The sequence below is a fragment of the Festucalex cinctus genome, chromosome 5 (genome assembly GCF_051991245.1).
Source record: "Festucalex cinctus isolate MCC-2025b chromosome 5, RoL_Fcin_1.0, whole genome shotgun sequence".
Classification (NCBI taxonomy): Eukaryota; Metazoa; Chordata; class Actinopteri; order Syngnathiformes; family Syngnathidae; genus Festucalex; species Festucalex cinctus.
Genome location: NC_135415.1, coordinates 5,541,604 through 5,685,782, shown reverse-complemented (window position 1 = coordinate 5,685,782; position 144,179 = coordinate 5,541,604). Strand labels below are relative to the sequence as shown.

The 144,179-nt window shown below is 38.9% G+C and overlaps 6 protein-coding genes and 1 long non-coding RNA gene across 18 annotated transcripts in view; 1 reads left to right on the top strand and 6 right to left on the bottom strand.

The window, feature by feature from the left end:
* Positions 1-1,125, bottom strand: part of LOC144019449 (T-box transcription factor TBX5-like) — a 38,156-nt gene extending 37,031 nt beyond the window's left edge. For both annotated transcript variants that reach the window (XM_077522523.1, XM_077522524.1), the window contains exon 1: positions 1-1,125. This exon is cut by the window's left edge and continues 2,008 nt beyond it. The gene's annotated coding sequence lies outside the window, so the exon portion shown is untranslated.
* A 42,459-nt stretch (positions 1,126-43,584) lies between these two features.
* On the bottom strand, positions 43,585-68,350 carry plekha2 (pleckstrin homology domain containing A2). The gene is made up of 13 exons (XM_077522907.1): positions 68,003-68,350; positions 60,795-60,881; positions 60,280-60,440; positions 60,099-60,155; positions 56,387-56,435; positions 56,157-56,254; positions 52,985-53,116; positions 52,812-52,871; positions 52,676-52,744; positions 52,533-52,603; positions 52,071-52,134; positions 47,633-47,710; positions 43,585-44,853 (listed from the first exon to the last, which is right to left on the bottom strand). Exons 2-13 carry the CDS (start codon positions 60,847-60,849, stop codon positions 44,416-44,418), a joined length of 1,332 nt encoding a protein of 443 aa, XP_077379033.1. The 5' UTR covers positions 60,850-60,881; positions 68,003-68,350; the 3' UTR covers positions 43,585-44,415.
* A 4,250-nt stretch (positions 68,351-72,600) lies between these two features.
* On the bottom strand, positions 72,601-77,780 carry LOC144019471 (uncharacterized). 3 transcript variants are annotated; one of them, XM_077522560.1, is made up of 3 exons: positions 77,621-77,780; positions 74,257-74,370; positions 72,601-73,089 (listed from the first exon to the last, which is right to left on the bottom strand). In XM_077522560.1, the coding sequence occupies exons 1-3, from the start codon at positions 77,667-77,669 to the stop codon at positions 72,869-72,871; spliced, it is 384 nt and encodes a 127-aa protein (XP_077378686.1). In that variant the 5' UTR covers positions 77,670-77,780; the 3' UTR covers positions 72,601-72,868. The 3 variants fall into 3 exon arrangements, with proteins under 3 accessions (XP_077378686.1, XP_077378684.1, XP_077378685.1); XM_077522558.1 differs by having other exon boundaries at positions 74,257-74,397; positions 77,621-77,749; XM_077522559.1 differs by having other exon boundaries at positions 74,257-74,379; positions 77,621-77,745.
* A 1,499-nt stretch (positions 77,781-79,279) lies between these two features.
* On the bottom strand, positions 79,280-81,177 carry LOC144019497 (uncharacterized). Its single transcript, XR_013283690.1, has 3 exons — positions 80,922-81,177; positions 80,009-80,080; positions 79,280-79,433 (listed from the first exon to the last, which is right to left on the bottom strand). It is a non-coding gene; the product is annotated as an uncharacterized LOC144019497 (long non-coding RNA).
* Positions 81,178-82,855: 1,678 nt separating this feature from the next.
* LOC144019107 (transforming acidic coiled-coil-containing protein 1-like) lies at positions 82,856-116,494 on the bottom strand. 2 transcript variants are annotated; one of them, XM_077521927.1, is made up of 13 exons: positions 116,340-116,494; positions 94,049-94,140; positions 91,090-91,471; positions 89,256-89,310; positions 89,097-89,175; positions 88,579-88,631; positions 87,961-88,095; positions 87,789-87,865; positions 87,682-87,725; positions 86,484-86,644; positions 85,896-86,002; positions 85,692-85,812; positions 82,856-84,271 (listed from the first exon to the last, which is right to left on the bottom strand). In XM_077521927.1, exons 1-13 carry the CDS (start codon positions 116,393-116,395, stop codon positions 84,203-84,205), a joined length of 1,431 nt encoding a protein of 476 aa, XP_077378053.1. In that variant the 5' UTR covers positions 116,396-116,494; the 3' UTR covers positions 82,856-84,202. The 2 variants fall into 2 exon arrangements, with proteins under 2 accessions (XP_077378053.1, XP_077378052.1); XM_077521926.1 differs by lacking the exon at positions 116,340-116,494 and adding an exon at positions 99,139-99,796.
* A 1,744-nt stretch (positions 116,495-118,238) lies between these two features.
* Positions 118,239-141,800, bottom strand: ddhd2 (DDHD domain containing 2). 4 transcript variants are annotated; one of them, XM_077520948.1, is made up of 19 exons: positions 141,523-141,798; positions 141,028-141,174; positions 138,603-138,795; positions 133,998-134,188; positions 133,830-133,919; positions 133,622-133,742; positions 132,117-132,206; positions 131,895-132,036; positions 131,613-131,821; positions 131,471-131,538; positions 131,278-131,388; positions 131,102-131,197; positions 129,026-129,190; positions 128,903-128,929; positions 126,121-126,276; positions 125,889-125,991; positions 125,612-125,773; positions 119,380-119,557; positions 118,239-119,303 (listed from the first exon to the last, which is right to left on the bottom strand). In XM_077520948.1, exons 2-19 carry the CDS (start codon positions 141,145-141,147, stop codon positions 119,222-119,224), a joined length of 2,304 nt encoding a protein of 767 aa, XP_077377074.1. In that variant the 5' UTR covers positions 141,148-141,174; positions 141,523-141,798; the 3' UTR covers positions 118,239-119,221. The 4 variants fall into 4 exon arrangements, with proteins under 4 accessions (XP_077377074.1, XP_077377072.1, XP_077377073.1 ...); XM_077520946.1 differs by having other exon boundaries at positions 128,903-129,190; positions 141,523-141,800; XM_077520947.1 differs by having other exon boundaries at positions 128,903-129,190; positions 141,028-141,156; positions 141,523-141,799.
* LOC144018604 (clustered mitochondria protein homolog) overlaps positions 141,059-144,179 on the top strand; it is a 20,901-nt gene continuing 17,780 nt past the window's right edge. Inside the window, exons 1-2 of one of the 5 annotated variants that reach the window (XM_077520942.1) lie at positions 141,059-141,203; positions 142,685-142,805. In XM_077520942.1, the coding sequence (XP_077377068.1) occupies positions 142,751-142,805 (55 nt within the window). In that variant the 5' untranslated portion in view covers positions 141,059-141,203; positions 142,685-142,750. Of the gene's footprint in view, positions 141,204-141,624; positions 141,643-141,882; positions 141,912-142,162; positions 142,806-144,179 lie in introns of those variants that run through there. The other 4 variants (XM_077520943.1, XM_077520941.1, XM_077520944.1 and 1 more) reach the window with 4 other exon arrangements.

Here is a 144,179-nt window from a genome sequence, read left to right as displayed (position 1 = left end):
AAAAAAAACAAACAAAAAAAAACACTCCAAACCGCCGCAGTGGAATGGTTGTGACCAGCACGTTCATTATACGGTATGTTAAATGGAATGTGACGAGACAATATTGTTTCATATGGAACGGCCAAGAGCGGCATGTACTGGTGAAAGTGTAATTTGAAAATAATAATAATAATCATCTTAAGGCTAAGTAGATTTCCTCATTTCATATTCATAGTTTTAACATTATGTCCAGAATTTGTACATAGTGCCCTATCAGTCCTTCTCTAAAAAGGTAGATTATTAAAATTTTCATGTACCTGTTTTAAATATAGGCCTGCACAATACCATAATCCTAATCAATTTAGAAAATGTTTGTACCATGGCTGGTTCAAAACCATATTTCATTGTAGAATCCCTGAATATTGTCTTGTATTTCTGAATACAGGATCAATGCTTCAATATGTTCAAGGAGCATTTCATACCCTAACATAAATGCGGAAATTGCACAAAAGCTGTCATATGATGACCTGATAGCCGACTTTGCAGCCCAGAAATGTAGACATGTGCCTCTGTAGGGCCTCTACTAACTTGCTTGCACTTTGTTTATTTCCAGATGTTTATTTGTTAATAGAAGTGGCATTGAGTTTTATTTTAATTCATTTAGCTTTATTTATTTGAGTATTTGGTGTCATTGTTAGTTTTAGAAAGACTTATTATTTATTACTTATTTCCAGAATCGATTTAATTCGATTCACAAGGGCCCGATTCAATAAATGATTCACAACGATTTTCGATTCAGTTGAGGAATTCATGCACCACATATTTTAGACAGTCAAAAGTACCAATGCTGCAAAGAGTAGAAACTTCTTGCTCTAATTTAATGCATTATTAAGAATATGAATATTTACATTAGGAATTGAATCCATTGCAGTTACATTAATCTGTTTCATTTAACATGGCCTTATAAAAACAATAAATAATAATTTAAATAAATTACAACCACAGCACAGGCTGTGTAAATAAATTGACAAAAATGGGGGGGTCGATATATTGATACATGGTTTTATGTATATTGGGATATGAAAAGGTGTATCGATATGATAGCAATATATCAATATTTCAAACCCAGCCCTATTTACAAGTTATTTTGTTTAATAAAGCAAAACTGACAAATACTCAGATATTCTTCATTTCTACCAGGGGAGGGTTGATGGGGTGTGCGCACGGAGTGTTGGTGGGAGGGGGGTGGGCACCACAAAACATTTATGCTTAGGGCACCAAAATGGCGAGCGCCGGCCCTGAGTATAATGCTGCATTCGAGGATGGTCGGAAGTCGGAAATATCTGAGTTGAAACTTCCCAGTTCCGACTTCAAAGCGTTCGATGTGAAAGTAAACAACCAAAATGGCGGATAGTGATAAATTGTTTTTTTATTTTGGTCCTCAAAACTCATTTTGACCTCTAGAAAACTTACATTTTTGCAATTTTGCTTCATTTATAGTTAGAATCTTATGTCATAAGCATTCCATACAGTTAAGTAATTGACCGTATAATTTCATGCAGAGAGATAGCGGCAAACCTGTCACATACGTTGCGTTACGTGAAATTATGTCGAATATTTATGAATGAAGAAAGCTATCTAGTTTTATACTCGAGTAAATTGTGTTTTGCCATTCAGAATGAAGTCACATTGTAGTCCGCCGGTGAAGTCGGGGTCCCAAAAAAACAAGGGGGTCCATTTTTTCTTCCGACTAAGCAATTGGAATTTCCGAGTTTAAGGGGGCGTTCCCGTACCTACTTCCTGGTTTGAACTCGGAAAAGTCCGACTTCCGACCATCCTCGAATGTAGCTTATAATAATAATAATAATAATAATAATAATAATAATAATAATAATAATAATAATAATAATAATAACTAGAGCTGCGAGCAGCTATAAAGGGCCCTCGCAACCCGGGCCACGTTGGGGTATTTGCACGTCGGGGTACTGGCATGTTGGGGTACTGTCAAATAGGAAACCATCTAAATTGTAAACGTTTTTGCCATGCTTTGTGTTTTTAAAGTTTCATGGAAAGGCCAAAAACGATGCACAATTAACAAAATAAAATCAAAATGGATTGGCACATGGCTATATAGAATACTTTTTGAATATATTCGGCATGCCTGCCAATATTCACACATCTAGCTGAATCATATAATCGGAAAGACTTCATAAAAATGTCTAGAGGGCGCTATTGAGCCATTTATTACAAATTGCACAACAAATCTCTAAATAAAATATTCATGTTCCAGACAGGTCTGGTGTGTGTGCAAAGTTTTGTGAGTTTTCACCCATATTTAGACTCTCAAAAAAGCATTTTTCTTCACAAACAATGCATGGCTACAGCAAAGGAGTGTGACAAAATAAAAAAATTAAATAACTTTTCATCTTAAATATCTTAAGATGAAACACGCCAAAGAATGAAGACGATCTGATAAGTTCTGTTGAAAATATGACCCCTATAAAAGGCCCCAAAAAATGGCTACAAATACCAAAGTAAATCAAAATGGCAGACTTCCTTTTTGATTCAGCATATGGCTTTAGAAACCTTTTGTAAGTCTTAGGCTGATAGGTATCCCAATTTTTACAAATGTATCTGAATCATAAAACACAAAACATTTGCAAAAGCGGGCGCTATTGAACCATTTATTGCAAATTGAATAAGAAATCTCTAAAATATTCATGCTGATGACAAGCCTGATGTGTGTGTAAATTTTCATGAGTTTTTTCACATGTTTAGACCAAAACAAAAAAGCAGCATTTTACTTGGCAAACAATGCATCGCCATGACAACGGCGTGCGACAAAATAAATAACTTTCGATAACTGTGCATCTTAAACATCTTAAGATGAAGCACACCAAGTTTAAAGACAGTCGGATAAATTTTGTAGGAGGAGTTCGTTAAAATATGACCCCTAAAAAAGGCCACAAAAAATGGCTACAAATCCAAACGTAAATCAAAATGGTGGACTTCCTGATTGGTTTAGCATATGGCTCCAAGAGACTTTTTTTGTACATCCTGAGCTCTTATGTTTGCCTGCAAATTATCATAGCTTTAGGTGAAACGTACAACCGGGAATGCTTTGTCTGTTTAATCAAAACGCAAAATATGGTGTGCAATTCGATGCATTGCTATGTCAACAGCGTGTGACAAAATAAAAAACTTTCGATTACTTTGCATCTTAAACATCTTAAGATGAAACATACCAAGTTTGAAGACAGTCGGATAAGTTTTATAGGAGGGGTTCGTTAAAATATGACCCCTGAAAAAGGCCACAAAAAATGGCAACAAATCCCATCATAAATCAAAATGGCGGACTTCCTGTTTGGTTTAGCACATGGTTCCAAGAGACTTTTTTGTACATCGTGGGCTCTTATGTATGCCTGCAAATTATCATAGCGCTAGGTGAAACGTACAACCGAGAATGCTTCGTTAAAGAGGAGTTTTTTTTAGCTCAAAATGTGATGCCCGGCCCCTGGGGGACTTCCTGTTGCGTTTAGCACATGGCACCAAGAGACATTTTTGTACATCCTGGGCTGTTACATATGTCTACAATTTTTCGTCGCTCTAGCTGCTTCGTACAACTGGGAATGCTTCATTAAGAAGGATTTTTTTCCTTTGCAAAAAGTGCATGCCACGATAACAGCGTGTGACGAAATAAAAAACTTTCAATAACTTTTCATTTTCAACATCTTAAGATGAATCACACCAAGTTTGAAGATGATCGGATAAACTCTGTAGGAGGAGTTTGTTAAAATATGACCCCTATGAAATGGGCAAAAAAAATGGCAACACATTCCAAAGTAAATCAAAATGGCGGACGTCCTGTTAGGTTTAGCATATGGTTCAAAAAGAGTTTTTTGTACCTCGAGGGCTGTTATATACCTCTACAAATTTTGGTAACTCTAGGTGAAACGTACAGCCGGGTATGCTTTGTTAAAGAGGAGTTTTTTTTAGCTCAAAATGTGATGCCCGGCCCCTGGGGGACTTCCTGTTGGGTTTAGCACAGGGCACCAAGAGACTTTTTTGTACATCTTGGGCTGTTACATATGTCTACAAATTTTCGTAGCTCTAGCTGCTTCGTACAACTGGCAATGCTTCTTTAAGGATATTTTTTTTCCTTTGCAAACAGTGCATGCCATGACAACAGCGTCCGACGAAATACAAAGCTTTCAATAACTTTTCATCTTCAACATCTTAAGATGAATCACACCAAGTTTGAAGATGATCGGATAAACACTGTAGGAGGAGTTCGTTAAAATAAGGCCCCAATGAAATGGCCAAAAAAATGGCAACACGTTCCAAAATAAATCAAAATGGTGGACTTCCTGTTAGGTTTAGCATATGGTTCAAAAAGAGTTTTTTGTAGGTCATAGTCTGTTACATATGTGTACCAATTTTCGTAGCTCTAGATTAAACGTACAACCGGCAATGCCTCGTGAAGTAAGAATTTTTAAACTCTAAATTTGATGCGCCGCCGCCGTCATATATTATATCAAAAACTTTTCATTTTTCACAATGATGTTGTCCCAGGTGTTGAGATGGTCCATCCCAAGTTTGAAGTCAATCGGGTTAACCGTGTAGGAGAAGCGGGCAAAAGTATGACCCCTGTAAATGTGCAAAAATTGGCAAAAATTGGACATTTAAATACTCATACCTCACTTTCTGTCTATTTTAGGGTACACACTTCAAAGAGGTTTTTGTTCATTGGGATGTGCTACAGGCGCCACACAATTTTCATAGCCGTCGGACAATCATAGCGGGACAGGGATCCGTTTAACCTATGTAGGGGGCGCTAAGGAGCCATTTTTCTGTTATCATGTATGGCGACTTTAAAATATCAAATTTTTCGCCAGGCCTGATGTGCGTGTAAAGTTTGGTGAGTTTTCGGTCACGTTTAGTGTCTCAAAAATGTGATCGTTTGCGGAGAAGAATAATAATAAGAACTAGAGCTGCGAGCAGCTATAAAGGGCCCTCGCAACCTGGGCCACATTGGGGTACTTGCACGTCAGGGTACTGGCACGTTGGGGAACTGTCAAATCGGACAAGGACCATCTAAAATGTTTTTGACAAGCTTTGTTAGTGTAAAAGTCCAAAGATGGTGTGCAATTCCCAAAATAAATTCAAAATGGCGGACTTCCTTTTAGGTTTAGCATACGGCTACAGAATACTTTTTGTAGGTCTTAAGCTAATAGGTATGCCTCCCAGTTTTCACAAATCTAGGTCAAGTCATCTTTAGTTGTGTATCGCTTGAATCATACAATTGGAAATGCTCCATAAAAATGCATAGAGGGCGCTATTGAGCACAACGTTGGGTTACTTGCACGTCAGGGTACTGGCACGTTGGGGCACTGTTACATGGAACAAGGACCATTTAAAATGTTAGTTTTTTCCATGCCTTGTCTGTGCAAAGTTTAATGAAAGAGGCCAAAAATGATGTATAATTCCCAAAATAAAATCAAAATAGCGGACTTCCTCTTTGGTTTGGCAAATGGCTACATAATACTTTTTTGTAGGTATTAGGCTGATAGGGGTCTGTCCTAATTGTCACAAATCTAGCAGAATCATACAATCGGAAATACTTCATAAAAATGTCTAGAGGGCGCTATTTATTGCAAATTGCACAATAAATCTCTAAAAATTCATGTTCATGACAAGTCTGATGTGTTTGCAAAGTTTCATGAGTTTTCACACATTGCACAATAAATCTCTAAAAATTCATGTTCATGACAAGTCTGATGTGTTTGCAAAGTTTCATAAGTTTTCACACATGTATAGATAAAAAAACAAAGCAGCACTTCACTTGGCAAACTGCATCGCTATAGCAGCAGCGTGCGACAAAATAAAAAACTTTTGATAACTTTGCATCTTAAACATCTTAAGATGAAACACACCAAGTTTGAAGACGGTTGGATGAACTTTGTACGAGGAGTTCGTTAAAATATGACAACTGAAAAAGGCCACAAAAAATGGCAACAAATCCCATCGTAAATCAAAATGGCAGACTTCCTGTTTGGTTTATCACATGGTTCCAAGAGACTTTTTTGTACATCGTGGGCTCTTATGTATGCCTGCAAATTATCATCGCGCTAGGTGAAACGTACAACCGGGAATGCTTCGTTAAAGAGGAGTTTTCTAGCTCAAAATGTGATGCCCGGCCCCTGGGGGACTTCCTGTTGGGTTTAGCACATGGCACCAAGAGACTTTTTTGTACACTGTGGGCTGTTACATATGTCTACAATTTTTTGTAGCTCTAGCTACTTCGTACAACTGGGAATGCTTCATTAAGAGGGATTTTTTTCCTTTGCAAAAAGTGCATGCCACGACAACAGCGTGCGACGAAATAAAGAGCTTTCAATAACTTTTCATCCTCAACATCTTAAGATGAGTCACACCAAGTTTGAAGATGATCGGATAAACTCTGTAGGAGGAGTTCGTTAAAATATGACCCCTATGAAATGGCCCAAAAAATGGCAACACATTCCAAAGTAAATAAAAATGGCGGACATCCTGTTAGGTTTAGCATATGGTTCAAAAAGAGTTTTTTGTACCTCGAGGGCTGTTATATACCTCTACAAATTTTGGTAACTCTAGGTGAAACGTACAGCCGTATGCTTTGTTAAAGAGGAGTTTTTTAGCTTAAAATGTGATGCCCGGCCCCTGGGGGACTTCCTGTTGGGTTTAGCACAGGGCACCAAGAGACTTTTTTGTACATCTTGGGCTGTTACATATGTCTACAAATTTTCGTAGCTCTAGCTGCTTCGTACAACTGGCAATGCTTCTTTAAGGATATTTTTTTTCCTTTGCAAACAGTGCATGCCATGACAACAGCGTGCGACGAAATACAAAGCTTTCAATAACTTTTCATCTTCAACATCTTAAGATGAATCACACCAAGTTTGAAGATGATCGGATAAACACTGTAGGAGGAGTTCGTTAAAATAAGACCCCAATGAAATGGCCAAAAAAATGGCAACACGTTCCAAAATAAATCAAAATGGCGGACTTCCTGTGAGGTTTAGCATATGGTTCAAAAAGAGTTTTTTGTAGGTCATAGCCTGTTACATATGTGTACAAATTTTCGTAGCTCTAGATTAAACGTACAACCGGCAATGCTTCATGAAGTAAGAATTTTTAAACTCTAAATTTGATGCGTCGCCGACGTCATATAGTATATCAAAAACTTTAGATTTTTTACAATGATGTTGTCCCAGGTGTTGAGATGGTCCATCCCAAGTTTGAAGTTAATCGGGTTAACCGTGTAGGAGAAGCGGGCAAAAGTATGACCCCTGTAAATGTGCAAAACTGGGCCAAAATTGGACAGTCAGATGATCATACCTCACTTTCTGTCTATTTTAGGGTACACACATCAAAGAGGTTTTTGTTCATCTGGATGTGCTACGGGTGCCACACAATTTTCGTCGCCATAGGACAATCGTAGCGGGACAGGGATCCGTTTAACCTATGTAGGTGGCGCTATGGAGCCATTTTTCTGTTATCATGTATGGCGACTTTAAAATATCAAATTTTTCGCCAGGCCTGATGTGCGTGTAAAGTTTGGTGAGTTTTCGTTCACGTTTAGCGTCTCAAAAATGCGATTGTTTGCGGAGAAGAATAATAATAAGAATAATAATAATAAGAAGAATTCCTACAAAAACAATAGGGCCTCGCAGCGGCACCGCCGCCGCCGCTGCTCGGGCCCTAACTAGAGCTGCGAGCAGCTATAAAGGGCCCTCGCAACCCGGGCCACGTTGGGGTACTTGCACGTCGGGGTACTGGCACGTTGGGGTACTGTCAAATAGGACAAGCACCATCTAAAATGTTTTTGACAAGCCTTGTGTGTGCAAAGTTGAATCAAAACGCAAAATATGGTGCGCAATTCCCAAAATAAATTCAAAATGGCGGACTTCCTTTTAGGTTTAGCATACGGCTACAGAATACTTTTTGTAGGTCTTAAGCTAATAGGTATGCCTCCCAGTTTTCACAAATCTAGGTCAAGTCATCTTTAGTTGTGTATCGCTTGAATCATACAATTGGAAATGCTCCATAAAAATGCATAGAGGGCGCTATTGAGCACAACGTTGGGTTACTTGCACGTCAGGGTACTGGCACGTTGGGGTACTGTTACATGGAACAAGGACCATTTAAAATGTTAGTTTTTTCCATGCCTTGTCTGTGCAAAGTTTAATGAAAAAGGCCAAAAATGATGTATAATTCCCAAAAAAAAATCAAAATAGCGGACTTCCTCTTTGGTTTGGCAAATGGCTACATAATACTTTTTTGTAGGTCTAGCATAATCATACAATCGGAAATGCTTCATAAAAATGTCTAGAGGGCGCTATTTATTGCAAATTGCACAATAAATCTCTGAAAATTCATGTTCATGACAAGTCTGATGTGTTTGCAAAGTTTCATGAGTTTTCATGTGTATAAAAAAAAAAAAAAAAAACAGCACTTGACAAACAATGCATTGCTATGGCAACAGCGTGTTACAAAATAAAAAACTTTCGATTACTTTGCATCTTAAACATCTTAAGATGAAACACACCAAGTTTGAAGACAGTCGGATAAATTTTGTAGGAGGGGTTCGTTAAAATATGACCCCTGAAAAAGGCCACAAAAAATGGCAACAAATCCCATCATAAATCAAAATGGCAGACTTCCTGTTTGGTTTAGCACATGGTTCCAAGAGACTTTTTTGTACATCATGGGCTCTTATGTATGCCTGCAAATTATCATAGCGCTAGGTGAAACGTACAACCGGGAATGCTTCGTTAAAGAGGAGTTTTTTAGCTCAAAATGTGATGCCCGGCCCCTGGGGGACTTCCTGTTGGGTTTAGCACATGGCACCAAGAGACTTTTTTGTACATCCTGGGCTGTTACATATGTCTACAATTTTTCGTCGCTCTAGCTGCTTCGTACAACTGGGAATGCTTCATTAAGTAAAAATTTTGAAATGCAAAATTTGATGCCCTGCCTCTGGCGGACTTCCTGTTAGGTTTAGCATATGGCACCAACAGGCTTTTTTGTAGATCATAGTCTGTTACATATGTGTACCAATTTTCGTAGCTCTAGATTAAACGTATAACCGGCAATACTTCAGATGAAACATGCCAAAGAATGAAGACAATCTGATAAGTTTTGTAGAAAATATGAGGCCTATAAAAGGCCCCCAAAAAATGGCTACAAATAGCAAAGTAAATCAAAATGCCGGACTTCCTGTTTGGCTTAGCATATGGTTCTAAAAGACTTTTTTGTACATCGTGGGCTCTTATGTATGCCTCCAAATTATCATAGCGCTAGGTGAAAGGTACAACCGGGAATGCTTCGTTAAAGAGGAGTTTTTTAGCTCAAAAGGTGATGCCCGGCCCTTGCGGGACTTCCTGTTGGGTTTAGCACAAAGCAGCAAGAGACTTTTTTGTACATCGTGGGCTGTTACATATGTCTACAAATTTTCGGAGCTCTAGCTGCTTCGTACAACTGAGAATTCTTCATTAAGAAGAATTTTTTTCCTTTGCAAACAAGTGCATGCCACGACAACAGCGTGCAGCGAAATAAAAAGCTTTCAATAACTTTTCATCTTCAACATCTTAAGATGAATCACACCAAGTTTGAAGATGATCGGATAAACTCTGTAAGAGGAGTTCGTTAAAATAGGACCCCTATGAAATGGCCAAAAAAATGGGAACACGTTCCAAAGTAAATCAAAATGGTGGACTTTCTGTTAGGTTTAGCATATGGTTCAAAAAGAGTTTTTTGTACCTTGAGGGCTGTTACATATGTCTTTAAATTTTGGTAACTCTAGGTGAAACGTACAGCCGGGAATGCTTCATTAAGTAAGAATTTTGAAACTCAAAATTTGATGCCCCGCCTCTGGCGGACTTCCTGTTGGGTTTAGCATATGGCACCAACAGACTTTTTTGTAGGTCATAGTCTGTTACATATGTGTACCAATTTTCGTAGCTCTAGGTTAAACATACAACCGGCAATACTACGTTTAGTAAGAGTTTTGAAACTCTAAATTTGATGCCCCACCGCCGTCATATAGTATGTCGAAAACTTTAGATTTTTTACCATGGTGTTGTCCCAGGTGTTGAGATGGTACATCCCAAGTTTGAAGTCAATTGGATTACCCGTGTAGGAGAAGCAGGCAAAAGTATGACCCCTGTAAATGTGCAAAAATTGGCCAAAATTGGACATTTAAATACTCATATCTCACTTCCTGTCTATTTTAGGGTACACACATCAAAGAGGTTTTTGTTCATCTGGATGTGCTACAGGTGCCACACAATTTTCATAGCCGTCGGACAATCGTAGCGGGCCAGGGATCTGTTTAACCTATGTAGGTGGCGCTATGGAGCCATTTTTCTGTTATCACCTATGGCGACTTTAAAATATCAAATTTTTCGCCAGGCCTGACGTGTGTGTAAAGTTTGGTGAGTTTTCGTTCACGTTTAGTGTCTCAAAAATGTGATTGTTTGCGGAAAAGAATAATAACAAAAAATAAAAAGAAGAACTAGAGCTGCGAGCAGCTATAAAGGGCCCTCGCAACCCGGGCCACGTTGGGGTATTTGCACGTCGGGGTACTGGCATGTTGGGGTACTGTCAAATAGGAAACCATCTAAATTTTAAACGTTTTTGCCATGCTTTGTGTTTGTAAAGTTTCATGGAAAGGCCAAAAATGCTGCACAATTAACAAAATAAAATCAAAATGGATTGGCACATGGCTATATAGAATACTTTTTGAATATATTAGGCATGCCTGCCAATATTCACACATCTAGCTGAATCATATAATCGGAAAGACTTCATAAAAATGTCTAGAGGGCGCTATTGAAGCATTTATTGCAAATTTAATAAGAAATCTCTAAAATATTCATGCTTATGACAAGCCTGATGTGTGTGTAAAGTTTCATGAGTTTTTGCACATGTTTAGACCAAAAAAAAAAAGCAGCATTTTACTTGGCAAACAATGCATCGCCATGAAACGGCGTGGGACAAAATAAATAACTTTCGATAACTTTGTATCTTAAACATCTTAAGATGAAGCACACCAAGTTTGAAGACAGTCGGATAAATTTTGTAGGAGGAGTTCGTTAAAATATGACCCCTAAAAAAGGCCACATAAAATGGCTACAAATCCCAACGTAAATCAAAATGGCGGACTTCCTGTTTGTTTTGGAAGATGGTTCCAAGAGACTATTTTGTACATCGTGGGCTCTTATGTATGCCTCTAAATTATCATAGCGCTAGGTGAAACGTACAACCGGGAATGCTTCGTTAAAGAGGAGTTTTTTACCTCAAAATGTGATGACCGGCCCTTACGGGACTTCCTGTTGGGTTTAGCACATGGCACCAAGAGACTTTTTTGTACATTGTGGGCTGTTAAATTTGTCTCCAAATTTTCGTAGCTCTAGCTGCTTCGTACAACTGTGAATGCTTCATTAAGAGGGAATTTTTTCCTTTGCAAACTGTGCATGCCACGGCAACAGCGTGCGACGAAATAAAAAGCTTTCAATAACTTTTCATCTTCAACATTTTAAGATGAATCACACCAAGTTTGGAGATGATCGGATAAACTCTGTAGGAGGAGTTCGTTAAAATAAGACCCCTATGAAATGGCCCAAAAAATGGCAACACGTTCCAAAGTAAATCAAAATGGCGGACTTCCTGTTCGGTTTAGCATATGGTTCAAAAAGAGTTTTTTGTACCTTGAGGGCTGTTACATATGTCTTCAAATGTTGGTAACGCTAGGTGAAATGTACAGCCGGGAATGCTTCATTAAATAAGAATTTTGAAACACAAAATTTGATGCCTCGCCTCTGGCGGACTTCCTGTTAGGTTTAGCATATGGTTCAAAAAGAGTTTTTTGTAGATCATAGTCTGTTACATATGTGTACCAATTTTCGTGGCTCTCAATTAAACGTACCACGGCAATGCTTTGTTAAGTAAGAATTTTGAAACTGTAAATTTGATGCCCCGCCACCGTCATATAGTATGTCAAAAACTTTAGATTTTTTACCATGATGTTGTCCCAGGTGTTGAGATGGTACAGCCCAAGTTTGAAGTCAATCGGGTTAACCGTGTAGGAGAAGCGGGCAAAAGTATGACCCCTGTAAATGTGCAAAAATGGGCCAAAATTGGACATTCAAATACTCATACCTCACTTCCTGTCTATTTTAGGGTACACATATCAAAGAGGTTTTTGTTCATCTGGATGTGCTACAGGTGCCACACAATTTTCATAGCGATAGGACAATCGTAGCGGGACAGGGATCCGTTAAACCTATGTAGGTGGCGCTACAGAGCCATTTTTCTGTTAAAACTTTCGATTACTTTGCATCTTAAACATCTTAAGATGAAACACACCAAGTTTGAAGACAGTCGGATAAATTTTGTAGGAGGGGTTCGTTAAAATATGACCCCTGAAAAAGGCCACAAAAAATGGCAACAAATCCCATCATAAATCAAAATGGCAGACTTCCTGTTTGGTTTAGCACATGGTTCCAAGAGACTTTTTTGTACATCATGGGCTCTTATGTATGCCTGCAAATTATCACAGCGCTAGGTGAAACGTACAACCGGGAATGCATCGTTAAAGAGGAGTTTTTTAGTTCAAAATGTGATGCCCGGCCCCTGGGGGACTTCCTGTTAGGTTAAGCACATGGCACCAAGAGACTTTTTTTGTACATCCTGGACTGTTACATATGTCTACAATTTTCGTCGCTCTAGCTGCTTCGTACAACTGGGAATGCTTCATTAATAAGATTTTTCTTCCTTTGCAAAAAGTGCATGCCACGACAACAGCGTGTGACGAAATAAAAAACTTTCAATAACTTTTCATTTTCAACATCTTAAGATGAATCACACCAAGTTTGAAGATGATCAGAGAAACTCTGTAGGAGGAGTTCGTTAAAATAAGATCCCTATGAAATGGCCCAAAAAAATGGCAACACATTCCAAAGTAAATCAAAATGGTGGACTTCCTGTTAGGTTTAGCACATGGTTCAAAAAGAGTTTTTTGTACCTTGAGGGCTGTTACATATGTCTTCAAATTTTGGTAACTCTAGGTGAAACGTACAGCCGGGAATGCTTCATTAAGTAAGAATTTTGAAACTCATAATTTGATGCCCCGCCTCTGGCGGACTTCCTGTTGGGTTTAGCATATGGCACCAAAAGAGTTTTTTGTAGATCATAGTCTGTTACATATGTGTACCAATTTTCGTAGCTCAAGGTTAAACGTGCAACCGGCAATGCTACGTTTAGTAAGAGTTTTGAAACACTAAATTTGATGCCCCACCACCGTCATATAGAATGTCAAAAACTTTAGATTTTTTACCATGGTGTTGTCCCAGGTCTTGAGATGGTACATCCCAAGTTTGAAGTCAATCGGATTAACCGTGTAGGAGAAGCGGGCAAAAGTATGACCCCTGTAAATGTGCAAAAATGGGCCAAAATTGGACATTTAAATACTCATATCTCACTTCCTGTCTATTTTAGGGTACACATATCAAAGAGGTTTTTGTTCATCTGGATATACTTTTCATTTTCAACATCTTAAGATGAATCACACCAAGTTTGAAGATGATCGGATAAACTCTGTAGGAGGAGATTGTTAAAATATTACCCCTATGAAATGGCCAAAAAAAATGGCAACACATTCCAAAGTAAATCAAAATGGCGGACGTCCTGTTAGGTTTAGCATATGGTTCAAAAAGAGTTTTTTGTACCTCGAGGGCTGTTATATACCTCTACAAATTTTGGTAACTCTATGTGAAACGTACAGCCGGGTATGCTTTGTTAAAGAGGAGTTTTTTAGCTCAAAATGTGATGCCCGGCCCCTGGGGGACTTCCTGTTGGGTTTAGCACAGGGCACCAAGAGACTTTTTTTGTACATCTTGGGCTGTTACATATGTCTACAAATTTGCGTAGCTCTAGCTGCTTCGTACAAATGGGAATGCTTCTTTAAGGATATTCTTTTTCCTTTAAAAACAGTGCATGCCATGACAACAGTGTGCGACGAAATACAAAGCTTTCAATAACTTTTCATCTTCAACATCTTAAGATGAATCACACCAAGTTTGAAGATGATCGGATAAACACTGTCGGAGGAGTTCGTTAAAATAAGACCCCAATGAAATGGCCAAAAAAATGGCAACACGTTCCAAAATAAATCAAAATGGTGGACTTCCTGTTAGGTTTAGCAAATGGTTCAAAAAGAGTTTTTTGTAGGTCATAGCCTGTTACATATGTGTACCAATTTTCGTAGCTCTAGATTAAACGTACAACCGGCAATGCTTCGTGAAGTAAGAATTTTTAAACTCTAAATTTGATGCGCCGCCGCCGTCATATAGTATATCAAAAACTTTTCATTTTTCACAATGATGTTGTCCCAGGTGTTGAGATGGTACATCCCAAGTTTGAAGTCAATCGGGTTAACCGTGTAGGAGAAGCGGGCAAAAGTATGACCCCTGTAAATGTGCAAAAATTGGCAAAAATTGGACATTTAAATACTCATACCTCACTTTCTGTCTATTTTAGGGTACACACTTCAAAGAGGTTTTTGTTCATTGGGATGTGCTACAGGTGCCACACAATTTTCATAGCCGTCGGACAATCGTAGCGGGACAGGGATCCGTTTAACCTATGTAGGGGGCGCTAAGGAGCCATTTTTCTGTTATCATGTATGGCGACTTTAAAATATCAAATTTTTCGCCAGGCCTGATGTGCGTGTAAAGTTTGGTGAGTTTTCGTTCACGTTTAGTGTCTCAAAAATGCGATTGTTTGCGGAGAAGAAAAAGAAGAAGAATAATAAGAATTCCTACAAAAACAATAGGGCCTCGCAGCGGCACCGCCGCCGCCGCTGCTCGGGCCCTAATAATAATAATAATAACTAGAGCTGCGAGCAGCTATAAAGGGCCCTCGCAACCCGGGCCACGTTGGGGTACTTGCACGTCGGGGTACTGGCACGTTGGGGTACTGTCAAATAGGACAAGGACCATCTAAAATGTTTTTGACAAGCCTTGTGTGTGCAAAGTTTAATCAAAACGCAAAATATGGTGTGCAATTCCCAAAATAAATTCAAAATGGTGGACTTCCTTTTAGGTTTAGCATACGGCTACAGAATACCTTTTGTAGGTCTTAAGCTAATAGGTATGCCTCCCAGTTTTCATAAATCTTGGTCAAGTCATCTTTAGTTGTGTATCGCTTGAATCATACAATTGGAAATGCTCCATAAAAATGCATAGAGGGCGCTATTGAGCACAACGTTGGGTTACTTGCACGTCAGGGTACTGGCACGTTGGGGTACTGTTACATGGAACAAGGACCATTTAAAATGTTAGTTTTTTCCATGCCTTGTCTGTGCAAAGTTTAATGAAAAAGGCCAAAAATGATGTATAATTCCCAAAATAAAATCAAAATAGCGGACTTCCTCTTTGGTTTTGCAAATGGCTACATAATACTTTTTTGTAGGTCTAGCATAATCATACAATCGGAAATGCTTCATAAAAATGTCTAGAGGGCTCTATTTATTGCAAATTGCACAATAAATCTCTAAAAATTCATGTTCATGACAAGTCTGATGTGTTTGCAAAGTTTCATGAGTTTTCATGTGTATAAAAAAAAAAAAAGCAGCACTTGACAACTGTTACATGGAACAAGGACCATTTAAAATGTTAGTTTTTTCCATGCCTTGTCTGTGCAAAGTTTAATGAAAAAGGCCAAAAATGATGTATAATTCCCAAAATAAAATCAAAATAGCGGACTTCCTCTTTGGTTTGGCAAATGGCTACATAATACTTTTTTGTAGGTCTAGCATAATCATACAATCGGAAATGCTTCATAAAAATGTCTAGAGGGCGCTATTTATTGCAAATTGCACAATAAATCTCTGAAAATTCATGTTCATGACAAGTCTGATGTGTTTGCAAAGTTTCATGAGTTTTCATGTGTATAAAAAAAAAAAAAGCAGCACTTGACAAAAAATGCATTGCTATGGCAACAGCGTGTTACAAAATAAAAAACCTTTCGATTACTTTGCATCTTAAACATCTTAAGATGAAACACACCAAGTTTGAAGACAGTCGGATAAATTTTGTAGGAGGGGTTCGTTAAAATATGACCCCTGAAAAAGGCCACAAAAAATGGCAACAAATCCCATCATAAATCAAAATGGCAGACTTCCTGTTTGGTTTAGCACATGGTTCCAATAGACTTTTTTTGTACATCATGGGCTCTTATGTATGCCTGCAAATTATCATAGCGCTAGGTGAAACGTACAACCGGGAATGCTTCGTTAAAGAGGAGTTTTTTAGCTCAAAATGTGATGCCCGGCCCCTGGGGGACTTCCTGTTAGGTTAAGCACATGGCACCAAGAGACTTTTTTGTACATCCTGGACTGTTACATATGTCTACAATTTTTCGTCGCTCTAGCTGCTTCGTACAACTGGGAATGCTTCATTAATAAGATTTTTTTTCCTTTGCAAAAATTGCATGCCACGACAACAGCGTGTGACGAAATAAAAAACTTTCAATAACTTTTCATTTTCAACATCTTAAGATGAATCACACCAAGTTTGAAGATGATCGGATAAACTCTGTAGGAGGAGTTTGTTAAAATATGACCCCTATGAAATGGCCAAAAAAAATGGCAACACATTCCAAAGTAAATCAAAATGGCGGACGTCCTGTTAGGTTTAGCATATGGTTCAAAAAGAGTTTTTTGTACCTCGAGGGCTGTTATATACCTCTACAAATTTTGGTAACTCTATGTGAAACGTACAGCCGGGTATGCTTTGTTAAAGAGGAGTTTTTTAGCTCAAAATGTGATGCCCGGCCCCTAGGGGACTTCCTGTTGGGTTTAGCACAGGGCACCAAGAGACTTTTTTGTACATCTTGGGCTGTTACATATGTCTACAAATTTTCGTAGCTCTAGCTGCTTCGTACAAATGGGAATGCTTCTTTAAGGATATTTTTTTTCCTTTAAAAACAGTGCATGCCATGACAACAGTGTGCGACGAAATACAAAGCTTTCAATAACTTTTCATCTTCAACATTTAAGATGAATCACACCAAGTTTGAAGATGATCGGATAAACACTGTAGGAGGAGTTCGTTAAAATAAGACCCCAATGAAATGGCCAAAAAAATGGCAACACGTTCCAAAATAAATCAAAATGGTGGACTTCCTGTTAGGTTTAGCATATGGTTCAAAAAGAGTTTTTTGTAGGTCATAGCCTGTTACATATGTGTACCAATTTTCGTAGCTCTAGATTAAACGTACAACCGGCAATGCTTCGTGAAGTAAGAATTTTTAAACTCTAAATTTGATGCGCCGCCGCCGTCATATAGTATATCAAAAACTTTTCATTTTTCACAATGATGTTGTCCCAGGTGTTGAGATGGTACATCCCAAGTTTGAAGTCAATCGGGTTAACCATGTAGGAGAAGCGGGCAAAAGTATGACCCCTGTAAATGTGCAAAAATTGGCAAAAATTGGACATTTAAATACTCATACCTCACTTTCTGTCTATTTTAGGGTACACACTTCAAAGAGGTTTTTGTTCATTGGGATGTGCTACAGGTGCCACACAATTTTCATAGCCGTCGGACAATCGTAGTGGGACAGGGATCCGTTTAACCTATGTAGGGGGCGCTAAGGAGCCATTTTTCTGTTATCATGTATGGCGACTTTAAAATATCAAATTTTTCGCCAGGCCTGATGTGCGTGTAAAGTTTGGTGAGTTTTCGTTCACGTTTAGTGTCTCAAAAATGCGATTGTTTGCGGAGAAGAAAAAGAAGAATAACTAGAGCTGCGAGCAGCTATAAAGGGCCCTCGCAACCCGGGCCACGTTGGGGTACTTGCACGTCGGGGTACTGGCACGTTGGGGTACTGTCAAATAGGACAAGGACCATCTAAAATGTTTTTGACAAGCCTTGTGTGTGCAAAGTTTAATCAAAACGCAAAATATGGTGCGCAATTCCCAAAATAAATTCAAAATGGCGGACTTCCTTTTAGGTTTAGCATACGGCTACAGAATACTTTTTGTAGGTCTTAAGCTAATAGGTATGCCTCCCAGTTTTCACAAATCTAGGTCAAGTCATCTTTAGTTGTGTATCGCTTGAATCATACAATTGGAAATGCTCAATAAAAATGCATAGAGGGCGCTATTGAGCACAACGTTGGGTTACTTGCACATCAGGGTACTGGTACGTTGGGGTACTGTTACATGGAACAAGGACCATTTAAAATGTTAGTTTTTTCCATGCCTTGTCTGTGCAAAGTTTAATGAAAAAGGCCAAAAATGATGTATAATTCCCAAAATAAAATCAAAATAGCGGACTTCCTCTTTGGTTTGGCAAATGGCTACATAATACTTTTTTGTAGGTCTAGCATAATCATACAATCGGAAATGCTTCATAAAAATGTCTAGAGGGCGCTATTTATTGCAAATTGCACAATAAATCTCTGAAAATTCATGTTCATGACAAGTCTGATGTGTTTGCAAAGTTTCATGAGTTTTCATGTGTATAAAAAAAAAAGCAGCACTTGACAAACAATGCATTGCTATGGCAACAGCGTGTTACAAAATAAAAAACTTTCGATTAATTTGCATCTTAAACATCTTAAGATGAAACACACCAAGTTTGAAGACAGTCGGATAAATTTTGTAGGAGGGGTTCGTTAAAATATGACCCCTGAAAAAGGCCACAAAAAATGGCAACAAATCCCATCATAAATCAAAATGGCAGACTTCCTGTTTGGTTTAGCACATGGTTCCAAGAGACTTTTTTGTACATCATGGGCTCTTATGTATGCCTGCAAATTATCATAGCGCTAGGTGAAACGTACAACCGGGAATGCTTCGTTAAAGAGGAGTTTTTTTAGCTCAAAATGTGATGCCCGGCCCCTGGGGGACTTCCTGTTGGGTTTAGCACATGGCACCAAGAGACTTTTTTGTACATCCTGGGCTGTTACATATGTCTACAATTTTTCGTCGCTCTAGCTGCTTCGTACAACTGGGAATGCTTCATTAAGAAGTATTTTTTTCCTTTGCAAAAAGTGCATGCCACGACAACAGCGTGTGACGAAATAAAAAACTTTCAATAACTTTTCATTTTCAACATCTTAAGATGAATCACACCAAGTTTGAAGATGATCGGATAAACTCTGTAGGAGGAGTTTGTTAAAATATGACCCCTATGAAATGGCCAAAAAAAATGGCAACACATTCCAAAGTAAATCAAAATGGCGGACGTCCTGTTAGGTTTAGCATATGGTTCAAAAAGAGTTTTTTGTACCTCGAGGGCTGTTATATACCTCTACAAATGTTGGTAACTCTATGTGAAACGTACAGCCGGGTATGCTTTGTTAAAGAGGAGTTTTTTAGCTCAAAATGTGATGCCCGGCCCCTGGGGGACTTCCTGTTGGGTTTAGCACAGGGCACCAAGAGACTTTTTTGTACATCTTGGGCTGTTACATATGTCTACAAATTTTCGTAGCTCTAGCTGCTTCGTACAAATGGGAATGCTTCTTTAAGGATATTTTTTTTCCTTTAAAAACAGTGCATGCCATGACAACAGCGTGCGACGAAATACAAAGCTTTCAATAACTTTTCATCTTCAACATCTTAAGATGAATCACACCAAGTTTGAAGATGATCGGATAAACACTGTAGGAGGAGTTCGTTAAAATAAGACCCCAATGAAATGGCCAAAAAAATGGCAACACGTTCCAAAATAAATCAAAATGGTGGACTTCCTGTTAGGTTTAGCATATGGTTCAAAAAGAGTTTTTTGTACCTCGAGGGCTGTTATATACCTCTACAAATGTTGGTAACTCTATGTGAAACGTACAGCCGGGTATGCTTTGTTAAAGAGGAGTTTTTTAGCTCAAAATGTGATGCCCGGCCCCTGGGGGACTTCCTGTTGGGTTTAGCACAGGGCACCAAGAGACTTTTTTGTACATCTTGGGCTGTTACATATGTCTACAAATTTTCGTAGCTCTAGCTGCTTCGTACAAATGGGAATGCTTCTTTAAGGATATTTTTTTTCCTTTAAAAACAGTGCATGCCATGACAACAGCGTGCGACGAAATACAAAGCTTTCAATAACTTTTCATCTTCAACATCTTAAGATGAATCACACCAAGTTTGAAGATGATCGGATAAACACTGTAGGAGGAGTTCGTTAAAATAAGACCCCAATGAAATGGCCAAAAAAATGGCAACACGTTCCAAAATAAATCAAAATGGTGGACTTCCTGTTAGGTTTAGCATATGGTTCAAAAAGAGTTTTTTGTAGGTCATAGCCTGTTACATATGTGTACCAATTTTCGTAGCTCTAGATTAAACGTACAACCGGCAATGCTTCGTGAAGTAAGAATTTTTAAACTCTAAATTTGATGCGCCGCCGCCGTCATATAGTATATCAAAAACTTTTCATTTTTCACAATGATGTTGTCCCAGGTGTTGAGATGGTACATCCCAAGTTTGAAGTCAATTGGGTTAACCGTGTAGGAGAAGCGGGCAAAAGTATGACCCCTGTAAATGTGCAAAAATTGGCAAAAATTGGACATTTAAATACTCATACCTCACTCTGTCTATTTTAGGGTACACACTTCAAAGAGGTTTTTGTTCATTGGGATGTGCTACAGGTGCCACACAATTTTCATAGCCGTCGGACAATCGTAGCGGGACAGGGATCCGTTTAACCTATGTAGGGGGCGCTAAGGAGCCATTTTTCTGTTATCATGTATGGCGACTTTAAAATATCAAATTTTTCGCCAGGCCTGATGTGCGTGTAAAGTTTGGTGAGTTTTCGGTCACGTTTAGTGTCTCAAAAATGCGATTGTTTGCGGAGAAGAATAATAATAAGAATAATAATAAGAAGAATTCCTACAAAAACAATAGGGCCTCGCAGCGGCACCGCCGCCGCCGCTGCTCGGGCCCTAATAAGAAGAATTCCTACAAAAACAATAGGGCCTCGCAGCGGCACCGCCGCCGCCGCTGCTCGGGCCCTAATAATAATAATAATAACTAGAGCTGCGAGCAGCTATAAAGGGCCCTCGCAACCCGGGCCACGTTGGGGTATTTGCACGTCGGGGTACTGGCATGTTGGGGTACTGTCAAATAGGAAACCATCTAAATTGTAAACGTTTTTGCCATGCTTTGTGTTTTTAAAGTTTCATGGAAAGGCCAAAAACGATGCACAATTAACAAAATAAAATCAAAATGGATTGGCACATGGCTATATAGAATACTTTTTGAATATATTCGGCATGCCTGCCAATATTCACACATCTAGCTGAATCATATAATCGGAAAGACTTCATAAAAATGTCTAGAGGGCGCTATTGAGCCATTTATTACAAATAGCACAACAAATCTCTAAATAAAATATTCATGTTCTAGACAGGTCTGGTGCGTGTGCAAAGTTTTGTGAGTTTTCACCCATATTTAGACTCTCAAAAAAGCATTTTTCTTCACAAACAATGCATGGCTACAGCAAAGGCGTGTGACAAAATAAAAAAATTCAATAACTTTTCATCTTAAATATCTTAAGATGAAACACGCCAAAGAATGAAGACGATCTGATAAGTTCTGTTGAAAATATGACCCCTATAAAAGGCCCCAAAAAATGGCTACAAATACCAAAGTAAATCAAAATGGCAGACTTCCTTTTTGATTCAGCATATGGCTTTAGAAACCTTTTTGTAAGTCTTAGGCTGATAGGTATCCCAATTTTTACAAATCTAGCTGAATCATAAAACACAAAACATTTGCAAAAGCTTCATAAAAATGTCTAGAGGGCGCTATTGAACCATTTATTGCAAATTGAATAAGAAATCTCTAAAATATTCATGCTGATGACAAGCCTGATGTGTGTGTAAAGTTTCATGAGTTTTTGCACATGTTTAGACCAAAAAAAAAAAGTAACATTTTACTTGGCAAACAATGCATCGCCATGACAACGGCGTGCGACAAAATAAATAACTTTCGATAACTTTGCATCTTAAACATCTTAAGATGAAGCACACCAAGTTTAAAGACAGTCGGATAAATTTTGTAGGAGGAGTTCGTTAAAATATGACCCCTAAAAAAGGCCACAAAAAATGGCTACAAATCCCAACGTAAATCAAAATGGTGGACTTCCTGATTGGTTTAGCATATTGCTCCAAGAGACTTTTTTTGTACATCCTGAGCTCTTATGTTTGCCTGCAAATTATCATAGCTTTAGGTGTTTAATCAAAACGCAAAATATGGTGTGCAATTCCCATGCATTGCTATGGCAACAGCGTGTGACAAAATAAAAAACTTTCGATTACTTTGCATCTTAAACATCTTAAGATGAAACATACCAAGTTTGAAGACAGTCGGATAAATTTTGTAGGAGGGGTTCGTTAAAATATGACCCCTGAAAAAGGCCACAAAAAATGGCAACAAATCCCATCATAAATCAAAATGGCGGACTTCCTGTTTGGTTTAGCCCATGGTTCCAAGAGACTTTTTTGTACATCGTGGGCTCTTATGTATGCCTGCAAATTATCATAGCGCTAGGTGAAACGTACAACCGGGAATGCTTCGTTAAAGAGGAGTTTTTTAGCTCAAAATGTGATGCCCGGCCCCTGGGGGACTTCCTGTTGCGTTTAGCACATGGCACCAAGAGACATTTTTGTACATCCTGGGCTGTTACATATGTCTACAATTTTTCGTCGCTCTAGCTGCTTCGTACAACTGGGAATGCTTCATTAAGAAGGATTTTTTTCCTTTGCAAAAAGTGCATGCCACGATAACAGCGTGTGACGAAATAAAAAACTTTCAATAACTTTTCATTTTCAACATCTTAAGATGAATCACACCAAGTTTGAAGATGATCGGATAAACTCTGTAGGAGGAGTTTGTTAAAATATGACCCCTATGAAATGGCCAAAAAAAATGGCAACACATTCCAAAGTAAATCAAAATGGCGGACGTCCTGTTAGGTTTAGCATATGGTTCAAAAAGAGTTTTTTGTACCTCTAGGGCTGTTATATACCTCTACAAATTTTGGTAACTCTAGGTGAAACGTACAGCCGGGTATGCTTTGTTAAAGAGGAGTTTTTTTTAGCTCAAAATGTGATGCCCGGCCCCTGGGGGACTTCCTGTTGGGTTTAGCACAGGGCACCAAGAGACTTTTTTGTACATCTTGGGCTGTTACATATGTCTACAAATTTTCGTAGCTCTAGCTGCTTCGTACAACTGGCAATGCTTCTTTAAGGATATTTTTTTTCCTTTGCAAACAGTGCATGCCATGACAACAGCGTGCGACGAAATACAAAGCTTTCAATAACTTTTCATCTTCAACATCTTAAGATGAATCACACCAAGTTTGAAGATGATCGGATAAACACTGTAGGAGGAGTTCGTTAAAATAAGGCCCCAATGAAATGGCCAAAAAAATGGCAACACGTTCCAAAATAAATCAAAATGGTGGACTTCCTGTTAGGTTTAGCATATGGTTCAAAAAGAGTTTTTTGTAGGTCATAGTCTGTTACATATGTGTACCAATTTTCGTAGCTCTAGATTAAACGTACAACCGGCAATGCCTCGTGAAGTAAGAATTTTTAAACTCTAAATTTGATGCGCCGCCGCCGTCATATAGTATATCAAAAACTTTTCATTTTTCACAATGATGTTGTCCCAGGTGTTGAGATGGTACATCCCAAGTTTGAAGTCAATCGGGTTAACCGTGTAGGAGAAGCGGGCAAAAGTATGACCCCTGTAAATGTGCAAAAATTGGCAAAAATTGGACATTTAAATACTCATACCTCACTTTCTGTCTATTTTAGGGTACACACTTCAAAGAGGTTTTTGTTCATTGGGATGTGCTACAGGTGCCACACAATTTTCATAGCCGTGGGACAATCGTAGCGGGACAGGGATCCGTTTAACCTATGTAGGGGGCGCTAAGGAGCCATTTTTCTGTTATCATGTATGGCGACTTTAAAATATCAAATTTTTCGCCAGGCCTGATGTGCGTGTAAAGTTTGGTGAGTTTTCGGTCACGTTTAGTGTCTCAAAAATGCGATTGTTTGCGGAGAAGAATAATAATAAGAATAACTAGAGCTGCGAGCAGCTATAAAGGGCCCTCGCAACCCGGGCCACGTTGGGGTATTTGCACGTCGGGGTACTGGCATGTTGGGGTACTGTCAAATAGGAAACCATCTAAATTGTAAACGTTTTTGCCATGCTTTGTGTTTTTAAAGTTTCATGGAAAGGCCAAAAACGATGCACAATTAACAAAATAAAATCAAAATGGATTGGCACATGGCTATATAGAATACTTTTTGAATATATTCGGCATGCCTGCCAATATTCACACATCTAGCTGAATCATATAATCGGAAAGACTTCATAAAAATGTCTAGAGGGCGCTATTGAGCCATTTATTACAAATAGCACAACAAATCTCTAAATAAAATATTCATGTTCTAGACAGGTCTGGTGCGTGTGCAAAGTTTTGTGAGTTTTCACCCATATTTAGACTCTCAAAAAAGCATTTTTCTTCACAAACAATGCATGGCTACAGCAAAGGCGTGTGACAAAATAAAAAAATTCAATAACTTTTCATCTTAAATATCTTAAGATGAAACACGCCAAAGAATGAAGACGATCTGATAAGTTCTGTTGAAAATATGACCCCTATAAAAGGCCCCAAAAAATGGCTACAAATACCAAAGTAAATCAAAATGGCAGACTTCCTTTTTGATTCAGCATATGGCTTTAGAAACCTTTTTGTAAGTCTTAGGCTGATAGGTATCCCAATTTTTACAAATCTAGCTGAATCATAAAACACAAAACATTTGCAAAAGCTTCATAAAAATGTCTAGAGGGCGCTATTGAACCATTTATTGCAAATTGAATAAGAAATCTCTAAAATATTCATGCTGATGACAAGCCTGATGTGTGTGTAAAGTTTCATGAGTTTTTGCACATGTTTAGACCAAAAAAAAAAAGTAACATTTTACTTGGCAAACAATGCATCGCCATGACAACGGCGTGCGACAAAATAAATAACTTTCGATAACTTTGCATCTTAAACATCTTAAGATGAAGCACACCAAGTTTAAAGACAGTCGGATAAATTTTGTAGGAGGAGTTCGTTAAAATATGACCCCTAAAAAAGGCCACAAAAAATGGCTACAAATCCCAACGTAAATCAAAATGGTGGACTTCCTGATTGGTTTAGCATATTGCTCCAAGAGACTTTTTTTGTACATCCTGAGCTCTTATGTTTGCCTGCAAATTATCATAGCTTTAGGTGTTTAATCAAAACGCAAAATATGGTGTGCAATTCCCATGCATTGCTATGGCAACAGCGTGTGACAAAATAAAAAACTTTCGATTACTTTGCATCTTAAACATCTTAAGATGAAACATACCAAGTTTGAAGACAGTCGGATAAATTTTGTAGGAGGGGTTCGTTAAAATATGACCCCTGAAAAAGGCCACAAAAAATGGCAACAAATCCCATCATAAATCAAAATGGCGGACTTCCTGTTTGGTTTAGCCCATGGTTCCAAGAGACTTTTTTGTACATCGTGGGCTCTTATGTATGCCTGCAAATTATCATAGCGCTAGGTGAAACGTACAACCGGGAATGCTTAGTTAAAGAGGAGTTTTTTAGCTCAAAATGTGATGCCCGGCCCCTGGGGGACTTCCTGTTGCGTTTAGCACAGGGCACCAAGAGACATTTTTGTAGATCCTGGGCTGTTACATATGTCTACAATTTTTCGTCACTCTAGCTGCTTCGTACAACTGGGAATGCTTCATTAAGAAGGATTTTTTTCCTTTGCAAAAAGTGCATGCCACGATAACAGCATGTGACGAAATAAAAAACTTTCAATAACTTTTCATTTTCAACATCTTAAGATGAATCACACCAAGTTTGAAGATGATCGGATAAACTCTGTAGGAGGAGTTTGTTAAAATATGACCCCTATGAAATGGCCAAAAAAAATGGCAACACATTCCAAAGTAAATCAAAATGGCGGACGTCCTGTTAGGTTTAGCATATGGTTCAAAAAGAGTTTTTTGTAAATCGAGGGCTGTTATATACCTCTACAAATTTTAGTAACTCTAGGTGAAACGTACAGCCGGGTATGCTTTGTTAAAGAGGAGTTTTTTTTAGCTCAAAATGTGATGCCCGGCCCCTGGGGGACTTCCTGTTGGGTTTAGCACAGGGCACCAGGAGACTTTTTTTGTACATCTTGGGCTGTTACATATGTCTACAAATTTTCGTAGCTCTAGCTGCTTCGTACAACTGGCAATGCTTCTTTAAGGATATTTTTTTTCCTTTGCAAACAGTGCATGCCATGACAACAGCGTGCGACGAAATACAAAGCTTTCAATAACTTTTCATCTTCAACATCTTAAGATGAATCACACCAAGTTTGAAGATGATCGGATAAACACTGGAGGAGGAGTTCGTTAAAATAAGACTCCAATGAAATGGCCAAAAAAATGGCAACACGTTCCAAAATAAATCAAAATGGTGGACTTCCTGTTAGGTTTAGCATATGGTTCAAAAAGAGTTTTTTGTAGGTCATAGCCTGTTACATATGTGTACCAATTTTCGTAGCTCTAGATTAAACGTACAACCGGCAATGCTTCGTGAAGTAAGAATTTTTAAACTCTAAATTTGATGCGCCGCCGCCGTCATATAGTATATCAAAAACTTTTCATTTTTCACAATGATGTTGTCCCAGGTGTTGAGATGGTACATCCCAAGTTTGAAGTCAATCGGGTTAACCGTGTAGGAGAAGCGGGCAAAAGTATGACCCCTGTAAATGTGCAAAAATTGGCAAAAATTGGACATTTAAATACTCATACCTCACTTTCTGTCTATTTTAGGGTACACACTTCAAAGAGGTTTTTGTTCATTGGGATGTGCTACAGGTGCCACACAATTTTCATAGCCGTCGGACAATCGTAGCGGGACAGGGATCCGTTTAACCTATGTAGGGGGCGCTAAGGAGCCATTTTTCTGTTATCATGTATGGCGACTTTAAAATATCAAATTTTTCGCCAGGCCTGATGTGCGTGTAAAGTTTGGTGAGTTTTCGGTCACGTTTAGTGTCTCAAAAATGCGATTGTTTGCGGAGAAGAATAATAATAAGAATAATAATAAGAAGAATTCCTACAAAAACAATAGGGCCTCGCAGCGGCACCGCCGCCGCCGCTGCTCGGGCCCTAACTAGAGCTGCGAGCAGCTATAAAGGGCCCTCGCAACCCGGGCCACGTTGGGGTATTTGCACGTCGGGGTACTGGCATGTTGGGGTACTGTCAAATAGGAAACCATCTAAATTGTAAACGTTTTTGCCATGCTTTGTGTTTTTAAAGTTTCATGGAAAGGCCAAAAACGATGCACAATTAACAAAATAAAATCAAAATGGATTGGCACATGGCTATGTAGAATACTTTTTGAATATATTCGGCATGCCTGCCAATATTCACACATCTAGCTGAATCATATAATCGGAAAGACTTCATAAAAATGTCTAGAGGGCGCTATTGAGCCATTTATTACAAATAGCACAACAAATCTCTAAATAAAATATTCATGTTCTAGACAGGTCTGGTGCGTGTGCAAAGTTTTGTGAGTTTTCACCCATATTTAGACTCTCAAAAAAGCATTTTTCTTCACAAACAATGCATGGCTACAGCAAAGGCGTGTGACAAAATAAAAAAATTCAATAACTTTTCATCTTAAATATCTTAAGATGAAACACGCCAAAGAATGAAGACGATCTGATAAGTTCTGTTGAAAATATGACCCCTATAAAAGGCCCCAAAAAATGGCTACAAATACCAAAGTAAATCAAAATGGCAGACTTCCTTTTTGATTCAGCATATGGCTTTAGAAACCTTTTTGTAAGTCTTAGGCTGATAGGTATCCCAATTTTTACAAATCTAGCTGAATCATAAAACACAAAACATTTGCAAAAGCTTCATAAAAATGTCTAGAGGGCGCTATTGAACCATTTATTGCAAATTGAATACGAAATCTCTAAAATATTCATGCTGATGACAAGCCTGATGTGTGTGTAAAGTTTCATGAGTTTTTGCACATGTTTAGACCAAAAAAAAAAAGTAACATTTTACTTGGCAAACAATGCATCGCCATGACAACGGCGTGCGACAAAATAAATAACTTTCGATAACTTTGCATCTTAAACATCTTAAGATGAAGCACACCAAGTTTAAAGACAGTCGGATAAATTTTGTAGGAGGAGTTCGTTAAAATATGACCCCTAAAAAAGGCCACAAAAAATGGCTACAAATCCCAACGTAAATCAAAATGGTGGACTTCCTGATTGGTTTAGCATATTGCTCCAAGAGACTTTTTTTGTACATCCTGAGCTCTTATGTTTGCCTGCAAATTATCATAGCTTTAGGTGTTTAATCAAAACGCAAAATATGGTGTGCAATTCCCATGCATTGCTATGGCATCAGCGTGTGACAAAATAAAAAACTTTCGATTACTTTGCATCTTAAACATCTTAAGATGAAACATACCAAGTTTGAAGACAGTCGGATAAATTTTGTAGGAGGGGTTCGTTAAAATATGACCCCTGAAAAAGGCCACAAAAAATGGCAACAAATCCCATCATAAATCAAAATGGCGGACTTCCTGTTTGGTTTAGCCCATGGTTCCAAGAGACTTTTTTGTACATCGTGGGCTCTTATGTATGCCTGCAAATTATCATAGCGCTAGGTGAAACGTACAACCGGGAATGCTTAGTTAAAGAGGAGTTTTTTAGCTCAAAATGTGATGCCCGGCCCCTGGGGGACTTCCTGTTGCGTTTAGCACATGGCACCAAGAGACATTTTTGTAGATCCTGGGCTGTTACATATGTCTACAATTTTTCATAGCTCTAGCTGCTTCGTACAACTGGGAATGCTTCATTAAGAAGGATTTTTTTCCTTTGCAAAAAGTGCATGCCACGATAACAGCATGTGACGAAATAAAAAACTTTCAATAACTTTTCATTTTCAACATCTTAAGATGAATCACACCAAGTTTGAAGATGATCGGATAAACTCTGTAGGAGGAGTTTGTTAAAATATGACCCCTATGAAATGGCCAAAAAAAATGGCAACACATTCCAAAGTAAATCAAAATGGCGGACGTCCTGTTAGGTTTAGCATATGGTTCAAAAAGAGTTTTTTGTAAATCGAGGGCTGTTATATACCTCTACAAATTTTGGTAACTCTAGGTGAAACGTACAGCCGGGTATGCTTTGTTAAAGAGGAGTTTTTTTTAGCTCAAAATGTGATGCCCGGCCCCTGGGGGACTTCCTGTTGGGTTTAGCACAGGGCACCAGGAGACTTTTTTGTACATCTTGGGCTGTTACATATGTCTACAAATTTTCGTAGCTCTAGCTGCTTCGTACAACTGGCAATGCTTCTTTAAGGATATTTTTTTTCCTTTGCAAACAGTGCATGCCATGACAACAGCGTGCGACGAAATACAAAGCTTTCAATAACTTTTCATCTTCAACATCTTAAGATGAATCACACCAAGTTTGAAGATGATCGGATAAACACTGTAGGAGGAGTTCGTTAAAATAAGACTCCAATGAAATGGCCAAAAAAATGGCAACACGTTCCAAAATAAATCAAAATGGTGGACTTCCTGTTAGGTTTAGCATATGGTTCAAAAAGAGTTTTTTGTAGGTCATAGCCTGTTACATATGTGTACCAATTTTCGTAGCTCTAGATTAAACGTACAACCGGCAATGCCTCGTGAAGTAAGAATTTTTCAACTCTAAATTTGATGCGCCGCCGCCGTCATATAGTATATCAAAAACTTTTCATTTTTCACAATGATGTTGTCCCAGGTGTTGAGATGGTACATCCCAAGTTTGAAGTCAATCGGGTTAACCGTGTAGGAGAAGCGGGCAAAAGTATGACCCCTGTAAATGTGCAAAAATTGGCAAAAATTGGACATTTAAATACTCATACCTCACTTTCTGTCTATTTTAGGGTACACACTTCAAAGAGGTTTTTGTTCATTGGGATGTGCTACAGGTGCCACACAATTTTCATAGCCGTCGGACAATCGTAGCGGGACAGGGATCCGTTTAACCTATGTAGGGGGCGCTAAGGAGCCATTTTTCTGTTATCATGTATGGCGACTTTAAAATATCAAATTTTTCGCCAGGCCTGATGTGCGTGTAAAGTTTGGTGAGTTTTCGGTCACGTTTAGTGTCTCAAAAATGCGATTGTTTGCGGAGAAGAATAATAATAAGAACTAGAGCTGCGAGCAGCTATAAAGGGCCCTCGCAGCCCGGGCCACGTTGGGGTACTTGCACGTTGGGGTACTTGCACGTTGGGGTACTGGCACGTTGGGGTACTGGCAAGTTTAGGTACGGCACATTGGAAGCAGAATTTCTTTGAAAATGGCATGATAAACCTTGACATGTGGATTTTTTTTTTTTTGTAAAAATACCGTTAAGTTGGTGTATTTTTTTTTATGCCTCTAGGGCTAGGTGGCGCTGTATATATAATGGAATGTTGTCATAGGGATACCTTCAAGCCTTGACTCTAAACATACATGTCAAGTGTGGGATTTTTTTGGAGCATGTACCGTGGAGTTATTAAGCATATCCTTCATTCACGATATTGCTTTTAATGTCCATTAGAGGCTATCAAAAATAAATAAAAAAGTACATGTTTGGATAAGTCTAATGCCAGTGAACATTTTGAGTGGTGGAAAGTAAAAGAATATTCATAAATGACTTAGTTATCACACTTAGAATGAGTTTACATTTTTTGTACAAAATACCGTATGTGGGGTATTTTTTTGTTTTGCCTCAAGGGCGAGGTGGCGCTGCATATATAACTGAATGTTGTCATAGAGATACCTTCAGGCCTTGACGATAAACATACATGTCAAGTTTGGGATTTTTTGGAGCATGTATCGGGGAGTTATTAAGCATATCCTTTTTCAGTGCGAAACACAAATTTTGATGCCCCGCGCTCATCATATAGTATTTCCAAAAGTCAAGATTTTTCCGTCTGTTGTTGGCTCAGGTCTTGACATGGTCCAGGTCAAGTCATAAGTCAGTCGGATAAAACATGTAGGAGAAGTGGGCAAAAGTATGCCCCCTGAAAATGTGCAAAAATCGTCAAAAATGGGACATTCAAAAATTCGTACCTCACTTCCTGTTCATTTTAGCATATGGGTCCAAGAGACTTTTTTGTAGGTCTTTGGCTCCCTCATACACGTAAAAATTTTCGTAGATCTTGCTTAAACGTAGAATCGGGGCTGCTTCGTTAAAAATTTCTAGGGGGCGCTATTGAGTCATTTTTGTAAAAATAGTACAATCAACAATAAAATATTGTTCATTTTACCAGGCCAGATGTGTGTGCCAAGTTTCATGAGTTTCTGCGCATGTTTAGACCCTCAAAACTGGCGTTGTTTTCTTGGCGAACAGTGCTTAGCCACGCCCACAGCGATTCGCGAAAACTCACAAACTTCGTGTTGTGACATCATGAAGGCCGAAACCCTCATCTGAGCAAATATGAGGTTGGTCCAGTTAACGTGTTTGGAGAAAAATGTACAAGAAAATTCGTAAGAAAAAAAATTGCCACTAGGTGGCGCTATCAGTAAGATGAAATATAAGTTCGTAGATGTCTTAAGGGCTGGACTCTCATCAAATGTGTGAAATTTTGAGAAGATAGGATCATCTCGGTCAAGTTCATGCAGCTTTTATTGTCACGAAAAATTTTCGGACTTTGCGTCACCGTAGCGGCCACGCCCTTTGGCGAAAAGTTACAATATTCGGTGTGGGGCATGATCAACATCTTAAGGCTTTTCTGACCAATTTTCAACTGGATCCCTTCAACGAGCTCGGCACAGTAGCTAAAAACGTAAAGTATGACATTTATTGTTACCACTAGGTGGCGCTATATGTATAACTGAATTTTATCATATAGATGCTTTCAGGCCGTGACTATTACGTTGCCTGAGAAGTTTGAGATTTTTTGGAGCTTGAACATGGGAGTTATCACACTTAGAATGAGTTGACATTTTTTGTACAAAATACCGTATGTGGGGTATTTTTTTTTCACGCCTGAAGGGCTAGGTGGCGCTGCATATATAACTGAATTTTGTCATAGAGATACCTTCAGGCTTTGACTATAAACATACATGTCAAGTTTGGGATTTTTTGGAGCATGTACCGGGGAGTTATTAAGCATATCCTTTTTCAGTGCGAAACACAAAATTTGATGCCCCGCCCTCATCATATAGTATTTCCAAAAGTCAAGATTTTTCTGCCTGTAGTTGGCTCAGGTCTTGACATGGTCCAGGTCAAGTCTAAAGTCAGTCGGATGAAATGTGTAGGAGAAGTGGGCAAAAGTATGCCCCCTGAAAATGTGCAAAAATCGTCAAAAATGGGACATTCAAAAATTCATAGCTCACTTCCTGTTCATTTTAGCACATGGGTCCAAGAGACTTTTTTGTAGGTCTTGGACTCCCTCATACACCTAAAAATTTTCGTAGATCTTGCTTAAACGTACAATCGGGGCTGCTTCGTTAAAGATTTCTAGGGGGCGCTATTGAGTCATTTTTGTAAAAATAGGACAATACATGATAAAATATTGCTCATTTTGCCAGGCCAGATGTGTGTGCCAAGTTTCATGAGTTTCTGCGCATGTTTAGACCATCAAAACTAGCGTTGTTTTCTTGGCGAACAGTGCTTAGCCACGCCCACAGCGATTCGCGAAAACTCACAAACTTCGTGTTGTGACATCATGAAGGCCGAAACCCCCATCTGAGCAAATATGAGGTTGGTCCAGTTAACGTGTTTGGAGAAAAATGTACAAGAAAATTCGTAAGAAAAAAAATTGCCACTAGGTGGCGCTATCAGTTAGATGAAATATAAGTTCGTAGATGTATTTAGGGCTGGACTCTCATCAAATGTGTGAAATTTTGAGAAGATAGGATCATCTCGGTCAAGTTCATGCAGCTTTTATTGTCACGAAAAATCTTCAGACTTTGCGTCACCGTAGCGGCCACGCCCTTTGGCGAAAAGTTACAATATTCGGTGTGGGGCATCATCAACATCTTAAGGCTTTTCTGACCAATTTTCAACTGGATCCCTTCAACGAGCTCGGCACAGTAGCTAAAAACGTAAAGTATGACATTTATTGTTACCACTAGGTGGCGCTATATGTATAACTGAATTTTATCATATAGATGCTTTCAGGCCGTGACTATTACGTTGCCTGAGAAGTTTGAGATTTTTTGGAGCTTGAACATGGGAGTTATCACACTTAGAATGAGTTGACATTTTTTGTACAAAATACCGTATGTGGGGTATTTTTTTTTCACGCCTGAAGGGCTAGGTGGCGCTGCATATATAACTGAATTTTGTCATAGAGATACCTTCAGGCTTTGACTATAAACATACATGTCAAGTTTGGGATTTTTTGGAGCATGTACCGGGGAGTTATTAAGCATATCCTTTTTCAGTGCGAAACACAAAATTTGATGCCCCGCCCTCATCATATAGTATTTCCAAAAGTCAAGATTTTTCTGCCTGTAGTTGGCTCAGGTCTTGACATGGTCCAGGTCAAGTCTAAAGTCAGTCGGATGAAATGTGTAGGAGAAGTGGGCAAAAGTATGCCCCCTGAAAATGTGCAAAAATCGTCAAAAATGGGACATTCAAAAATTCATAGCTCACTTCCTGTTCATTTTAGCACATGGGTCCAAGAGACTTTTTTGTAGGTCTTGGACTCCCTCATACACCTAAAAATTTTCGTAGATCTTGCTTAAACGTACAATCGGGGCTGCTTCGTTAAAGATTTCTAGGGGGCGCTATTGAGTCATTTTTGTAAAAATAGGACAATACATGATAAAATATTGCTCATTTTGCCAGGCCAGATGTGTGTGCCAAGTTTCATGAGTTTCTGCGCATGTTTAGACTATCAAAACTAGCGTTGTTTTCTTGGCGAACAGTGCTTAGCCACGCCCACAGCGATTCGCGAAAACTCACAAACTTCGTGTTGTGACATCATGAAGGCCGAAACCCCCATCTGAGCAAATATGAGGTTGGTCCAGTTAACGTGTTTGGAGAAAAATGTACAAGAAAATTCGTAAGAAAAAAAATTGCCACTAGGTGGCGCTATCAGTTAGATGAAATATAAGTTCGTAGATGTATTTAGGGCTGGACTCTCATCAAATGTGTGAAATTTTGAGAAGATAGGATCATCTCGGTCAAGTTCATGCAGCTTTTATTGTCACGAAAAATCTTCAGACTTTGCGTCACCGTAGCGGCCACGCCCTTTGGCGAAAAGTTACAATATTCGGTGTGGGGCATCATCAACATCTTAAGGCTTTTCTGACCAATTTTCAACTGGATCCCTTCAACGAGCTCAGCACAGTAGCTAAAAACGTAAAGTATGACATTTATTGTAACCACTAGGTGGCGCTATATGTATAACTGAATTTTTTCATATAGGTGTTTTCAGGCCGTGACTATTACGTTGCCTGAGAAGTTTGAGATTTTTTGGAGCTTGTACATGGGAGTTATTCAGCATTTGCTCTTTCTGGACAAATGAAATTTTAAAGGCAATATTTGATGCCCCGCCCCCGTCATATAGTATTTCGAAAACGCAAGATTTTTTGCCTAGTTTTTCTCTTAAGTCTTGAGATGATAAATGCCAAGTTTAAAGTCAATGGGATGAAAAATGTTTGCATAGGGGGAAAAAGCATGACCACAGTGAATGTGCCAAAATAGGCCAAAATTGGACATTAAAAAATTCATAGCTCACTTCCTGTACATTTTAGGAAATGGCTTCCACTGACTTTTTTGTGCGTCTCGTAGTGCTACACGTGCCTGCCAATTTTCGTAGCTCTAGCTCAAACGGGCCGGGATTGGTTTTTATTTTTCTACGCTAGGTGGCGCTATAGAGTCGCGTTGTTATGACAACTACATAATATCAAATTTTTCGCCGGGCCCGAAGAGACTGCAAAGTTTGGTGAGTTTTCGTAAATGTTTAGGCCCTCAAAAATGCGATCGTTTACGGAGAAGAAGAAGAAGAAGAATAATAATAATTCTTACAAAAACAAGAGGGACCTCGCAGCGGTCGCTGCTCGGGCCCTAACTAGAGCTGCGAGCAGCTATAAAGGGCCCTCGCAACCCGGGCCACGTTGGGGTATTTGCACGTCGGGGTACTGGCATGTTGGGGTACTGTCAAATAGGAAACCATCTAAATTGTAAACGTTTTTGCCATGCTTTGTGTTTTTAAAGTTTCATGGAAAGGCCAAAAACGATGCACAATTAACAAAATAAAATCAAAATGGATTGGCACATGGCTATATAGAATACTTTTTGAATATATTCGGCATGCCTGCCAATATTCACACATCTAGCTGAATCATATAATCGGAAAGACTTCATAAAAATGTCTAGAGGGCGCTATTGAGCCATTTATTACAAATTGCACAACAAATCTCTAAATAAAATATTCATGTTCCAGACAGGTCTGGTGTGTGTGCAAAGTTTTGTGAGTTTTCACCCATATTTAGACTCTCAAAAAAGCATTTTTCTTCACAAACAATGCATGGCTACAGCAAAGGAGTGTGACAAAATAAAAAAATTAAATAACTTTTCATCTTAAATATCTTAAGATGAAACACGCCAAAGAATGAAGACGATCTGATAAGTTCTGTTGAAAATATGACCCCTATAAAAGGCCCCAAAAAATGGCTACAAATACCAAAGTAAATCAAAATGGCAGACTTCCTTTTTGATTCAGCATATGGCTTTAGAAACCTTTTGTAAGTCTTAGGCTGATAGGTATCCCAATTTTTACAAATGTATCTGAATCATAAAACACAAAACATTTGCAAAAGCGGGCGCTATTGAACCATTTATTGCAAATTGAATAAGAAATCTCTAAAATATTCATGCTGATGACAAGCCTGATGTGTGTGTAAATTTTCATGAGTTTTTTCACATGTTTAGACCAAAACAAAAAAGCAGCATTTTACTTGGCAAACAATGCATCGCCATGACAACGGCGTGCGACAAAATAAATAACTTTCGATAACTGTGCATCTTAAACATCTTAAGATGAAGCACACCAAGTTTAAAGACAGTCGGATAAATTTTGTAGGAGGAGTTCGTTAAAATATGACCCCTAAAAAAGGCCACAAAAAATGGCTACAAATCCAAACGTAAATCAAAATGGTGGACTTCCTGATTGGTTTAGCATATGGCTCCAAGAGACTTTTTTTGTACATCCTGAGCTCTTATGTTTGCCTGCAAATTATCATAGCTTTAGGTGAAACGTACAACCGGGAATGCTTTGTCTGTTTAATCAAAACGCAAAATATGGTGTGCAATTCGATGCATTGCTATGTCAACAGCGTGTGACAAAATAAAAAACTTTCGATTACTTTGCATCTTAAACATCTTAAGATGAAACATACCAAGTTTGAAGACAGTCGGATAAGTTTTATTGGAGGGGTTCGTTAAAATATGACCCCTGAAAAAGGCCACAAAAAATGGCAACAAATCCCATCATAAATCAAAATGGCGGACTTCCTGTTTGGTTTAGCACATGGTTCCAAGAGACTTTTTTGTACATCGTGGGCTCTTATGTATGCCTGCAAATTATCATAGCGCTAGGTGAAACGTACAACCGAGAATGCTTCGTTAAAGAGGAGTTTTTTTTTAGCTCAAAATGTGATGCCCGGCCCCTGGGGGACTTCCTGTTGCGTTTAGCACATGGCACCAAGAGACATTTTTGTACATCCTGGGCTGTTACATATGTCTACAATTTTTCGTCGCTCTAGCTGCTTCGTACAACTGGGAATGCTTCATTAAGAAGGATTTTTTTCCTTTGCAAAAAGTGCATGCCACGATAACAGCGTGTGACGAAATAAAAAACTTTCAATAACTTTTCATTTTCAACATCTTAAGATGAATCACACCAAGTTTGAAGATGATCGGATAAACTCTGTAGGAGGAGTTTGTTAAAATATGACCCCTATGAAATGGGCAAAAAAAATGGCAACACATTCCAAAGTAAATCAAAATGGCGGACGTCCTGTTAGGTTTAGCATATGGTTCAAAAAGAGTTTTTTGTACCTCGAGGGCTGTTATATACCTCTACAAATTTTGGTAACTCTAGGTGAAACGTACAGCCGGGTATGCTTTGTTAAAGAGGAGTTTTTTTTAGCTCAAAATGTGATGCCCGGCCCCTGGGGGACTTCCTGTTGGGTTTAGCACAGGGCACCAAGAGACTTTTTTGTACATCTTGGGCTGTTACATATGTCTACAAATTTTCGTAGCTCTAGCTGCTTCGTACAACTGGCAATGCTTCTTTAAGGATATTTTTTTTCCTTTGCAAACAGTGCATGCCATGACAACAGCGTCCGACGAAATACAAAGCTTTCAATAACTTTTCATCTTCAACATCTTAAGATGAATCACACCAAGTTTGAAGATGATCGGATAAACACTGTAGGAGGAGTTCGTTAAAATAAGGCCCCAATGAAATGGCCAAAAAAATGGCAACACGTTCCAAAATAAATCAAAATGGTGGACTTCCTGTTAGGTTTAGCATATGGTTCAAAAAGAGTTTTTTGTAGGTCATAGTCTGTTACATATGTGTACCAATTTTCGTAGCTCTAGATTAAACGTACAACCGGCAATGCCTCGTGAAGTAAGAATTTTTAAACTCTAAATTTGATGCGCCGCCGCCGTCATATATTATATCAAAAACTTTTCATTTTTCACAATGATGTTGTCCCAGGTGTTGAGATGGTCCATCCCAAGTTTGAAGTCAATCGGGTTAACCGTGTAGGAGAAGCGGGCAAAAGTATGACCCCTGTAAATGTGCAAAAATTGGCAAAAATTGGACATTTAAATACTCATACCTCACTTTCTGTCTATTTTAGGGTACACACTTCAAAGAGGTTTTTGTTCATTGGGATGTGCTACAGGCGCCACACAATTTTCATAGCCGTCGGACAATCATAGCGGGACAGGGATCCGTTTAACCTATGTAGGGGGCGCTAAGGAGCCATTTTTCTGTTATCATGTATGGCGACTTTAAAATATCAAATTTTTCGCCAGGCCTGATGTGCGTGTAAAGTTTGGTGAGTTTTCGGTCACGTTTAGTGTCTCAAAAATGTGATCGTTTGCGGAGAATAATAATAATAATAATAACTAGAGCTGCGAGCAGCTATAAAGGGCCCTCGCAACCCGGGCCACGTTGGGGTATATGCAAGTCGGGGGACTTGCACGTTGGGGTACTGTTAAATAGATAAGGACCATGGAAAATAGAAATGCATTTGCCTTGCCTTGTGTGTAAAAAGGTGCAGTAAAAGGCCAAAAATGATGCACAATTCCCAAAATAAATTCAAAAGTGTGGATTTTCTGATGTGTGTGCAAAGTTTCATGAAAAGTCGCTCGTTTGATATTCAAAACCAGCATCTGTTCATTTGAAAACATTGCATGGCACAGAGATGGTGTGTGATCAAATAAAAAGCTTTTTGATGACTCTTAATGTGGTGTCGCTGTGCAACACATATGTATTCATGACATAGTGAAGTATTGTGACAGTTTTGTAGGGTCCAGCAAACAGTAAATGTGTGACAGTTATTCAAGAAAAAATTTAGCTTTGAAGCAGGCTAACCAATGACATCATCTAAAGGGGAAAAAAGCACATGAGCAAGCATAGGTATAAGTAGAGGAGAAAAAGAGACGAAAGAAGTGCGAGAGATGGAACAGGAGAGGAATGCAGCTGTTTATGTATAGCTGTTGTAACAGGACAGATTAAATAACACTTTAACCTGGGGTTAACAGCGCCCTAGGACAGATAAACTCTTTAGTGTAAAAGTTTTCTGGGACAGATGAATCCCTTGGGGTCAAAGAGTTTGGGTTAGCACATAGTCTGTCTTAGGATAATGTAACCTCCATGGATGAATTAGTCCTAGGACGCTTTGACCTGCGGGCTAAAACTTCAGGGGGGTTAACCTGTCCTGTTATATTGTGATCATCGTCTTCGTGCATGTCCTCAGTGGCTTCTTCTGTCTGTGTGGCAGCATTTGATACATCTGTAGAACAAAAAAGAATGAAGAATCATGTTAGATCTGTGAAGTTTGGTTGTCTTAGGTGTAGTTTACAGAACAGTCGTGTGCATATTTTTAGCATGGTAGTGTCTTAATACAAATGCATATTATGTAATGCACTGTATATGGATATTACAGACGTAATATTCGACGGTGATCTTATATTCATAGTTTTTGCCCGTTAATAAATAATATAGCTAGTAAGTAATAAGACACGCAAAAATGGTATAGTTGAATCATCTGGGTCAAAAAGCAATGTTTTAGGATTGTGTGATGAAATGATGAATAAAAGTAAGGATACGACAGGTACATAAATGGTTATGTAAGTGTAACGTGTTGGTGCAAAACGTTGTGGTCGTGTTGCATGTTACTCAATGGCTGTGTGTGTCAAAACGAGTTTATTTGAAAGAATATACAAATATATACACACGGACATATATATTTATACAGTATAACAGTACCGCATGTATTGGTTTTAAGGAAAGAGTTGAAAAGCAGTGTTCAGAAAAAAGCATAAGACGCACAAAGTACCATTTCACTACATGTAATAAGTTGTCAAGTAGACATGTGAATTAAGTGGTTAAGATAGTGGCTACTGTGCAAGTAAGCTTCAATTGTCTCTAAAAGGTTAGCATATGTGTTCTACATGATATCAATGGCTAGACGTGCTCGTGGAGAAACATTACAAACAGAAAAACACACTAAAGGTGCCTTTAACAAACCTGTTAATAAATGAGAACTTAATACATATATGTATGGCATACTGTATATGATTGAGAAAGTTGTCCTGTTTAGTTTATGTATTGTATACTTACGGAAAAAAGTTGGCAATCTTTGCGTATGGAGATGATTAGAGGGTCTTTATCAAAAGAGAATTTGCTTGGTGATTTGTTCATGTTCTGTAGAAAAGCAAAGGAGTAGAAATAAATACAGTATCATACTTCATAAACATACAAGAAATTTGTAGCTGTATTAACCATTGTTGGTATTTGAAGTGATAATTTAGGAATAGAAGTGTAGTGATTGCAGAATTTATAGAGTGCTTACCTTGTATGACTTTGTAGATGGAAATGTCTTTTGTTGAAAGAGCTCTTTGTTGTCTACTATATATGCAAGGACAAGCATAAGTAGGTGTGGTTATGAAGTACTTGACCATTGAAATAAAGCAGTGGTATCAAATGTATGGACCGTGGTTTGGCTCAGGCCTGCAAAGGGGTTTAATGTGGCACAAGAGATAATCTTGTAAGGTACAAAAAATAATAATAATATAATAGGTATGCCTCTGAGTTTTCACAAATCTAGGTCAAGTCAAGTCATCTTTAGTTATTTCGCGCTTGAATCATCCAATCGGAAATGCTCCATAAAAAATGTATAGAGGGTGCGATTTATTGCAAATTGCACAAGAAATCTCTAAAAATTCATGTTAATGACAAGTCTGATGTGTGTGCAAAGTTTTACGAGTTTTCACACATGTATAGATAAAAAAAAACAAAGCAGCACTTTACTTGGCAACCAATGCATCGCTATAGCAGCAGCGTGCGACAAAATAAAAAACTTTCGATAAATTTGCATCTTAAACATCTTAAGATGAAACACATCAAGTTTGAACACGGTCGGATGAATTTTGTAGGAGGAGTTAAAATATGACCCCTAAAAAAGGCCACAAAAAAAGGCTACAAATCCCATCATAAATCAAAATGGCGGACTTCCTGTTTGGTTTAGCACATGGTTCCAAGAGACTTTTTTGTACATCGTGGGCTCTTATGTATGCCTCTAAATTATCATAGCGCTAGGTGAAACGTACAACCGGGAATGCTTCGTTAAAGAGGAGTTTTTTAGCTCAAAATGTGATGCCCGGCCCCTACGGGACTTCCTGTTGGGTTTAGCACATGGCACCAAGAGACTTTTTTGTACATCGTGGGCTGTTACATTTGTCTCCAAATTTTCGTAGCTCTAGCTGCTTCGTACAACTGGGAATGCTTCATTAAGAAGTAATTTTTTCCTTTGCAAACTGTGCATGCCACGGCAACAGCGTGCGACAAAATAAAAAGCTTTCAATAACTTTTCATCTTCAACATCTTAAGATGAATCACACCAAGTTTGGAGATGATCGGATAAACTCTGTAGGAGGAGTTCGTTAAAATAAGACCCCTATGAAATGGCCCAAAAAATGGCAACACGTTCCAAAGTAAATCAAAATGGCGGACTTCCTGTTCGGTTTAGCATATGGTTCAAAAAGAGTTTTTTGTACCTTGAGGGCTGTTACATATGTCTTCAAATATTGGTAACTCTAGGTGAAATGTACAGCCGGGAATGCTTCATTAAGTTAGAATTTTGAAACACAAAATTTGATGCCTCGCCTCTGGCGGACTTCCTGTTAGGTTTAGCATATGGCACCAACAGGCTTTTTTGTAGATCATAGTCTGTTACATATGTGTACCAATTTTCGTAGCTCTAGATTAAACGTACCACCGGCAATGCTTCGTTAAGTAAGAATTTTGAAACTGTAAATTTGATGCCCCGCCACCGTCATATAGTATGTCAAAAACTTTAGATTTTTTACCATGATGTTGTCCCAGGTGTTGAGATGGTACATCCCAAGTTTGAAGTCAATCGGGTTAACCGTGTAGGAGAAGCGGGCAAAAGTATGACCCCTGTAAATGTGCAAAAATGGGCCAAAATTGGACATTCAAATACTCATACCTCACTTCCTGTCTATTTTAGGGTACACATATCAAAGAGGTTTTTGTTCATCTGGATGTGCTACGGGTGCCACACAATTTTCGTAGCCATAGGACAATCGTAGCGGGACAGGGATCCGTTAAACCTATGTAGGTGGCGCTACAGAGCCATTTTTCTGTTATCATGTATGGCGACTTTAAAATATCAAATTTTTCGCCAGACCCGATCTGCGTGTAAAGTTTGGTGAGTTTTCGTTCATGTTTAGTGCCTCAAAAATGTGGTTGTTTGCGGAAAAGAATAATAACAAAGAAAAAGAAGAAGAAGAAGAAGAAGAATAATAATAAGAATTCCTTCAGGAACAATAGGGACCTCGCAGCGGTCGCTGCTCGGGCCCTAATAATAATAATAAGAAGAATTCCTACAAAAACAATAGGGCCTCGCAGCGGCACCGCCGCCGCCGCTGCTCGGGCCCTAATAATAATAAGAAGAATTCCTACAAAAACAATAGGGCCTCGCAGCGGCACCGCCGCCGCCGCTGCTCGGGCCCTAATAAGACCTCTTGAGCCAATGGAAGATTCCATTAGGCCAATTCAACGAGATTTGAGATGTCGAGAATGGTTGTTGAGAAAAAAAGAAAAAAAAAATCGCTACGTATTGTCAGATTTTTTTTTCTTGGTGGGATAAAAGTCGCTAAACGCGTCGGAGAAGACGAAACGTCTTTAAATCTAAGCTAAAATGGCAAAAGCAGTCACACTCAAAGAAAAACGGTGACACCTAGAGGACAAAGCGATGTACTGCATGCATATGTCTAAATCAGGGGTGTCCAAACTTTTTCATTTGAGGGCCACATACAAAAAATCAGAAGGATGCAAGGGCCACATAATGCTTTGAAGAGAAATTTTGTTTAGTCCTAAAATTGTACAAATAATTTATTTGTGCTTTTGCATATTTAGAAAAATGCTGCAGTATATAAACCAATTGATTTGTAATATGGCAGCAGGGTTATTATAATTTGGGAATTTTTCATTTTAGCTAGTTTTTATTAGTTTTCAGGGTGGTTCTGTTAGTTTTTACTAGTTTAGTTCTTTAAAAAAATGTTCGGTTATAGTTTAGTTTGTTTGTTTCAATATTAGTAGTAGTTTTTTTTATGTATATTACTTGTGCGTAATATTTAAAAAACAGCATGGGCGCAACGTCATCTGAAGGTGCTTTTTTATTGGCTGCTGCTAGATGACGACACTTCTTGTGACATACTTTCAAACGTCATTATTCCGGTTTATATCCAAATAAGTCTACTAAAAATCACATTTAAAATCATCCCCAAAGGCTCATGCATTAAATTAATTACCAAAGACTAAAACGGAGGACATGTTTGCTTTAATTATAGTTAGTTTTGTAAACATAAAATGTAGTTTGTTAGTTTTCGTTTTTTAAAAAGCATTTTCATTTTTATTCTATTTCGGTAACAATATTGTTTTTGAATTTTAGTTTTTTTCAATAGTTTTAGTTAACTAAAATAACCTTTAATAGCACATGTTTTTCGATACCCTCCCTTCTTTCTTTGACCATCTCCAAGCATTTCTGTTTTATTTTGTTTGAACTGAGTCATATGCCATTTTTAGCATATGTCGCGGGCCACTGAAAAATGGACGGCGGGGCCCAAATGGCCCCCGGGCTGTAGTTTGGACACCACTGCTCTAAATGATATTGTGGCATAAAGTATGTACAAAACTGTAAACAAGACAAATATAAAATAAGATTTATTACACATGTAATAGCAACAGCATGTGTAGGCTAATGAGTGAACAAAACATTCAAGCATGACTTGAAGCTTCAGAAGTTACAATACAAATTATTTGAGACATCTTGACAGGAAGTTGTGAGAGTGGTGAAGCATATACAACGGTAAAAATAATATAAGTGCAAAATTGCTAATAAATTAAAAGTGGCAGCATGTAACCCCCTATAATGATGCTAGGGGGAAAAATCACATTTAGAAACCTCTAAACTTGCTCATCAGGATTATATTCTTCATCAAGTACCATGTTGAACCGCTGTATTATTTATTATGGCATCGCTACTTCCTATGTAACAGGTGTTGTGTAACAAGCACTGATGGTTCAATCTACAGGGTTGTGTGAACTTTTTTTTTGAGAAAAAAAAAGTTTGAGGTTGCTGAAACACTTTCACTTGTCTCATTTGTGGTCAGGAAATGCTTGTTGAAGGCTGCTGTGTCACGTCTCACACGGAAAGAATGCTAAAAGAGAATGTCAAATTGTAGACAAGTGCGAAGCGTTAAATGCATGTGCCATCATTTGCAGCCCTGCAAGAACAATCATAATTCAAGTTTTTAAAATAACAAAAATCCTTTTTTAAACAGCCCTCTGACAATTCAACACTACTGTTTCTCTTGGTCCCCATATTATCTGTAACACCGTTACATGACTAGATGGGGGCACTCATCGCTGCTCATGACATGACGCAGATTCAGCTTGTTAGTAGGAAATACTACTTGTACAAGACCAGTCACATTTATGTTAAAGCAGGTAACAAGAACCACATAGAACCGCAAAAAAACTTAGACATCAGTGGTGCGGATGCTGTCATCATCCAAGTTGAAGGGGAACACGCAGCCTGTGTGAGACAGAGGCTGCGAACGGTGCCTCCGACGGCCGCACGCTACGTCTCCGGATGCCGTGAGGATGCCCAGTCCACCGCTGGGCACGCTGGGGCATGGGGCCAGGGTTGAGAGAGAGTTGGAGGAGGAGGATGTGGAGGACGAGTTGGGGGAGGAGGAGAGTGAGGCCAATGTGGGCACGCTGCTAAAAGCGCTGTCATTGTCCTCCGCGTCCAAGATGGAGGCCTCATTAGCAGCGATAGGTGTCCACGGCTGCCAGCCCGGTGCCACGGAGCACGACTTGACGAGAGCTGGCCGCTGCTCGGCGACTTTGTGACTTCGACTTGCGGAAGCGTTGTGACTTCGATAGAGAGATGAAGCTCTTTTAAATGAAAATCCCTATAATTAACAAATGAAACAGTGTTCATTTTGTTAACAAAAACTCAAAAATATTTTCATCAACACAGATTTTCCACTGGACAAAGACTAGACTACACTAAAACCCCCACTAATAAACAATAATTGCAACTAAATCAGTATACATTTTCGTCAACTAATAAAGACGAGATAAAAATTTAGCTCACTTAATAAAAACTGGAGTAAAATCTATGGATATTTTAGTTCACGAACAAAGGCGAGACAAAAATTATGATGAATCTTGTCTCTGCTAATCTGTCACTAACACACAGTGACACGCCCCCTTTCAAATCTGCAGCTAGCAAGTGCAGCTAAAGGCTAATGTTCAAACAATGTTAATCTGACGACTAACTAATTTTAGCTAACTTATTAGCTTGTAGCTTGGAGTCATAATAGCCAATTGTTGACATACTGTAATTGTGTGTTAAATTGTTTTAAAATAAAAAAAATATATGTGAAAAACTTTTAGATTAGATGGAAATATTCAATATTATCTGCTGGTTCAAACAATGTTAATCTAACAGCTAACTAATTTTAGCTAATTTATTAGCTTGTAGCATGTAGTCATAATAGCCAATTGTTGATATACTGTAATTGTGTGTGAAATTGTTTTAAATAAAAAAAATATATATGTGAAAAACTTTTAGATTAGATGGAAATATTCAATATTATCTGCTGGTTCAAACAATGTTAATCTGACGGCTAACTAATTTGAGCTAACTTATTATCTTGTAGCATGGAGTCGTAATAGCCAATCGTTGATATACTCTAATCGTGTGTAAAATTGTTTTAAATAAAAAAAAATTATGTGAAGTGCTTTTAGATTTAGATGGAAATATTCAATATTATCTGCTGGTAAAATAAATACATAAATAAATAAATAAATAAATAAATGGAAAAGGGTAAAATAATTGCGCTGACTAAAACCTGACTAAAATGTTGACAGTTTTTGTTGACTAAACTTAGACGAATAAAAATTATTTTTTATTTGACTAAAAGACTAAAATGCTGCGATTAGCTGGCAACCAGTTCAGACTGTACCTCGCCTACTGCCCATAGCCAGATGAGATAGGCTCCAGCACCCCCGCGACCCTTGTGAGGAATAAGCGGTCAAGAAAATGGATGGATTAAAATGCTCGACTTATAGTTGACTGAAAGGTGACTAAATAAAGATGGGATGATGTTTACTAATTATGATTAAAACTAACATGGCTTGTCGACGCTTTCGATTTTCACTTGAGAACACTAGACTCAGCACCGACCCACATAAATGAAAGGAAAGTCAACACCCCAATTTTTTTTTTTTTTACAATAATTATGTTTTATGTGCCCTACTAGTGTAAACATGGCATTCTGATTAATAGTATGTCTGTGTAATATGAGTTAAGCAGTAAAAGCCACCAATTTTTATCCATTGGACGGGGTGGCCATTTTGCCAACAACAACCAATTACAGCTCAGTTTCAGAAAACAGGTGACCTGTGATTTGTCATTACTTGAGCCCTGAGCAGCTGTGATGTCATTTTCAGGTGACAACAAGTAACAAAATGCCCCCCCCCCCCCCCCTCTGAGATTTAATAACAATCATAAAAATTGCTTCTTAACTCTGTGTTTAGACTAGTGGGTCTGCATAGAACATATTATTGTATAGAAAATATTTGCGTTGACTTTGCCTTTAACAAACAAACTTCAATCTGAATCGAGGGCGGGCAAATCAGTCCTCGTTTTGGATGTTTCCCTTCTCAAACACAGCTGATATATGATCAGCTTATCAGCAAGCTCTACACAAGCCTTATAACGATCCCATTGATTGGAATCAGCTTGCGTTGGAGAAGGGAAATGTCCAAAACCTGCAGGACTGAGGACCGAGTTTGCCCACATCTCATCTAAATAATACTTCACATGTTTGTGCTTGGCAGAGTTAAAAATCAACAACAAATATTACAGATATATTTACATTTAAATTGCAGTTAAATACTACATTTACACAGCAAATTTCAATCAAATCAAATAAGATGTGACAGATTTTGTGCTTATTACAAATGTTAGGGAACTGAAGAAATATCTTCCCAGTCAACAAGAAATTACACATAAACATATAATCAAAGTAGCACTGTGCAATTAAAAGAAATTCAATTATCGGTACAATTTCCATTATTACACTCCACAATTCCAAAATCAGCATAATCGTTAAAAAACGATTTTTAATACTAATTTTGGAGGTTTTGTTTATTTAAACATTTGCAACTTTTTTAAATTTTAAAATAACGCATTTAATAAATTTTGTTTCATTCAAAAGAAACTTGCATAATTAGTGTTTCAAATAATTTTATTTGTCTTAATATTTTTTTTATTTGTTTTTTACGTTCAAACATTTTCTCCTTTTGTATCAAAAAATAAATGATTGTCCTTCTGCACAGTGATAAATAAATAAATAAATAAATAAATAAATAAATAAATATTATGGTAAATATATATGATTATAAATTGTTTGGTCCAAAAGGAACTTACATATTTATATATATATATATATATATTTTAAATGGTTAAACATGATCTTGTTTTGTACCAAAAATAAATAATCGTTTGAATAATCGTGATTTCAATTATTGCCAAAATAATCGGGATTATTATTTTTTCCATATTCGAGCAGGCCTAAATCAAAGCAATAACTGGAAAAAAAAAAGTGCAAGCATGTGAAAAAAACAGCCTCCTTGGAATGGACAATTTGTTGTCGGTGTTGAGAAGAAAGCCAGCATTACCTTGCTAGGGCCTCTAAAATCCTGAATTTTCATTTCAATGTCCCTGATCCAGCCATGCATATCCTCTGGAGAGTCTGTCTATGGACAGAAGAGGCCACACATCACATCATCATATCACTATATCTATATGCTATCACAATATCACGAAAGTTTCAACCCCCTGCTGACACACTATGGATTTCATTGTTTTGCATAAAGGAACTAGTTCTGATTTATTTTACACAAACATTAGAAAGTGCCTGTTTACATTGTGCATATTTAAGTATCAAGTCTGATTTTGGAAAACCAAAAGTCACATTCCATTCATTTGTTGTTAATATTCATAATCCATTCTTCCATTGAGTTGACTTAATGTTATCGGTCACGCTTCCTTTTTTCTAGCACGAAAACAAATGTGCTTATGCTTGCCATTTCTCTCAGCTGTCCTCCCATGGGAAGGAATCAACAGGATGTTATTGTTGTTATGGTAACAGATGGCTGCGGTTGCTTCACAAAAACAATCCTCGCATGATCCTAAAAGCGGACTTTGTGCTACACTTCAGCAGCAGAGCATTTCAAGAAACGCATCTCAAAACACGTCAACACCTGTCTACTTCCTCACAAAATTAGGTTGCGGTGGTCGAGACATCTCAGTGACTGATTGATGCCTTATTGTATGAAGACAATACTGTAATCTTGTGGTATAAACCTTATAGATGTCCAGAGGTGTCCAAATTATGGCTCTGGGGCCATTTGCCATCATCGATCCTTCAGCGGCCCACGAGATATACTAAAAATGAGATTTGACACGGGCCACAAGGCTAGATTAAAAAAAAATAAAAAATATATATAGGTGGAGGTAGGAAGAGTGTCGAAAAAAAGGTGCCATTACAACTAATAAATTAGTTTATATACTCGAGATCACAGATGTCTAACTCTAGGGCCACACTGGGCCCGCCACATCATTTAAAGCAGGGGTGTACAAACATAAGGCCCGTGGGCCGGATCAGGCCCGCAAACGGGTTTAATCAGGCCCGCGAGACGACTTTGTTAAAGTTAAAAAAAAATAATAAAAAAATTGTAATGTCGGACCAATTAATCAGCCAGCCACAATCAAATATATAAATTTGTAATTCACAAAGCAGTCCTCAGATGAGTAATGTAATTTGTACACGGAATCGCCCTGGAAGTCATTATTACACACAACTTAAAGTTATGGTTTGTACATTTTTTTTTTTTTAAATCATAGACCAACATAAATGTGTTAAATACGACACAAATTCAATTACTGGTAACACAAATACATATGACAAGGATTAACATCCTTATGACTTCATTAACTGTGGAACACAGTGCATTCTAGGAACTATATTTATACAAAATGGGTAGATTTAACACATCCGGAACTCATTCAGTCGAAGTGTTGCAGCGTTTCATTTGCATTCGTGTTATTTTTTTTAAACAATAGATTACAGTTGAGCTCTGAAATTTAGGGCTGGCCCAAAAATTGCAAAAATCTGCGTATAATTGACGGCAATTGTTTTTACGTGATATACCATTATGTTACCGATTTTACGTGATATACCATTATGTTACCGATTTTACGTTATATACCATTATGTTACTGATTCGGCCCACTTAGTAATATATTTTCCTCCATGCAGCCCCTGAGCTAATATGAGTTTGACAACCCTGATTTAAAGGATTACTTGACTCATTGAACAATTTTCAGCAGTGAAAGTTAATATTTTGTCCAGAATTAATTTGATAACGTCATCATTTTTAAAATACAATACAATATTTATTCATTTGTCATTGTGCAAATAACATGGTTATAAACAACCACGAGATATTGTTATGAGCAACAAATACTGGCGTAATATATCAATAAAGTGCAGATTACAATTAATACCTTTATTAACTAATTATTCCATTTACTGTCGACTGAAGATGACATCACCTGTACTGAGGAAGTAGGAAACGACCAATCATGGCTCAGTACTGACCAAACCCAGAAAACAGGTGAGCCATGATTGGCTGGTCCCTACTTCCTCCGCACAGGCCATCATCAGTCGATAGCAAGTAGAAAAAATACTTTTTAAAGGTATTAATTGGACCTACATGAAAAATAATGAAGTTATCAAATACTTTCTGGACAAAATATGAACTTTTCACTGCTGAAAATTGTTCAATGAGTGAAATAATATTAGTGTTGTTCCGATACTGTTTTTTGGCTCCCCATACCGATACTCAACTTTGCAGTATCGGCCGATACCGAACCGATACTTAAGTTTTTTTTTCCTCAACATGAAAAAGCTGTCCTGCCATTGGTTCAGAGCATTCAAGGGCCAATAGTATATCTTAGATCGGCATGCAGTGAGCATGTCACATACCAGTGAATGTCGTGCACGAGCAAGACACAAGATGCTGCATCCAAAATCCTATATTAGCATTGGAATTAATGGTATCGGCATGTTACTTGTTAGTAGTCACCGATACCGATACCACTGTTTTAATGCAGTATCGGCACCTCTGCCAATACCTGTATCGGTATCGGAACAACACTATATAATATAATATATGTGCGATTGGCTGGCAACCAGTACAGGGTGTACCCCGCCTACTGCCCAGAGCCAGCTGAGATAGGCTCCAGCACCCCCCGCGACCCTTGTGAGGAATAAGCGGTCAAGAAAATGGATGGATGGATGGATAATATAATATAATATAATATAATATAATATAATATAATATAATATAATATAGGGCTGCACAATATACCGAAAAATATCAATATCGCAATATTGGCCCTTGGAATATGCATATCGCAAAGTTTCATATCGAATTCTATGCTTTTATCTGAATTTGACCAGTCAGATGCTAACTAAAATGTGCATTACATCCAATAGTTGAACATTATTATTATAATTATTATTATAATTACAATTAATTAACTATGATTACATTGCTTATTTTGCCGATAGAAAAATGTTACTCTTTCATTAGATAATAAAAATGTAATTTGTTTAGGTACATGCTAAATAGCGCAATATACCGTATTTTCCGCACTATAAGGCGCACCTCATTATAAGACGCACCTTCAACGTATGACATACTTTCTAACTTTTTCCATATATAAGGCGCACCGCACTATAAGGTGCACCGCATTATAAGGCGCACCTTCAATGAATGACATATTTTAAAACCTTTTTCATATATAAGGCGTAACAGTAGAGGCTGGGGTTACGTTATGCATCCATTAGATGGTGCTGCGCTAAAGGGAATGTCAACAAAACAGTCAGGTTGGTCAGTCAAACTTTATGAATAGATTACAAACCAGCTTTCTGACAACTCCATTCACTCCCAAAATGAATAAACAGCTGTTTTATTATTTTCTCTGAGGTAAAGTATTAGTATTAGCTCGCGATCCAAGATGGCGGGATCTTCTGCACATGCGCGTCACCGATCGTGCAGGGTTACCGATAGCGTCTTTACAGCGAGACCTGTTGCGGCGCAATAGTGATCCATATATAAGGCGCACTGGATTATAAGGCGCATGGTCAGCTTTTGAAAAAATTGAAGGCTTTTAGATGCTCCTTATAGTGCGGAAAATACGGTAGATATCGCTATATTCAGCAAGTATATTGCATATCGCATGTTTTTCCAATATCGTGCAGCCCAATATAATATAATATAATATAATATAATATAATATAATATAATATAATATAAAAATAACTAAAACTAAATAAAAATATTTTATTTACAATCTCCCTTTACGTAAATGTATAGTAATAGTAGTTCAACACGTTTTCTTTTTTAACTGGATTCTGATTCCAGAAATTATTAATATCCATCACTTTGTTGTTTTAAACAGTATGTAGTATGACACGATCATACATTTATATGGGTTCACAGTTATGACAGCCCTCCGAGAAAAAACATCATTATGATGTGACCCACACCAATACCCCTATACATAATAAACAAATATACCGTGACTAAAATAACAAATAACATTTCTCTTCAAAACACTCATAATAATTCAACTTTAGAAGCACAGAGTCTCTTCCACCTTCTGCTGTGCCAAGGTCCGATTGATGAAGATATCACATTAACTGTTTTAACTCATTCACCACCTTTGACGAATGATTGCGTCAGAGAATAAAGCCACGCCCACCGCCATTGTCGAATTAACCTTTTTTTTTTTTTTTTTAATAGTCAGCTAGCTTACTACAGTTTGCTCTTGTTTTGGTTCAGTAAGGGGTAGCAGTTTGTCAAAATAATTAGAAAATGTAAACAACATGTCATTGCTTGCTCGACTGACTCAGCGTGATTAATACATTAAAGTTGAAGAAATTTAAAGTGGCCCTTGCATCCTTCCTTATATGTGGCCCTCAAACGAAAAAGTGTGGACACCCCTGCTACCGTTCCATTACATCAAACGAGACCAGATGTTTACCTGTATGTAGAAGGTTCGGGATCCGGTGATGATCTCAAATAGATTGTCTCGCTGCAGGAGCTCACTTATGGAAACAAATTGTTACACAATATCAAACATTCTTTCCATATTAGTCTTATTCGTATTCTTGTTCTCATTAACATTCATAAGGGAGGGATTTGTAAAGTTTAACAGTTCACCAAATGCGACGCGCACATGCAGTTAGGTCCAAAACTATTTCAGAAAATCTCTGGCAAAAAAAAAACAATTCCTAAATTTTGCTTTTTGAATCTAGATCAAAAGTTTTTGTTACTCAGCCATGGCATGTTTAAAAACTATGACAAAAATTTGATGGTACAAACACTTGACAAGATGACAGAGAGCATGATCTGCTACGCACATCCTGCATGTGTTTCTAATCAATTACAAGCATATGAAGGGTGGTGAGAGAGCAAGTTGGACTCTGCGGTCACACTGACTCACCCCGATTTGACGAGACACTCGTGAACTTTCTGAATGTCCCTGAGGGGAATGGCTCGCAGAGGCTCTTTGTCCTGATACACACATGCACAACAGAGGTAAGAGACCAAGCGGAGCGCAGGTGAAGATCCGCTTAAGACGCTTACCATCTCAGACTTGTAGTAACTGACCGCGTTGTTATCCAGGGTAAAAAAGCGTCTCTTCCAGCTTTTTCTCTGAAACAAACACCACGTTAGTTCAGTTCCTCACGCGTTCAAACAGTTTAAAAGTCGGTGTACTCACCACATTGCCTTGTTTGACACAGTAACCGAACCTCAGCACGTCAGGCTTGATGCTTTCATTCTGCAACATTAGGATCACTTTATTACAACAAGCAAGATTCATCAAAAACATCGTATGCATGCATGTTGTTGGACAGAGCATGTAGTTGTAGTTTTGGGTTTGCGCCACTTTACCAGGATGGGCGTGTGCACCACCACACCTCCGTGGATCTCCGTTTTATATGCCTGCTGCTTCCCTGCTCCATAAGCGTCACTGATAACTGTGGACACATTGGATCTTGGAGGTGCGTGACCAGACTTAGGGACCTAAATAACAAATGATAACAACACACACAGGGATTACAAGACTGTAATGCATGAGACACAACATTGAGCTACACTAGTTGAACATTATCAAGAGTTGAGGTGTGGTTGTGGACCCAAATGCAGAGAAGCGGGCCGAGGTGGCAGAGGTGACGTAATAAGTGAATTTAATTCAACCAAAGCAAAAGCGAAATCCAAAAGGCAAGCACAACACGGCAAAAACCTGGCAGCATAACAGGGTGAAAACAACACAACAATGAATCGACACAGACCGACGGAATACAAGAGACTAAATACACACATTAATTGATAACGAGACACAGCTGGGCAAGACACAAGTGGCAGACGGTGCTGATTGGTTGAATGAATAAATGAAAAAGTTGGATTGAATGAATAACCTACAAAACAACATCCCTGTCATGACTGTATTTTGGTTGTGGCAAGTGTCTGATTTGAACTGATGCAGTCGGCATGTAACTACAGTGTTTTGTTTTATTTGAACTGATGCAATCAGCATGTAACCAGCAACTAGTTTCATCTGGTCAGAATCTATGTGGTGTCAGGAATCTTTAACTCATTTGCTCCCAATAACGTATAAATACGTTTGTTTTGGGGGGTTTTTAATGTTTGAAGTGTCCCAAAGATGTATTTATACGTTTTTTTTTTTGTTTTTTTTTTTTTTTGTTTTTTTTTATGCTAGAGCATACAGAAGGCTTTGATGCAGCCTCTCAACTGCAAAGAACGGTTGCAGAAATGGTAGTTATTACACAAACGGCCAGCAGGTGGCAGAGAGCAAAGAAGATCAACCAGGGCCATGTAGAAAAAAAGCTCAATTACTTACAATTTTAAATAGATTTGTGAAAATTGATGAACCTTAGCTCTCTTCTAATGCTAATTGCTGAAAAACGGAAACAGATAGAAACATACTTTTTTTTTTCCTGATGAAAGAAGAGACTTTAATCTTTCTTTTGATAGGTTCCATGCCTTTATAGCAATCGAACACAATATTCTGTGGGCCTTGCAAAATCAGTCAAAACCCAGTAAAACAGCTGGGAGCGAACGGGGTTGCTTCTGTGAAAATGGCTGGGAGTGAATGAGTTAATATCTTTCAACTAGTCAGAAGCTATGTGAGGTCAGAAATCTTTATCGGCATGTAACTATGTGATGTCAGGAATCTTTAATCTCTTTATCTGGTCAGAAGCCAATCAGTTTTACCCGCGTTTCAGTCAGCAGCGAATCAGTTAAGTCCATGTCAGTCCTGTTTCAGCGACCTATCAGGGTTACCCTCATGTCTGGCCGTAGCCAATCAGATCCATTCACTGACTATATAAGTCTGACAGAGAAGTGTGTTTTTGCCGAATTATTCGTTTGTCCATCTGGCCATCTGCTCATCTGTTCCTCTGCTCACCTCCACGGCCTAAGTTAATGCCGCGCCTCTTGATGTTATGGGATTAAAGTGTTCAAGTGTTTATTTGTCTTAAACAACTTTTTCGGTTATGCATTTATGCATTTAAACCAAAAAGCTTGGTCAAATAAATGACTCACGCTTTTATTTATTTATTTATTTATTTATTTTTTAGGACGGACTCAGGTGTTTGGGTTATTCATGTAAACTTAAAAAGTTGATACAAGAAGTACCCAAAAGCCTATTTTGGGTTGTTTTGTGGATTATTCAGTTTGACAAACAAATATAGAAAAAACATTTTTTTAACAACTCAGTTTTTGGGTAGTTTTGTGGGTTATTCAAGCAGTTGGGTTGGTCCCTTTTTAAACAAACTTCAGTAACTTTTGATCCATATGTTGCCAGAGTGTAGTGTACATAAACTGTATTTATCATGAAGTGAATTAGAGGAATTTTCTTTCAGCAGTTACGTGGTGTGGCAGACATCCATTCACAGCAGTAAAACGTCTGCATGATATTATTATCAGTGTTAAGGTGGGGAATTTTATTGTGACCTTTGTAACTTGTAACCGTTATTCATTTTAGCACTTGCTTAACTATTAAAAAAAAAAAAGATGTGTGAGGATTTTTTCTTTTTTTACTCATATTTAAGCTAAGAATGTAAACAATGCATGCTATTGCCTAAAGGAACAGTTCCTAAAGTGATGCTGATGTTGATGGAATTGATTCTCTTCATAAATAAAAAAAAATTAAAATGTTTTGGTAACCTCAATTCACTAAAATGAAAGACGCAAAGCTCTCTCAGCACAACTGTACGACCCCTTAAATAAACAAATTGTTAAATTAATACCTGTCTCAATCTAAATGTACCCCTATTATTATCTTGCGAAAGCAGAATTTATGATACAGTATAATTCTTTTATTGGATCACGTTAGATTGTGCTGGTTTTCTTTTCTGCCATGTTAAACAGCCATTAACGAGGTTTAACGCTACGAAAATGTCACCACAAGTGAGAGATGAAATCCAATCACAGGTCGCGTTATTAGGGAATAATACCGCAAAATAAATACAATGTAACAAAATGTGATTTCAGGGCCTTATTGTTGGTGTCAGGAAGTGAATCTAAACTAGTGTTGTAAGTGTTCGTATATGTAGAGAGAATTGGCAGCGCAATAGAAAAACATTCAGTGAGTGGCAGTTGAATGCCTTGTTAATGGTAGAGTTGTCAGGCGAATGGACAAACTGGTTTGAGCTGATAGAAGAGGTAACTCACATAACCACTCATTTCAACACAGGTAGGAATGAAGAGCAGACCATATTTTGTCAAGCACAATGATATCATGTGATAATCTACAACAGGTATTAGCCCTTCAAAACAAGACAATAATATTGTATAAAAGCACTATACTTCTAAAAACGACCTCTACAATTGGAGTTATGTAACTTTTGGTAGCATACATAAACATACATACTACACTATCAAACTCAGAACTGTGAGGTGGATATGCTCGCCACATGCCCAACTGTGACTTCAACAATGTTCTGACAAAATTCCAAAAGTCTGAAGATGATCACTGGAAAATGGTGCCGAGCTCTCACAAGGAAGACTAATGTGGTGTTTTGGTGTGAGTTAAACTCACAGTAATCTTGCTGGCTTGGTTGAGAGCAGTGACCCAATCCTTCATGTCTGTCACGTCATTGGTTTGGAGGAAGTACCGTCGGGATACTGCATTGATGACTGCGGAGAAGGGGGAAAGAAACAACGTCAATAGCAGTTCCATATCTCACTGCTTGTGCTTTATCTCAGTTTAGCACATGTATAAATTTATAGCGTGTGTGACTGTGACTCAGCGTTTCCCTGCGGACTCACCAAAGCAGAACTCTGTCTTTGGCTTCTGCTTCCCTGTGGCTTCATTTACCTGACAGCGGAGCAGACTGAATGTCATTGTCAAGCAAAGTGTTATTTTCTTTTGGAGATCAAGTTACAATGAAAGTGTAATATTTAAAATGGTGTATTTACTCTCTGTAAGTTGATCTTCTCTAAATAAATGCATTACAATTCAACTTTTTTTCTTTTTTTTTTAAATCCTTTTTTTATGGCCTGCCCACCTATAAACTTTTAATAAGGTTTTGCACCCTATAAAAAGAACATTAAGATTTAGAAGGCAAAGTAGCACTAAATTTGAGGTTTTAACACCCTGTTCTATAGTCACAGACCACAAAACCACCAGTTCCGCATATAGGAAATAAAGTCGTTGACTTAATACTCATTTGTGAACCCAAAAGAAAAACAGGAGGCCTTTAACTCTTTGACTGCCAAAAACGTTTAATAACGATTCGTAAAATCACGATGTATGCTGCCATAAACGTGAAATTACGTCATCCACGTGTTTTTTTTTCGTCAATGGACGGAGCAACGTCTAAATGCAGCGCTGCCTGGCCAATGGGTTGTGGAATCAAAAACACCACCTAACTATGGCCAGCAGATGGCAGCATTGTGTCTCTTTTCAATGTTCTGCTGGTGTATGGAATTACAATGAAATGTGACGGAATCTGATGAATGCTCATAATCAACGAAATGGCATTGTGGGGTTGTTTTTTTTGTTTTTTGTTTTCATAACGTGTGGCATTAAAAGAGTTAATAACTATTTAACGATTTAAATCTGGTCAAAAGAGCAAACTTGTGAACATATTGCCCATTATTTTACAGCTTTAAAACGTGAAATATGCGATTCCGGAGTAAGAAGTTCATATCTCTGACTTTGACTGTCCAGAGAGAAGCTGTCAGCACTGAGGCCAGATGTGATTATCTCTGCTCAAGTCAACATCTGGAATTCGTCAGTTACTCTGCTGCAGCCCAACTCTGCATGTGACCATTAGCTTCAGCTGCAGATAGATCAGACTGTTGCACGAAGGCCATCTCCGTATGCTCACTGGCCACTTCATTAGGTACACCGGCGATCTTACGGGTAGCAAATATTCTGTCAATGAGTTATAATGTTCACATGAATAGTGAAGGTTAAAGTGTGTTAGATAGTGTGGAGGGTGATATACAGTATAGCAGTTTTAGCAACTGGAAACATTCGCGGATGTAGCTTAAGTTCCAGTAACAGACGTCATGTAGTTCTTAAACCAGACTGAATTGGTCTGAACTCTGAACATTATTATTTATAAATCAAAAATATGAATTTGTTCATCTATTTATGGCAATGACTTGTAGTGTGAGAGAGAGAAAGAGAGAGAGAGAGAGAGAGAGAGAGAGAGAGAGAGAGAGAGAGAGAGAGAGAGAGAGAGAGAGAGAGAGAGAGAGAGAGAGAGAGAGAGAGAGAACAAATAAATTAATTTTAATTAATTGGTAGAAGGTACAATACATTTTTCATGACTTCCTGGAAGTGTATCAGCTTTGAGTTCAATTGAACAGACCAAGATTTCACTATGAGTAAGTTCATTTGTTTTTTTGTTTTTTTTTAAATAAATAAATAAAATTAGTATTTTTGTTTGGGGGATTTTTCTTATGTAAAATGAGACCCTTGGCGCCATAAAGTTTGGGAACCACTGCTATAGACCACAAACTAGCTAAGCTTGAGTTGACCGCCATTTTGACTTGTGATGTAAACTTGCAATTGTTAATAATACAAAACATTACATTATTTCAAATTAACAGTGCAGAAAATATCCAAAAATAAATTCATTAAGATTCAGTTTGTGGTTTGGTCCATAATGTGTCAGAAAAAAAGGTAAAAAAGGTTGATCATTCTTTTCCTAAGCAAAAGCTGATGTAAATGTTTTATTCTGATTCAACATAAAGACAATAAAAGTGGACTACATAAATCTGAGAACACTTCGAGGATTTGGACATTTTAAAGTAAACAAGGTCTCAAAACGATGAATTGATTATCATAATAATTAAAAATTAATTTGATAATCGATTAATTCTTGCACCTCAATATTATCTTTGTAAATGCAGAATATTTATTACCACTATTGGATCTGATTGATTGCACAGGTGTACCTAATTAAGTGACCACTCAGGCCCCGTTCACGCAAAAGCCCGTTTCAATGTATCCACACAAGTTTGGGCAGTCAGTCCACACGGCGGCTCAGTTTCGGAGTTTGAAACCGATCACTTTTTAAACTGGGTTCCAGAGTGGAAAGATTTCAAAACGTACGTTCCAATGTGGACACCATAGCAGGATAGCTACTCCTCCGGTGATGACGTAATTCTCCCGTGACTGCGCACGGACCGCCCGTCTGTCAATAACAATGGCAGATAGCCGTGTCGTCGTTTTGCTCATCCTCCTTAGCTTGTTTATACTTTTACAGCAAAATGTTTTGCGTGACATTATACTTTGAATCACCCGGTATTGTCACTTCTCCCGTGTCGTGCTTGTCTCACTGATCTGTATATATTACAGGATAGCCAATAGCCCATACACGCCCATGCAAGCCATTGAAGCCACAGGGCAGCCATCTTACTCCTCCCATCTCGCGAGCAGATTACTGTTTTAAACTACTTTGAAGACCCCTTTTTCTTTTATCGCTCAGTTCCTAGACCCCAATGTTAGATTTGGCAGAGTCATCTTTTGTTGAATTACAGTTATAATTCTTTAACTAATTCAGTGCCATTGACGGCTATACACGTCAAAGATCCATTTTTACTGGGCTGGCAGTGAATGAATTAATGGTTATAAAAAATAATCACTTGACAGCTCTAATTTTTGTTTAAAAAAAAAAATCAACGCATATGTACTCTTACACCCCCTTGTGGCTGTTTTACAGGAAATATAAATTAGAAGCAGAAAATTGCTATTAACTTCATGCAATTTTAAGGTAAAATACTATATTGGGATATATGTCTTCATTTAAAATGATCTGTTATTGTTTTATGGAGGAAATTTATTTAAAAAAAAAATCAAATTTTTAAAGTAATTAACTGATTAAAATAAGAGGAGGATGAACGGGTGTGCATTGGATCAAAAAATGTTCAAGATGTGCTCATAAATGTTGAAAGAATTATCACACAACAGGTGTTCTTCAAAAAAAATTTTGAAAAAGCCTTTTTGATTAGATGATTAATCAAAATTCTAATATGTGATCAACTCTTTCACTGCCATTGACGGCTATACACGTCAAAGATCCATTTTTACTGGGCTGGCAGTGAATGAGTTAATAATAAAGTTTCCTCCTGTAAACATCATTAAGCATATAATTCATACATGTATTTAAGGCAAGATGTAAAATATCTGAAGTCCTCTTGTTTATGTTTAACAATTTTAAAACGTCCTAAATCAGGCTTTTTCTACTAAGTACTGTCTCAAATGTTCTCTAGTTTCGAGACTGCAAACGTATAGGATCGTATGCCCAGGAACGTTTCTTGGGACGTTTTCTTCGCTGATTCTTCTTCTATGCTTGCCAGACCTGGCATATATATTACAACCGTTAAATGTCCTAAGGCATCTTCTTTTGCACGCTCGAATGTCTTGAGACGGTTCTGTCAGTACAAGATTTGTTTCCGTGTAAACAGGGCCTCCGTGTATTTCAAATTCCCGCAGCGGTAAGCGCACGCCAATATTGTGGTTTACCTTGGAGATGTAGGTTAGTCTCAGGCTGCCAACAAAACTTGCTCCACTGGGCAGGTTCTGCATAACAAACACACGCACACACGTCATAGGATCACAGTCCAAGGTTACCCGGGCTCATATTGGTCACTTCCGTTTGCTGTTTGTACAAGGGTGTTGTGTCATGCAGTGATACACAAAGCACCTGAGGGTTGTCCATGTACCACAGCAAAGCATTCCCCTGAGTGTCCAGGATGAAGTAACGCCTCTGGAAGCGGCAGCTGTTCTCCTTCTCTTCGATATCCAGGAAGCCACACACGCGGTTCAGACGGTCCACGTACGGCATGCTGCTGTTATTACATATCACTGGGGCACACACACATAAATTCTATTGGGATGCGTGTAAAGAAGAAGACCGGCGGGAGATGCACATGTAATAAAAGTAAGCCTGTTTCTCATACACACAGGAAGCGAGAGAGCGAGCATCTCACACTCAGCAGTTTTTCATGTGACGTGCTTGAGGCTGAGCAGCAAGCTAAAGCCCGAGGCCCTCCACCAAAGCCAAAAATTACAGAGTGCACTCAAGATCCGCACACATTTCCATTGGCCAGACACCAGGCTGGTGGTGATGGTGGTAGCGGTGGCGTGGGTGGGTGCGCAGAGATGCTAAAATTTATTTATTAAGACCATGCCATGTGCGTGAATCAGCGAGTCATTCACCTCTGAAACGTCGGTATGCTGAAGATGTTAAGTGCTGCGACGCACACGGTGTCATCCAGCCAATTCTTTACTAATGTTGTCATCCTCCTTTATAGGCAAAGTTTAAAAAATTGTTGTCAATAAAATGATTAGTCTAAAGATGTTACTGTGATTAAGATTGCAGGTGTTGGATATGAATTGCCAGAAGCAGAAATATGACATCACTAAGGGCTCAACTTGGGATCGTCTTGTGACCAAACCCAGAAAATAGGTGGGGTCTTAATGGTCATACTTGAGCCCTAAGTCATTTGACAGCAAGTGGCAAAACGGTCACCCCCTGAGATGGATAAAAGTGGGGGAATTTTTCTACTTAAAGGTAGGGATGTAACGATAAGGGCAATATCGTGATATTGTGATATTAAAACTGCCACAATACCGTCGTCGTCATGTTCACAATATTTAAAAAGAACACATTTGTTTAAAAAGTCATGTTGATTTCAATTTGTGCAGTTCTGGCACCCTCTAGTGGCTAGTTTATTACTGCAATTTAATTTTCATTAGGGATGTTTTGGCCTTCTATGTTTAAAATCTATGCTAATTGTCAGATGAAGGGGAACCAAATCTGCTTGTGAAGCGATCAATGTGTGCTTGCATTAGCAAGTAAGTGCCTCAGTATTGTTATTAGAGATTGTAGGTGGTTTATATGCATTGCTGTTATGTACAAAAGCACAATATTGTGCTTTTTTTTTTGTATGAGCGCTTTTTTTTTTTTTTTTACAATATTGTGATCTTTTTTAACTCATTCACTGCCAATGACGACTATAGACGTCAAAATCCAAGCAAACAGCCAGTGTTAATTTTGAAAAAAAAAAAAGAAAATTTAAAATTCAAATTTTAATATAGAAAAAATAATAATTTACTTTTAGTTATAGTCTTCTGACTAAATGTAATTAAAGCCTTAGTCATAACTCAGTCACCTGATTGTATTTTAGTTTTAATCCAATTTTAGTCAACAAAAATAAAGAGCAATTTTAGTCGATTAAAATTGACTTTTGGAGGCCTAGACCCAATATGTGCTCTCAGTAAGACCAAGACCGATCACAAGAACATCAACGCCCGTGTTGTAGGGTAACAGGAATCCGTTCTACGCACGATGGTAGCACTTAGAATTGAAATTGTTGTCATCGTTGTTATTCATAATGACAATGATTAATAACTATGAATGAAAACAATGAATAACTAAAACTAAATTCAAATTTCTTGTCAAAATTTGCACTGGCTGTTTACTTGGATTTTTGACGTCTATAGTTGTCATTGGCAGTGAATGAGTTAAATATCATCAACCCCCCCACAATATCGTGATAATTATCGTATCGTGACGTTCATATCGTGATAATACCGTATCGTGATGTTTGGATATCGTTACATCCCTACTTAAAGAGTAAGTCAACCTAAAAATGTTCTTTAGAATATGTTCCACACACATGGACCAGTGGAAACAGGGCATTCTGATTAATATTGCAACAACCACCTGTTTTTTCCCTTCTAAGGCGGCAGCCATTTTGCCACTTGCTGTCGACTGAAAAATGACATCACAGTTACTCAGGGCTCAGCTAACGACCAATCACAAACTCACCTTGAGTTTGGTCATGTGACATTCGTAAGCTGGACTGTGATTGGCTGTGATGTCATTTTCAGTCGACAGCAAGTGGCAAAATGGCCGCCCCCTGAGATGGACACTTTGCACACAAAAGAACTCAAAGCTTTCTGAACCTTTGTCCAAAGAAAATAGATATAATGTAAGAAAATATAACTATGTTAAAAATATCAATGCTTTCAGTCGTGCCAAATTGTACAGCATCATATTAGCGAGAGCTTATTTTGAGATACTTACATAACAGGGACAAAATCGTACAAACAGTGCTCAGTGTCATGCAATGTAATACATCATTTGTTAAAACTAAATTTAAAACGCAGCTCTTTTATACTCATGTAATTAAATTGTGCGAGCAACTGTGCCTTGTGGCCAATTAGTGCATGAGACACACAATCAAAAATAAATGGAGCAAAAGCATAATAGTGTTGCTTTCAAACCGGTTAGAAGACGTTAAGTATCAACAATCATTGTCATTAAAATGCTGACACGCAATTATGGCCAAGTAGAAGTCTTGTATGAATAGCTTTTAAATTATGAAACACTATAGTCATTCTCAGATGACACTCAATGGGTAAAAATCTTTGTACAGAAACACAGCCTAAAAAGGAAAATGGCATTGCAGTAGTCACACACAAGGACATTGGCACACATGAAACACAAATACACACAAGATTGTAGGATCATAAAACATCTGGTACAACCATTAAGGGGAGGAACAGGGAAGAAGTTGCGGTATTTTCGGTCAATGCGGGTAACGACACATATATTTCATCTAAACAGTGATAATAGCCACAAACATCTGTTTTATTTAAGGACCTGATCAACCTCTCCTTAGATTTAGTAAGACTACTGACTGGAAGCACATGTGACCTCATCAAAGTCTGGGACTAATCAGAACAACGACAGGAAGGCCCAAAAGTGATGCAATGGAGGCAGAGATGCGCTAAAATGCAACTTAATTCTCTTCTAAAAAAATGGAGACAATTCACACTTCATTGTGGCTCAAACGATGAGCCCGTTTGTCGGCTAAAGTCAACCTTTTCCTCTACTTTAATGAGTAATTGCATGTACATTATATGGACAAACATATTGGACTTGGAAGAAAATACCAATACCACTTAACTAAACACACAACAAAAAGACTTAAAACACATTGCGCATTTAAATACAAAACTTGCTTCATGTTTAAAACATCGCAAACACTAGCGCTAAAGTCAATGTAAAATCCCATTGACATGCTAACGGGAAATTAGCATTGACTTTGGGAGTGATATTTCTTTAATGCATACTCACACACAAACACAGTGTAAACACATACACACAGATAACATAACAATGCTCAAAGGCACAATTTCTTCCCCATCTGTGAAAAATTAGCTACATTAATAGAGTTCAATCACAACTTTCTTCTTATCATCTTGTGTGTATATGGATGCATGGCACCACACAGTCATGAAGTAATTCAAATGAATGTTTTTTATGCTATTAGTTTAGTATATTCTTGTTTTACTTTCTTTTATATTGTACTTTATTTTTATTTTCCTTAACTTCTTTTTACTACATATTAGGGGTGTTCCATATCATATCGTCTACGATATTACCGGTGAATTTTTTTGGGTGATAAGAATTTGAAATATTGCGAAATTGAGGTGATGACATATTGCGTAACATTATACGTCTTCGTGTCAATTTGGACGTACACGCGTCATTCGCTGCTGCGTAAAAAAAAACAAAAACAATGTAAGAGCGTGTGACTGCAAGAGTTGCAGCCAGTTCTGTCATGTCTTCGGCGAAGTGGGAGTGAGCTTCGTCGTGTGAAGGCTGTTTTGCTACAAGAGGTCAGATATAATGCTAAAAACAAAAAACAATCTAGCCTAATTCACTAACGCCAGCGCAAATAGCCACACAGAGTTTGTGTGACGCAAATACCGTTTTTGGAAAGCATGTATTAACCTGACGCAACCTCGATTCCCTGGGATCAAGACAGCAGTGCATGGCATGGTGCACGTTGCTCTCTGGCTGATCAAGCAGAGAGAGAGAGAGAGAGAGAGAGAGAGAGAGAGAGAGAGAGAGAGGGGGGGAATTAACGTAACCCGAGCTGATCGGCAATGGCGGGGAGGCATTTTACGATCATTTTTACGTGCTAGATGGATACTGTACGCCCACGGCAACCTCTGAATATATATTTTTTAAAAACGATCGCACCAATAATTTGTACCTTACACAGGTAAGTGAATTCCGGCAAAGTCGGCGATTTGATTAGGTCCGTGAAAACTGCAGGGGGCAGAAGGTAAGGGCCTGTTTTCAAACGAGCCTTCTCTAATTTCTGTAAATATCGCACTCTATGAGCACATACTAAATGTTCCACTTCTGCCGACAGGCAAACATCAGTTGAACTAGCAGATTTCATGGCTCGATGGGCAATAATAACTTTTAATTTGTAAAATAAAAGTCGGGGCGGCACGGTGGATGACTGGTTAGCATGTCTGCCTCCCAGTACTGAGGTCCGAGTCCAGGCTCCAGCCTACTGGGTGGAGTTTGCATGTTCTCCACGTGCCTGCGTGGGTCTTTTCCGGGTAATCCGGTCTCCTCCCACATTCCAAAGACATGCATGGCAGGTTGATTGGGTTCCCCCGAATTGTCCCTAGGTGTGCTTGTGCGTGTGGATGGTTGTTTGTCTCTGTGTGCCCTGCGATTGCCTGGAAACCAGTTCAGGGTGTCCCCCGCCTACTGCCCAAACCCAGCTGACATAGGCTCCAGCACCCCCGCGACCCTTGTGAGGAATTGGCGGTCAAGAAAATGGATGGATGGATGGATGGTAATTCACCATCTAGTTCACGTGATTTTGTGATGCTAACCGACCACTAAGCTAACGTACTCTCAACGAGACGGTGTGTGCGTTGCTGTCGCACAGTGGCATAAACATGCACATGTGTTTTTTATACCCGCTAGTAGGGATGTAACGATATCCAAACATCACGATACAATATTATCACGATATGAAGGTCACGATACGATAATTATCACGATATTGTGGGGGCGTTGGCGATATTTAAAAAAGATCACAATATTGTAAAAAAAAAAAAAAAAAAAGCACTTTGTTTACATTTCAGTTGTGGGAAAAAAAGGTGGCTTAAATATTGTTGCTGCAATAAAAGTGCTATTATTCCGAAGTGCTAATCACGAATCTATTATTCAGTAATTATTACCAATAACGTCAAAAATATCGTCACCGGCTTCTTTCTTTGGTGGTGGTCCTTATGCATGCCAGATCCGTCGCACCAGCATCTACTGAAACTCAACAGAAGTACCCTCTCCCTCCCACAGCCCCTTGAATCAGTTGGTGCTGGTGTCTGTGGTTCTCACTTTGCTTTATCTATCCTTCCCTCCTTCCTCTCTTTAGTTTTTCCTCTGGTCACTTGAGATCTCAATTTATTGGAAGTTTGAGGTTTCTGGGGTTGGCATAAGACTCCGGTTTTGTAACCACGCAGGAGGGGTCTTGTTGGTGCTGGACTTCACTTTGATGGATTGGATGTACTGGCTTCTATTGATCTCACTCTGCCTTATCGATCCTTCCCTCCTTCCTCTCTTTAGTTTTTCCTCTGGGCTCTTGAGATCTCGCTAAATTTGCTGGAATTTAGAGGCTTCCGGGGTTGGCGTAAGACTTTGATTTTGTAATCATGGGGAAGGCAGGAAGTGTTTGGTCGGTGCTGGATGTCACTTTGATTTACCTTTCTTTTCTCTTTATTTCTTTTTTTTTCTGACCTTTTCTCTGGTCTCCTGACCATTTAAATCTCACGACTCTGGCAAGATTCTGAAGTACCTGGTTAAGGCGAAGGGTAATGGGATATTTATAAGGTTTTAGGTGAATGAATGAGTATAAATTTATAAGTATTTGCACGCACGCACACGCACGCACGCAAACGCACGCAAACGCACACACGCAAACGCACGCACGCACGCAAACGCACGCACACATACACACACAAAAAAAAAAAAAAAAAAAAAAAAAAAAAAAAAAAGAGCAATGATGACAAGACGTTGAATCGGTAAGACTACCGAATGAACAATTCTGAGCTCTTCAAAAAAAAAAAAAAAAAAAAAAAAAAAAAAAAAAAAAAAAAAAAAAAAAAAAAATATCGTCACCGCAAATTTCTTTTGAAATATCGCGATATAATTTTTAGGCCATATCACCCAGCCCTACCACATATATAACATGACATGGCACAAAATACAATCACCGAGGTCCCAGCCAGGTTAGTCTAGAAAGTCCCAAGACTTGCGAAAATAAAGAGACTAACGAATAACATAAGATAAAATAAATATGATAAAGAGATAAGGGAGCTGTTTATTCATGGCTTGAATGTGTGCAAAGATGCAAGGCATAAAAGGTGTGGCAGTAGCAGAATTAAAAAAAAAAAAAAAACGCAACAGACTTGAATTTCACTGTTGACTTTTACAAGGTCATTTTTTGTACTTGACAAAAAGAACAGTGTTCAAGAAAAAAAAAAAAAAAAGTTCATCATGCAGGGATGAACAGGCATGAGGCTATGGTGATAGTTTAGAGTAGTTGAGTTTTAGTAGTTATTTTGTTACTCAAACTTACTCAATTTGTTACTCAAAAAAGTGTGATATTTGAATGAAACTTATTCAATGTCCAAGAAAAGTTTCTATTTTTATTAGCAAGGACTCACATAGAAATACTTGTACTCGTAATGAAAAAAGTTGGCACCCCTAGTGTCAAGGTGTAAACTTCATATATGCTTTGCCAGTGGCATTGCATATTCCTACCCTACATCCATTTGCAAGATATTAACAAATCTAACAGGACTACTTCAAGACCCAATGAATCCAAAGCCATGTCATTTCTTTTGATAATCTTTTTTGGCTATACTGTAGATGCTTTTGCTCAAAGGACATGGGTGTCAGATGAAATTGAAATTGAGGGCAGGTGGGATGGATTTGTTGATTTGTTTGTTACCGGTTAATGCTGCTTTTCTTTAAAGCATGAAGCTATATAAAGAAAGTATTGATTGGTTGGTGTTTAATGAGTAAAAATCACTTGTGTTCTTACACAGAACACACCAAAGTCATCCAACCATTCCTTTGCTGTGTAAACTTGGACACTGGAACTGAAAAGCAGTATGTTTTAAAATTGTCTCAAATATTTGGTAAAATGAAGAATGAAGAGTTCTGGGACTGGGACTAACCTAAACAGTGATTCATTTATTGGCAAATAAACAACAAACAATACCTTAGTCATTACATATATCCTTGTTATGTGTCAGCTTGATTTCTCACTAGGCGTTAGGTTCGATATGGTAGTGATTGGCAAACTAATGATAAAAGATGTGGTGTACTAACAGGAAGTACAAGTTGGCTCATCTCTTGGCGCGTGCATGCACGACGACGATGATGGTGGTGGTCATGATGATAATGATGATTAAGACTTTAATGCAGACTATGCATTGACACTTGACATGTGTGTGTCAACCAACGATAAACACAGACCCACACGCGCGCACACACACACACACAATTACCATGTCAAAGTTCCACTGTGTGGACTCACCCGCTTTACAGTCCTGCCCCAACACAATCAGCACCCAGGACCGCTACGAAGCACACTTGTGACACCAGCAGACCACCATCACGGAAGCCAACTACTTTTAAAACAACTTTTGGAGGTCCGACGTGCACCAGAAGACCCTCTACCCGCCCTGTCTATTTGTTCGCGTGATCGGATAACAAAAAAAAAGTCGTCTTCTTCGTCGTCTTTCCGGGTTGGACGTTCGTTATTCGAATAAAACCAGCCCCGGATGTGATCCCCCGCCTCCTCCTCCTCCTTCTTTGCACTGCTCTTATGAGGAACTACCAGACACAGCGCGACTAAATTGCGCGTTCTTTAAACCCCAGACCTGCGATTTGCATTTCAACTGGATAATCCGTATAACCGCAGTCTGCAGTTTTGTTGTGACAGGAGTTGTCCAAGTGTGCAGAATATCCGCGCTCGTTTCTGTTATTGACGCTGCCAAGTAGGTCAAGCACAAAAACACTGCAGTGTTTCCCAACCTTTATTGAGCCAAGGCTCGTATTTTATATGGGGGAAAAAATTTAAAAAAAACACCCCCAAAAAATGTAGGAGAAAAAAAAAAAGTGTACGCACAAATATGTACCTTCTGCCATCTAGTGGAAGATTTAATAGTTCTATCTGTCAATATACGTCGATGGCAAAAAAAAGAAAAAAAGATATAGCCTATATGTATTATTTTATTATTGTTATTATTTTAAATTTTGGACCAATTAAGTAAATTATATAGTATGATGATTTCTCACATCTCAATGGTTGGGAATCACTGCAGTGTTTGATGTAAGAGGGATAGTAACATTCTCAATGCAAATGTTCAAAATATTGTCTTAAATGTTTTGCTGACAGAACATTTCATATCAAGGAGACACAGTATCCTACAATTATTATAATAATTCTAATTATTATTGTATTACAAAAAGACTCTTTACCATAAAGCATACAGTGATGGAAATGTCTTGTGTTGGCTTTACACATTACCACAATGGTATGAAAAGGGGGGGGGGGGGGGGGGTGCTAAAGTTTCAGTATAAAGTAGCATCAAAAAAAAGTTTAATTTTGGAATTACTAACAGGACTAGACTAAGTGACGGCACGGTGGATGACTGGTCTGGTCTTCGAGTCCAGGCTCCGGCTTTCCTGGGTAGAGTTTGCATGTTCTCCCTGTGCCTGCATGGGTCTTCTCTGGGTACTTCGTTCTCGTCCCACATTCCAAAGACATGCATGGCAGGTTAATTGGGTGCTACGAATTGTCCCTAGGTGTGCTTGTGCGTGTGGATGGTTGTCCGTCTCTGTGTGACCTGCGATTGGCTGGCAACCAGTTCAGAGTGTCCCCCGCCTACTGCCCAAAGCCAGCTGGAATAGGCTCCAACACCCCCTGCGACCCTTGTGAAGAATAAGTGGTCAAGAAAATGTCTGTAATGGTGGAAAGTCAGTTTGGTGAATCCTTTGACATAAAGCTAAAAAAATAAATACATAAAAAATTGCAGAATATGCATCCTCTGCGTTGAACAATTGTAGTGGAGGCTAAAGGAAAACATCAGTGTACATCGAAGGTGGGCCAGATGAAGCTTCCTCAATAATTCACTCACCTGCTTTAATTATCTTTTAGAGAAGAAAGTAGATTATGAATTATGTTGTAATAGTTATCCGTGTACTAAAGTTACTGAACTCGTTGAGTCATGTTATTACAATTCTCTTAAGAGGCAGAGGACCTTGAATTACACATCTGCCTATTTGTACAACACCTGATGCGGGCCACGCTCCTCATGTCATAATTACAAGCTATCTTTCATAGCGCTCATTTTTTGGTTAGCGTAGAGTTGTGACTGCCCGTGAAGAGGAAGTGGTAGCACATCATATGACCTGATTGGGATCCACCTCGCTGATTTCATATCCTGTCATTTCAAGTTTCTGCCGCATCTTCAGGTTGTCTCGATTACATGTCTTTGACTGCCGTACGTCCGTATTTCTGTATTCTGTATTTCTGTATTTCTGCCTGAATGCATCAAGAACAGGGTGGTAAATATTACACTAAAGGACTATCTAGGGAATGCTGTTGTCAAATGTGTAGACAAGTATGGTTGTCACTGTACCTTTTATTTAGATAAGCTAATGTGAAATAAATATAAACAAAGCACTAGACACAGTATTACAGCAGTACTGAGGGGAAAAAACACCCAATTATTATCAACAAAAACATGAGACAATAATAATGCTCACATTATCATCCTTTTTGCCTGAAAGTGCCAAGCCAACTAAAAATAAGTGACAGACCTGGGCCAAGGTTCAAACAGTAGTCAACCAAAGATTCTATAATCTTCAGAAATAAAACATCCCACAGAAACACAAGAAATTAATAACTCATTCAACTGGTGAGATTTAACAGCAATATTAATGTAATTAATGTACTCAAATTACCTTTAATACTTATTTAGCCATTTTTGGCAGTCAAACATTAATATTTTGCCTATAATAAATTTGATATTTTCCTTATTTTTCATGTACAATTAGTACCTTTAAAGGCCCATGGCGCAGGATTCGGAGTTTTTGCACATTTGCGCCCCCTCTGGCGAAACGCAGAATGGACGCCAGTGACGCGCACGGCCAGGATCATGAGCATGACGTCATGCTCAGAGCAAAAGTTAAAGTTTCCGGCTCGACTGCGCCAACATTATTTCACTTTACAGGAAAATAGGGGCAACAGTCATTGTGCCACAGTAGTGCCTCCTGTCCATTAAACAACTCTTTAAAACGTGCGGGTGAAAAATGTGGTTAACACTCCAATTTGAGTCTGAAGTTGCATCATGCCCCTTTAAAACCACATTTTGCAACTTGCTATCGACTGAAAATGACAACACAAGGGCTCAGGTAACCAATCACAACTCAGCTTGTGAATGTCACATGACCAAACCTAGAAAACAGGTGAGCTGTGATTGGTTATCTGAACCCTTGTGATGTCATTTTCAGTCGACAGCAAGTTGCAAAATGTGTTTTTAAAGGTACGATTTGTACATGAAAAATAATGAAAATATCAAATTAACTCTTTGACTGCCAAACATTATCAAAAAAATAAATAAATAAAATAAACAACCCCAACAGTGCCAGCTGATTTCGAGCATTTTCACTCATCTTTCAAGGCAAACAAAATATTGTGCGCTACGACTACATAAACATAAAAAAAGTATGTTTCTACCTTATTCCGTTCTTTAGTAATCACCATTTGAAAATAGGTCATTTGAGTGACATTGAAAAGAGACATTTTTTTGCACAAGAGTAACTTAGATATTATTATTTTTTTGTTTATTGATGGGGCCGAGTGGTTAGCACCTCCGCCTCCCAGTTCTGAGGACTCCTGTTCGAGTCCAGGGTCCGGCCTTCCTGGGTGGAGTTTGCATGTTCTCCCCGTGCCCACGTGGGTCTTCTCCGGGTACTCCGGTCTCCTCCCACATTCCAAAGACATGCATGGCAGGTTAATTGGGCGCTCCGAATTGTCCCGAGGTGTGCTTGTGCGTATGGATGGTTGTTCGTCTCTGTGTGCCCTGCGGTTGGCTGGCAACCAGTCCAGGGTGTCCCCTGCCTACTGCCCAGAGTCAGCTGAGGTAGGCGCCAGCAACCCCCTTGTGAGGAATAAGCGGTCAAGAAAATGGATGTTTATTGATGGTCTGTGTCATAGATTTAATGTGACAAAGCCTTTGATCATTCACATCATCCTTGAAAACGTTCAATTTCAACATATCAGTCATGTTTCATTGTAATTTCATATATCATGAGCCCATTGGGAAAAGATACAATGCTGCTATCTGCTGGCCATAGTTAGTGGGTGTTTTTGATTCCACAACCCATTGAGCAGGCAGTGCTGCACAAGACGTTGCACTGCCCAGTGAGAGAGAGAGAGAGAGAGAGAGAGAGAGAGAGAGAGAGAGAGAGAGAGAGAGAGAGAGAGAGAGAGAGAGAGAGAGAGAGAAAACAACTTAGTAAACGTCAATTAACGTTTATGGCCGCATTCATTAGGATTTTAGCATACGTCATTAAACGTTTTTGGCGGTCAAAGAGTTAATTATAGACAAAATATTAACTTTTTATTGCTATAATGGGCTAAATAAGTGAAGTATCCCTCTTATGTTATTGAGCTCATAAATGATTCCTTACAATATCAACAATGATTTAACAAGGTAGCATCAGAATAATATCAATATGCAACACTATATTTCTACTTATCTCCGTGTTTAATGTTTTCAAATGTTTCAAAATTTTCAAATGTTCGTTCACTTGACTACTCACATGGTCCTTGGGGGCTGTGTTCAACATCTCCCTCACCCAACACACCTGAATCAAATAATCAAGATCGTTATCAGGCTACTGCAGAGCTTGCTGATGAACTGATCACTGATCATTTGAATCAGGTGTGTTGGAGAAGGGAAACGTGGAAAACAGGCTGGATGGAGCGCTGAAGTTGAAAATTAGCACTAAATTCTATATACATCAGCTGCAATCTTGTATCTTGTAAAAAACTCATATAATATGTTATATATTATTAAACCAGAATTTGAAGATAGTGTAGCATTGAAAAATAATCAAAAATTTTTATGTTATGAATGTGCATTGTTATGAAAATCAAATGTGGTGTCATTCTCTGTTTAAAATAAAAATCCACACTTGTTGTGCTAATAATGAACTGACTAGGCTTGGAAGGTTGTCATTACTTTTTTTTTTTTATAGACCACACTCTTCAAACGACTAACCACAGGAATGCAGCAACTCATCCTTATATTCAAGAGGTGGTACAAATCTCAGTGGGGCCCTGCAGAAACAACTTATAGGGGCTGGTGGATGAAGCCAACGGGAGCGTTTACACGTGGCTAACGGCTAGGCGCAGGAGCACGACACCGAGCAACAGCACGGGACTGCAGGACGGAGCTGCGGTGCCGCTGTGGCGCTGGTCTCCTTGACTGTGGCTCCTGTGCGGGCCGTTACAGTTGTCGCCATAGCAACACTCCATCTTGGCTCCGGAGTTGCTGCCGTGAGCTTTGTCACAGAACGCTTTGTAGGTGCACGACTTGAGCACGGTGTCTGAAAGAGAAGTTGCACAAAGTTCACAGTTCAAGATCCGACACGTGGAACAAAGCACGGAAATCACGGAACTGCTTAAATTACCTTTAATAATATTAGCATACATTGTTATTAACTCATTCACTACCACCCATTTTCACCGAAGCAACCCAATCCCCTTCGCTCCCAACTTACTGGATTTTGACTGATGTTGCAAGGCCCACAGAATATTGTGTTCTATTTCTATCAAAAGATGGAATGTATAAAAAGAAAGATTAGAGTCTGTTCTTTCATCAGGGAAAAAAAAAAGTTTTTATCTGTTTCCATTTTGCAGCAATTAGCATTACAGGACTGTCTCAGAAAATTAGTATACTGTATTGTGATAAAGTCCATTATTTTCTGTAATGCAATTAAATAAGCAAAAATGCCATAGATTATTGATTCATTACAAATCAATTGAAATATTGCAAGCCTTTTATTATTTTAATATTCCTGATTATGGCTTACACCTTAAGAAAACTCAAATATCCTGTTTGAAAATATTAGAATATTTCCTCAAATCAAGTAAAAAAAAAAAAAAGCCATAATCAGCAATATTAACACAATAAAAGTCTTGCAATATTTCAGTTGATTTGTAATTAATCCAGAATGTACGGCATTTTTGCTTATTTAATTGATTTACAGAAAATAATGGACTTAATCACAATAGTCAAATTTTCTGAGACAGTCCTGTAGAATATAGCTACGTTTCATCATTAGCTTGTTGCAACATGGCCCTGGTTGATCTCTTATACTCTGCTGCCACCTGCTGGCTGTTTTTGTAATTACTACCATTGCTTCAACCGTTCTCTTCAGTTCAGAGGCTGCATCAAAGCCTTCTGTATGCTCTAGCATTAAAAAAAAAATAAAAAAAATAAAAAAAATAAAAACATCTTTGGGTAGTATTTAAAATTGAACATATTTATACGTTTTTGGGAGCAAATGAGTTAATAATGAATGATATTCAGTTTTGGGAGACAGACACTGATCAAGTTAATGATTCCTTTCAATAACTATGAAACAGGAAAATATAATAGTGTTTTCATAAATCATCATCACTTCAACAACCTTCCTAGGAAATCACAATGTCCTGGAAGCTGATCTTTTCATGTGTCGCTCGTGCACGTGTGCGTTTGAGCATTTACTGACGTGGTCCAGTGATGGTGGCGCAGGCGTCAGCGTACTGCGGGCAGGAGGCGGAGCCTTGTTTGTTGCACTCGTCCTCGCTGGATGCTGCACATGTGTGGCATCTGAGGGCATCGCCTTTGCAGACAGTACAGGGGAGAACACCTGATTTGAAACTAAGCATGTGCACTCACCAGACACTTCGTTAGTTACATGCGCACAATCTAATGAGATCCGCTATGAAGAATTGTTGTATTTTTTCAAAGAATTGACCTGATTTGCAAACTCATTCACTCCCAGGACATTTTCGCTGTTTTACTAGATTTTGACTGATTTTGCATGGCCAATAGAATATTGTGTCCTATTGCTATAAAAACATGGAATCTACCAAAAGAAAGATTAGGGCCTCTTCTTTTATCAGCAAAAAGATAAATAAAACATATTTCTATCTGTTTCCATTTTTGCATCAATTAGCATTAGAATATGGCTAAGTTTCATCATTATTCACAAATCTATTTAAAATAGTGGGGAAACGAGCTTTTTGATCTCTTATACTCTCCTGCCATCTGCTGGCCGTTTTTGTAATAACTACCATTACTTCAAGCATTCTCTTCAGTTCAGAGGCTGCATCAAAGCCAAAACGTGTAAATACATCTTTGGGAGCATGATAATATTTAAAATAGAACGTATTTATACGTTTTTGGGAGTGAATGAGTTAAATATCATTAGATAGTGCATGTGTAGTTGCTGAAGTGCCCATTGTATATTAGTAGGCTAACTGCACACACACATACACACACACACCCCAACTCACTAAAGTGTATATTTGGAAATTCACAGGAAAATCAGTGGCGATATTTACATTTAAAATGCTGGGTTGCTGCATTCCTAATTAAGTGTTTTCGCAATCAGATGTCACCCAACCACTAAGGATGTAACGATATCCAAACATCACGATAAAATATTATCACGATATGAAGGTCACAATACGATAATTATCACGATATTGTAAGGGGCATTGGCGATATTTACAAAAGATCACAATATTGTAAAAACAAAACAAAAAGCGCTCATGCTAAAAAAAAAAGCACAATATTGTGCTTTTGTACATAATAGCAATGCATATAAACCACCTACAATCTCTAATAACAATATGGAAGCACTTACTTGCTAATGCAAGCACACATTGATCACTTCACAAGCAAATTAGAAATGTAGAAGGCTAAAACATCCCTAATGAAAATTAAATTGCACTACTAAACTAGCGACTAGAGGGTACTAGATCTGCACAAATGGAAATCAACCTGACTTTTTTAGCAGATGTGTTCCTTTTAAATATTGTGAACATGACGACGACAATATTGTGGCATTTTAATATCACGATGTCACGATACTGCCCTTATCGTGACATCCCTACCAACCACCCTGAGGGCAAACACAGGGTTAGGGCTTCATTTAGCTGCCTAAATAACAGAGATGTGAAATCCAGTTCCAGAAAGTAAAAACCTTGCCACAGTTTGGCTTTAGCTTACAGGTACATGTACTCAACCGGCAGGTAAAAGAGGTCATTACGAGAAGCACCTGTGGCTAAAGCCAAACTCCGGCAGTGTTTTTTTTATTTTATTTTTTACTTTCTTTAACAGGTTTTCCCATCTCTGCTAAATAATAATAATAATCTCTCATTCTTAAATAATCCCTTCATTTTAAAGTTTAACTCATTCACTGCCAATGACGACTATAGACGTCAAAAATAAAATTAAATAAAATTAAATAAAAATTTTAATTAAAAAAAAAGAAATTTCAATTTAGTTTTAGTTATAGTCTTCTGACTAAATATAATTAAAGCCTTAGTCATAACTTAGTCACCTGATTGTATTTGAGTTTTAATCCAACTTTAGTCGAAAAAAATAAAGAGCAATTTTAGTCGACTAAATTGACTTCTGGAGTCGAGACCCAGTTTGTGGTCTCAGTAAGACCAAGACCAATCACTATGCACGATGGTAGCACTTAGTAATGAAATTGTTGTCATTGTTGTTATTAATAACAATTGGGATTAATAACTCTGAATGAAAACAATGTATAACTAAAACTAAATTCAAATTTCTTGTCAAAATTGGCACTGGCTGTTTGCTTGGATTTTTGACGTCTATAGTCGTCATTGGCAGTGAATGAGTTAATTTTGCACGGGTTACGGAGCAGTGCTTGCCCTGTGCCCCAAATGATTAGTTACGGCCCTGGGCTGAGACAGCAACGTCACCAGCAGCCTGACGCTGCCAACGTCTGATTAGCAGCTCGGGTATTGATGAACCAGAAACTGCCACTTGAAACTAAACATGGATATTGATATTTCAATTTAATTGCTGCAAATAAATTCACTGAAGGGTGACACGGTGGCCTAGTGGTTAGTACATCCGCCTCCCAGTTCTGAGGACTCCGGTTCAAGTCCAGGCTCCGGCCTTCGTGGCTGCAGTTTGCATGTTCTCCCTGTGCCCATGTGGGTCTTCTCCAGGTACTCCACTCTCCTCCCACATTCCAAAGAAATGCATGGCAGATTAATTGGGTGCTTGGATGGTTGTTTGTCTCTGTGTGCCCTGCGATTGGCTGGCAACCAGTCCAGGGTGTCCCCCGCCTACTGCCCAGAGCCAGCTGAGATAGGCTCCAGCACCCCCCGCGACCCTTGTGAGGAATAAGCGGTCAAGAAAATGGATAGATGGAAATGCACTGAAAAACCAAATTACCAACATACATTGAATTTGTGTTGTTTATAAAGGGGAATTCAAGCCAAAAACGTTCTTTGATGTGCGTCCCCATTACTATAAACTCGGGGTGTCAAAATTAGTGCAATAATTTTAATTTTAATTAAACAGTGACTCACTGTTCTGTAATGACCAATCACGGCTCAGCTTTTTTCTGGGTTTGGTCATGTGACTTTCCCAACCTGAGCCCTTAGACCAGTGTTTCTCAACCCTGGTCCTCGGGGCACACTATCCAGCCTGTTTTCCTTGTCTCCCTATTCCAACGCACCTGATTCTAATGACAGCTCATCAGCAAGATTTGTGAGAAGCCTGATAATGATCCTCAGCTGCATTGAAATAGGGAGACATGGAAAACAGGCTGCTGTTTACAGGACAGGTTCCACTCAAGATAAGGACATGAATTACTGGACCAATGTCCTGTGGTCTGATGAGACCAAGAAAAACTTTCAGGGTGTCAAGCGTGTGTCAGCAACCAGGTGAGGACTACAAAGACAAATGTTATCTACAATCTCAACTTCAAATTACATTTCTATGATTTATTATTTTTTTAATCCCTTAGCAACCAAACTAAAGCGAATTGTCGAGAACACCCTCAACGTGCTTCCCACTACCACAGTGTGATTAAAACTTACTGTGACCAGCCAGAGAGAGGACCAGCAGCAGGACAAAAGGAGCCTTCATGGCAGCAGACAATGGGTCCAGAGAGTGAGTGGATTAGACGAGGCAATGACACAAGAGGGGGGGATGTTCAAATTGGATGCTTTAGGGAAGCATCTCACGGCATTAAAGTCTAATCTCTCTAATCTTCATTTATGCTGCACAGCCAGAAGCTTGCACTAACCCAGGTAGCAAAATTCCTCCGGCTCATATATGGGCCACATGCTTGCGTTTGTTCTGGCCCAGTATACGGCTGGGTCCTCGGGCCAAGACCGGCCCACACACGGCAAGACGTTCTGGTTCAACATGAATGGGCCTGACATGGGCCAGTGTATTGTTAACAACAGAAAAAGGCTGTGGCTCACTTCTGGCCCACATGCTGTCTTACTTTAGGTAGCCTATAATAAATTGGCCCACCTCTGGCCCACACACGGCATACCGATATTAACTGAAAACTCTACTGTTGGCCCAGGTCTGGCCCATACACTATAAACCGATCAATTTAAGATGTGCTGCCGGCCCAAACCTGGCCCATGCACTGCATGAAAGATTATGTTGTCATGGAGATCTTGTGTCCCATCCACACTCTAAAAAGAGAATTGTTTAACCAATTAAAGATTACAAATTGAACTGTTGACCAATTAAAAAAATGCTTCAATTGTTAACGTATTACTGAATTAAGTTAGTCCAAAAAGAATATATTAAGTTTAATTGATTATGAGTTCATTAAATTTAATACTTTGAATTAGTCATTTTTTTAGATTAATATATTTAATTTAATGAACTCATAATTAATTAAACTTAATATTCACTTTGGACTAACTTCAATTGAGTGTTACCAGTTGAAACAATTTTTTAAGTTGGTCAACAATTCAATTCATAATCTTAAATTCGTTAAACAATTCTCTTTTAAGAGTGCAGTCTTTTTTTTTTTGTATTTCTGAAATACTGAAACATGACACTCCAGATTGCCGTTAAAAATTTAGATAAAGCCGTCTTCATTAGAACAGTCTGATTTGTTGCAGTTGTTGAATGGATTTAAAAGTGCTAAAATGGCAAGTGGTCCCTTGCTTTGATATTATTGATATTAATAAAATACTCTTGAGTAGTATTTTTCAGCATTTCAGAAACACCAGTGAAAAATGCAGCAATACATACAGTAAACACTAGTTAGTGCAACACAAGACCTGATATCTGTGTATGTACATGAATGTTTCTGTGACGATTAAAAATATACAAGTACATGAATACACCAAAAGTGACGAAAGGTGATCAATTTATTACTAAACACAGCAACAACAGGAGCTAATTTATTACTTAAAACATCCACAACAAGTTACTGTTCAACAATGCAACAAAACATGCTAATTTACAGACAAACCCCAATTTAACTGTCACTCAATCTGAGTCGCCGTTTTTTCGCCCGTTCTCTGTCTGCTGCGAGCTGCAACCATCTCTTCATATGGCTCTCTTTTTCGTGTTGTGAGGCTGTTGTTGTGAGGGGGCTCTTTCTGATAGCATCTGAAATAGACAACCATTTAATAAAGAAACATTTTGTTAGTACAATGCAAATACAATGTGGCAAAATTATTTGACCCTGCAGAAATTTAAACAGATTGAAAAATCTGAATATTTACCAATTAGGACAGCCTTTAATTGCAGAGATGACATTGATGTTTTCGCATTTACTCCTCTCCAATTCGTCTCCAGGCTGTTTGAGATCGTCTGCTTCATTAAACGCCACACTGTCTTTCACGTCACATCCCCGATAACACTCAAGTGGTTTATCTAAAAGGATAAAGTAGTTTATTTGAGTGTCAGAAGACAAAATCGTTAGGTTGAGAGAGTTAAGTCAAGGGTACCGCAACATACTGTATATTATTATCTGAAATTTGGGTCAATGTGGCCAGAAAGCTAAAAAATTGTGAATTGCTAAAAATGATATACAGGACGGTACGCAAATATGTTTGAGTAAGTTAAGTGTATATGTGCATGTGTTGCATTTGTTACTAGGGCTGGATGATTATGGAAAATGATCATCTATTTCTGATTGAGATTGAAATCCCAATTAATAAAATAATTATTCATCAATTTCTTTTTTTCAAGTACAACAACCTAACCTTATAAATATATGAAATTAAAGCTTCTTGAAATTTCATTCATTTCAAACATAACCATCATTACCATCTTTATTATCGTATTTATTTTATTTTTTGTGCTATGTCATATGGAAATGTGTGTTAGTATGATAAAAACAAAAAAGTCCTTGGATCAAATATTTGTATCCTTCAATTTTGAGGAAAATCCTCTTAAATACCACAATACATACCCTTTAAAATTACATGTAACAAAGAATCACTTACAGGTTGTAGTTAAGGATTCTTGAGGAGTCCTTGTTGATGTGTGCATTGGCTGGGACCATGGGTTAGGATTATCTTGAAAGAAATAGAATTTTAGATTTTAGCATAAAAATAATTTTTAAAAATGACATAAAAAAAACATGGGCAAATGATTTTTAAAAAATGAATTAAATGAACAGGAAACATATTTATGACATAACCAATATGAAAACGCGATGCCATAAATTCAAAATAGAAATTTCCTTAAAAATGTTTTGTGATTGGGCTTGTATAGGCCATCTAAAAATCACACAATATAGCAGCCATCCATACATTATCTGAACTCCTTATCATCCCTGATGTCTTTGGGCTAGTTTCCATACAAAATAACTTGCAAATTAATCTCCTAATGTTATGCAGAATTCATGTGACTTCACATTTTTCCGCAACTGTCCCACCTCACCTCAATTTACTCAGCAAACTCACATATGGGCCACAGGCGATGTATCGCCTGTGGCCCGTAATGTCACTCACGCAGGTTACAGAAGTGCACCTGCGGCTGCCCGCCAATTGAAATAGCTTGCACAAGTTAGAACATTTGAAATATGATTTACAAATCTCTAGAGTTCTAGGCAGTTTGTCCCATTAAGCTACATTTCGATAGTTTTGTAAGTGCTTGATTTAATCACGGTGTGGTCTAGTGAAGTGAATGGCGTTTTTGTTTTTTTTGTTTTTTTGGTTGGGGTGGATAATCCCAACAGAGGAACTTCGGTATCTTATTTATTACTCTAGCTAGCTAGCCAACTTTACCACACCGGAACAGATGCTATTTTAGCTCACAAAAAAAAAGTGTTCAACCACACGCCCGGTATTTCACAAACATCCATGGCAAAATTTCAATGTTATGAAATAAAACAAAATGTGAAAACACGCTTACCTAATAGCGACCCACTTCAACGTAGTCCAGTAGTCAAGTGGATGGATTGGAGTGGATTATTTATTTATTTTTTTAACAGGAAGGTTGAGAGAGGAGTGCTCGGTGTCGCTCGGTGCAATACAGCGTGTCCTGCACGGGCAGTCAATGAAACGTTAAATAAGTAAGGCTAGTAAAAGAAAACTCCGTCCCAAAACTACAACAACAAAACAAACAAGTGACTTACCGCAGTCGGTTTCCTCGTGGCTCCAAAAGAATAGTTGTGTGACTACTATCCCGACTGTTGTCAAAACGCCGCACAAAAATGAATGTGTTCATTTGAATTTAGCCGCCGGCGACGTCACTTCTGGATCCAGCGAGTAAACGCCAACGGCATCCAGCGCCGCAGCGCATACGAGTAGTACCTGTACTCCAAAGACCAACATCCCTTGCCATGGAGCATGCGCATATGCCGCCTGCTTTTTTTTTTGGTAGTGGCGGGCTGGTGGATGAATGTCTGTTCTGGCCCGGCAACGGCATCATACTTGTGTATCGTCGCAAGAAGAAAAAAAACCTGTGGGCCAAAACTCACATCACGGTCATGGGCCATGAACAGTAAATACCCTTGGCCCAGTAACAACTTGACTTGAGGATTATAAATATGTGGTATCCTCATCTGGGCCGAGTTTGGAGTATACACAGTTAATCTGTCCGGCTGTCAGCCGACACTGGCGGTAGACAGCCAGAATCGGCCCAGAACTGACTGCTATCTGGGAATTGACTTAACAGAAACAAGCTTTAACAGTTTTTCATTTTGTGGACCTAGTGACAGTTTTCAAAGGCGTTCCAAAGAACTCAAGCTTCAGTTCAGGTGGAATGTGTCAAAGGAGGTGTTGGTCATGGCTGAGAGAATGCAACGTCACTGGTATTGGGGTCAAAGCTGTGACGTATTGTACATACTGACAACACAGACTGGGAATGCAAACAGGTGTCAGTGTGACGCTTGTGTCACTCAGGTCACAGACACCAAAACAAACTGGATTTTTGTTGCCCTGCTGTACTGTATTTTACTAACCCTATGAGTTATTTTTATTTTATTAGCTGGAAATTATCCAGTTGACGTCAAACATTAGAAACAAAATATTAAAAATGTAATTTAAATAACAAAATGCACGGACTGAAATTGTAAAAATGTAAATAAACCTAAGAATATAACAGCAAAATATATTGAATAAATAACAGATTGACTAAATGATAAATACACAAAATTGTCTCAGATGTGACAAATGTCAGTTTAGATTGTTAATGTGTTCCTGTTATCATTAAGACTGGTTTTTCTTATTGTGATTGATTTGTGAACAGCTAAAAAAAGAAACCAAACCGAAGCTGCCTTCGTTAGCACTGCTGTATTGACCTCACTGGCAAGCGCGAAGGCGCTTCAATCTTTTCTTTTCTTTTTCCCCACCCCACTCTCAAAAGTATCATGCTTTTATAGTTTAGGTTTATTTACGTTTTTACAATTTTAGTCCATAAATTTTATTTTGAACAATTGTAAACGGACAATTTCCGGACAATACTGTATCGTGACGTCATCTGCAGGCGACCCCGATACAATCTGGGAGCCCGATCACATACGACACGGCAGTTTCTTACGTGGGTGGGAAATGGGTGGAGTGGCAGGACCCATGCAGTTTAAGAAACTGCAGTTACGCTTCTGGCCAAAGGTGGCAGTTGCGAGTAAAAAAGTGACCAATTCCATAACGAACGTACACAACCCCCTATCGCGGGATAAAATCTAAAAATAAATAAATAAAATAATAATCTGAGCTTTCATTTTAGCTGCGTCTTTTAAGCCAAAAGTGCAGTACATTCAACAAGCTTTAGATAACGTAGCAATGTATTGAAAGAAAGTAAGTGGAAGTCAATGTTTGTGTCATAAATAAATTTACAAGACTCACTTAAAGTTCTAGTTAGTCTTTTTATTTAAACATAATCTCATTTCATGTTAGATGCTTATTGCAGATCATCTGTATTCACAAAAAAAAACAGCAGAAAAGAGATGAACTAAAACATCATGGTTGTGTCAAAAAAAAGAACACAGAAGTATTCAAATTAAAACAGGATTGTTCAATGTGTCAGACTGTTTTCATTAACCAGGAAGTAGTGTGTATTAATGTAACAGAAACACAAGAGGAAAAAACAAAAGGCAGTTGGCCAGGGATAACTGGCTTGTGGCGGCCAAGCGTTCATAGCGACGTCGCTTTTTGATCCTTCGATGTCGGCTCTTCCTATCATTGTGAAGCAGAATTCACCAAGCGTTGGATTGTTCACCCACTAATAGGGAACGTGAGCTGGGGTTAGACCGTCGTGAGACAGGTTAGTTTTACCCTACTGATGATGTGTTGCCGCGATAGTAATCCCGCTAATAATCAAAAAATTGTGAAGCAATTTTTTCCCCTCCATGGTTAGAGGAATTTAACTATTTGTCGACTGTCTCAACTGATCTTTCAAGTGTTCAGTTTTACTATAAACATTGGCAAAGGTAGATGCGGAAGGTACAGTAGACATCAATGACAATGGAAATTTGTTGCTGATCCATGTTTGGATTGTTCGGCCTCTCTTTTGAGTTCCAATCTAGCTAACGGTGCAGTGTCAAGAGAGGAAAAGAAAGTGGCAGTGTTAATACAATCACAAGGGAATCACTGATTGTCTGTCTGCGTTTGTATTTTTCTGATCAAAGTCTGTGCAAATTCAATGCTGTAGTCAAGTTGTGGCTTTGAAGCAACGGAAAGCAGATGCTATGGCCCTCCTCAACTACTCTACCTAGAACCATTCTTGTTGTGCAGCCTTGACAATCATTTGACCCCACACAATGCCTCGAAACATCAGAAGAATAAATTATTCAGATTGTTGCTTTAATTCAAATAAAACCACCTTGGCCCAAGCTTCTCTGAGCATACTTTTGACTACGAGTCAAAAACAACCACAGCCTGCCTAAAAGTTGCATGACATTCACTCCATTAAAGCTCCGGGAATTTGAGTTGAGCTACAAGCACGGCATTGTTGTCCAGTGGCAGGATGGCCAAAAGCACGAGGGATCCACGGAATGCAATCAAAACAGACAACTACATGTGGAAAGTCCCTATCAGCATTAGCATCAGCACAGAGACAGGAAGCAGGAGGAGACACCTGTGTGGAGGAGGCGGCTTCAGGTGCAAGCTGGCACGGAGGAGGAGTTTGGACATCTTATTGGCTGGACGGACGCATGCAACAGGAAGTCATGGCTGAGCCACAGGATGCGCGTCTCACTCCACTTTTCCCATTTTGGCGATGAGCTCGTCACAGATCTTCGTCAGCTCCTCCATCTCTTGACTCTGTTGCACAAACAGGATAGAATAAAAATAGGTTCATTTCAAGAAAGTCAACCCAAAAATGTTCCTTACAATATGTTCAATAGATCCCTGTTAGTCTAAATACTTATAATATATAATATCTTATAATATTGTGTTTGCAGAATATGAAAAAGCAAAATTCGCCTGTTTTTATCTATCTCAGGGGGCGGCCATTTTGTGTTCATTTAAAGACAAAGTCAACCCAAAAATGTGCTTTACGATATGCCCTATGCAGGCACCCCTATCAGTCTAAATACTGTATTTTTGATTAATCTTGTGTTTGCAAAATATGGGAGAAGAAAAAGAAAAAAGTCAAACAAAAAATGTTCTTTACATGTTCTATGCAGCTCTATTAGTCTAAAATAGTATTTTTGATTAACACTGTCTGCGGTCCATCCGTTTTTATCCATCTCAGAGGGCGGCTATTTTGCCACTTGCTGTTGAATGATAGTAAATATAAAGAAAGTCAACCCAAAAATGTTCTTTACAATATGTTCTATGCAGCCCTATTAGCCTAAATACAGTATTTACAGAGGTGGCAAATCCAGGTCCAGAAAGTTTAGTTTAGTTTATTAATTTTTTCCTTTCGGACACAAAAAAACAAAAAACAAAACCCTGCCACTGTTTGGCTTGAGCCCCTTGTGCTAGCAAGCTAGCTAGCTAACTCCCTAGCAGGTAACCAAACACAGGAGGAGCTGGCTAGTGAGCTTGCTAGCTAGCACCTGGACCTGGATTTGCCACTTCTATAATATGTTGTATATTTATTGTCATTTCTAGCATAATCCTTAAACTCTGAATTTTGTAGTCCTGTCACTATGCTGCTAGCTAGCGAGCTCCCTAGCTAGCTCCCCAGTGCTCAGGTACCCACTAGTGAGTTAGCTAGCACAAGGGGCCAAAGCAAAACCGTGGCTGGGTTTTTTACTTTCTGGAACTGGATTTGCCATCTCTGATTTTGATTAATATTGTGTTTGCAGAATATGAAAAAAGGTAGCAAAATCCATCTTTTTTTTAGTCCATCTCAGGGCGGCCATTTTACCACTTGCTGGCGACTGAAAATGACATCATATTTGCATAGGGTACAAATAACGGCCAATCACGTCTCAGCTACAGAAAAGGACCACACTTGTTCAGGTAACAACCAATCACAGCTCACCTGTCTTCTGAAGCAGAGTCGTGATGGTCATTACCTGAGCAACTGTGATGTCATTTTCAGTCGACAACAAGTGGCAAAATGGCCGCCTTGAGATCGATATAAACAATTGGATTTTGCTGATTAACTCATATTTTGCAAATGCAACATTTAGCATAATAAGACTAGTGGGGCCACATACAACATATTGTAAAGATTTTTGGAGGGATGATATTGCCTTCAATGACCAAAATATCACTTGGGCCTTCTTGCCTTCTGCTGCAGGGCTTGTTCCAGCGACTCGTTCCTCATTTGCTCCTTCCTCAGGCTGGCGTTCAGCGCCAAGCTCTCAGAGCTCGCCTTTGCGCGCACCTGAGCGATTTCCTCATTGGCCCTGACCGAGAAAAGGTGAGCAGTCATTTTTTTTCCCAGAAACATCTGACAGACTTTTTTTTTTCCCCCCCACATATGTCTTACTTGTCCAGCTTCTCCTCTGCATGGACTTTAAGCGTCTGGTATCTCTGCTCTTCCTGCTTGACTCTGGCCAGATACTCCTGAGCACATTTCTTTAGCACCTCTTCATTCTGTAGACAAAAGCATACATGACAATTACACATTTCACTTTAAGTTTTCTTCATTGCTGTGTGGAGCAACTGAGCTATCTGCTCAAAGGATTTTTTTTTTTTTTTTTTTTTTTTTTTGCTTCATGGAACAAATGATTCATTGCTACTTGTTGAGAAACAGAATTTCTAGGACACATTTGTGGTGTGACACATAAGGAAAAATTGCTGGTCTGCTTGCCAGCCACTGGTGTCGAATCAGTTGTCAGCATCTGGCACGCATACTTGTACCGCTTTTGACCCTTTAAGGGTACCATAGTTCTTTATTTGGAATCACGTGTTTCTATTTCATCCCTCCCGGCCACCAGGTGGCGGTGCTGAAACAGCACTAAAAAGCTACATCACTTCAAGGATATTTTCACCCAAAACTGTGGTGAAGCTTTCTTCTGCGCGAGGATAAGCGGTACAAAAATAGACAGATAGATTGACAAACGTGAGCATTTACTTTCTTAAATCCTTCAAGGGTGCCCTTCATGTTCTCATAGCGCCGAAAAATGTCCGACAGTGAACGTTCCACTGAGTTGAGGTCTGTCAGAGCGGCCTCTTTCTCCATGGTGACAGCATGCAAAGCCTTCTGGGACGTCAGGCTGTTTCTCTGCTCATCCTCTGAGAGAAGGAATAACTGATATCAGTCAATCCGGTTAATATTAACTCATTCACTGCCTTTGACAAGTATACTTGTCAATTGTATTTTTTAGAGCGGTGCTAAATGGGGGCGAATCTGAGCATGCTCCACTGTAAATATCAAACTTGGAAACAACTTTACTGATGCCCAACCACCGGTAGATGACATCATTGCCCCATTTTATAGGAAATAAACACAGTTTCAGAGTCCATGGGAGAAATGGCTGTATTTTGGCAAACCTACATTTTTCTGCTGTCAATTATAAAAGAACGGGACGGGACAAAAAGTAGGGAGTCTATTCTGTTATTTGGTAGATTCGGTTTATATATAATTATTGAATGTAATATCACGTGAGTATTGGAAATGTAAAAAATTTCTATAATGACTGGCAGTGAATGAGTTAAGAAACAGGCAAACCATTAAATGCAAACAAAAAAAAATAACTTTTGTTTTTTGTTTGTTGGCTTTAACCTGTTTTACTATTGTTAGTTCATGTTAACTCGTTCAACACCCAAAACGTATAAATACGTTTTTTAATACTTTGTCCTGCACTCCCGAAAACGTTTTTATTCAGTTTTTATTTTTTTTAGGTTTTTATTTTAGAGTATACAGAAGGCTTCGATATAGCTTCTGATGTGAAGAGGTGGATTAAAGAAATTGTAGTTATTAAAAAAAAAAAAAAAAAAAAAAAAAAAGCCAGCAGGTGGCAGCAGAGTACAAGAAATCAGCCAGGGCCATGTTGCAACAAGCTCTTTTTGCCAATGTTTTCACCAGGAATGTGAATATCGATGAAACTTCACTATATTCTAATGCTAATTGCTGCAAAACGGAAACAGACACAAATATATTTTTTTTCCTGATGAAAGAATAGAGTCTAATCTTTCTTTTGGTAGGTTCCATGTTTTTATAGCACTAGAACAGAATATTCTGCGGACCTCGCAAAATCAAATAAAACATCCGGTAGCGAAGGGGGTTGCCTCAGTGAAAATGGCTGCGAGTGAATGAGTTAAGGACTTACCAATCATCTGAGCAATCGTCTTCTCGTACTCTGCCACAATCTTTCTGTAAAAGCACAAAACACATTATCTGTCTATTTCTGACTGTCTGTCAGTTTGTCATCTTCACCTCATCTCATTGACTTCCTGTCTGCTGTCATCATACTTCCTCTTCCAGTCGTTCACTTCCGCCTCTTTCGTGATGATCTTTAAAAAAATAAATAAATAAAAAAGGGCAATTCGGTATGATCAGAAATGGACCGTGCACGCAGAAAACAAATTTAAACTGATCAAGTTAGCACCTCCTCTCTGATGAGGGTTAGAACCGCCTTTTTTTCCTCCCCACTGATGCAGATGGAGTCCAGGACCTCACTTCCTGTTTTCTGCGTGCCACTACCTCCTGATTTGTGCTTCCACTTACTCGGGTCTTCATTGTGCTGAGGCAAGAGGAAAAGCAAACTGCTTTTTTTCCATACATCATATCGACATACATATTTAAACGTATTATGTTTTTGAATGTAAATCATGTACACAAACGAATAGATTGGTTTCAAGCGCCATTATTGAGAGAAAAGACAACAAAAAGGGACTGTTACTCCTTTTTTTAAAACTGTAAACAAAACTTGTCTCTCCAACGTTCTCTTCAAACCTTGCTCACCTCTCAGCTCTTGTCCCCCCCTTCCATGCCCTTCCTTGGATTAAAATATGGCCCATTCTAATCTACCAGAAGATAATCATAATCCATCTGTCACCTGAACAGAGGCCACCAACAAAAGGCAACAAGTGGAAGTGTGTTGCAGCAACTCTCCCTACTAGCACTTTGAGTGTACAAGAAAACCAAAATTATCTTTAGTGCTAAGGTCATATGATTTATTTTTTTTTAATGAATAAAAAAAATAAATCAAAGGTGCAGTTCTCACCAGTATGCAGCTGTCTGGCTCTTCTGGCATGCAAGGTACATGGCAGATTTGGGCTGAAAGAGATCATTTCAAATTATTTGCTATATTATGACCTTTTGTTACTAGCCCAAACAAAGGGTTATTTCCCATGTTATCTTCTTAGAATGTATGTTTACATGGCAAGACACGACTTGTTTGTCTTCTCAGGCAGATAAGAGCTGACTCCACTGTAGGCGCACATGACTAACAGTGCGGCACAGCTCCAGTTAATCATTTATGTTGGCTGTATGTGTAACAGTAAGGACTAATGACCTTCTTACTGTCCTGGATTGATTGACAGATTGTTTGCCCCAGCGAGGTAGCGGGTGGAAGCTGAGGCATGTTGACTAAAATTTAAAAGCTATCTGTCCCTCGGACAATTGTGGCCTTCTATGGGAGTAATAAATGAGCTATTTACCAGTGCGTCCTCACAAAAGTATTGGGACAACTGGTCATTATGCTTACAAGTGAAAAATGGAAGAATTGATTGATTTGCTCACCGCTTTGTTCCTTGTCTGCTTTGATGCATGTGCTGCTGGCCAACTTTTCCTCATCAGTTGCATGGCCGCCATGATCATCCTTTATCAAGAGCAAACATAATCAGAATGAATAAAATACAACCTTGTGATGATGCTACTACTAAGCACCACCATTCTCACCTGCCCACTGAGGTCTTTTTGCGTCGGCTGCTCCAGCTTTTCTTTACACAAGGTACTGAACATGAACATTGAGAAAAGCAGAGTGAATGTGGGGGGGCAAAGAACAAAATGTGGACATATAGGATGACAGGAGACAGCAATTTTTCAGATCTTATGTACGTGACTGAAAATGATCAATTGTGAGGATTAATATCACATTAAAAGAACACATCCCCTAAAAATTTGATTGAATAATAACAAGCCAATTACAAACATTCATTTAATCATTTAGTTGGGTAAATAGACAACAACAACAGCAAAAGCAAAAAACAAAAGGCAAATGTGAAATCAAAGTCAACATGTTATTAAATCTCATAAGAAACAGTCAGTTGATTTCCAAAATCAATCAATTTTCTGAACATCTTAATTAAAAATTGAGACTTTTATAAAAGTGCGTTTTTAAAGTGCTCTCTAAATAAAATTGGATCGGATTAGACTCGTCATGTAGAGTGGCTCCCTCCTGTGGTGCGATTGAGTAGTGTAAAAGTCCAACATGGGACTTTTCACTTGTAAACCGCTTTTCTGCATTGTCCCCATGCTTTTCACGCACACACAATCGCGAAAAATTATGAAACCACCCCAAAGAGTGATTTATTTAATTTATTTAATGGGGAGGCCAGTGTCGTTTTACTTAGCAGACGCACAACTCAAAAACCGCAAGAGGGCGACAAACTACACGTAAACGGAATAGCACCGACAAGTTCTCAGGTACCTGAAACGCTACCATGTAAGTTAATGTACGAATATAAAATACTAGTTTACAATAGATTTACAACTATAAATTAATATATAATGCTTTATTTAAAAAAAATAATTTTCATGTGTTGATAGTTAATTATTCTGTCATTTGGAATCTTGCTGGGAGGCGTTTGGATAGATATAATTGTGCCACACGAAATAAGCAGTTGGTCTTTAACACCAGAAAAACAATACATACAGGACACTTCATTAGGTACACCTACACAAGCAAAACTTCTGTTTTCTCATAACTAAAAATGTCCAGTATCCTGATAGTAAATTTTACATTTTTGTTGTTGTGGCTGTACTTCAAGAAAAAGTAATTCATCATACTTATTTTAGCTACCATCATGAAGGCATAATCTTCACAATTCAACTACTGTTACTAACAGTAGTCACCGACAGCATAGAGGTTCACTTGCCTGACTTTCACGTGCATTCGGGTCCTACTCAGTGATGGAATGACATTTGGATGATTGTCTGTTTCTATAATGCATGTGTTCTATGATTGACTAGCGACCTGTCCAAGCTGGAGTCATGAATTTAACCACCTTCTTTCGTACATGTCAATCAATACGGAATTGGCCGCACATGTTGGCTGCCCAGACTCCTCCCGCTCTTGAACTGTGAGCTGGAGACACTAGAATTTTGTTTTGTTTTTTTAAACATCACCATACTGTCCTCTGGAGTCAACAACTAGCCAAAGAGAACATCCACTCATCCAATTACAAACACCTGCCTGTGTTACTTGCTTACTGGCATACAGGTGCAGTTGTATTCCCTTTCATTACATGTCTAGTTTGATTGTGGAAGTGTACCTAATGAAGTGTCCAGTGGGTTGCTGGACTTGACGTTCAAAGATGCACAAAAAATGCAAACACACTTTGATGCACCCAGGTTCACTGCGCACAATAACGTGCATTCACTGCTGTTCCCTTCAGCAATTAGAAACAAAGCTGTGTTTGTTCAGCTTGAAAATGTGAGTCACAGTCCAGCTGGAAGAGTCTACAGTAACTGGAAGTTGGTACAATGTGAGCATTTCTATTTCTTTACTCACGTGATAATGCTGTTGCCGACCGCACTTCCTTCCTGGTAGCTGGCGGGTTTTGCACAATCAGAGTTCACGTTGCCAGTGAGCACATAATGATGAACGGAAAGGTCATGGCTCGGTATCAGGCTTGTGTCAGGGCTCAGGTTCGAGATCACGGGTGACTCATCGTCCACCTCTGAAGGATCTGGCGTGTTCAACGGGGAGTGGACTGGTAGAGACGGAGGTCGTTGCGCTTGTAATGCGGTGTTTGACCGGGATGAGGTTTTGGGTGTCAAAGTCAGGTTGAGGTTCTGGTTCAGACCAAAGATGTTGTTGTTGGGGGATGAGCCAGTCAGGTTGTTTAGTGCGTCAAACTCCTCCTGGCTGGAATTCTTATCAAAAAAATGATCTGTAGCAAAGAGAGAGAGATGTTCCTAATGTTATGGCCATCAATTTGAAAACCACAAACTTGTTGTCCACTGGCTGTAATGCTTTTTTATTTGTCATCCAGGGTTTAACCCTCAAGTGGTGACCCTCCCTTCTCCTGTTAAAACACTTAAAATGGCTGCAGGCTTCCTCCCATATATAGCCTTCACATCCTGTTAACGGCAAGCTAACGACTACAGCAGACCGATCTCAGTTGAGTCATACTTATGTGCGGAACACCCCCTCACAACAGACAGAAAGTGTCGAGTATACACTTTATACAAAACTAAAACAACCTGTGGCATTCATGAGTGAATAACTGCATCTCAAAGTTGAAGGTTCATCAATGTGCAACATGATTTGCAGCCCAGAATTGGGGCTCTCAGGCACTCGCGCCCTTTTAAGAGGGAACAGCTGTAGAGGCGCCCCACCCAGTCAGACAGAGTTCACAGTACCATGTGGCCTAGCAACAATGTCAACATTAGTCTTTACTGCCCTTTCTTAGCTAATTGAAGATGAGAAAGCGAGGCAGTGTAAAAACAGAACATGTGTCCATTTTGAGTCCGTCAGAAAAAATAAATAAATCATGTATCCTCCGAGATAATAATTATAGTACACTAGTATTAATAAAGAGAAGTTCAACCTTATCTAATGTAGTGCATGTGACTGAAAGGCAGACTGTTGTGTTAGTAGGTCAGACGCAACAGATTGATTTATCATCTAGCATATGTGTGGCCAAATTTTACAACAATACTGCAATGCAAACAGGGTATAATTTATTTGAGATGTATTTCCTTCATTAGTCTCGTCTTCCTGGGACATCATTTTACACTCGGAACAGTTCAATATACACATCAGACACCTCATTAGGTACACCTGCCTAATCAGATACTGGATTTTTTCAAATAATGGCCATGACTCTAGCAGTATTATACACAGCATACTGTTTATTTACCGTATTTTCACGACTATAAGGCGCACCCAAAAGCCTTAAATTTTTTCAAAAGCTGACCATGCGCCTTATAATCCAGTGCGCTTTATAGTCGTGAAAATACGGTATACAAGTAAGCTAACAACTATGAATGGTTAGCAACTTAGCATGTCTGCCACATTCTGTGTTTCAATCTCAGTTCAAATTCTTCTATATTGTAATTTAGCTTCTTAAACCACATTCCAAAACATGCACACTAGATTCACAGAATACTCTAAATTAGCTACAGGTGTGACTATGACTGAGTGTAAATGATTGGTTGTTGATATGTACTCTGCGATTGCACAGCCCTCTGTAGGTAGCTAAGTAGATAGTAGGGTGGTCAGCAGGAAATGCATTGTGTAGTATATGAAGGTAGGTATTATAAATTCTTTTTCAAAGAGGTTTAATTATTCAATATTATAAAATGTATTTGTGTATATATAATAAGCATCTTTCACTTTATAGATGCATGATACTCTGAACAAGTAAAAAAATCAAATGGAGTCACACTGGGGAAAATGATGTCACCTTTTACATAATCACATGGTTTATTCATTAGATGCTGAATCAGACTGAGTTGTGTAATCTGAAAACCTTAATGGGGATAGCAATACTGTAAAAACAAATTGGCTGAATAATAACTGTCCAGTTTTTTAATTAAACTCACTTTTCGTTTAACTAACTCCCTCTGGAAGGGTAGACAGGACAGACACGGCGGATACAACTCAACTGTTTATTTCGTTATTTCGCACACGCACACATCAACGCACTCACACACTGCCTCACATACGTATTCGCTGTACTCAGCGTTAGCTAGTTAGTAGCAGTAGTAGTAGTGGAAGTATTAGCAGTAGTAGTGGAAATATTAGCAGTAGGTCGCAAACCGTCGAGGCGTCCCGGTCCTGACATTCAACAAGTTAGCTCGACATAGATACCATATATAGAGTGCTCCGCCCACCCCATACACACAGGTGCAAGTCATTCATAATTAGCTATGACTGGAACTGGGTACACAAATAAGATAATTTAAATATATGTGGACACAAATGTATGCACTACGTAATACTGGAAATTAAATTGGCACATCACTTGGAAACGGAAAATGTTTTACATTACAGGAAAGTTCTACAATAACAGATGATGAGATGTGATGTCCTAAAACTAAAGGGAAAGTCCCCCAAACTTTTTTTGACAATATGTTCAATGGAGCCCCACTAGTCTAAATATGTTATTCTGTTTAATATTGTGTTAGTGGAATATGAGTTAAGCAGCAAAATCCGTCTCAGGGGGAAGCCATCTTGCCACTTGCTGTCGGCTGAAGATGACATCAATGTTGCCAACAACCAATCACAGCGCAGCTTCAGAAAACAGGTGATCTGTGATTGGTCATTGCCTGAGCATGTGATGTCTTCTTCGGTCGACAGCAAGTGGCAAAATGGCCGCCCCTACATGGATAAAAACGGCTGTATTTTGCTTCATAACTCATATTAATCAGAATGTCATGTTTAGACTGGTGAGGTCACATTTACCATATTAATGTCAAGAAATGTTTAAAGTTGACTTCCACTTTAAGAGCAGCTGAATTACCTGTGTTTCCGGAGTTATCCAGCTGACTCAGCAGATTCACAACATCTGGAGACTCGGCCTCTGGGGTCTCGTAGGCCCCTTCGGAATCTGAGCTATAAAGAGAAAAAAAAAAAGTTTTTATTTGCTGTTGGTCGTGATGGAAAAGAATAAATCCCTCTTTCATTACTGTACTGTATATAAATTGTAGGCCATTGTTTTACCAATGACATTATGACATTATTGTCTTGTTTCTTAGACTCAGTAAAATATCAGAAAACATACAAAAGCTCAAAGAAATTTTAACTACACACCTGTCCAAATTTCTGACTTTTTGGAACTCAAAAATCACCCCTCCAAAAAAAAAAAAAAAAAAAAAAAATCAGCAGAAAAATATATTCAGTAAACTTAAGAGGTTTTTAACTCATTCACTCCCAGCCATATTTTTTTTTACTGGATTTTGACTTTTGCAACGCCCATAGAAAATATTAAAGTCTCTTCCTTCATCAGGAAAAAAAAAGTATATGTGTTTACATTTTGCAGCAATTGGCATTAGAATAACATAGGTAAGTTTTGTCAATATTCACATTCCTGGTGAAAACACTGACAAAAAGAGCTTGTTGCAACATGGCCGTGGCTGATCTCTTATACTCTGGAGACACAATATCAGAGGCTGCATCAACGCCTTCTGTATGCTCTTTCATTTAAAAAAACAAAACAAAACAAAAAACGTCCAAACACGTTTTTGGGAGGGAAGGACAAAATATTTTAAAACGTTTTTACACGTTTTTGGGATTGAATGAGTTAATGGTTAAGTGCATCCACATAGTGTTGGTCCTTTGCTTTCATGGTTTTGTTCAAATGACAAGAAACAATATAACTGCACATTCAAAATAAACACGTTGATTTCATTTCAAGGGAAGTCAAAAGAAGGGCGGGTCCAAGCAGACCACCTGCATCCTTTGCCCCTCAATCAGGACACACTGTCCCAGCACATTCACACACACAAAACACTTGTGGTCTTTTGGCTGCCTCGAGCGAAGCCGAATTAATTTCCTCAACAGTGGTGGGTGTAGAAAGGAAGGGAGTGAAAGAGTGAGAGTTGATGTGGGAAAAACACAAGTGTGCCCACGCATGAAAGTACATCAAAACGCCCGCCCTGTAATGAAAAACAGGACTCGGAACACAGCTGCCGGGGCCAAAACCCAACCACACTCCTTCTTTTTTTTTTTTTTTTTTTTTTTCTTTTTTTTGAAGAGCTCAGAATTGTTCATTCGGTAGTCTTACCGATTCAACGTCTTGTCATCATTGCTCTTTTCTTTTTCTTTTTTTTTTTTTTTTTTTTTTTTTTTGTGTGTGTATGTGTGCGTGCGTTTGCGTGCGTTTGCGTGCGTGCGTTTGCGTGCGTGCGTGCGTTTGCGTGTGTGCGTTTGCGTGCGTTTGCGTGCGTGCGTGTGCGTGCGTGCAAATACGTATAAATTTATACTCATTCATTCACCTAAAACCTTATAAATATCCCATTACCCTTCGCCTTAACCAGGTACTTCAGAATCTTGCCAGAGTCGTGAGATTTAAATGGTCAGGAGACCAGAGAAAAGGTCAGAAAAAAAAGAAATAAAGAGAAAAGAAAGGTAAATCAAAGTGACATCCAGCACCGACCAAACACTTCCTGCCTTCCCCATGATTACAAAATCAAAGTCTTACGCCAACCCCGGAAGCCTCTAAATTCCAGCAAATTTAGCGAGATCTCAAGAGCCCAGAGGAAAAACTAAAGAGAGGAAGGAGGGAAGGATCGATAAGGCAGAGTGAGATCAATAGAAGCCAGTACATCCAATCCATCAAAGTGAAGTCCAGCACCAACAAGACCCCTCCTGCGTGGTTGCAAAACCGGAGTCTTATGCCAACCCCAGAAACCTCATACTTCTAATAAATTAAGATCTCAAGTGACCAGAGGAAAAACTAAAGAGAGGAAGGAGGGAAGGATAGATAAAGCAAAGTGAGAACCACAGACACCAGCACCAACTGATTCAAGGGGCTGTGGGAGGGAGAGGGTACTTCTGTTGAGTTTCAGTAGATGCTGGTGCGACGGATCTGGCATGCATAAGGACCACCACCAAAGAAAGAAGCCGTCAACCGCGGTCCAGCAAAGCGAGCACCCCCCCCCCCCCCCCCGGAATCCCCAGGCCGCGGCAGCACCAAGGCCACCCCCAAGCCACCCGAGCGGACACCGGTCGGCGAGCCGACCCAGACACCCGGAACACCCCCGCCCCAGCCCCGGCCCACACCCCCGAGCCCAAGGCCGCAGAACGAGGCCCAGCGGGCCCCCACAGCGCCCCACCGGTCCCCAGCCCCCATCCCCCCACGACCCCCCCGCACCCCACCCAAACCCGCCATCCACCACGACCCAGGCCCCACCACCCCCGACCCCCAAACCCCCGAACACACCCCGACCCCCAGCACCCAACCCCCCACCCACCCATACCTCCACCCCCCCCCCCAAACAAGCCGCCCCCCCCCGACGGCCGCCACCCCCCCCCCCCGCGAACCCGGCCCCCCGCGAGAACCCCCCACCCCCCCCCGGAAACCGGCACCGGGCAGCAGCGCAGAGAGGGAAGATGTGCCCACCCCACCTCCAGCCGCGCGAGATTTGCACAGCGGCGGGAGGGGGGAAGCAGAGGAGGAAGCACCAGGGGAGAAGGCGGGACACCAGAACACCGAGCCCGGTGGGGAGAGGCCCCGGTCGTCACGCCAGAGTACAAGTGACACCTAACCCTGTTACTGAGTCCGCCAGCTCGCCGACTGGCGAGCTCTACCCTTACACCGTGAATGTGGCCCCACCCAGTGTATATACAAGTGTGTGCGTGTGGTGCATTAAAATTGGGAGCAGGTGAGTCGGAGCAGAGGGAAAAAATTTCCCCTACTCCGACACACCCGTATCCCCCCCCAAAAAATGAATATGTATATGTGTGGTGCATTAAAAAAGGGAATGGAGGGACAAAGTGGTGGGGCAGGGACACAAATGGGGGGGACCACAGCGCTGCCAGGCACTGCAGTCCATCCCCTCTGATGGCTCCCCGCCCCAACTCACCCCTCCCCTTGGACGTGAGGTGCATTAAAATTGGAGGGGAGTTGAAGGGTGAAGACGGTGTTTCCACCCTTCCCCACCCCACCAAGAAATGTGTTGTGTGCCCTATGTGTATATTTACAAAGTGTATAGTGCAAGCTAGTGAAGTGAGTAAGAGGAGCGACCAGCGGGGCCTCACCCAACCCGGCGGGTGTAGGTGGCACGCCCGCCCCCCAGCACCCCCACCCCCTGCCGCCCCCCACCTCATCCACCCGGCACCACAATGGGCGGACAGCCAGCGCAGCAGGGCTACCGGACAGCCCACCGGCCACCGGAGCCCGCCCGGGGCGCCAGGAGTTATACCGGAGTGGGGCAGGCCCCAAACCCTCGCCCGGCCCCCGGAGCCCGACGCCCGGGCCGGGGAGGGAGCCCCAGGCCCAGGGAGAGGGAGGGGGAGGGGCCGCAGGGCAGACAGGGAAGGGGGGGGGGGGGGGGGGGAAGCGGGGAGAAGACGACAAGAAGGCGAAAGGGCGGCTGCAGGGCAGGAGGCGGGGGGGGAGAGGAGGAGGGAGGGCGACAAGGGAAAAGGGACCGGGAGGCAGAGGAGGATGGGCGGGAGGAGGCGAGGAGGGAGAGGCGACGGGGGGGAGGAAGGGGGAGGGGAGAGGGAACCACGGGGCACACCGGAGGCCCACCCACCCCGAACCGCGCCGCCGGGCACGGAGCAGCGGACCGCGCCGGGACGGCACCGCCCCGGGCACCAGGGGAAGCACCCCAACACCGCACCCCACGGGGGGCCCAGGGAGCGGCCAAGACGCAACCGCCACCGAGCAGACAACGGGGGGGGGGGGGGGGGGCAGAACCACCCCCGCCCGACCACAGGGGATGGCGTCAAGAAAATTGACTAATTAGCATGCAGTAACACCAAGTGTTGATGCTTAGTGCCCACTAGAAATAGATCTTAAGGAGTTATTGAGTATAGTGTCGTATAGTGTGGTATGCTCGAGCCCACTAGCAGCAACTAGGTTCCTGACTATATAAAAATAAAAACAATCAGATACAAAATACCAAATACAGGAGCAGCGAAAACAGAAGTTGTAACGATGTGGTGGCTCTCGTTAACAGGCAGAATCTTGGCAGGATTAAGTTGCCAAATTGAGATTAAAATATTCTATGTACATAGACCATATTTGTTTAAATCTTGATACTTGATTTTTATTTAAGGCAGAGATTTTTTCCATTGAGATATAATTTATTAGTAAGTTTAACCAGTGGTCGATATTTAGAGATTGTTTATTTTTCCAATTGACAAGGATTATTTTTTTAGCAATAGTAAGGGCTATAAATATAGATTGAGATTGTTTACATGGTAGCTCAGTTATTGTTAAGTCACCTAGTAAACACAGTCTTGGAGATAAAGGAAGCCTACAGTTTAATATATCAGCGAGCTTTTCCAAGATTTTAGTCCAACCACACTCCTTCTGATGCAAGCTTGCACCATCCATAGCCAACCCTAATATATACATGACCTCCACCCTCTTATTCTCTCTTGCTTGCTCCCAAACACACACAAACTGGAGCCCATCCCAGTGATGGCCCCAATAGTTACAATCTTAGACTGGTTACTTAGAAACTAGAAGTGGATGGAAAAAAACTTAAAGGATTGGAAACTGTGGTTCCCCCTCAACCATCCCCCAACTTTCAGCAACCAAATTGAGATTCCGCATGCCTCCCCTTTTACTCTAAACTGAGTCTATTTGGTCTCACTCTAAATAGAGTAGAATTTAAACTTGGAAGAGAGTATACCTGAGCTATACCACTCCACTGTTTGCTTATATCCAAAAGGAGAACAAAAGCGATGTTACGAAAATTCCAGTTGACAAAAGCGATATACTAACACACCTGTCAGGGTGACTTAGGCATCACATTAATTAAAAAGCCAAATGTTTGTACATACAAATGTTATTCCCACGCAGGCCCACCTGTAGCCCATCAATCTCTATTTTTACTTCATTCATGTCATCCAAACTGCTGCAAGTGTGTCTCTTACTTGTCATCATTGTCATCTCCTGAGCCCCCTGTCACTGCTGACCATGTCCACTTGGCCCACTGGACCGGAGACAACCACGACATCGCTGCACAAGGTTGTGAGTCAAAATAAAAACAAACGGCTGCTACTTTCGCCGAGGTTCCTCTTCCTCCTCGATTGCTTATTAGACGTTCTTCCTCTTTCAAACAAGGAGGCTTCTAAAAATAAACTGTTGTTGTTGCTTCCTCCCCAGTCTTCCCATCCTGTGCAGGGAAAAGGTGTCTTTCCCCGCTGCTGCAGCTGCTGTATCTGTCCTCGGCTTTTTGCTCTCCGATGCGGATTAGAGGAGCATCAGTGGTCACTCCTCCCCTGCCTGCTTTTCCTCCTCTTCACTGGGAGGAACGATCAGCTGGTCAAACAGACGCAGCTCGCTCATGTTTGCATGACTTCCTCGGGAATCGGCCTCTCCCTTCCTTGTGGTGCCGCCTCCCCTCCTTGTGAAGGACGAGAGGCAAAGCTTCCTGTTTTAGGAGCATACGAGACCAACTGACTCGGGTTACTCTGGGACAGACGATCAAACAGGATGGAGAAGACGTCAAATTAAATTTATGAGACACTTTCAGTGTGCCTATGCGGACACGTATATTTTTTATATGACCGCATGCATACCGCAATCTTCCATGAAACAAGCAAGTTCAACTTTTGATTTGTCATGGCAAGAATGTAATTGAGAAAGTGTCACTAATGTCTTTCATTGCACAAGCTGATCAAAGTTGATATCATAAGCAAACAAGTGATGATGACATAGTGATGTCATGACATCGCCAACCTGACAAAACATCCAATGTGATTTCTCTGTCAACCTCCCAAACACTGCGCTGTGTGAAAATCACCAGGTATGCCACGTGAAATTATCAAGCCTCAATCGGTTTGTTGATTTATTTACTACAAAATGTATGTAGCTTTGTTCATTCATCTATGCTAGTGACATAAAGTGGCAGCCAGAACAATAAATGCTCTTACACTTGGTGACAGAATCTACTGTTGGGATATTTTTCCAAATGCTAACAGTATACAGTGGGCGTGGCAACTTGTCTTCTTTCTGCTCCTTTTCATTCTACATCAAAGAACATTGTTTTATGTCATATTGTCTTTTTTTCTTTTATAAATGAACATAATGAAATGAAAAGAATTTGAGGTAATTTATGTAATTTCTACTACAAGCAGGTTATGGTTATGGACCTTCAAATAAATGGCACAAACAACACAAGATACTCAAATTACTACGCAACAAATGCACAAATTATTGTAAAGTACACGCATACATTTCTAACCTAAAGTGTGAGACAAAAGAGCAAAATATTTCTTACCAGGTTCTTGGGATGTAACGAAAAGCGCAATATCGTGATATTAAAAGTGCCACAATATCGTCGTCGTCATGTTCACAATATTTAAATGCAACACATCTGTTAAAAAAGTCAGGTTGATTTCCATGTGTGAAGTTCTAGCACCCTCTGGTGGATAGTTTTTAGTGCAATTTACTTTTTATTAGGGATGTTTTGGCCCTTCTATTCTATGTTTAGAATCTACACTAATTATCAGATGAAGGGGAACATAATATGCCTGTGAAGCAAGTCAATATGTGGAGGAACTCAATGTGTGCGTGCATTAACAACGTAATAATAATAATAATAATATTAATAATAATAATAATAATAATAATAAAACACTAATAATAAAACAATAATAATCATAATATAACAATGTTATGGACAAATGCACAATAATGTGCTTTTTTTTAGTATGACCTCATGTTTTTTACAATATTGTGACCTTTTTTAAATATCGCCAACCTCTCCCACAATATCGTGATAATTATCGTTTTGTGAGCTTCATATCGTGATAATATCGTATCGTGACATTTGGATATCGTTACATCCCTACCAGGTTCCCATGTGACCTGTGTCTCTAAACAAACGCGTCCAAATTGTTCCGTCCCTTTAAATATGGTTGACCTGTCCATTATTAAATGAGTCGCAACCTAAATATGTACTAAAAGAACAGTTCCCAGTCAACTGAAACCTAATAATGAAAGGTAACAAGCATGGACATTAGCTTAGTAGCATCACCGTAGGCATGCAGGTCAAAGGAGCATTCGGTACCTACCTATTCCTATGTGTGTTTTAATGCATTTATTTACAATGTAATTGGCATTTTTAGTTCACAAAAATTAGAAAACAATAATTTTGTACTATATTGGGTGTTTTCAGTCCATGAAAAAAAAATTACTTCAATTTACGACCCCTCTCCGTCATTCGATGTGCAAGTTGATGCCCACTTTGTAGTGTGCATCAGCACCACCTACAGGAATGGAGTGGAACAGTATCATCCACTATATGTCATCAAGTCACATGGCCAATAATATGATTGTGTTGTTTCCATTAATGATGCCAAAACAAAACAAAACAACAACTAAAACAGACTTTTACCATTATTATTTGCATGTTCCATACTGTTGTAACGTTTCCTAATGTGGTCTGTTGGAACTGCTAATGAGGCCTTTGAACACAGCCACAGAGGGTCTATTGTCTACATGTAGGGCAGACAGCAAGCATGTCAATAAAGCAAACCTACATTCAACAAAAAACAGTGCATCACATTGACAAAATCTCTCCTGGCTGCTCACTCACGCTGATCATGGCTCACTTACGTAAGTGGCGGCTTTTACGTGTTTGCATCATGCACATGCACACACAGAGAAACTAGGCCAAATGAAACACGCTCTCAGAAACATAATCTAACAACAAAGAGAAGACTAACATATTTAAGTGTGAACAGTAACCATTTTATTGCTGCTAACAGCACATAGATACGAGACAAATAGATTTAAAAAGATTATGTTGCTTGTGTGCCAACATGGTCACAGATAACACAGAAAATGGTCTTCTTCAGTTTGTGGAATTGAGATTACATCACACAATTGAAGCAAGGCAAATACTAAATGAAAATTCATGACATTGTCACCTTTCTCGTTTTTGTTATCCTGTTAGTCAGGACAGCTGAGAAGACAAACCTGTCTGTCTTGAAGAGGACAATGCTGACAAAAGACCCTCAATGTCAGTGAGGATGTCTTTTGTTATTAAATGCACCTCTGGAAACACAAACCTTAACATTACACACATGCACAACAACCATAATGGACTGTCCTGCTCCCTTCAAGATAAGAAAAAGAAACTAATAAATGTAGGAAGGTGGGAGAATAGCTCTTATGTAATAACATAAGAACACAAATAGCTCGCAGAAAGAGAAAAAAAAAAACTAGCGCGTACGGTACATGCATTAACATCATACAAACTATATACTGAACAGTAATGTGAGACACGCAGTCACGTGTATCAAGTAATCCAGCAAGAATGCCCATCCTTTATCATTGATTACACTGTGACAAGACTGATAGCACCATGTGCGCTTATTATGAGCTAAAATTAAAGCAGCAATGACTGACATGTTAGTCGTCACAGAGATGTGATTCTGGATTAGATAATTATCTCGGTGTGTGCGTGTGCGCGTCTACATGCACAGACAAATAGCAAAGCCTCACAAATTTCAAGTTTGTTCTCATCTCCCCACCCCACAGTGATGACAGAAGGTGGAGCCACCTCTCATCTAGCGCCACGTCAAACTTTTTCTCATCAGATGATCGAATACAAGCTACCCTGCTGATGCTTACTCTGAAGTACAGTTTTTTTTTTTTTTTTTTTTTTTTTTTTAAATAATCCAATACGTAGCGAAACGCCTGGTCTACACTAGGGGTGGGAACCTCTGGTTCTGGGTACCTCACGATACGATACGATCTGCGATACAAGGCTCACAATAACGATTATCTCACGATATGAAGATACCGTGATAATCAATATATTGGTCAGGTAAGAAATCCATGATAATCTATGAAAAAAATAATCATCAAATAATAATAATAATAATAATAATAATAATAATAATAATAATAATAATTTAATCTAAATAATATAAATATATAATATAATATATAAATATAATATATATATAATATATAAATTAAAAAATAATAACATAATATAATAATAATAATCATCATCATAACAACAAAAAACCTAGCTCATGAGTCTTCTTCATCTGAAAACTTCCATCCATTTCCCTGCCATTATGAGGCACTCCCCCTAGTGGCCCGCCAAGTAATTGCTCCATAAGTCATGAACAATGGAGCTGTTATAGTGGCTGTATTTGTTTTATTAATGACAAATATCGCAACTAGGGCTGGGAATCTTTGACTGTCTCACGATTCAATTCGATTACGATTTTTGGGTCTAGGATTCGATTCAGAATCGATTTTCGATTCTCAATTCAAACAATTTTCGATTGAAAATTATTTGTCAAATTGACAAATGATTTCTGCTTCAACATACAGATATGCACAACATTGTCATGATCTACTCCAGTCTGCTTTGCAAGACAAAATGACAAATAGAGACATTCAAGTGTCTTTTTTTTTTTTTTTTGCTTAAACATTTATTAATTTTGTATTCTAAGTGCCCTTTTCCACAAAAACAGCATGTGGGCTACAACTGCCTTTTCCCCTTCTTCTTCATTTCTAATTGAAATAAAATCGATTTTTGGATATTAACTCTTTGACTGCCAAAGACGTTTAATGATGATTAGTAAAATTCCAATGAATGGAATGCGATTTTCATTGAATACCCACATTGTATATGTAGTAAAGGCAAACAATATTCTTTTTGCCTTGAAAGATGAGTTAAAATGCTCAAAAGCGGCTGGCACTGTGGATATTTTTGTTTTGTGTTTATAACGCCTGGCAGTCAAAGAGTTTTAATAAGAAGTAAGTGAGAATCTCGATTCATATAGTATCTCATTATAGTATCCATCCATCCATTTTCTTGACCGCTTATTCCTCACAAGGGTCGCGGGGGCTGCTGGCGCCTATCTCAGCTGGCTCTGGGCAGTAGGCGGGGGACATCCTGGACTGGTTGCCAACCAATCGCAGGGCACACGGAGACGAACAACCATCCACACTCACACCCACACCTAGGGACAATTCGGAGCGCCCAATTAACCTGCCATGCATGTCTTTGGAATGTGGGAGGAGACCGGAGTACCCGGAGAAGACCCACGCGGGCACGGTGAGAACATGCAAACTCCACCCAGGAAGGTCCCAGCCTGGACTCGAACCGGAGACCTCAGAACTGGGAAGCGGACGTGCTAACCACCCGACTACCGTGCCGCCCTTCATTATAGTATCACGTTATATATATATATATATATATATATATATATATATCACACTCCTAGTCTACCCACAGGAATTTTTTTGGGCTTTTGGCGCACCATGAGATCTATTTTTGGTGTTTTGTGAATGTTTATGAACTTGATGTTTAGTCTACTTATTTATTTATTTATTTATTTATTTATTTATTCACTCGCCTACTTCATATTAATTTACTGATGTAAAATGTATTTTAAAAAAAACAAAACTTGTATACGCACTTCAAAATGTTTGCTTTGTTCTTGTTTTGTTATGTTATTCTTTACTGCAAAATCGATATGTTTACGTACAGTGCTTTGTATACAGCAATACCTGTTCTTAAAGCGCTTTATAAATAAAGTTGAGGTGAGTTGTTCTCCGTATTATCACAACCTCAACCTAAAATGGTATAAAAAAAAAAAAGTTTTTAAATAAACCTAATTATTTAGGACATTACCAGTAAGAATGTAGAACCATAATATTTTTGCTGATTTTTTTTTCATAGTGTAGAAGTCTGAACGTGGGAACCATTTCGAATTATATATGCTAGAATGAGTTTAGTTAAAATAAACTACGGAATATTGATGGATGGACCCTAGTGAGGAAAACCGGTTAAGAAAATGGATGGATGGATTTCCTGATATAAAGTATTACAGTATGCTGCTATCTAGTGGCTACACATTTTAACTACATGTATAAATATGAAGGTCAAATACACTCAAAATGAATTCAGGAGGGATGGGTAGGAACAAACATTAACTATACACTTTTGTCTTTCATTTTGTCAAGTGTATGAGAAACAATAGGTTTGTCAATAAAGTTAACAATCAATGAGGGGGAAAAAAGTCTCACAAGTCTTCATTCCGCATAAAAACACACTTTAAAAACATTTGATCTAGTTCTGATTCTCTAGCTATGTCAGAGGAAGTAATGTCACAATTTAACTGTGACACTTTGACCCCAAAAGAAAAGGCGCGCTCCTGTACAGAAAGACACCAACTGAGCTTTTGTTAGTGACTACAACAGAGCACACAATTCCCAGACAATACTGCATGTGCATTGTGCACACATCATTTCCTGCTGCTCTACTATAAAGATTTTACACCTCTTACTGTGCTTCTAAATTGAGCTCAGTCATAAGATATTTGACATTTTGCTGCATATGGGACAACATCATCATCTCTAACGTAATATTGTTGAAAAATATTATCATCCTTAAGAATGTATTGCTTTGTTTCACTTTCAACTCAGCATGCCCCATCAGTGTGTAAATATGCATAATTCAACCATCGCGCTTGTCCTCATGTATTCATAATTTGTATTTCTTTTTGGTGAAAGAGCTTCTTTTTTTTTTTTTAGGCCATGCAATTACCCTTTCTACTGAAATAAGCTCAGGATCTAGGTCAGCTCCTTCTATATACATCTGGATGGGGCTTTATGGACCGATACCAGCCTTATTACAAGTTATCGAGTACTTGCAAAAGCTGCAGATACATGAAGACACCATTTCTATATGTGTATGTATAAGGACTAGCTTGGCAGCATAACACTTTTAAGTGTTTCTTAATATACAACATGTTTTTTGTACTTAAATGTACCTATAATTTGTAATATGAATGGCATTTTCCCTCCAGATGGTTGTATTTAATATTTAATCCATTTAATATTTTTACACTACATTTTTTTACATTTTTACACTAGAAACACTATAATTATGTAAGTTCCTTTTGGACCAAACAATTTCTAATAATATATAGTTATAACATTTATTTATTTATGTTGGCAAAAACTTGAAGTTGGAGAGTGGCATGTGCACTATGTAGTAGGACGATCATTTATTTATTTTGTTTGGTACGAAACAAGAAAATGTTTAAACGTAAAAAAACAAATAAAAAAATATTAAGAAAAATGAAATTATTTGAAACACTAATTATACAAGTTCCTTTTGGATGAAACAAAATGTATTAAATTAGTTATTTTAAAATTGAAAAAGGTGCAAATGTATAAATGTACACAACTCAAAAATTTGTATTAAACTTTTTTTTTTTTTCCCGATATCCCGATTTTGTAATTGTGGAGTGTAATAATTGAAATTGTAAATGAATTTCAATTAATTGCACAGCCATAGTTACTTGGTATCGGTGAGTACTCAAAAGTTTTATTGGTTGGAAATAAAGTGGCATCAAACATCTGTAACAATTCAAACATCTGGACAATTTCCTCTGTAAAAACAAAAATAATGTCCCATCTCCATAACTGAACCCACTGACCAAATGATATGATCCTATTGCATAATAATGTGACTCAAGCTATATGCATTAATACATGTCACAGAAGAGTGAACACTGCAGGCTTTAGAGTTAAAAGCACTGCTGGGATTTGCTGTGCCGGGACTAAAGTGCTATGAACAATGGCGGAGCCAGAGGGGGCGCCGGGGTGGCACGTGCCCCTGCTGAAATGTGATTGGACCCAGCAGACGCCAAATGATTGACATATCACGGCACCGGCGCAGTGACGTCGCACGCCTGGCCGATGCAGCCTGCCAGCATTTTTTTCAAGCAGACGCCTACTAATTGTTATGCCCCTCCTGAACAGTGGCTGGCTCGCTACTTACGACAAAGCATTATAATCCACCTCACTAGGAGTCTGGAGAAGGAGAATCATCTGTTTTAAGGAGCAGTCTCCTGAGTACCGGTATGCTGATCCGACAGAACACCGGCACATCAAGAATGAATGTTGGCGTTTGGCTATATCATGTTTGTTTGCCTGTGAGACGTGAGTGACTGTTTAAAATAACTTTTATGTTCAGATTATGGGTGTCAAAATTGTCGCGTTATTATCTCGTTTACTTAAAGTGCCTTTAACGGCACTGTTTTTTTTAACGCTCGATTAACGACCGCTCCTTGTTTGGAAAGCCTCTACTCAGGGAATTCTAGTCACCACGCAGTAGAAACGTCCACGTCAAAACTACCCAATAGAAATGCACTGGAGCTAAAATACAGTGTTTAAGGGGCAGAATATAGGTGGAGGAGCCATTTGGACTGTGTCTCACCACTACCACCCGTGCCTTGCTTTGAAAGAACGCACTCGTTTCGCCGTTGCGTTCGCACCGAGCACCAAGAGGCGTCCATGGGCACTCTGAAACCCCTGTGAGAGTAAAGAGCCGAATGGACGCCGTCTTGACAGTTGGAGTGAGCACAAGCCTATTTATCTTTAAATGTGAGGCGTATTTTATTCAGCATCTCCACAAAATATCTCATCAAGGTGAAAGTGAAACTACCGCTGTGTTCGCTGTAACAGTAGAGCGGCCTCAGCTGCGTCTCGCATCCGAGAACTTAACAAAATAAAAGCGTCCGACGTCATAAAAAGGAGTCACTATAACACAATTTAGCAGTAATAAATTAAATGATACTGCCTAATGTGTGGGGATTTGTCATGTTTTGGTTTGGTGGGGGTGGGTTTTTGTTGTCTTTTGGTGTTTTTGGTCGTTTGTCATGTGTTCCTTGTTTCTTCCCTTGTCCCGTTATGTCTAACCACGTCCACCTGAGTGTGTCTTCCCTTCCCAGTGTATCCACCAATCAGCTTCCCTTGCCACTTGTGTCTTGCCCAGCTGTGTCTAGTCATTGTCATTAGCCTGTGTGTATTTAGTCACCTGTTTTCCGTTCGGTTCTTGTGGAGTCATTGTGCTTGTAGTATCTGTTGTGCCTGTTCATGTTCATGTCCCTGTTTTCCTTGCCATGCCTTGTGTTTGTTTTTGATCTTGTTAATTTTTTCATAGTACCTTGTTTATAGTTTTTGTTAATTAAATCCCCTTTTTTTACCTGCATCCCTGCCTTACCCTGTTTTTTGTTGCCCCCTGCATTTGGGTCCTGCCTCCAACACCCCCACTCCCGTGACAGAATGACTCCACCAGAACTGGACCCAGCGGGGGCAATGGCGGAATGGGAGCCCTGGGAGAAGGAGGGGCTTGAGGCCTGCGACCGAGCCATTGCCGGGCTAAAGAAGGTACTGGCTTTGGTCCGTGGCGTCGGGAGTCAGACAGGCCTCAAGTCCCTAAACCTCGTCTGCTGCAGCCTCTCGCCCCTGAACCTCGTCTGCTGCAGCCTCTCGCCCCTGAACCTCGTCTGCTGCAGCCTCTCGCCCCTGAACCTCGTCTGCTGCAGCCTCTCGCCCCTGAACCTCGTCTGCTGCAGCCTCTCGCCCCTGAACCTCGTCTGCTGCAGCCTCTCGCCCCTGAACCTCGTCTGCTGCAGCCTCTCGCCCCTGAGCCTCGTCTGCTGCAGCCTCTCGCCCCTGAGCCTCGTCTGCTGCAGTCTCTCGCCCCTGAACCTCGCCTGCTGCATCCTCTCGACCCTGAGCCTCGCCGGGCGCCGGCCAGGGTCCCGGAGCCTCGCCGGGCGCCGGCCAGGGTCCCGGAGCCTCGCCGGGCGCCGCCCAGGGTCCCGGAACCTCGCCGGGCGCCGCCCAGGGTCCCGGAACCTCGCCGGGCGCCGCCCAGGGTCCCGGAACCTCGCCGGGCGCCGCCCAGGGTCCCGGAACCTCCCTCGCCGGGCGCCGCCCAGGGTCCCGGAGCCTCGCCGGGCGCCGCCCAGGTTCCCGGCGGCGCGGGCCCTGCGGCTGCCTTCGCATCTCGTCGGGCGTCGAGGACGCCCTCCTGACTGGCCCAGACGGGACTCTCTCGTCGGGCTTCGCGGACGCCCTCCTGAACGGGACTCTCGTCTGGCGTCATGGAGGCCCTTCTGAACTGCCTTTTGTCTGGGACGGATGGGTGGGCCGTGTTCCCACCTCCGTACCCCCTTCCGCCCGCCCTTGTTTTTGGGCTTATGTTGGACGTCTGGAAGCCGTCCCTTGAGGGGGGGGTTATGTCATGTTTTGGTTTGGTGGGGGTGGGTTTTTGTTGTCTTTTGGTGTTTTTGGTCGTTTGTCATGTGTTCCTTGTTTCTTCCCTTGTCCCGTTATGTCTAACCACGTCCACCTGAGTGTGTCTTCCCTTCCCAGTGTATCCACCAATCAGCTTCCCTTGCCACTTGTGTCTTGCCCAGCTGTGTCTAGTCATTGTCATTAGCCTGTGTGTATTTAGTCACCTGTTTTCCGTTCGGTTCTTGTGGAGTCATTGTGCTTGTAGTATCTGTTGTGCCTGTTCATGTTCATGTCCCTGTTTTCCTTGCCATGCCTTGTTTGTTTTTGATCTTGTTAATTTTTTCATAGTACCTTGTTTATAGTTTTTGTTAATTAAATCCCCTTTTTTTTTTTTTTACCTGCATCCCTGCCTTACCCTGTTTTTTGTTGCCCCCTGCATTTGGGTCCTGCCTCCAACACCCCCACTCCCGTGACAGGATTGGCGTCAAGTTGTATTTTACAATTTTAAAATGTGCAGAAACTCGCAAGTTACTTATTGTTTAAAATTACAGAGCTATTAATATGAAAATAACACATCGGTCGTTTCTGGTTCCTATGCAGTAAAAATTCGTCATTTTACAATGCACATCCTATTTCACTTAACAAAATGAAAGCCAAGCGCGAATGCATATATTTGTGGGGACTGTTGTATTTTACAGTTTTAAAAATTGTGCATAATTTCACAAGTTACTTCATGTTAAAAATTAGGCAGCTCCTAATATGAAAAGAGAAATGCATTGAGCTTTCACTATTGTCTTACAAATGCAATTATACCATGTTGTAGTGATAGAAAAATGACCAAAACAAATCAGTCACGCTTTGGTTTGGTTTTACAGTACAGCACATATTTTATTTTTATTTTTTTAAACTTTTTTTCTTGAATTGTTATGAAATTACTCTATCAATGAATTTTTAAATTTTTTTAATTGAATTGTTATGAAATTACTCTATCAATGACTAAAAAAAAAAATAAAACCATATTGAAATTGTACATTTTATTGTAAATGTAGGTATAAATTGAGATATAAAATGTGCAATTAATGTGTGATTAATAGTCAGTTAATTATTGAAGTAATGCGATTAATTATGATTACAAATTTTAATCCACTGACACCTCTAGTTCAGATAGATTGTTTTGGACGGACATCAATAAGCAACGTAGTTTTGTGCAAGCTAAAAATAAGTATGTTGTTGTTGTTATGCAATACAATAGCACCCTCCAATGGTTGAAAGTTCAAACAGACACTAACTGACGTTTGCATTTACAGGTAGAAGTGGAGGATTTATTAACATAATTATTAATTAATCACATTAATAAATTATGTGGTTGTAAATGAAGTAGTAGTTGGAGTAATAAATTTATTTTTCATAGGGTGTGTGGAAAATGAAACGACAAGGAGAGTTTGGCACTTAGACAGGATCTTTAGTCATACTCTAATACAAATTTGCATTATGTTCATATTATAATGTTATGTTGATAAAAGTACTGTAATTGCATGAATACAGTATCTGCGTGTGCGTTCAAGTTCATTCAAGTTAAACAGTGCTGAATTATTTTTTTTGTACATTTTATACATTCTTAATAAACGGCACATTATGTGCAAAAATCTCCCCTGTGCTTAATATGTACTTAAATATATTTGAACATCGATAGAGACTCCGATTGAAATTAATTTTCATGAAAACAAATTTGGCATCATCTTTGGATGAAGTATCCTTGCCCCCCCCATCTCCCCCTAACCCCCCCCCCCCCCCCCATTTATAAAAGTCTGGCTCCGCCACTGGCTATGAAAGGGCTCACTGACCGTTATGAAGGATTAAAGACAAAAAGGGAGTATATCGAGGTGCGTTTATAACCTCTTCAAAGCAGGTTTAAATCCAGCAGAATCAGTCTTACTTTCACAGAAAAATAAACTAACACATGGATGATTACAAGTCATGAATAAGGGTGCACCATGCTAATAATTCGCCACCACTGTCAGCCTAAACGCTAAAGATACTCAGTGAAAAGTGTTAGCAGACAGACAGCGTGACTTTGGTTCCTCTACTCAAGCCTTGTGACTGTTGTGATATGTAACTGGAACTAGTTACTGCCTCCAGGCGGAGTGATACGCTGTGTACGATAGGCTTGAGGAGCGTATGGATATGTGTGATGGGGCTTGTGTAGTAAAGAGTGGAGTGCACTAAAAAGATCATCTGAACTCTACCAAAGACTCATTATTTGTTCACGAATAACACAACATGGTGGCAGCGGTAATGGATTGCCTGCTAAACGTCGATGTCTACTCTCTACTCACGGAGTAATTGTCCGAGGATAATTCATTGCTGTTGAACGTGGTGAGTGAGACGGAGCTAAGTGCTAACGGAGGCAAGCTACATATCGGCGGTGCATTGAAGCTACAAGTGCAGTATGGCGTTGCATATACCAGTGATGAATTGGTCCGAAGCGGATCTCAGTGAAGCTATAACGTTATTCAGGCAGAAGATGTGTCTCTATTTGGATGATGAAGGAATAACGGATGAAGTTAAACAAGCTAGAAAAATATGCAGAGGTATTGGGGATGAAGGGCTAAGAAGGCTTAATGCTAGTGGACTCAGTGATGATGATAAGAAAGACCCGCAAAAGCTGTGGACATTTTTTGAGGACCAACTGAAGCTGAATGTGAATTTCAGGATTCACAGACTCCACTTAATGCAATTCAGACAAAAGTCAGATGAAAACATTGATGATTTTGTGACTAGGGCGAGAACTTTAGCGCTGAAATGTCAATTCACTGACGCAGAGTTGACTGAACGTCTTATTGAACTCATAATTGCTAGCACCCCACATGATGCACTGAGAAATGACCTGTATGGAAAACCCCAAGGCTATTCTTTGGCTGATGTGCTGAAAGAAGGACGGAAATATGAAGCATTAACTGCGGGGAATGCGCAGTTGAGCCAGCTTGGATTGTCTAAATCAGAAAATTCTGAAAATGTGCATGCCATACAGAGGGACCACACATGTCGGAGATGTAACACAAGCCATCATCCACGCCAGTGTCCTGCATTCCATGACATCTGCAAGGCTTGTGGTAAGAAAGGACATTGGGCACGTTGCTGTAAGATGACAAAACAACAACATAAGCAAGATGGTGACATAAGTAGAACAAGTAAGCCACATCCAACCCAATACATGCATGCCAAACACAAGGGATATAAGAAAGGACAGAAATTCAAAATAGATGTGGTTGACAGTCAAGACACACAGGAAGAATTATATCAGCATGAGTTCCATTCTATCACTGTCAGTGACAAGTGTATGCACAGCATTGAAAGTACAGCACCTAGAGAGGAGGCATACACCGCACTGAATGTGAGACCACCGGATGTGCCAGGCGATGGACATACACTTCGTCTTAAAATTGACACAGGGGCGTCAGGAAATACTCTACCACTGAGGACATTTAGACAAATGTATGGAAGTGGAACGAGAGCACTACAAAGGCTCAAGAAAAATAAGAGGAGGTTATCTGCCTACAGTGGCCATGAGATTCATTGTCTCGGAACCATAACCATCCCATGTCAGTACAAAGATTCCGAATGGATCAATGCCAAGTTCTATGTCGTGGATGTACCAGGACCAGCTGTGGTTGGACTACCCACTAGTGAGCTACTAAAGCTAGTGACTGTACATGTGGACACTGTACAAGTAACAATGAATGACGACAAAGGAGGGAAAACACAGAAAAACCTGCCGAAAATAACAACGTGCAGTGATCTCAAGAGAGCATACCCAAACCCGTTTGACAAAATAGGGAACTTTGAAGGGGCTGCAAAACTGATTTTGAAGGATGATGCAGAGCCGTTCATCGATCCGCCACGAAAGTGCAGCATACACATTAAAGACAAACTTCAAGAGGAGCTAAACAAACTGGTTGAAGAGGGTGTACTACAAAAAGTGGAACAGCATACTGACTGGTGTTCAAGTTTGGCATACAGTACCAAAAGGGATGGAACCCTACGGATATGCCTAGACCCACAAAAACTAAACTCGAGCCTGAAAAGATGCCCACACAAAATACCAACTGTGGAGGAGCTGAACCCCAAATTTGCAAATGCAAAAATATTCAGCAAGCTGGATGCAAAAGCTGGATATTGGTCAATACACCTGGATGAAGAATCACAACTTTTGACAACATTTCGCACTCCATTTGGCAGATACTGCTGGAAACGTTTGCCTTTTGGACTAAGTGTGTCACAGGACCTTTTCCAGGCCAGGATGGACCAAATTCTCGAGGGGCTCGATGGTGTGGTCAGTATAGCTGATGACATTGTTGTCAGTGGAAAAAATTAAGAAGAGCATGACAGACATCTGATCGGCTTGATGGAACGGGCAGTTGAAGCAGGTATGGTGTTCAACAGCGAGAAATGTGCCATCAAGCAGGAAAGCATCTCATTCTTTGGCAACCTTTACACCGAAGACGGCATAAAACCTGACGTGGCAAAAGTAAGAGACATCCAAGGAATGCCGTCTCCTCAAAACAAAGACGAACTGCACAGATTCCTTGGAATGCTCACATACCTCGCAGCCTACATACCCAAGTTTGCTGAAAAGGCACACACCTTAAGAGGGCTGCTGAAAAGCGATGCATTGTGGGTATGGGAAGCTGATCATCAGAAATGCTTTGAGGAGTTGAAAGAAGCTATTGCTGAGGATGTATGTCTGAAATACTATGACGCAAGCACACCTTTGACGCTTGAGGTAGATGCATCACAAAAAGGCCTTGGAATAGCGCTGGTACAAAATGACAAACCCATTGCATTTGGATCAAAAACACTGACAGACTGCCAGTCAAGGTACAGCAACATTGAAAGAGAAATGCTGGCGATCGTGTACGGTATGCAGCGGTACCATACTTACCTGTATGGTAAGTCATTTACAGTGATCACAGATCACAAGCCACTGGTCACCATCTGTGCAAAACCTCTACATGCAGCACCACCTCGTCTCCAACGTATGTTGATTAAAACCCAAGGATACAACTATGAAGTCAAATACAGACCTGGAGCGGAGATGGTACTGGCAGACACACTCAGTAGACTGCCAAACCCTGAAAATGATGGTGAGATTCAATTGGATGAACGCATAGATGGAGTCAACGTTGAAATAGACGACCCAGGAAAGTACACAATTGCCATGATAAACTTCTCCTGCGAGAAGCAAGAAGCATTACGCAAACTAACTGCTGATGACCCAAAACTTGGACAGCTGAAAGAACTTATCTACAAAGGATGGCCTGACAGTATGAAGGACCTTCCCAAAGACTTGCGTGCATACTGGTCTTTCAGAGATGAGCTTGCTGTGGAAGCCGGAGTCATATTCAAGGGAAGACAGATACTCATTCCTGAACCATTGCGCAAAGACATTTTGAGTCAACTCCATGTGGGCCATCAAGGTATAGAAAAAAACACGCCGGCTGGCAAGACAAAGCGTCTACTGGATAAAGATAAATGAGGACATTGAAAAGACATGTAAGTCCTGCAGTGTGTGTGCAGAGCATCAGGATGCGAATCCCAAAGAACCTCTCACACCGCACAGCACACCTTCAAAACCATGGCAGTCAATAGCGTCTGACTTGTTTGAAATCAAGGGTCGCCAGTTCCTGCTGACTGTGGATAGATACTCCAAGTATCCACTGGTGGATGAAATGTCTACTCCAGTTTCCAGCCATTCTGTTGCACGACATCTTCAAACATACATGTCTATGTTTGGACGGCCGGATGAAATACTGACTGACAATGGACCACAATTCACTGGACAACCTTTTAAAGAACTGATGACTGCGTGGGGGGTAAGACACATTACAAGTTCACCAAATTACCCGAAAAGTAATGGTTTCATCGAAAGGCATGTAAGATACGTTAAGGCCATCGTGAAGAAAACAATACAAAACAAAGTTGACCACATTGCTTTGCTGCAAGTAAGGGCGACACCTATTGACAGCAAGTTGCCATCACCTGCAGAGCTTCTCTTTGGCAGGAGTGTCACTACCCTGTTGCCAAGCCGGACAGATCCAGGAAGGGAGGAACACCGAGAGCATCTGGCGCATAGAGCAGCTGCAATGAAAGAGCACCATGACCGTAGCTCTCACAAGGAACTCCCTGAACTACATCCTGGACAGCATGTGACAATGTGGGACAAGGAGAGACGGACATGGCACCCAGCAGTTGTCTTGCTTAAATGCAATGAGCCGCGGAGCTACATTGTTCAAACACCAAATGGAAATAATCTGAGACGCAACAGGAGCCATCTACGTGGACCCTACAACATAAGGATGCAACAAACACAGCCTGTAAGGAGAGTGAACTTTGCAGAGCCAGATATGTGGGATGAAGATCATCAGGATCACAGAGGGCAAAGACAAGAGGATACACCAAACAGAAAAACTAAAACCAATGAGCCAATAAAAACAAGATGTGGAAGGCTTGTAGTCAAACCAGCTCGCTACAAGGACTACGTTGAATAGTGAAGCTATAGAAGAGAGAGAGAAAAAAAAAAGTTTTTTGCGTTCTGTGTAAACATTTTCTGCAAAGTTGATGTGTTCAAAAATGACAAGTTTGTTATCTTAAAATGGATAGAATTAGGATTTCTGTGTAGAACACAAATTTATGTTGATGCAAATTTTTGTTATGTTTTGTTATGGGATTTTTCATGTAAAACAGGGGGGATGTTGTGATATGTAACTGGAACTAGTTACTGCCTCCAGGCGGAGTGATACGCTGTGTACGATAGGCTTGAGGAGCGTATGGATATGTGTGATGGGGCTTGTGTAGTAAAGAGTGGAGTGCACTAAAAAGATCATCTGAACTCTACCAAAGACTCATTATTTGTTCACGAATAACACAACAGTGACGAGCTCCAAACAAGTCATCAGACCAAAACATTTGCCGCTCCCGCTGTAGCAACTGCATCCTCCCATGACTCAGCTATTCTTGCGCATCCTCAGCAAGCTCACAAAAACAAGACAATGGAGGATCTTACATGCTGTTTTTCTTGAGAGGTGAATCCTTCCCGTGCTGGCTGAGGGAGCCCCCCATGGCATCCAAAAAAAATCGACTCTTCTGGATTCAGGACGTATTCCCAAAATTCTAAGTCCTCAGTTCACCTCTCCTCCAGACAATTCGAACTATTTGTTATTTCACTTGATGTAACCACTACTTGTTCTGTAGAGATCGCACATAAACACTAGTGACAGCCCCGCCCCTTCACTCCCTTACTTGTTATCCTCATCTCTCTTTTTCTCTCTCACTGGGGCATATTAAAGTCACTCGGAAGAAAGGCATAGAGACGGGGTGCGAGGAGGAGGGGTAGTTAGGGATGGAGTGTCATGGGGGGGTTCATTGTCCCAAAAAGAAAGACACTCCTCTATTGTTTGCTAGCTGCATATGAGACCCAGGGGGAGGGCAAGGCTGGTTGTTAAGCCATCTAACTCACTACCTTTTTGGACTACAGTACTATACGCACAGCAATGCATTAGAATAAAAGAACATCAGGATGATACAAAGGGCTATTTAAATTCATATTATTATTATATTCAACACTTTGTAGAAAGCTGAGCCCTTTTGTTTTAGTAGATCAGAAAAACGTGTCTTTTGTCAAAGTGAACACACAGCAATGAACTTAATTCACAAGGAGCAGCAGTTTTGCAGATAGTGAGAAATTCTCAAAAAAAAATAAAGGTTGGGGGTCTGAGGTTTTACAGAATATTGCATTCACTGGGAAAAAAAATCTGTTTTTCTGACTAATTTTGTTGGGCGAGCTTTGTTTTTTGTGTCTTTTTTTATTATTATTTTGTTGTTTTTTTTGTACTTTTCTGTTTTCCTTAACATTTTTTTCTGCCAAAAAATATTTCGAAAACTGTTATATATATATATATATATATATATATATATATATATATATATATATATATATGTATATATATATATATATATATATATATATATATATATGTATATATATATATATATATATATATATATATATATATATATATGTATATATATATATATATATATATATATATATATATATATATATATATATATATATATATATATATATATATATATATATATAAAACTGAAAAACAAAAATTACTACGAAAAACAAAGCACCAGTATTTTAATGGCTCTGAAGTTTACAGTTGTGTTAGATAATGTTACCACCAAGATAGTTCACTAATTTCGTTTACCCCACAACAGTCAAACATTACTTAACATAAAACAACGATAATTTTACGTCATTTATTTAAAATAACCACTTTGCCTTCCGCTAGCGGTTAATGGTAAATGCTAACTATGGAGCTAACCGCTCTGCATTGACGGGTTAACGAATGCTATCGATAGTCTTGGTGTTATAATCCTTTAAGCAACAGATATTTGAACACAAATTGTGTATCAACAACATACAGTATGTAGATAACTAACAATAGGCCTAATGGTAGTGTAGTTTAATGAGTCACTTACAGTAGTTGTGGGTCTTCGAGACTGCGTTATACTGCCCCACAGTGGCCAAGTCTCCCTCACCAAAAGAAGCTTCAATTAAATAATCGGCTCGCCTAAAGTAAATACAAAGCCCCAGAATTTGAGAAGTCTTGATATTGTATTTACTACGTTTCCTTTTTTAACAAGCTGGAGAAGTGTTCAAAATTCTAGGAAGAAAGAAACATACTTTATCAACAAAAACAACTATCGAATGTGCTCTGGCACCCTTGCAAACTGCGCATGAGCCAAAGATCTGGCGCTTATCGTCCTCCAAAAAAAGTGATGCTCAAATAACTTGTTTTTCTATCCATGTATTATTAGCTTCACTTGTGCACTCAATCACATTTAATTTTCACATGTTTATTTGCAACCAATAAAAACGCTGACATACATGTGGAATACAAGACATTGTTTTACTATGGCACACAAAAAGAGGTACATGTATAAAGAGCCATTATTTTTGTGCGCATCACCATAATCACCAAGGGTGCATGGCATAAGCAGAGATGTCAAGATATAACATAACACATGTTCAGTGCTTCTTTGGAGTGTAGAATGTTGTTTAATACAAACAGATGTGAAATGTACACGCTTGAGATCAACCTTTCAGTCTGGTAAACAAGGTGGCTGGTAGACGGTGAAGAATAAGGATTTCGGAATATGAACAGAAATAGGCAAACTACTAATTATCCATTCCCTTGATACACAGGAGTGGAGAAGAGACTAAATTTGGCCCTTGATTTTATCAAAACGAGTCCTGCAAACATCTTGGGATACATATTTTAAGAGCAAAGATCCAAAATGGACAGTTTAGGATTAAATGCTTCACACAACCCTGTGTGAATATGAAAGTAATGAAAAAGGGGTAACCTCTCATTATTGCAAAATTGTACAATATAGGAGCAGCAGGTTTTTGATTTGTTTGTTTCTTTGGGTGAGCAGGAAAGGAAATTTGGAACAGACACAGCAAACATTCAACTTTGCTGAATATGCAAAAAAGTATTTCAGTCAACCAAAACAAAACAAAATTGCTATTTATAAAGCTAACATGATAAGGGAGCACTCCCTTGAACACTTTCTATTATAAATCATGTTTGAGTAATTCTATATTGAACATAAAATCTTCCATAGTATCTAGTAACAGTTGTGCAATTGTTGGATATGCTTGTAGCAATGAAAGTGCACAGTAAGGGAAAAATAGACAAGAAAAGTGCAACAGATAGCATGACATCAGAATCAATAAGTATCCCCCAACCCCACTTGGGTGATGACTGAAATATTGACTGACATCTCGGACCAAAAGGCATTCTGGAGGAAGATTGCACAACCTCACCAACTCTCAGGTTCATGTAGTGCATTTTATTGAGGAAAATCAAATTACTGTTGAGTCTGTTCCATTGCCACATACAGTTTGTCGTAAATTTCCTTCAGCAGCAGCAGAGCGGCATCCTCGGATTCCCTGACAGGCGAAAAATGAAGGAATGAAAGCACAGTTTAAACAGGGCACCTCCTTAGACTATCAATGTACGACTTACCAATAGCAAAGGTGAGATTGAATGGCAAACAAATATTCATTGAAGCTCTCTATGGGTTTTTCCTGAAGCACGTAGTCGATCCGTCGCCCTCCATTCAACAGTCCCACTTTGATTTCTGCTTGCTCTGCCTGCTGCGGCTGCTCTGGGCATCCTGACGTTTCCACATCCTCGCGCTCGCCTACGGGGACAACAGGAACATTTATTAGATGTCTGCTTATAAGGATTCATCTTTTTGATGATAAGAAAAAGGCACCAGAATCTGTCTTTAACTCTTTTACTGCCACACGTTATTAAAAAACGACCCTCAATGTCAGCGGATTTCGAGCATTTTAACTCATTTTTCAAAGCAATCAGAATATTGTGTTCTTTTGCTACATAAACAACATGGGTACCACATGAAAGATTGCATTCCATTCTTTCATTAGAAAAAAAGTATGTTTCTACCTTATTCTTTAGTAATCAACCGTTCTTTAATAATCACCATTTGAAAATAGGTCATTTGAGTGACATTGAGCGAAAATTGAAAAGAAAGATACATTTTCTCCACAACAGTGACTTTGATACTACTATTTTATGTTTAGTGACACTCCGTCAAATTAGGTTTAATGTTACAAAGGCTTTGATCACTCACGTCAGCCTTGAAAACATTCTATTTCATCAGATTGTGTCATGTTTCATTGTAATTCGCAGCTCTAGTTAGGGCCCGAGCAGCTACCGCTGCCATCTGTTGGCCATAGTTAGTGGGTGTTTTTGATTTCACAACTCATTGACCCGGCTGCGCTGCACTTGAACTGACCACTGATATATTTAAAAAAAAAAAAAAAAAAAAAAAGTAGTTGACTCAAGACTTCAAGCGAGGCTGCGCTATTCGCTGCCAAGGATATTAACTCTTTGACTGCCAAAGTTTTCCAAAAAACAACCCCGACAGTGCCAGCTGATTCCGAGCATTTTCACTCATCTTTCAAGGCAAACAAAATATTGTGCACTACGACTACATAAACATAAAAAAAGTGTTTCTACCTTAATCCGTTTGACACCATTTGAAAATGGGTAATTTGAGTGACATAAGCGAAAATAGAAAAACAAAATGGAGAACACAAGCTTTTTGTCAAGATTTTTTTGCACAACAGTTACTTTGACACTAATACTGTATTTTTTGTTTAGTGACACTCTGTGAATTAGATTTTAAAGTGACAAAGACTTTCACGTTATCGTTGAAAATGTTCTATTTCATGAGATTCGTCATGTTTGATTGTAATTTCATACACCTTGGGCCCTTTGAAAAGATATACAATGCTGCCATCTGCTGGCCATAGTTAGTGGGTGTCTTTGATTCCACAACCCATTGAACAGGCAGCGCTCCACTTAGACATTGCACTACCCATTGATTAAAAAAACAAAATAGCAAACGTCAATTAACATTTATGGCGGTACTCATTAGGATTTTAGCATACGTCATTAAATGTTTTTGGCGGTCAAAGAGTTAAAACTTATAGGTTAAAAAAAATAATAATAAAAATAAATAGAATGAGACCAATGTTACATTTTTTTATTTTTTGTCCAATCAGATTTCAGCCTCTAGCCTCTATGTGCTACCATTAATCTATCGGTGTCGATACTAGATGTGATCGAGCTGCCAGATTGTATCAGGGTCGCCTACCAATGACGTCACGCTACAGGATTGTCTGAAAATTGTCCGATTACAATTGTTCAATAAAGTTATATGGAAAAAAAATATACGGTTGACATCCAAACATTGGAAAGACAACATTAACTCATTCACTACCAGCCAACCCCCTTCGCTTTGACTAATTTGACTAATTTTGCAAGGCCCACACAATATTGTCTTCTATGGCTATGAAAACATGGAATCTACCAAAAGAAAGATTAGTCTCTTCTTTCATCTGGAAAAAAAAAATTGTTTTGCAGCAATTAGCATTAAAATATTGATAAATGTCATCATTATTCACAAATTTGTTTAAAAAACTGGGGAAAAGAACTTGCAACATGGCCCTGGTTGATCTCTTATACTCTGCTGCCACCTGCTGGACGTTTTTTGTAACAACTACCATTGCTTTAAGCGATTTCTTCAGGTCATAAGCTGCATCAAAGCCTTCTGTATGCTCTATCATAAAAAAACAACAACATAAGAGCTGTATAAACACGTTTTTGGGACCATGGTAATATTTAAAATAAAAAGTTTTTATACGTTTTTGGGGGCAAATGAGTTAAAGATGTCATTTAAATAAAATGTATGGACTAAAATTATAAAAATGTAAATAAACCTAAGAATATAAAAGCAGGATACTTTAAGATTGAAGAAATAATAAAATAGACTGAAGCGCCTTCGTGCTTGCCATTGACGTCAGTACAGCAGCGCTAACGAAATGCGCGATTCAGATGTGTTTACTTCGATTTGATTTCTTTTTTTTAGCTGTTCACAAATCACAATACATCACAAAAACAGTCTTAATGATAATAGGAACACATTAACAATCTAAACTGACAATATTTGTCATATCTCAGGCAATTGATGTATTTTTCATGTATTCAATAATCTATCTATCTCTATGTGATGGCTGATGCAAATTACACTATTCCTAGAAATGAGATTGTTTCTTTAACTGATCAGAGCAAATTGTGTCTTGTATTTAAATAATAGTCAAAATAGTACACACATGCAGAGGGTGTGCCATATCTGCAGTCCTGAAATATTTAGCTAATTACAGAGCGTTAAAGAATTCTTCAGTGGCAGTGTTTATACAAGACAAGTAACAGAGGCGTCATGTGTTAAGGAGCAAAAGGGAGGCTGAAGCAGGCAAAAGTTACAAAAACATTTGACTCTACATTACAGAACGACAGAAATAATGTGGCAACCCACACTAATTAAACTAATCTGTAAAAGCCTTATTAAAGTTTCTAAAATAGGAAACAATTTCAAACTAAAATGATGAAACAGTACTTCATGTCTAGTGATAGACCGATATGGTTTTTTTTTTCAGGGCCGATGCCGATACCGATTATTAGTCGTCTCGGAGGCCGATAACCGATATTTCAAGCAGATATTAATTTGCAGTAAAGGAGAAAATAATAGCGTAAAAAAAACTTTTCTTTTAATTTTAAACATATCAACAATAGAAAGTTTTGTTTAATTAAACATTTTAACAGAAATTGAATAAATTGTAGGGAACTTCCAGGGTCATCAGCATGTTTTTAGCTAAATTCAAAACTAAGCAAGTAAATAAATAAATAAATAAATAGTTTTCAACTGTAAAGTTTTCAAAAATTTCAACATAATTTCTAGATGCATTTTTTTTTTGTATTATTTTTTTATAAATTAAAAGTGTTGGGACCTCACAATGTTTGCAGTGAATAAATAAAGTTTTCAAAAGTTTTCTACTGTAAATAAAGTTTTCCAAAATTTCAACATAATTTCTAAATTTATTTATTTTTTGTATTTTTTTATTTTATATATATATATATATATATATATATATATATATAAATTAAAAAGTGTTGGGACTTCCCAGTGTTTGCAGTGAATAAATAAATAGTTTTCAAATGTTTTCTACTGTAAATAAAGTTTTCCATAATTTCAATTTTTTTTTTTATTATTATTTTTTTTATAAATTAAAAAGTATTGGGACTTACCAGTGTTTTCAGTGAATAAATAAATAGTTTTCAAAAGTTTTCTACTATAAAGTTTTCCAAAATTTCAATAGAATTTCTACATTTATTTATTTTTTGTTTTTTTTGTTTTTTGTTTTAATAAATTAAAAAGTGTTGGGACTTCCCAGTGTTTGCAGTGAATAAATAAATAGTTTTCAAAAGTTTTCTACTGTAAATAAAGTTTTCCAAAATTTCAACATAATTTCTAATTTTTTTTATTATTATTTTTTTGTTATAAATTAAAAAGTGTTGGGACTTCCCAGTGTTTGCAGTGAATAAATAAATATTTTTCAAAAGTTTTCTACTGTAAATGAAGTTTTCCAAAATTTCAACATCATGTCTATTTTTTTTTTATTATTTTTTTTTATAAATTAAAAATTGTTGGGACTTCCCAATGTTTGCAGTGAATAAATAAATAAATAGTTTTCTATAGTTTTCTACTGTCAATAAAGTTTTCCAAAATTTCAACATAATTTATAAATTTATTTATTTTTTAATTATTATTATTTTTTTATAAATTAAAAAGTGTTGGGACTTCCCAGTGTCAGCAATGAGAAATGTATGCAAAATTAAATGTAAATTAATGTATTTTGGGTTTTTGTCAGGGTTCAAAAGATCTTCGAAGACAGTGACAAATTGTCTGAATATGTTCAAAATGTCTTTGCAACAAGTACAAAGTGTCTGTGAACATCTTACAAATCCTGAGGAAAACACAAAATTTGCTCTACGTTCGCAAGCATTCACTTCTCAGTGAGATTCCGGCTTTATCGGCCTTCAGATTCATAAAAAGGCCGGTGCCGATATTTGGCATGTTGACAAATATCGGCACCGATAATCTACCCAGCCGATAATCGGTCTATCCCTATTCATGACGTTAGCTTTCGTAAATATAAAACATCTTTTGAGTAAATACTACACCTCTGCCCTGGCTTACCTTGCGAGTAATGCCTATGAAGGGCCCTGGGCCACTCCATTATTTTAGTCCAAAAGTCCCCCTTTTTTTCTTCCCTTTGAGCAGAGGCACAAACTGCAGCCAACGCTAAGGTTCACAGTAAAGTGGAAAAAAAGGGGTGCAGGAAGCAGGTGTGACCACCAGACAGAGTTGGAGGCAAACAGGCAGGACATTGGCAAGCAGAAAGTGAGGAACGTCAACACAAGGGGGTTAGTAAGACACGTACACGCACATACGCTTTACATATTCACAATACATAAAGTATATTTCATAACATACATAAAAATCAAAAGCAAGAGATGGGAAAACCAGGTCAAAGAAAGTAAAAACTAGTGATAGACGATATGTTTTTTTCAGGGCCTATGCAGATGCCGATTATTAATCGTCAAGGAGGCTAATAACCGATATTTCATGCCGATATTCATTTGCAGTAAAAGAAAAAATAATGGCGTAAAAAAAACAAAACACCTTTTCTTTTAATTTTAAACATACAAATAATAGACATCTTTGTGTAATTAAAAAAAATTAACAGAAATTGTAGGGAATTTCCAGGGTAATCAGCATGTGTTAAGTTAAATTCAAAACTAAGCAAGTAAATAAATAAATAAATAGTTTTCTACTGTAAATAAAGTTTTCCAAAATTTAACATAAATTAAATACATTTATTTTTTATTTTTTTTATAAATTACAAAAGTGTTGGGACTTCCCAGTGTTTGCAGTGAACAAATAAATAGTTTTCTCATGTTTTCTACTGTAAATAAAGTTTTCCAAAATTCTAACATAAATTAAATAAATTTCTTTTTTTTTTTCTTTTTTTTTATGAATTAAAAAAGTGTTGAGACTTCCCAGTGTTTGCTGTGAATAAAAAAAAAAAGTTTTCTAATGTTTTCTACTGTAAATAAAGTTTTCCAAAATTTCAACATAATTTCTAAATGTATTTATTTTTAATTATTATTATTATTATTATTTTATAAATTAAAATGTGTTGGGACTTCCAAGTGTTTGCAGTGAATGAATAAATAAATAAATAAATAGTTTTCTAAAGTTTTGTACGGTAAATAAAGTTTTCCAAAATTTCAACAATTTCTGATTTTTTTTTTTTTTAATTAATTATTTTTTATACATTAAAAAGTGTTGGGACTTCCCAGTAGCAGCAGTGACAAATGTATGCACAATGAAATATATCTAATTTTGAGTTTTCGTCAGGGTTCAAAAGATGTTCGCAGACAGTGAAAAATTGTCTGAATATGTTCGAAATATCTTTACAAGTACAAAGTGTCTGTGAACATCTTACAAATCCTGATGAAAACACAAAATTTGCTCTACGTTTGCAATCATTCACTGCTCGGTGAAATTCCAGCTTTACTCGGCCTTTAGATTTGTAAAAAAGCCGATGCCGATATTTGTCAACATGCCAAATATCGGCACCGATAATCGGCCCAGCCGATAATTGGTCTATCCCTAGTAAAAACCCCGCCAGAGTTAGTTTTTAGCAACAGGTGTTTCTCGTAATGACCTCATTTACTTGCTGGTTGAGTACAAGCACCTGTCGCTAACGCAAAACCGTGGTGGGGTTTTTACTTTCTGGACCTGTCAAAACGCTCAACCTACTTTTTGTCTCCTGAAGATTTGTCTCTGTTGTAGTTTCTCCTTCATCCACCGGGGGCAGTGCAGCAACAGGTAGCCTGGAAAGTGACTGCCAAGCTGTCCTTAACGATCCCAGCACATTATTTTTTAAATCTATGCTCATGCGGGTCAAGCTGTCCTTCAGTTCTAGAAGATTTAAAAAAAAAAAAAAAATGCTTATCTTTAGGATTCCGAAAGAAAAGGTTATGCCACAATAGCGTTTGACACAGATGGGAGAAAAATAAAATAAAATAATCCATACCCAGGTGCATCCTCTTGCGGCCTTTATGGTGCGGAATTAGCATGGGCTCTAGGTCAACTTCCGGAATAATCATTGGCTCAATCCGGTAAGCTACAGGATCAAACTGTACAACAAAATACAAAGCATGAGATGATTTTTGCGATTTCATCAAATAATCAGACATTTATTAAACCAACCAAGTGTCGAATAACTATTCGTATAAAGGAATATGTGAATATTTGTTGTTGCGCACCGGGTGATAGATGTTATAAAAGCTCTTGCAGGTTGGGAAGCTGTAGTTGAGATCAATGCGTTTAAGTCCCCGGACAGTCAAGAACATTCCAATAGGAGATCCAAATGCAAAAAAGGTCTGTGGCTGGAATGCCAACTGTGGGTAATCAACCGACACCTGTAGAGAGAAAGTTTAATCAGTCTTATCAAACTGCAAAAAAAAAAAAAGATGATGGTTTGGACCAGGTGTCAGCAACCATTCTCTGTCAAAAGTGCCATTTTAGGCCTTTTTTGTGTGTGTGTGTGTGGGTCAGTATTGTGGATTTGTTTTTAAACTATGTAAAGCACTTAGAGTTGCATTTTTTTTGTACGAAAAGTGATATACAAAAGATTGATTGATTGAAATAAATCACCAAAAATGTGTCTGGAGCCACAAAACATTTGAAGATTGTAATACAGGAAACAGTGCTCTCAAAGTGGATTCAATGATGTTCTCGAAAAGTGGAAGCCAAACATCCGTTTGTCACGTTTAAAAAACTGCGCATGCGGAAGACCATCCTACCAGCTCGTCTGGAGGAAACGCCTCTCAAATGTCGCTAACGTCCGAGCTCATCTTCGTCAGTCTCTGCAGCCGGCCTCGCTTCATATGGATGTCCTCTTGTGGCTCTCAGCTATTTTCAAAGTACGTGGTCAGCTCGGTGGAGGTACAACGATGAATGGCCGTATCCGAAGCTCACTACACGATGCTAGCTACATGCCACAAACACTCGTAGTGTATGGCGTTAGATTTGTGCCACAATTCCGCAAGCGTAATGGGAAGTACCGTGTGCAAAAGGCGTGTTTCGTGCGTACCAAAAATGTGTTTCCTACGTACAAAATGTGTTTCGTGTGTACCAAAAATGTGTTTCGTAAATTAGCCTCCCTCCAACGGTCATCCAACGGTCCCATGAGGGCTAAAACCTGTCTTCCGCTAAGCAGGAAAGCAGTTGGGAGCTGCTTCACCCCGTAATATAACAAAACTTTTGTTAAGTAAATAAAAGTCAGCAGAAATGCAGATAAAATACCAACAGGAAAGCACCGAGTGTGAGTAAACAAAACAAAAAAAAGAAAAATCGAAGAAGCGCCCGTGATGCAACGCGGCGTGACGACACGTTGGCAAAGTTCTGCCTGATTGGATATTAAACAGCCAATCAGGATTTGCTCTCCTGTCCGACTCCTGATTGGTTAATAATTGTGGCACAAATATTACGCCTCGACCCTTGCATCGCAAGCGTAAATCAAAGTTTTGTACGTGTTGAGGAGAGACGTAGCAAGCGTGCGCGAGGACTGTTTTGTACGCACGAAACACATTTTGTACGTACGAAACACATTTTTGGTACGCACGAAACACATTTTTGGTACGCACGAAACACATTTTGTACGTACGAAACACATTTTTGGTACGCACGAAACATGCCTTTTGCACACGGTACTTCCCATTACGCTTGCGGAATTGTGGCACAAATATAACGCCATAGAAGTGCGCATGCCCAGCTGGGAACGAGCACGCATGACGTCGTTACGCATATTGATTGACAGGATCGAGAAACAATCGCTAAGATGATCCACCCGGAAGACGCAGCCAGAAAAATATCCTTGAACCCACTTTTAATTGTTATTCTTATGTACTGAGGGCCCAAGCCATATTTAGCTGCACTGCAGCTCAAATATATGCAGCATCAAATACATACAGATTCTTTTGTTGTGATATTTTTTCATACATTTTTAGACTTTTCTGCCTTCCTGTCAAATTTCTGACATTTTTGGCAATTTTATGGACATATTTTTGGTTTTGGATATTTTATGGTTTTTGAGAATTTTCTTTCCTGCCTTTTCTTATATCCTGTTTCTGCATTTTTGAACATTTTATGATAATTTGGGGGATTACTCCTTTTACTTTTAGACACTTTATAGTATACTTCTTGTAAGTTTTTTTTTTTTTTGCCTTTTAAAAATCAATTTTCTGACTTTTTTTTTTTTTTTTTTAAACCATTTCCAAAGACATTTGATGGTGATTTTCTGCCTTTCTTCTTTTGTTTTTGAACATTTTATGGCTACTTTTTTCTTCTGCCTTTTTATTCAGTTCTCTGCCATTTTTAGCCTCTTCCTTCTGGTCTTTTTCTGATTACTTTTTGGACATTTCTAACTTTCCATCTTATTCATTTTCTTTTATCTAAATCATTAATGCATTTGTAAAATATTTTATCTAGAAAATAAAAAACATAAAATGTTGTAATTATTCTCTACTAATTTTTTAAGAGATCCACAAGGAGCCATGTGAGGAACCATGTGAGCTGCAGGTTTCAGACCCCTGGTTGATACAATGGTCTTGCTTTCCACAGCCTCAAGACAAACAAGGCGCAATAATGCCAAAATCCTTTCAAAGCATAAAGACAACTTTGAGAAAGAATGAGCGCACACAAGGAAGAGAGCTGATCACTCATGCAGGACTGGATGAGAATAGAAAGCGAGGGTGGTCTTGGGTTCCACAGTCTGTTACGACCAGTAAGACATTATTGATCATAAATGACTATACCAGGAGTCACCAATTTTTTGAGAAATACTTCTTGGGTTCAACTTCTGATTAATGCGAACATTCTTCAGTAATCACAATATCCAATCATTTGTGAGCTTTTTTTTAGAACAAGCCCATGGTTGACTGATGTGCTCATTAGGGGCTACGTGGTGCCAGCGAGCATCATATTGGTGACCCCTGGACTATACTGTGTTTCAAGGCTGGCATGTGGACACCACTTGAGACAAACCTGTCCCTTGGCTATGCCTCCACTGGTCTGTCCGGGCAAGCAGGCGGGAGAGAAGCAGGAGGGTGATGCATGAAGGCCGGAAGCAAAAATAATCATTTCCATGCAGGCATGCATGCGTGGTACCTGTCCGATGCCCATGTTGAAATATTCATAATCTACAGCGCTGGTGATGGACTGTGTTCTGAGGAACTGGCCCTTTCCGACTGCAGATCCCGGAGACGGGTTACCAATGTCCCCACAGTTGAGTAGACCTTGTTGCACTCGAGTCACACGTCCCGCTTTGTAATCCTAATTGAGAATGAAGAAGCACATTGTTTTATTGTATTATATAATTGGCGGCAGCATTTATAAATTTAAAATTCATATCACTTCACTTTTTCCATATTTTGTTCTTGCCTTATTTGTTATCCTTGAAGGGATACTTGGCCCATTGAGCCATTTTCAACAGTAAGATAATAGTTTGTCTTTAATTAATGTAACGTCATTATTTTTCATTAACAATTATCCATCCATCCATCCATCCATCCATCCATCCATCCATCCATCCATCCATTTTCTTGACCGCTTATTCCTCACAAGGGTTGCGGGGGGTGCTGGCGCCTATCTCAGCTGGCTCTGGGCAGTAGGCGGGGGACACCCTGGACTGGTTGCCAGCCAATCGCAGGGCACTCATTAACAATTAATACCATTAAAAACTAATTTTGCCACTTGCTGTCGACTGAAGATGACATCACCTGTGCTGAGGAAATTGGTAATGACCAATTATGCCTCAGTTTGCTGACCAAACCCAGAAAACAGGTGAACCGTGATTGGTCGTTAGCTATTTCCTCGGCACAGGTGATGTCATCTTTAGTCAACAGCAAGTGGCAACATTCACTTTTAAAGTATCAATTATTAGTGATGTCACGATAAGGGCAATATCGTGATATCGTGATATTAAAACTGCCACAATATCGTCGTCGTCATGTTCACAATATTTAAAAGGAACACATCTGTTAAAAAAAAGTCAGGTTGATTTCCATTTGTGCAGTCTAGCACCCTCTAGTGGCTAGTTTATTAGTGCAATTTAATTTTCATTAGGGATGTTTTGGCCTTCTATGTTTAAAATCTATGCTAATTGTCAGATGAAGGGGAACCTAATTTGCTTGTGAAGCGATCAATGTGTGCTTGCATTAGCAAGTAAGTGCCTCAACTATTGTTATTAGAGATTGTAGGTGGTTTATAGGCATTGCTGTTATGTACAAAAGTACAATATTGTGCTTTTTATTTTACTATGAGCTCTTTTTTACAATATTGTGATTGTTTTAAAATATCGCCAACGCCCACAATATCGTGATAATTATCGTATCGTGACCTTCATATCGTGATAATATTGTATCGTGATGTTTGGATATCGATACATCCCTATCAATTATGCACATAATTATAGACAAAATATTACATTTTTACTGTTGAAAATGGCTTAAATGAGTTAAGAATCTATTTAATAGATAAAAAAAAATAAAACATATATATAAGAAATATATAATATTAAATAAAAAATGAAAAAATAATTTTAAAAATCCTCAAAATACCCAAATAAACCAAATAAATGGTGATGTGGAAAATGTGTTTCGTGCCAATTCATTAAATTAAAAAAACAAAAACAAAAAAAGAAATCACATATACAGCAGACCCCCGCATACTCCCGCTCCGGCATTTATTTATTATTATGTTATTTTATTTATTTATTTATTTTTAATTGGCCTCCCATCTTCCTCCATTTTTCATGAAGAACACTTTATTGAATGTTCATTAACATTTTTTGAAGAATTTTGGGGGTTAAAAAAAAATCCCCAATGTATGGGTATCAATTATATTTAGATTTTAGTTTTTGTGGGGGTCCACTGTGTACTACTCACAACCATTTTTTTGTTGTGTCTTTTCGAATACTATAGATAGGGGAAGTCAACCCAAAAAATAATGTTCTATGAAGCCCCATTAGTCTAAACACAGTATTCTGATTAATATTGCGTTTGTGGAATATGAGTTAAGCAGCAAAATCCACCCGTTTTTATCCATCTCGGGGGCGGCCATTTAGCAACTTGCTGTCACCGGAAAATGACAGTTGCTCAGGGCTCAGGTAACCATCAATCGCAGCTCACCTATTTCTGAAAATGAATTTTTGGGTTGACTTCCCTTTAAGTGGCTGTGTCTGACCTCTGAAAAATATTTTTTCCTGACATATTTCAGAATCTTCTTCCGAGGTCCAAGAGGAATTCCTATTTCTTTGAGATCATTTTCTTGGCAAAGAGCCTAAAGGAAGATAAACAGTACATTATTAAAGCTTAAATAAGACAGTACTTTTAAGTTTGCTTTTCTGTGTTGGTGCATACCAGTGATTCCAGATCTAGGTTTTCTGTCTTAAATATGGGTGAGTACTGCTGCAGGCCCAGTCGGGTGAGAGTCTGCTCTAGTGTATCATGGTCCGGATGACAAGACAGCACCTTTAGTGTAAAGTTATTTTTTTGTAAACTCTCTTTTCGGGCCCCTTATTGAGAAAAGCAATCATTGTGCACACAACTGTACCTCCTCCTTTGCCGAGTCTCCTGAACCAGTTATTTGGTTGGTGAGCAAGTCAAACAGGATCAATGAACCTATTAAAGGCAAGGGAAAGTAAGTATTTTATTGCTTAAGGTGACTGTAAAATCGATAATAATGTGTTTCTAACCAAGGCTATGACCCACGACAGAAATTTCCCCCTTGAACTCAGGGTGCCTCTGTTTGAAGAGTGTGTGTAGTCTGTTGATCTCTGAGGCGACTGTGTCCACTATGGTCTGGCAGTAGGTGGGGCTATTATAGAAAAACAAGTCTAGCAGCGTATCATTGGTGAAATGTCTCAGTCTGCTGATGCTAGGCAGAGTGATCCTATGGATATCCCTGGGAAGTAACAAAAAAAAAATCCAATGAGAGGAATTGTGTTTGTCTATTCTTGGTCTTTCTATACACTTACTCATCCACACCAGTGGCATCTCCATGTAAAGCGCTATGCCAGTTCACAGGGAGGAACTCCACTTTGCCAACCTTGCCTTCTAGCTGAGCATTCTTATAATGAGAAGCCAACAAGGACAGTGACACACTACGGAAGTCATTCACTGGAAAGAAAACAAGACTAGGAATGATTCATTTCCATACAATGCAGAAAAATGATCACAAACAAAAAGAATAGACCTACCACATTGTATAATGGATCTGAAGCGCAGGTCACATGCAGGACCGATGCCATGGACCATAAACACAAGGTGGTCCACCTTTTCTGGTTCACCTTCAAACAGATCAAATCCCAAACTTGACATCAGTTACTCAGTTAGGGACTGTTTTTCAACACAGCTCTTCTAATTGGGTACCTAATAAAGTGGCCAGTGTTTGAGTGTTACACTATTATTTAAAAAAAAAACTAGGGGTGTCAAAATTAGTGCATTAATTTTGAGGTAATTTAAACTTCCTTTAACGGCACTAATATTATTAACGTGTGATTAATGACCGCCCCTTACTTGGAAAACCTGTACTGGGGGAATTCCAGTCACAACGCGGCAGACGTCCACGTCAAAATTTAGCAGTAATAAATGTAATAATAATGCACAAATTTGTGGAGGCTGGCATCAAGTTGTATTTTAGAATTTTAGAAATGTGCAGAATTTACTTCATGTTAAGGATTTGATAGCTCTTAACTCAGTTGCTCCCAAAAACATGTTTGTTTTTAATGTTCTAAGTGTCCCAAAGACGTATTTATACGTTTATTTATTTATTTATTTTTTTATGCTAGAGCATACAGAAGGATTTGATGCAGCCTCTCAACTGCAAAGAACGGTTGCAGAAATGGTAGTTATTACACAAACAGCCAGCAGGTGGCAGCAGAGCAAAGGAGATTAACCAGGGCCCTGTTGAAAAAAAAACCTAAATTACTCACAATTCACAAAATAGATTTGTGAAAATTGATTAAACTTAGCTATATTGTAATGCTAATTGGTGCAAAACAGAAACAGATAAAAATATACTTTTTTTCTGATGAAAGAAGAGAAGAAGAGACTTTAATCTTTCTTTTGATAGGTTCCGTGTTTTTATAGCTATAGAACACAATATTCTGTGGGCCTTGCAAAATCAGTCAAAATCCAGTAAAACAGCCAGGGGATTGCTTCTGTGAAAACGGCTGGGCGCGAATGAGTTCTAATAGGAAAAATGCACTGAGCTGTCACTAAGGTCTTAAAAATGCAATTACGCCATCTAGTGGCAGAAAAAAGAAATGACCTCAACACAAATCTATATCACACTCATTTTTTACATACAGGATCCATCCATCCATTTTCTTAACCGCTTGCTCCTCACATGGGTCGCGAGGGTGCTGGAGCCTATCCCAGCTGGCTTTGAGCAGAGTACACGCTGAACTGGTTGCCAGCCAACTGCAGTACAGTACAGTGTATATTTTTAATTTAACTCAATTTTATGATTTATTATGAAATTACTGTATCAATAACTAAAAGATGCAGCCATATTTCTATTTAACATTTTTTCCCACTTTTATGTTAACAAGAGTATGAAAACTTATTGTATATTTAGAACAGATATTAAATGTGTGATTAATTGTGAGTTAACTATTGAAGTCATGTGATTCATTTCAATTAAAAAAATTGATCGCCTGAAACCTCTTTTAAAAAAACAAACAAAAAAAAAAAAACATACCATCTGGTATTTCTACAGGAATGTTGTTAATGCCACGTTTGACTGTTCTAGGACGGGTGTTCTCAGATGGTGACGACACCCAATCTTCCTGCAATCCTATTGGCTGATAGTGCATTATCAGCTGAAAAGGAAGCAGAGGAAAAGTTAACAACAAAACAAACCAACAAGATAATGTAGCTTTGTCTGGTGACATAAGTGCAGGAATCACCTTGGGATTGTGTAAAATGACCGTCTCTCCTGTCGGAAAATCCAGCTTCCTTTTCCACTCATCTAAAGTAACTGCGATCATATAGGCATCCTGTAAAATTGGAACAAGTTCACTATTCCTTATTGGGAATAGGTGAGATGCGAAAGAGTTTCTGCTGTGTCAAACTACCTCCAGACTGTTGCTGAATTCTTCCGTGTACGGCATGAACCTTGTGTCTTTATCTCCCTTGAAGAACCACGTGCAGCGGCGAACTTCGGTGGGAGCTTGTTCCCAGTACATGGCATAGCACTTCCTCTCCTTGACATGTACATCATAGCGCTTGCCCTCCACAGCCACCACCACTTCCTCATCATCGCCGCCTAACAACCAGGTAATGTTATACATTCGAAACGGAATGGGTAAAATATAGGCCGCAGGCAGAGTTCGTTCCTGTACTTGAGTAGTTTTTTCCAGTACTTAGTTAGTTATTTAGCTTTTATTAGTTTTAGTGATTGAATAAATGCTTTGTTCAAGTTTAGTTTTAGTTTCAGTATTAGTTTTAGTTTTGTTTTGTTTTGGATTTTTTTTAAATGTGTATTACTTGTGCACAATATTTAAAAAAAACACCATGGGAGCAACATCATCTGAATGTGCTTTTCTATTGGCTGCTCCTAGATGATACTTCTGTGTGACACACTTTTTCCTTTTAATATCAAAATTAATCTACTTAAAATAACATTTAAAATCATCCCCAAAGGCTTATGCATTAAATTAAAGGGATACTTCACTTAGTTAGCCCATTATAGCAATAAAAAGTTAATATTTTGTCTGTAATTAATTTGATACGTTCAGCATTTTTCACATACAATTATTACCTTTAAAAACACATTTCGCAACTTGCTCTCGACTGAAAATGACATCACAAGGGCTCAGGTAACCAATCACAGCTCACCTGTTTTCTAGATTTGGTCATGTGACATTCACAAGCTGAGCTGTGATTGGTTACCTGAGCCCTTGTGATGTCATTTTCAGTTGACAGCAAGTTGCAAAATATGTTTTTAAAGGTACTAATTGTACATGAAAAATAATGAAAATATCAAATTTATTATAGGCAAAATATTAATGTTTGACTGCCAAAAATGGCTAAATAAGTATCCCTTTAATTACCAAAGACTAAAATGAAGGACATTTTTTGCTATAATTCTAGTTAGTTTTAGTTAGTTTTGTCGACATAAATTGTAGTTTCAGTTAGTTTTCATTTTTTTAAAAGCATTTTCGTTTTTATTTTTTTTGTTAACGAAATTGTTTTTTGAATTTTTGTTTTAGTTTTCTCCTTAGTTTTAGTTAACTAAAATAACCTTGCCCACCACTCATTTATATTTTGTTTTTTCCCCAAATTTATTTCAACTGTTTTTGTTCATTTTTATATTTACAAATATATCTCATTAAACAATTTGTTTACAGTAATAAAATAAGAGATTAGTAAAAAAAAAAAAGTTTACACACACACACACACACACACATATATATATATATATATATATATATATATATATATATATATATATATATATTAGTGCTGTCAAACGATTAAAATTTTTAATCTGATTAATCACACTTTTAAATTTTGATTAATCACTATTAATCAGCTAAATTACTCGCGTATTTGCGTAATACTGTATAAAATAAATACAAAATACCGTAATATTTTGACATTAACGCATTTTATTATCTGAATGTCATTTGCAAACATTGATTAAATGCATGTACGCAATGGCATACATGCGTGTATTGCTCAAAACGTAAGAGCATCATAACAATTGGGTGCAATTCAGCAATTAATTAAACGCAAATTACTTTTGTTTTATCTAAAGTCCCGTCGGGGTGTTTTTTAAAGCAAAATTTACCACCGAGCACACCAACTGGAGTCACCCCGCTCATTTTGGAACAACAGGCTTAGGAAATGCCGTGCATTGACCTAATCACTGACCTGTGCAGCCTTCAATGTAACCATCCGTGTGCGATTAATCTGCGTTAATATGTGATTAATTTAACTTTTTTCTGTGATTAATTAATCTATTAACGCTTTAACTTTGACAGCCCTAATATATATATTTATTTATTTCGGTGTATTTTATTTTATATAATTTTCTAATTATAAATACGTGTAAATAATGACTTTAAAACATGACAATTATTATTTTATTATTAAAATAAACTATTTTAGATATTTTGAAAACTTTATTTATTTACCGGTAATTTATTTATTTTTTATCTGCAAATGACCTGGACCATCTGTCCATTTTACAAATCATATATGGCCCTTGAGCAGAAAAGTTGAAATGCAGAGATGCTTTTAGGGTCACTCTTTGTAAAGCTCCATGAGCAATTAATCTTAGTTAATCTAAATCTCATTCAGGATTGCTGATTTGTACTTTTCTCATTTGAAAGGAGATTTGTACATATATAATGATGATCAAATTACAATGTTTCATTATTTTAAAAAATTACACTTATTCATTTAGTGTTGATCGCTACGTGTTTGTTATCATACAATTTAGAATTTTTGAGGAAATAATAAACATTCTAAATTCCACTCCCACTCTGTTGTCTATTTGTGTAGCACACTACGCCGAGCAGATCCCACACATGCAGGCACACACGTAAAGAGGTCAGAGTGAAAGTGCGCACAAACAGTACTGCACTTCATAAGCTTGTGGGGTGGATGAGGTCGATGCCTTGATCAAGGCCTTTTCAACAGCAGCAGACTAAGACTAGTAATAGCCAATAACTTGAAGCCATTTTATATTTGTCCATAGAATGGCACGAACCGAGACTGTCTGGTTCCAAAGCCAAAGTCCTAATGGATGGCCTACAACAACATTTTTGAGTTTCTATTGGACAAATGTCCACCACTCTAAGAAGTGTAGTTTTCATGGATGGTGCTAGGGGCGCTATAGCACTGTCAGAAATCTGTGCAACTCCAGTTATGCTCCTACAGGATGTTATTAGATGTTCTAAAATATAATATCCATCCATCCATTTTCTTGACCATTATTCATCACAAGGGTTGCGGGGGGGGCGGGGGGGGGGATCTGGCGCCTATCTCAGCTGGCTTTGGGCAGTAGGCGGACACCCTGGACTGGTTGCCAGCCAAGGTCTTTGGAATGTGGGAGGAGACCGGACTACCCGGAGAAGACCCACGCGGGCACGGGGAGAACATGCAAACTCCACCCATGAGGAAGGCCGGAGCCTGGACTCGAACCGGAGTCCTCAGAACTGGGAGGCAGACGCGCTAACCATGCCGCTAAAATATAATATAACAAATTATTTTAAACTTCAATTGGGGGTGTCATTTGAAAAATTTTTCACTATTTAACCAGGTGTGAAAGTGGGTCGGAAGTTAAAATTGAGGTTTTGCATTTAAATATGAGGGAATGAGTGAAAATATTATTAGGAGCTTGGGGTTACAGGTGTTTTTCTTAACTGTTATTTTGCACATAATTGAAAAAAAAAATTCGAATGAAAATCAGTTTCTCATGTATGCCTTGTTACAATCATGTTGTTACAATCATGTTAAAGTAAGTGTAATGCAGTAACCTAATTCATGTTTACACCATGTAACTGTATCAAAAGTAGAGATGTAACGATATCCCAACATCACGATACGATATTATCACGATATGAAGCTCACGATACGATAATTATCACGATATTGTGGGCGTTGGCGATATTTAAAAAAAAGATCACAATATTGTAAAAAAGAGAACTCACACTAAAAAAAAAATAAAAAATAAAAAAAAGCACAATATTGTGCTTTTGTACATAACAGCAATGCATATAAACCACCTAAAATCTCTAATAACAATATTGAGGCACTTACTTGATAATGCAAGCACACATTGATGGCTTCACAAGCAAATTAGGTTCCCCTTCATCTGACAATTAGCATAGATTTTAAACATAGAAGGCCAACATATCCCGAATGAAAATTAAATTCCACTAATAAACTAGCCACTAGAGGGTGCTAGAACTTCACAAATGGAAATCAACCTGACTTCTTTTTTTTTTAACAAATGTGTTCTTTTTAAATATTGTGAACATGATGACGACGATATTGTGGCAGTTTTAATATCACTATATCACGATATTGCCCTTATCGTGACATCCCTAATCAAAAGGAGGGTTGTTGTTTTTTTGTTTTTTGGGGTTTTTTTTGGGGTTTTTTGTTGCATGTCGGTGGTTTGAGGAGGAATTAAACCGAAAAAAAAAATCTGTCAATCAGGGAGTTCCGATAACAAATTCTAACCACTTTCACCCCTGTATTTAACCCTCAATATACGGACCTATCGCCCCTGACAGGAAAACACATATGTTTTTCAAATCGCCGTAACTCCTGAATCGTTAGCCCTAGCAACATAATTTCAACGGCTTCTGAAAACAGAGAAGCTGAGTTTTACGTCAATACCAGATACTGGTACCTGGCAGATCGTCATGTGTGGAGGAGTGGGAAACGGTTTGTCATAGAGGAGAGTGATGCAGGAGACAGGAGATGATGCATGTTTTTCAAATCACTGTAACTGAATCATTTGCGCATGCAACGTATTCTGAAAACGAAGGAGCGGAGCTTTACGTCGAGAGAAAAAAAACAATAAAAACAGGCGGACTGCAATGATAATAGTATTAGAAGTGCTAACTGCAGCTTATAGTGTTCAAATATGTCATGATTGAATTTCAACTTGTTAGCAGTATCGGTGAGTAATGGTAATGTCAAGACAGTTTGTGCATGCTTACGTGCATTGTCGGCATTCTCTAATTTGTCGGAGTCTTCTCTGCTAAAAGGGAGCCAGAGTACATTGTCATCGCCCTGTTTGCAGAAGAACCAGTGAGGCTGCACTTTTTGGTAAGGAGGCGGGACAGGCTCCATGTCGAGCATCTCAAAGGATGAAGTCGAACCAGGAGAGGCTTCATCCACTGCCGGCAGCACCTGGAGACAAACACCGAAAGTGTTGCTATGCAAGTCTGTAATTATAAATGTTTGTTTTGTTCCATTAGGCTCCTAATCAAAGGAACCTGAGACCATCTGCCAAAGTAAAAAAACAAACAAACAAAACAACGGACAGAAACAGATCGGGCCTCCTCTACTTGATCAAGCAAACAAAGCTCTGTTCTACTCTGCCCTCCTCTAATCCAGCTTTCCCCTCTTTGTACAAGTGACACAAGTACAGCTTGTGAACAGCCCGACTTCCTTGAATCTTAACCACTTGGAGCCTTCCACCGCTTGACTCACAATCACAAGTCAGGAAACCAGTCAGGAGGGTGTTGACATTTACAGAATCATGATTAATAATTTGGGATACGTCTTTTTAAGAGAGTAAAGTTGCTAAATGTTGGAGTGTAAATGCAATACCCTGGCCTGTCACCAAATGTTAACAGTGTGTGACACCACAAAGAGGAACAGTATGTGACTTCCATGTATAGCCTAACTATTTCTTTCCAAAGAAACAAGGGCAGTGTCTACATTTTGCCATGCTGTCCCTCGGTGGGTAAAGAATGTCTCAGCTATTTTTGTCCATTAGAACAAGAGCACAAACCAACTCTCACACTAAATAAGAATTACTGAGCACTGAGATTGATGGACCCTTGTGTGGTGTGAATTGTGACAATAGTGAGTCAATAGACTATTTCAGTCCTGCCTGGCGCAGCCTTGGAATTGTGCAAGGTGTCATGAATTGTTGCACACTGTTACTTTTATTAAATGCTTGATTAGGCTTTTCTCCGTGGTCTGATGCCCAGTCAAGGGAGGGGGAGCATACCATCAGATTATAACTCTTGCCGGTGGGTTTCTTTACTAATTTGCATTTTACTAATTACTGTTGATATTAGGGGTGGTAAAAAAAAATCGATTCGGCGATATATCGCGATACTACATCGCGCGATTCTCGAATCGATTCAATAATCGGCAGAATCGATTTTTTTTTTTTTTTTTTTTTTTTTTTTTTAGGATTCACACCTTGAGCATGGAAGAATGTTATATGAACGGAACATTAAGCCTTAATATTTTATTTTAATGCTGTTCAAACATGAAACAGATTACAACCTCTATAAGACTGAAATTTCAGATAAATAAATAATACATTTTCATATAAATCTTACACTCTACAAGCTTACTGATTAGTATTTTCTAAATTTGAATGAAAAAAAATCGCAACAATCGACTTATAAATTCGTATCGGGATTAATCGGTATCGAATCGAATCGTGACCTGTGAATCGTGATACGAATCGAATCGTCAGGTACTAGGCAATTCACACCCCTAGTTGATATACTTTCCATGGCCTGTCCACAACAAAGTGATGTAAGTAGAATAGATTTTACCAAAATGTTCAGTGAGATTATGAAATACTTTGAGCAGTGTTTCCCCAATTAGGGGTACACGCACAAATAAGGGGGCCCCCTGCATGAATTTAGTGGGACCCCAGGGAACATGATTTTTTATTTTATTTTATTTTATTTTTTTGGCCTACTATAATAAAGTTTAATTGCACATCCATTACAGTAGGTGGCAGTGGCACTCTCAATTATTTATTTATTTTTTCAGGCAAATTTATGCACTTCAAATTTCTTCTGTAACAGACTAAAATAAACATGCTAATAAAGGAAAATATATTTTTAAGTTGATGTATTTATTTTTTATTTTATTCAATGTTAATAACAATATAAGGATTTAAAGTTATGTTATGCAAAGGTTTACTTCAATGGTACGCAAAGACCAAATAGACCAAGCAGAAGGAAAACATTCGCAAACTGGTTCTGACTGCAGCAAAAGCATATCTTGTGTGTCATATGTGCGATGAAGCCGATTGCAATAAGCATCTCAAACAATTTTGTGCTTGATTTAAAATTAAATGACCATAGAAATCGTGATGGTCTGGACTCTGGACTGATTGATCTAAATTTATTATTGAATTCTGAACTGAAGTCAAGGAAAAGTGGTGACATGGACCTGGTCCACCGGTCTTTTTTTTTTTTTGTAAACCTTTACTTAACCAGGTAAAAATGTTTGAGAATTAATTCTCATTTACAAGCATGACCTGGACACCGGTGATAAAAGCTTCAGTCAATCAGTGGGAATCAACAATCCTGGCCATCCTGAAATCAACACAGTACTCGTGGTAAGTAGGTGCATTAACAAGAAAAAAGCTCCACATGTACTCACCTGGTCCACATGTGTGTTTTCTGCAGTCACAGTCTGATCGGGGATGTTCAGATGGTCATCGTCTTTGGTACAAGGGGCAGCCTGAGATAGACCCCCCTGGTCGGCAGAACTAAGGGACATTAGCTCAACCTGGGCGACATAAACGCACTGCTGTCTGTCAAACTCGAGTATTGGAGGTACATAATTATAAATAGGTGTTTACATTGACACAAATATCGTTGCATCATCAACAAACTGGGGTAAAGGACACATCTATATAACGTGTTGCTAACACTGTAACTGCGACCTAGCACAGTTGCCAATAGATCACATGTAGCATTCAAAACACATTTCAATTAAACGTTATTTGTCCATCGTCACAGCTTTGAGTCAGAATGTTTGTTTACATGCTAGCTCAGGAAATGCTGCGAGACGGAGAGCAAGGTTTAGCGTCTCGCATTTTTTTTTTGTTCTTTTTTCGATGGGTACAACAGAAAAGCTATACTTAAAACTCACCGACAACTTCCAAAATGCTAAGATTGAGAGACGTCGTTATTTGTTTTTTCTGCTAGCACCGACTATTTGGGTTAGCCATTAGCCAAGGACAATCCTACTGTCAAATGGTGCTACCTTCAGGTACTATCGGGAATTAGAAAACACCATGTGAATTACACATGACACGTAGCTGGTAACAAATACAAAATACAATAGTTTATTGATTGAAATTATTTTTGTTATTAATGTTTGTATTAGAGTATTTACTATAGAACTTCCCCGGAAACCTGCAGTACAAAACGTAACGCGTCATGTGTATATTAAATTTACAAGGAGTACCGGAAGGTACCATTCCACCGCCCCAAAACTAACCGATTACGTCACGAGTGTAAACGTTTTCTGACTCCACGGTGAGTACGGAAGTGTAACGGTGTTTCAGTGAAACTGTTTTATAATCGCTACACTGATCCATTATTATTATTTCATTCTGTAAACATCGTGTACACAGATTGCATATTTGAGTATAGAATTAACTTAAAGTAATACGCTTTACACGTGTGACTTCTCTGTCGGTCCTCTGTGTAAATGTTATGTTTATGGAATCACGGTCCAATTTAGAACGATGTCAGTGTTTAATGGTGTAGATCTGTAAATGAATGTCAATAATTCGTGAGTAACCACATCACAACGAACAGACGCGCCCATTTGTGAAAGAAAAAAACGCAACTATTTACTGTAGTAGTTTCATTTAAATATGACTCCATTTAGTCATGCCTGTCACCTAATGTCGGCACGGTCTTTCGAAATGAATGATTCATGGGCTGACTGAGGTCTAACCTCTACCAATCAAAATGTGCACTTAATTTCCACATTTCCTCCAGGGCTTATGGGTAGGGAGTGAAACATACCAGGGTAGGAAAATGAGCACAGATAGAATGCATAGACACACCCAAGCTGGCTAACAAAGTGTGGGAGACACGGAGAGTAGACTGACTGTGTGGAGCAACAAGAGGGTGGGGCTTTTTTTTTTTTTTTTTTTTAATACTCACAGTGAGAACAGATAAGTTGAGTTTGCAGAACAGAAGGGGCAGGAGTCACAGTCCTCCAGTCATTTACTTTCATTCTGCTACAACTACAAATCGTCCAGCTGCACATTTTCAGGGACACTTTTATTGCATTTCAGTTGAAGCAAGGCTGCAGCAGTTTTCTGCATTGTCAAGCCAAAAGAAAAAGGAATCAACACGCAGACATGAAGGACAAAGTGAGGAAAGGAGCAGCAGGAAGAACTCAGGCCAAGACGAATGGTGAGAAATCCAAACATGCGTGTGTCTTTTCCTTTCTTTTCCTTCTTTTTTTTTTGGTGCCTCCCTGTTGGAGTGTGAGAGGGGGTGGGACATTCAACATGCTTCTGCTGCTATGAGTATGTCTGCTTTTTGGTATCCATAGTGCAAATACAGACGTAGCAAAACTGATATCCAGGAATAAAAGAGTCTTCATTCTCGTACAACTTTCTTCCCTTGGCCACTCCTCTAAGACTGAGCGGTTACGGTTGAACGTGTGCTGCCCTGCCTACAGGTGAAAGTGCCCTAAGGGCCTTCTTGCGCTCCTAAATGTATGGGCACAAGCTAACATCAACACCTCATTACAAAGCGACGACATGTGACCTTTCAATAAATAAGCTTTAAAAGCTTTTGATTTTGGGCATAAAAATGAACTTGCCAACTCGGTTTCTGCAGTAGTAAAGAGGCAGGTGGCTCAATGCCAGAAAAGAGGAGGAAACTTCCTCCAACCAATTGTGAAGGGAGAAGCTGTTCTTTGGGTGCTTTCCAGTGGTGGACTCCCACGCTGACAGCAAGGGTTTTATTGTAGAACAGCAACATTCCTCCTAAATGAGTGTGTGCAGCACTTGGAGAAGGTGTAGTAGGAACCGCATGCATGCATGTATGCTTGACTGCTAAGCGAAAGCTGTGTTAGTTTGTGTTTTAGCACCTTGCAGCTTCCACATGCCACTGCTGGGTGTGGTTATCCCTTCAACCCTTGATGACATGAAGGCTGATAGGCAAATTCAACAGGTTTAGTCACAATGTAGGTTATGCATGCTAGGTCCTGCTCACACCTGTGTGTGTGTGTAGGGGGTATCTGTATGTGTGTGCATGTCTCCTAAAGACACACCCATTTTTTTTTTATTTTTTTTTTTTATTTGCCTGAATTCACTTTCACCTTCCAATGTGCTTGCGCTTTGGATGAGAATCATGAGTCATGTTTACTACTAATTCATTTGTTCATTGACTTGAGGCCGGTTGTTTACAGCAAGTCCCACATAAAAAAAATACTTACATTAGCTTACTTCAAATACCACCAAAACAACCATTATGAAATTAAAAAACAGTATTCAAAGTGATAGTTGACTCATTGAGCCATTTTCAGCAGTAAAACGTAAATATTTTGTCTAGATGTGGTAACTTCATTATTTTTCATGTACAATTAAAGAGATACTTTACTTATTTAGCCATTTTTGGCAGTCAAACATTAATATTTTGCCTATAATAAATTTGATATTTTCATTATTTTTCATGTACAAGTAGTACCTTTAAAAACAAATTTTTGAAAAAACAAAAAACAAAAAAACCCAACTTGCTGTCGACTGAAGATGACATCAGAAGGGCTCTGGTTTCTCG

Bases quoted from the DNA above. Each gene is read 5' to 3' on its own strand.
- plekha2 (XM_077522907.1), bottom strand. From the start codon at position 60,849: ATGACACCGTGTGCGTCGCAGCACTTAACATCTTCAGCATACCGACGT. The intron at 60,156-60,279 runs GTGCTTTGTGTA...TTTGTTATGCAG, and splicing joins GGTACATGGACAACCCTCAG to AACCTGCCCAGTGGAGCAAG. The intron at 52,604-52,675 runs GTAAGCGTCTTA...TGTGTGTATCAG, and splicing joins GTTACTACAAGTCTGAGATG to GACAAAGAGCCTCTGCGAGC.
- LOC144019471 (XM_077522558.1), bottom strand. From the start codon at position 77,669: ATGAAGGCTCCTTTTGTCCTGCTGCTGGTCCTCTCTCTGGCTGGTCAC. The intron at 74,398-77,620 runs GTAAGTTTTAAT...GTTTCAAATCAG, and splicing joins CCTCTCTCTGGCTGGTCACA to GTGTTCTCCCCTGTACTGTC. The intron at 73,090-74,256 runs GTCAGTAAATGC...CTTCTCTTTCAG, and splicing joins CGCCACCATCACTGGACCAC to ACACCGTGCTCAAGTCGTGC.
- ddhd2 (XM_077520946.1), bottom strand. From the start codon at position 141,147: ATGTCCCTTAGTTCTGCCGACCAGGGGGGTCTATCTCAGGCTGCCCCT. The intron at 119,558-125,611 runs GTAGGTTGAGCG...TTGTCCCCGTAG, and splicing joins AAATCTTCAGGAGACAAAAA to GCGAGCGCGAGGATGTGGAA. The intron at 119,304-119,379 runs GTAAGTCGTACA...TTCGCCTGTCAG, and splicing joins CAATCTCACCTTTGCTATTG to GGAATCCGAGGATGCCGCTC.
- LOC144019107 (XM_077521926.1), bottom strand. From the start codon at position 99,221: ATGTCGTGGTTGTCTCCGGTCCAGTGGGCCAAGTGGACATGGTCAGCA. The intron at 89,311-91,089 runs GTGAGTAAAGAA...GTTCATGTTCAG, and splicing joins GTCGGCAACAGCATTATCAC to TACCTTGTGTAAAGAAAAGC. The intron at 86,003-86,483 runs GTAAATGCTCAC...TTTTGTCTACAG, and splicing joins CCCTTGAAGGATTTAAGAAA to AATGAAGAGGTGCTAAAGAA.